At 40.9% G+C, this 130,471-nt stretch overlaps 1 protein-coding gene across 1 annotated transcript; it reads left to right on the top strand.

The window, feature by feature from the left end:
- The first annotated feature begins 39,084 nt into the window (after window positions 1–39,084).
- On the top strand, window positions 39,085–113,753 carry Srpx (sushi repeat containing protein X-linked). Its single transcript, XM_032890401.1, is given in 11 exon segments — window positions 39,085–39,233; window positions 81,473–81,532; window positions 85,734–85,925; window positions 87,769–87,945; window positions 99,138–99,268; window positions 102,279–102,361; window positions 102,363–102,397; window positions 103,024–103,200; window positions 104,869–105,002; window positions 107,010–107,131; window positions 113,195–113,753. Coding segments are annotated over 11 exon segments (1,392 nt in total). The 5' UTR covers window positions 39,085–39,136; the 3' UTR covers window positions 113,379–113,753.
- The last annotated feature ends 16,718 nt before the right edge of the window (window positions 113,754–130,471 follow it).

Consider the following 130,471-nt stretch of genomic DNA (forward strand, 5'->3'; position numbering starts at 1 on the left):
TGACCTGGGTCTTACCTGTAGCAAGAAAGCCACTCTGTATCGAGGCTCTATGAGAGCCTTGACCTAGTAAGAGTTGAAGTCAGGTGTGTGGCCTGGTGAGGCACAGAAGAGGCAATATGACAAGAGTACACAATGCATCGCTTACAGACCCTACAGAAGAGGGCAATACACCCACCATGATAATGGTGATGGGGCATCCAAAGCATATGTGTTTTGCCAGCAATGAGGTAGGGAGGGGGGGAGGAGGGAGAGGGAGAGAGAGAGTCAGAGTCAGAGTCAAAGGAACTTCAGGACCAGTCTTTATTGAAATCCAGGACATTATCACCAAAGCAGCTTTTCCACAGAGAATGTGATGGGGTGGTTTAGGGTGAGTAGATTTAAATAATTTGGAGTCCCACAGTGGCTGAGCTGATTTCCCAAACCCTCTCTGTATCTTGTAGGGCATGTGAGTCAGTAGAGCCTTTCCATAGCTGCATCTTAGCTGTCTCATGGGGAAGCATTCAACAACAGCTGTGTAAGGCAGATATCTGGGTCAGCTACCACGAGGTACTAGATGAGGTACAAGACTGGAAACTGTTGAGATTGTGAGGCCTGAAACATAACCCCAGATTGTTTTCTAATACTCCAGGGACATCCTTTACCCAGAAGAGTTTTTTGTTTGTTTTCTTGCTTGCTTTTCCAGCTGTTTTGCTGCAGGACAGTCAATGACTATCTAAACAGATGTGTTTCCACCCTCTCTGCCTCCCACACTGAAAAAAACCCTACCCATTACACACTATTATAACATGTGGAAATATCCCTAACACAAAACACAAACCATATGTTGTAGTGCATACAATAAATTGAATGTGGTTTACGTCAGAGCATCTCAATGATACTCCAAGAAAATATTCTGCGTATCTTTTAACCATATTCAGTCTCCACTGAACATTAAAAAACAGTTATTTAACTTGTATGGCAATTTGTGAAAAGCCTGTTGGGAGCAGGGGTGAGAAAATGAGGAAACAGAATCATTATTATTATAACAGAATTGACTATGCTCTACCAAGGAGGGAAGAGGATAATAGAACTTGTCTATTTGATAATCAGCACATTCTGTGGCTTCCTTTGGATTTTAACAGACAGCAGGCATACTGGTTTGAAAAGATGTTATACCTATATTCCACCCCCAGTTAGTTCTATCCCTTTATCAGCTTTCTCCAAAGGTGGGAAGACAACTTCAGCATCACTTACTCCTTCACAAGGACACGCTAACATTTCAGCAAAGGGACCAGAAAGTGTAGTGTTTGTGTCTTGGATGCAGTATCCCTAATTAAAGCCAAAGGATTTGTTCATTTAGTACCAGAAATCGATGCCATTGCCCATTCATGTACTTCACCACTGAGCTATACTGCCAGCCCCTTAAAACTCTATCATTTAACAGAAGTTTTTGTCTTACTGATATTTCAGCTTTAAAAAATACACAGATGTGTGTAGTAATACACACCTGTTATTCCAGCACAGTGGAGACCAAGGCAGGAGGATTGTTAGTGCAAAACAAACATTTGGGTCACACATCAAGATGCTGGGAAAACCCTCTTTGTCTGATTTAAGCTGAAAAGTTAAAGAACAGGGAAGGAGAAATACTTTTTTTTCTATAGGGCATACTAGAAATGAGGTCTCCTTTCAAATAAGTGGTGAATGATGGAATCCATGGGTATCAGATACTAAAGGCACCCCACATACACAACAGCTGCAGCCTTCTGGTTGTGAATCAACCATCAGTCTTCTGTCTGTGTTAACAGGGGAGAAGGCCCCATAAACCCTTTCTCAATCTATTTGATCATGTTTAATCATGGCTCTGTAGTTCTAACCCCACAAAAACAAGGAATGCATTAAAGAAAGAAAATACATTTGGCTGAGTTGTGCTTCCAAATATAAACTTTAACCTAAACATTTAATTATACACAAATGCATATCATTCTCGCCTCCCCCCATCTTGTGAAAACCCCAGATCTAGATCTGAGTCTGATAGAGCACACCACACTTGTTGAGAACTTTGGTTTTTTGTATTCTACGTGGATGAAAAAGCCCTCTTTGTGCCTACAGGACAGATTTGATTTGGTTTTGTTTTATTTTCATAGCGGTAGTTGGAATGGAATCTAAGGCCTAGCAAATGCTAGATGCATGCTTTACTAAGGCAGCCATGTATCCCCGGCCCCATGGAAGACTTTAGAAGACTTAGTTGTCTCATTTTGTCCTCTGAACTGTTTTTGGTTTTCTCTAATTAATCACAGCTGTGAACACGTCTTTTGTCTAGCTCAGGAGTCCTGTGTCAGTGCCATATTTGTATACAAAGTGGGTAGCAGTGTGAAGGCTGCTATGTAGCTGCCTGAGCTTGTTCCATTGGAAGTGCATCCCTGGCTCCAGCAGCAGGACCTGTTGGGAGCGATGCCCTTGAAGCCCTTCATTATTGATGTTATTATGGTTAGCATTAAGTCTGACTGGGTTTGGAAATCCCCAGCCAGCTGCAGAAGACTAATATACAAATGGTCAGGATGAATAATGATATGATAACATCTGACGTTAAGATACCCAATGTGATGTCCTGTAACCTTTTCTGAAAAACCAACATCCTGCTGAGTAATAAATAATATGACAAACCTGTGACCTTTCTGACATCCTGTCAACATCAGCCGATTCCCTGACCACACGAATACTGTGTCCTTGGCCTTCATAAATGTTTCTTACTTCCCACCTCCCTCTGTCACCCCTGTTATGATATAAATTCAGCCTTGGGAAAAAATAAAATTGTTGCCTAGATCAGACTCTTGTCTTGGCATCCTTCTTCGCATCTCCTGTCCCCCATTCTCTTCAGGTACACTCTGCCCCCGTCGTTGACAAGGACCCTTGTCTTGAGGGACACCACCTTTCAGAACATTGCTACCACAGAACAGAACTGACTCTATCTGGGCTACCAACCCTGGAAACAAATGCCATCAACATGACACAAGCTGATAGTCAGGCCTCAATTGCTAACCCCTGGCCAAGTATTTTGTGATTGGATGAAGCTTGGGGTCTAGAAGTGTTCTGTGATCTGAGAGAAGAAACTGATCACAAATCTTCAAATAACTGACAGAACCTCCACTTTTTCCTTCTTTTTTTCTTTTGTTTTAAATGTATTCTTCTCTCATACAGTACATCCTGACCATAACCTACCTTTGCTCCATGCCTCTCTCCTCACCTCCCCGTTCTCACTGCTCCTGTTTCCCTTCAGAAAAGAGCAGGCCTCCTGTGGATACCAAGCAACCATGGCATAACAAGGTGCAACAGGAGTAGGCACAAGGTTGGACAAGGCAACACAGGGGTAAGAAAAGGGTCCAAGAGCAGGCAAAAGAGTCAGAGACAGCCACACTACCACTATTAGGAGTCCCACAAAACACCAAGCTACACAAGAATAACATGTGTGAGGGGCCCTAGGTAAGACCCGTACAGGTTCCGTGATCATCACTTTAGTCTCCGTGAGCCCCTGTGAGTTCTACTTAGTTCATTCTGTCATGTTCTCCTGGTGTCCTTTACCCCCTGGCTCCTACATTCCTCCCTTCCCCCTTTCTGAGGGATTCTCCTAAGTCCAGCCAATTGTTTAGCTGTGGGTTTCTGCATCTGCTTTCATCAGCTGTCCAAGGAAGTTTCTCTGATGACAGTTGGGCAAGGTGCCAGTCTAGGAGTATAGCAGAACATCCTTAGGAATCATTCATTGACTTTTTCATTTTTGCTCAGTCATACTTGGTTCTACCATAGGTCTCTGAACAATCCAGCTTCTAGTATATAAAAATTGCTCTTTTTTATTTGAGAATTTCACAGGCGAGTACTGCATTTACATTATTTCCTCCTCTCCTTCCCTCCAACTTCTTTTATTCCTCCAACTCCCCCACTCAAATTCACAACCTCTTATTTTAATATTACACACACACACACACACACACACACACACACACAGAGAGAGAGAGAGAGAGAGAGAGAGAGAGAGAGAGAGAGATGCATATACACCGTCACTATTTTCTAAAAATCAGTATAAGGTGCTAGATGGAATAATGTTGCAGGCTGTATTATCTCTGAGACAGCTTTTTTGTTGGACACAGGACAGCATGCGAGGCCTACAGAGTCTTCAGCTCCTTCCTAACGTCCTTTGGCTTCCTTGAGTTTTGAGTTAGACATGACCAGTTCCTGATCTTCAGTCTACCAATGTCTGCAGGTGACCCATATCATTGAAGCTGGCAATGATGTCTAAAACATGGATTCCTGTTTGTACTTCGAGGTTACACCTTCTCTTTGTTCTCTCCTATTTCATCTCTAACTTTCCTTTCTAATTACTGGGCCCTGTTATCTAAAGGAACCTCAGAGTTGTCACCAATCATATGCAGCCACCCTAAGTGAATATGTGTACCATCAAGCTTGGTATTAAGAATTGTTGTGAGACAAATAATCACTCAGTGGCACAGGAGACAAAATGTTAGCATCTTGACACTGGGCTTCATTACTCCTAATGCAGGCCTCTGAATGCTATGGTTTGACAATAAATGCATCTATTCATATTGGCACGAACATTTAATCATGGTAACTGGGAGGCTGAAGCAAGAGAATTGCAAGTTTGGGGCTTGCCTGAGCTACATAGTGAGCTCCAAGTTAGCCTGGGCCACACAGCATTTTATTTTCTCAAAATAAGAGGGTGGAGCCCCACATGGTGGCACATGCCTTTAATTCCAACACTGGAGAAGCAAAGGCAGGAGGATTCCCTCTGTGAGATTGAGGTCAGCATGGTCTCTCTACATAAATTCAAGCCAGTCAGGGCTACGTAGTGGAACCCTGTCTCGAACCACCAAAACATTAAAAAAATAAAAAGTTGGTTGAGGATTAGAAAGATAGCTCAGCCAGTCCCCTTGCTGAGTAAGCATAAGAAACCAAGTTCGAATCCTAAGAATCTACAAAAAAAAAAAAAATACTCAGGTAGTATGGTTTCACATATGATTGTAGCCCTAGAACTCTAAGAGCATAGAAATGAATCACCAAGGCTTAAAAACCAGGCAGCCTAGCTTTAGAGTCAGTGATCAGTTCTGTCTCAAGGGAATAAGAACAGAGTGTGATAGATAGCGCAGGACTCTAAGAGCCTCCTTTGGCCTCCTATATATAGGCTGGGCACCAGCATATACACAAAGTGTTCACGACACACAGTGCAGCATGAATATACACAAAAGACTGCTCCCCCAAAGGAAAATGACATTAATTTTTCGAATTCTTTGAGCATTTGCCTATAAAGAGTACTTGGAACACAGGGGAACGTGGATATTCCATGAAGAGTAAATGTCTCTGTCACAGTCTGTATTTGTCCGAGTATCCCCTCGCTTCCCTTTTCCCTGTAGTGTATGCCATCGGTAATCCATCTTCATGCCTTTCATTGAAGAGATGCACACAATTCTTAGGCACAGTAAGTATTGAGGAGTGGCCCAGAGAAGGCTCTGCTTTGTGGAATGTTGTCATTGGCCAAAGCGAAGGTCTGAGTGAACAGAAGATGATGTTTGTATCCCTTGAGGGGTGAACTTCCCTTAAGTGGTGGAATGACATGGGGTTCTGTAAGTCATCTCCTTTGCTGTGAAGTTCAGACAACTAATCCAGAATTATGCATTCCAAAGTGAAGTTATTCTGTGGAACACCACATTTTCCATTGAAGTCTTCCTGCGTGATGCTCACTCTCTAAATTCCTTAATTCAGAGAAAAAGACCTGCAGTAAATAATTTCTTAAAAGAATAATAGGTACTATTTCCACAAAACCTGATCTGAAACATCACCATATATAAACTGCCTTCTACCATTCCCTAAGAGAGTACACTAAGTACCGTCTACTAAATGAATCTAGCTTGTATTTCTTTTAATCTCTAGATGATGTGTGGATGTCTTTACTGCAAAAACATTCCTTGTCATTTCTTGATTCCTCTGAAAGAAGAAAAAGAAATTATCTGGCCTTCCTCTCCATCTCATATTTAGCATGATGGTGGCGGTAAACATTGTCCCTACTCAGAAAGGAAAAAGACATGAAATAGCCATTAGATAAAGCACTTCCAAAATCCCACCCTGCAGAGAAGTGGAAGTACTTTTTTTGTAAGTGAAGAAAATTCTGAACCAGGCCCTAACATCAAGACAAATTCTATTATTCGCTGACCTTTATGATCCTTAGATCTTCCTTTTGGCAGTTCTTTCTTTTCTATTTTGTTCTTTGTCATGCCTAGGTAAGTTATTGAAGGACATATTTGTCCTCTTTCCATATGCGTTCTTTTCTGCTTTATTTTTGACAATTGGGTAAAAAAAGATAGTGTTTATATATATATATATATATATATATATATATATATATATATATATATATATATATATATATATATATTTGAAAGAAAAAAACATACAATTTCAAGATGGTTATTAAGTCTTAAGTAGTCAAAGAATTCTGTTTCATGTTTCATTTGTTTTACCCAGAGTCATGACTACTCTCATGGTGTGCAACTCTTAACTGGCTAGTAGTGGGGTGGGACAAATGGTTCAGCAGTTATGAGCACTTGATGCTCTTCATGAGGACCAGTGTTTGATCCCCAGTACTTGTATAGCAGCTTATAGCTGTCTGTGACTCTAGTTCCAGGGGATCTGGCACCCTCTTCTTCTGATCTCTAAGGGCACAAGAAAGGTACATAGTGCACACATATACATATAACCAAAACTCTATGCACACAAGTTAAAATAATATTTATGAAGCATATTAGTGAACAGATGAATAAATAAAAGCCATCGTATCCTTGTAATGGAAGATTATTTGTCCAAAATAGAATGAAATTTTAACACCTGCTACAGAGTGGATGATGCTGAGAAACATTTTGTTAAGTGACAGAAGTCAAATGCCAGTGTTCAAAGATTGTATAGTTCTATTTGTATCAGAATACACAAGCACAAAGAAAATGTACAGTAATGTTTATTTTTTTATTATGTCAAATTTGTGTGTGCATGCATGTACACACACACACACACACACACACACACACACACACACACACACACACGAATGCAGGTGCCTTCAAATGCCAGAAATGTCAGATTATTTGGAAGTGCAGGTACATTTTTGTTGTTGTGTTTTTTGTTTGTTTGTTTTTAGATGCCTGATGTCCATGCTAGGAATCAAACCTAGAAAGGTCCTTTGATAAACCAGTATGTGTTCTTAACCAAGAGCCATCTCAAGCACCATATATTGGGTTTGGGGAGGTATGTCAAAGAGAAAATGAGAAGTGGCTGCTAATTATTATAGTATTTCCTTTGGCGATAATGAAAGTGTATTGGTTTTACACTTTTTAACATAACTGCTATTTTGTACATGTCAAAATATAAGCTTATTAGGGTTGTTGATATAGTTCAGTCTGTATTATGCACATACAGTCCTAGCACTGGTGAAGTGAAGACAGGAAGATCCATGAGACTTCCTGGCCAGTCACCCCAGACTAGTTGGTGAGCTCCAAGCAAACCTGTGTTTAAAAAAAAAGGTGGAGGTTCCTGAGGATCGACATGTGAGCTTGACCTCTGTCCTTCACACACAAATACAAATACACACACACACACACACACACACACACACACATGAACACATTCACGCCAGAGCACATGAACGTGAATGTACACATGTTCAAAATTGTGGTAAAATGCAATTACACTTGACTATATTGAATGGCCATGTTTGTGGTTATATATAGTGTACAGATTTGGTACATGTTTTGCCAGTTTCATTTCTCTCTTTCTTCATATATAATGAGTGGATATAATCCTTCTCATCATAAAAATGGATGCACAGCATCCCTCTTCTTATATATGCAATGCTGAAGAAATCCGGAGAGGATAAAGAGGGCCATAATCACATTTATATTTTCTGCAAGTAGTTTTATAGAGATAAGAACCCTATCCTGAACTTTACTGTATTTAGGAGGGATGATTTATTGAATTGCAATTTGAATAAATATATCAGAAATACTTGAAATACACATTGTACTTAAATTTTTGCATATGTTTATACCTTGTCCATAATTTATTCATGACTCCTCAAAATTTACCTACACCTCTTCACCCCTCCCCCTAGTAATCACTATAATGGTTTCTGAGTATAGATTCATTTGCAGATTCTAGAATACATGTGTCTTAGGGTTTTAGTGCTGTGAACAGACACCATGACCAAGGCAAATCTTATATAGAACATTTATTTGGGGGTCACTTACACATCCAGAGGTTCAGTCCATTATCATCATGGTGGGAAGCATGGCAATGTGGAGGCAGATGTGCTGGAGAAGCCAAGAGTTCTACATCTTGATCTGAACGCAACCAGGAGGAGACCGTCTTCAGCAGGCAGCCATGAAGGTCTGATTCCACACTAGGATTGAGCACTAGGATAGCTTAAGGCCCACCCAACAGTGATGCACTTCTTCCACCAAGGTCACACCTACGCTAACGAGGCCACACCTTCTGATAGTGCCACTTCCCATTTGCCAAGCACATTCAAGCCACCACAACATGTAAATGGGCTCAGACAGTATGTGCGCCTTTCTGTGCAACTTCATTCACTCAAAATTACTGTGAGTAGAATGACTGGATCCCATGATCAACACAGATGTATTAACTTCTTAGGAAACTGTCTAGCTCTTTTAGCTATGTCATCCTTAACAGTGTATGAGGATTTCATTTGAGCCATATTTTTTTCCCAACAGTTAGTACTCCTGATCACTATTTTACATTTTAGTCATTGTAAATAGGAAGATTCATGTCACAGCTTATTGTTTTTCAAAAAGAGAATTCAGATCAGGAACCTGGAGCTAGAAGCTGAGGCAGAGAACATGGGGGAATGCTGCTTACTGACTTGCTCTTCATGGCTTGGTCAGCCTGCTTTCTTATGCACCTGAGGACCAACTGCCTAGGGATAGCATTGCCCACAGTGGCAGTTACATTAATGATTAACCAAGAAAATACCCCACAAACATGCTTATAGACCAATCTGATGGTGACAGATTTCAATGTTTTTTTTCTTCCCAAGTGACTCTAATATGTGTTGAAGTGACAAAAATCTCACCAGTACAAAGGACAATGATTTTGTCTTCAAGTATGGTATTAACTGTCAACCCCTTGAAGGGTCTTTTATCTTTGCTGAATTGATGTTTCATTCTTGGCTTAGCTTGCTGAACTATCTTATCAGAAATATAATAGTCTGCATCTGCTGAGAGCATCGATTTCTTTATTGATCTGTTAATATGGAGAATTATCTTGATTAAGTAATGGATGATAAAATTTATTTCTGTTCCTAGGATAAACCCCAACTAGTTATGATGATTCAATTTTATGTTAAATAATTTTATTTAATTTCCAAAAATATAAGAAATTTTATATTTATTTTATGAGGGAAATTGGTCATCGTTTTCTCTTTAGTAATGTCTTTTGCCGTCAAAGTTATTCTGGTCTCATAGAATGAACAGAGACTTACTCTTCCCCTGCTCAATTTTCTCTGAAAGTTGGTGAGAATACAATCTCTTCCTTGAGATGGGTCTGGATTTTTCTTTGTGGAAAGTCCTTTACCATTAGAACCATCTGTGTGATTCCATTTAAATAGAAGAAGGTCCGGGAATATATAGAACACACAGATTCATAAGTATCTGAGTCAGCAGGTAAGAGTACTTACGATGCAAGCATGAAGACCTGAATTCAAATCTACATCATCAATGTCAAAAGTCATGCATGTATGGCTGCACATGCCTATAATTCAAACACTGTAGAAAACAGAGACAAGAGTATCATCACTAGAGCTTACTGACCACTAGCCTCACTCCAGAATCAATGAGAGAAATATTGTCTTAATCTATCAAGCCTTGGAGTGATGGAGTTTGATCCCCAATGTCCCCTTCTGTCTTCTTCAGGAGTGTAGATTCAGACAAACCTGTATACATATGTGTGAGTGCACCACACTCATGCATACATGAACAATTTAAGGAATTTTGTAAAGGAACACAAGGTCTTTCTGAAAATGTATAGAAAGTTGTGCATACATTAGAAATTGCTGAAACCTTGCTTTAAGCTCTGGTGGCTTAGCAGTTACATTATTATGATCATCTGTTCCCTTCAGGGCACTGCTTTTATCATGCAAGTCTGAAAATATCTCATTGCCAGAGAGCTATGACTCTGTTCTCTGCTCAATAGAAACTTAATTTTCTACTCCTATGGCTTCTGCTTGACATTTGTAAAGGACTTCATCCAAGTTTGGCTTGGGCAGGGAAAGTACTCTAGAGTGGATCCAAGATGAAACTGGCTTCTTCATCTTTTTATTATGGAAAACATAAACACCATGATTCTTCCTGTCTTCTACTATAAATATTCCAGTGTCTGTGGCAGCTTCTCTTGGCTACAGAACTGTTTAAATGTTTCCTAACCATCAATATTTGACCTCCAAAAAGGCCCAAGATGTTTACATTTTATTAACATTTTATGTTATTCACATTAATTTATCACTCATGCCAGATAACCTTATTTGATCATGACTGAGATTTTTAGTGGAAACTGTCTTCTCGGTTTCCAATACTCAGTTCATATACTCAGGTATATGGCATGTGCAGCAAACTGGATCCACTGTGTCTTGATTAGGTCTCTGTTGCTGTGATAAACACCATGACAAAAAGCAACTTGGGGAGGAAAGCGTTTATTTCATCTTACAACTCCTAGTTCATACTCCATTACTCAGGGAAGTCACAGCAGGAATTCAAGGCAAGAATCTGGGGGCAGGCACTGGTGCAAAGGCTGTGTAGGAATACTGCTTGCTGGCTTGCTCCCCTTCACTTGATATACACCTCAGGAGCAAGTGCCCAGAGGTAGCACCACCCACAATGAACTGGACTCTTCCACTTCAATCATGGATCAAGAAAATGCCGTACAGGCCTGCCTAAAAGCCAATCTTATGGAGGCATTTTCTCAATTGAAGTTACCTCATCCCAAGTGACTAACTTGTGTCAAGTTGACAAAAACTAATCACACACTCTGTTTAGTTGCTTATTGAAGATGCTCTTTTTTCTGTATTAAATCATGCATAAATGTATAAGACTAGTCAACCTACTCTGAGATCCTCAAAGTAGGGCATCTCTTTCTGTTTCCAAGACAACTCTCTATTATCGTTGTACTCCAGCCTAGAATAAAGGGAAACTCTCAGAAACACACATGAACTTCCTCTGTGGAGTGATACCTTGGAAGCAGCATATTTTTGCTTACCTGAGTGAGAAAAATTTAGTCTCATGAGCACATTAAATTTCAAAGGAGTATAAAATATCATCCGGAGTTGAGAAACCTAGTACCTGGCTAAAACAAGGGAGCTAGTTATATTACTAAAGAAAGGGAGACTGATATTAGTGAAGGGGTTAGGTTTCAGAAGAGTACCGTGTTGGCAGGAAAGCAGGTGTTGGGTATAACAACCTAAATGGACACTGTGGTGGAAGGGGTAGGGACTGGTACAAGTCTATGGAGGATAATTGGGGTGCTGCTTGTAAGAATTAAAGGCAGCAACCATATGTCATTTCTGCTTTTGGGTGTAAAGGCCTATGTCCTATATCCAAGAAAATGTAGCTGTCTTCCATTGTGTAGAAGAAACGAGGAAAATCAGATGGGTGCCACCTTCTGCAAATCCTTGGGGCTAAATTTGAAAAAGAAAGAAATTTGAGCTCCTGCCATTATCCAATACTTTTTTAATTTGAACAGTTTTCTAAAAAGAGCTGGGACGTGTTTAGAAAAGGCACACAACTAAGACCGAATACATGTCTATCACAGCCATCACTTAAAATAGTTTTCAGAAGAATGAGTCTATTGTTCGCTTTCTTTGGCAGTTCCAAATACAAGTAAGGTTGGTGCAAAGGCACCACCATTGTCCCCCATATCCTGCCACTAACTAGATTTGGCTGAGGTCACTGCATTGATGTTTGCATTTTCCCTTTCTCCTCCTCCTCAATGTTTGTATGTTTATTTCCTAAGCCAGGTCATATTTGGCTGATGCCCTGGCTAGGCTTTCAAAAGGCAACCAAGAGAATAAAGTCTAACTCAACAGATCTATACAGAAACACAGCTACCTCTGTGAAGGTGCTAGGGCCTTAGTGAGGCTTTCGGGTACAATGTGCATGGCCTCTGCTTCTGTTTGTCTTGCAGCTATTTTTATTCTCCTCTTCATGTGTCTCCTCTCCGTGCTCTAATCAGAGCATGCAGAGAAAAAGCTATAACATTTCAGGTGCCACACTCATACAGATCATCATAGGAGAAAAGCAGTTTTCCTCGACTATATGAGAGTTAGAGGATTATAGTGAGAATACACTATGCAGCATGTAACTATCTTTATGACTGAAGGAGTAATTATCCCTATATGCTGGGAGTATTTTCAATAGAATAGATGCCGATGTTGATGCTTTATGGAAATTCCCTTTGTGGAAGATACCTGCCCTGTCCAAGATGCTCTTCCCTTCTTGGTAGCAGTGAATGGCTAATAATTCTTTGCCCCCAGTTGTGTCAGTTCAAGTCTCCTCATTGCAACTCGAAACAAATGACTAACTCTACCTTCAGAGTTCCTTACCATGGGGTGTTCACTGAAACCACATCACGGCCTTTACTCTCATCCCACAACTGTCCAAGCGCACTCTTTGTGAACTTCCTGCATGCATGCTGCATCAGAGAACCTTATGTGCAATGAGAAGTGAAGAAACCTTTCCCAGATCTTCTCTCCTACTTTGGTGTCCTTCATAACAAATACATACCTGTAACACATCGATTCCTGTTAGGGGGAACAACACTGTCAAAAATGGATTACAAGTGGGTTTTCCCTCTAAGCCGGATTGGAATCAATGTATCTTACCTAAGTCTTATAACGAAGACATTAGAACTGACCCAAACTGGGGTTCTGGCAGCAGTGGATGGTATGCAAGGGATGCCATGTTGGCAGCCAACAGTATCTGAAGCATCAGCTTCCTGCTTCTAGGTTTTTCTTATTTATTGTACTCTCTGACATAGCTAAGCCATCAGGCACGGTTTTATTCATGTAATGGATAACAATACGTACACATACTGTTTATATATGTATTATAAATGATATAAACCTTCTAAAAAGCCTTCAGTGGATATTATAGTTCATGTTATAGATTATTTTAATTTTCTCATTATAGTGCTTAGTATTCTCTAATGGTGAGTGAACATAAGACCATCACACATTGTGTTTTAAGTCATTAATATTTTTGTGAGAAATGTTGTCGCAAATATGTATTAAAACTTTCATAAGTAGCTATGTTGGAACTGTTATTTCAAGCTTCCTCATGGAAGATTTTCCAAAACTTATATAAACAAAAGAATTGACAAGTAAGTAAGTAAAATAGGTTGAGTACTTAGCATGTTCTCTTTACTGACTCTGAGTCCAAGGACCATGATGAGTAAATGGAACACCGTCTCCATTTGCACCTAAACACTTTCAGCCCGTTGGGAAATGCAATGAGACAAATTCTAGCCTGGGTCCAAGTACTTCATACAAATAGATTGATGCTATTAAGCAGGGATTTTCCTTATCTAGTGTTGTGTAATGACTCAAGTCAAAATTGAAACAACACTCATCATTTCTTGCCTGTGAGTCACTTTGTCTTAGTTGGACAGTTTTCATACATGACCTTTCATGACTCTGCAGTGGACCAGTGATTGGAATTATGGTAATCTTGAGTGTTTCTGTTTCCTTATTTTTATGTCTTAAGACTGAGGAAAAGACTGTAGAAACCCTATATGGTAAGAATGGCAATGTCACATAGTAAGAATAGCATAAGTAATGTTAGTGATGGCTATAGCCATTTTGAAAAATTCATAGCATATGGCATATAAAAATGACTTGCTAGGATCAGAGGTAGTTTTCTGAAGAAGATTAATATAAGGTCTGAAAACAACGACATGTTTTGCCAAAAAAAAAAAAAAAAAAAAAAAAAAAAAAGGAATAGGAAAAACAAGAAGACAAAAATATATGAAAAGACCTGAAATAGAACAGAACAGCTCTCAGGGCAGAAAAGATGGATGAGGAAAGTTGATGTTGTGTAGTTGGGATACAGGGTTCAGATTAAACAGAACTTTCTTGTCTATATTCAGAGTTTCTTTTTTAATCCATAAACACGTCAGGGTCTTAAGTAGTCAAGTGGCAGTTGATTCAATTATACTAAATGAAGAGAATAATGAGGTTGCAGAAGGAACAGGAATAGATGCAGAGAATTACTTAGGTGGCCATGGATAGCACTTCAGGTGAGACATGATTGGAGGTAGCACTGGCTAAAAAGAGCTGCAAGGAAGATGGAGAGACATAGCTAGATTCATGCACTCTAAGGAAGAAAAATCAATGAGACTTATAGATTGGTTGGTGAATGGGATGTAGTGGACGGCATGAATCAAGAGTAGATTGTGGTGCCAACCACAGAGATGCAGGAAAAAAAAAAGATTTGAAAAGTTGAGGTCCAGTACATGTGGAGTTGGAGGTAAGCTTAAACAATCAAAATTAATATAATTAGTAGTACACATTAGTTTACTGACACCTTAGAGCTGGTCATATTACTAGAAGTAGTAAGTTGTTACCAGTAAATCAGTAGTGAATATTCTCTAGGTGAATATAAGAGTAATAATAAAAATATGTCTACTGGGGTCAACAGTGTGCAGGTCATGTCATTACAACAGGAGTTGTTTTTCCTTGGAAGTATGATTCTGGAAGTTATTGTGCTACTTTTCCTGAAGAAATAAACAGATGTATATTCATTTCAGATCAGGCACTAATTTCAAAACAAAGAAATAATTACACTCAAGTCCCGCTTAGTGAACAAATGAATTTAATTGAGATTATTTAAAGAGCATGGATAAGAAGTTATTTGTAAGAGTCTGGTAAATTTGGGAGTGGCTATACCACTTAAAAATTCTGTTCTTTCCCTTTCAACTTGTTAGCTGCTTGAAGACCCTTAGAGAGGGACAAGGCCTTGTATGTCCCTTTCCCCTCCATGAATGCATGTTAATTAATGCAGTTTTATGCAGATATTCAAAGCTGCTGAGAATTCAAGAAAGTAATGGCCATATCATATCTTAGAGACAGCCTTTCACAACTGAAGCAGGAGTTTAGAGAGCTTTTGGGGGAGTTGAAGATGAACTAAGCAATGAGGTCGTGTAATATAACCTACTGAGAATAAGATATATTGAACACTAAATTTCACAGTACTAGATCATATGCCCTAAAGACATCACAGTGTTTCTTTTAAAAGAAGGGAGGTGGAGGCAAATGGAGAACTTCACATATCTTATGTGATATAGACAAACACAATTTGAAATTACTATTCTGCCCTGGGCAGATGTTGGATGCAGAGCAAATCAGGGAAGCTTTAGACAGCTATATGAAAAATATTCTATAGTTCAAAATCTTTATTTGGCTTGAATAGTGCTCCGCTCTTGTGCAAACCATGCAACACTCCCATGGGTCAATTTTCCTTGGCTATTTGCTAGGGTCAGAGAAAGACTGATCCTTGGAAAACGCTTGGAACAAAAAGTCCTGTCGGATTTGGCTAAATGAAGCATTTGATTAGTTATCATTAACAAGATGATGCAAGCCAGGAAGGACTCATTGTTTTTAAACTTGGCTTTGGTTCTGAGCTTGGCTTCAACCCTCCGAGCTCTGGCCAAACAGCAGGGTTTCTGTGTGTCCTCTGTTCTCCCTGAGGACCTCCCAATGAGTCAGAAGTATTTCAAATCCAAGCAAAATCTTTAGGAAAAGGGGGAGAAAGGCCATGGGCATAACCAGGAGTGGCAGCCTATACGCATACATACAGAGGAAGAAGGAAGGGTGAAGTAAAATGGTACTGTGTGTTGCCTGCTGTTGCAGCTGGAAGCACTTTTCTATATTCTAGAACTAATTTTCCAGCACAAGGCTCAGTAGTGATGCTGACTTTTGGATGAATTACACAAGGGTACATCAGATCTTTCCACCTACTCCCAATCATCTTCCTTTGACTTGAACTATGTCATAAGGCTGTCATTTCCAGCAAATCCTTTCTGGATGAAGCCACATTCAAAAATGCTACGCCTCCAGGGAGGTACCAAAGCATCACCGGAATTAACAAAGATTAAGAAGAGCAGGGAGAGAGTCGAAATGATATAACCATCTGCAGGAAGTCAGCTCCACCATTCAGTTGGCAGCCTGATAGCCTTGTGGTAAATAAAGAATGGCAGGACCAGAGCTGTAGAAACATAAGCCAATTCTATTAGACCTAGACTCGGTGTGCAGGAGCACCTGTGGTGTGTGTGTGTGTGGTATGTGTGTGTGTGTGTGTGTGTGTGTGTAGGGCGATGTACACATCAATATATTTGTGTTGAGATATACATCTGATAATATGCCAAAAAAGTCATTTTCAAATTCATAGCCAAATTCAAATTCAAATTCATGGTATACAAATTATTTTCTCAACCATATTAAGCTATTATTATTATTATTATTATTATTATTATTATTATTATTATTATTTTGCCTCTGAAGTGTTCTGACCTCCTGTTTCACTACTTGCCTGATAGGAAAGAGTAGTAACTATGCCGTCTTAGAGTTTTACAGTGAACAGTTACCATGACCAAGGTACCCCTTATCAGGATAACATTTAATTGGGGCTGGCTTACAGGTTCAGAGGTTCAGTCCAGTATCATTAAGGTGGGAACATGGCAGTACCCAGGCAGGGATGGTGCAGGAGGAGCCGAGAGTTCTACATCTTTATCTGAAGGCTGCTAGCAGAATACTGGCTTCCAGACAGCTAGGATGAGGGTCTTAAAGCCCACACCCATAGTGACACACCTACTCCAACAAGCCACACCTCCTAATGGTGCCACTCCCTTGGCCAAGCACATTAAAACCACCACATTCCACCCCCTGGCCCCCATAGACTTGTTCAAACATGAGTGTATGGAGGTTATACATAAACACAGCATAAGGCAAAATACATTTAGTCCAACTTCAAAAACCCCCATAGTCTATAGCAGTCTCAACAATGTTAAAAGTCCAAAGTTCAAAATCTTTTCTGAGATTCATCCAATCACTTAACTGTAATCCCCAAAGCAAGACAGGAAACCAGCTGGGCAAACTCCATAATCTGCATCTCCATGGCTGATGTCAAAGAAGTCTTCAGATTTTTAGCTCCTTTTTCATCTTCGTTGACTGAAACAAACTTCTTTCTCCTGGGCTGGTTCTACTCCCTATTAGCAGCTTTCCTCAGCAGATAGCCTACAGCTCTGGAATCTCAAATATCTTGGAGTCTCCAAGGCAAGTTTAATGTTAGAGCTTCTGTTCCAATGTCTGGGATCCACCCATAATCTTCTGGGCTCCTCCAAAGGGCTCACTTCTACTGCTCTGCCCTCTGTGTCAACGTGGGCTCTGGTTGATTCCACTCCACTGCTGCTGCTGTTCCTGGTGATCATCCCAGGTGGCAACTGCAATGCACTGGGGTCTTTGCTGCAACTAGGCCTCACTAATATACTCTTATAGGCTCTCTTCATGGTGCCAAACCTCAAAACCTTTGCATGACCCCCTTCATTGATGGATCATCAACTGCAACTGAGACAGCATTTTCACCAATGGTCTTCCATGGTCTCTCACAGTGCCAAGCCTTATCTGCTTTTCATGACACCTTCATGCCTTTTAAAACCAATACACATGGGTGACTCTTGCACATTACCAAGTCCAGCTGCAGCATACAGAACAACCTTGGCTATGTATTTCTGTAGCACAGCTTCTTTGTGCTCTCAAAAAACACTTCCCAGATTTCACCTCTGTGATGTTGGTCTCTTCTTATCACCACGAATTCTTAGCTCCAGCTGACCAACACCAGTTGTCCTAGGAGTCCCTTCTATTCTGGACTCTAAAGCCAGAGTTATTTGCCTAAAGCTGCTGAGTTCTGCTGCTTGCTGTGACTGGAATATGACACCTTTATTCTATCACCAGCTTTCTGTTTTCCAACTCCCTCACTGCCTAAGCTTGGCTGTCCTGGAACTCGCTCTGTAGATTGACTTTTAACACAAAGACATTCATGGCTCTGTCTCCTATAATGCTGGGATTAAAGGTGTGTATCACTATGTCTAGACTTAAGCTTTTCTTCATCTATAACTTGTTCTTTCCCAGGCTGGCCTTGAACTCAGAGATCTGCTTGCCTTTGCCTCCTGGGATTAAAGGCTTGTACGACCATGCTTGGACTTAAATTTAGCTGGGTGGGATCTTGCCCCAAGGTCACCACTCCCTTAATTCAATTTAATGTCCTTGAACACAGGATTCACCTCCATTTCACTTCCTGGTATCCTTGTATTACTTGAACCATACATTTTATATTTTTCCCTTTTCAGCTTCTTCCTTTTCATTAAAAGGCAGGTCTATCTGGGGAAGGCGGGTATATCTGGGGAAGGCAGGTCTATCTGGGGAAGGCAGGTCTTTCTGAGGAAGGTGGTTCTGCCTGGGGAAGGCAGGTCAGTCTGGGGAAGGTGGGTCTATCTGGGGAAGGCAGGTCTATCTGGCAGAGGCAGGTCATTGCAAACCCTGTTGTTTCACATCAGTGAGGTGACTCAGCAGAGCAGGAACATGTGTGTTTAAGAATGTCCATTGCTTCTCTTCCAGTCTCAAAAATCCCCCAAAATCTCCCCCGTGGCTGATCCTAACTGGAAAACACAAGAGAGTGAATTCTGGGAAATGTGCTTCAGCCTAGGCAAGTTGGTAGGTTAGAAAACCATTAAAGTCCACCCCCATCCAATCTGGAGTCCATAAACATCTCCTAAACATGTACTTAGTCTCTGAATGAAGACATATTAAGGCCGTCTGCTTCCAGGTACAATGTTCTTTCCCCAAAAGCAATTACAAAGTTCATTTTTCTTTTTGAGTCATGTTCATTTTCCACCAAGCTGATTCATACTCTTCCTTTGATATCTTGTCCCTTGCATATTTAAATTGTGAGGTCTATTTTTTTGTTTTTCAAGACAAAGTTTCTCTGTGTAACAGAACCATGGCTGTCTTGGAACTCTCTTTGTAGACTAGTCTGTCTTCGAACTCACAGAGATCTATTTATCTCTGCCTCTTGAGTGCTGGGATTAAAGGCATGCTCCACCACACTTGACCCAAGTTGTGATGTCTTAAGTAAATGTGCTGATATTTTATTTTGTGCTAGATAATAAGGTGATGAAAAATGAAAAAAAGTATCTAGCTAGTGTATAAGTAAATGTTTGCATTAAAATAAGGAAGAAACATAGCATAATGCTCCTCATTTCTACAATGCTGGTATGGTCATAGATGATATCAGTAAGCGCTTTCCCCCAATACTTCCCTTGCTGCTATTCCCTTTACTTCACCAAGTACCTCAGTTGTTCATTGTTCTTTCTTTGATAGATCAGCACAAAACATCAATCCTAAAAGCTCTGGGCCTAGTAAGAGTCTTGCTTGAGTTGAATTATAATTTTCTATTGTTTTTATTATATGACATGCGTCTGTTAGGAGACATACTTGAGAATTTCCTATACTCCAGGCATGCTATGTTAGATAACTATTATGCTATAACTGCAATATAATATATTTCTGGTAGCCTTAAACATCCCATCCAGACGGTAACCTTTTCTGCGTGTTAATTCAATGATTTGCTGTACCTAAGAGTGTCCAGGCAACAATCTCACTAAATGGAATCTATGTTGGGTCCCTTTGGTACTTTAACCTCTTGATCCATTTTGCTAATGGATCACTAAAGATGTTAGTAAATGTTGTTGCTCAACTTTTTTTCTTTTCCCTCCCCTCCCCTTCCCTTCCCTTCCATCTACTCCCTTCCCTTCCTTTTCTTCTCTTTTCTTGAGAATGTTCCTCTCTGTACCTCAGTCAGGCTTGCAGCTAAAAAGGCTTCTAGCTTCTATCTCTCAAACTCATGGAATGTACCATGAACTGCCATACACAGTATCCTTTCTACTTTCAGCCCTGGACTCCTGGATTTATGAATTTTGGCTGAGGGAGAGACAGCATAGAGTTCTGACTCAAAACATCTAAGAGGACATTGTCCAGGCCTGTAAGTTGATGGCTCCTATCTGATGCCAAAACTGTGTCTGTAGAAGACAAGTCAACATCTATAAATTGAGGATAATGAAGAACAGGATAAAAACCCTTATATGAATAAGGGCACACTGCTGAACCTCATTTGTTGTACTTTGAGTTCAGTATGAAAGTTCTGTTCCATAGAGGGGGAGGACAGTGGACAAAGACTAAATGGTTGTTTTGGCAGAAGTACTATGGGGAGAGAAGGTTAATCCATATCCAGTTTAAGTGTCCTTTCAAGTGACCAAGCAAGCAGGTACTTCGAAACCATGCTTTCCTCCTCCTCCTCCTCCTCCTCCTCCTCCTCCTCCTCCTCCTCCTCCTCCTCCTCTTCCTCCTCCTCCTCCTCTTCTCCTCCTCCTCCTCCTCTTCCTCCTCCTCCTCCTCCTCCTCCTCTTCCTCCTCCTCCTCTTCTTTTTTCTTCCTCTTTTCTCCTCCTCCTCCTCCTCCTCTTCTTCTTCTTCCTCTTTTTCCTCTTCCTCTTCCTCTTCTTTCTCCTCCTCCTCCTCCTCTTCCTCCTCCTCCTCCTCCTCCTCCTCCTCCTCCTTTTTTCTTTCTTTTGTTGGTCATGTTCAGCTAATTTTGGATATTTTAAAATTACATTTCAAATGTTATTCCCTTTCTTCAACACAAAATACCCACCCCCCTTCCCTCCTCCCTGTGTGTGTGTGTGGGGAGGGGTGTCCAACCTTGGCAGGACAAAGGGCTTCTCGCTCTAGTCCCCAACAAGGTCACCCTCTGCTGCTTATGCAGCTGGAGTCACAAGTCTCTCCATGTGTACGCTTTGGATGGTGGTTTAGTCCCTCGGAGCTCTGGTTGGTTGGTTTTGTTGTTCTTATGGGGTTGCAAAACCCTTCAGCTTCTTCAAATCTAACTCTTCCAACGAGAACCCCATTCTCAGTCCAATGGTTGGCTGTGAGCATTCACCTCTGTATTTGTCATGCTATGGCAGAGCCTCTCAGGAGACAGCTATATCAGGCTCCTGTCAGCATGCACTTCTTGGCATCAGCAATATTGTCTGGGTTTGGTGGCTGTATGTGTATGGGCTGGATACCCAGGAGGGACAGGCTCTGAATGGCCATTCCTTCAGTCTCTGCTCCAAACTTTGTCTCCATATCTCCTCCTATGAATATTTTCTTCCCCTTCTAAGAAGGACTTCATGAAGAATCCACACTTTGGTCATCCTTCTTCTTCAACTTCATGTGGTCTGTGGATTTTATCTTGGGTAATTTGAGCTTTTGGGCTAATATCCACTTATCAGTGAATGCATACCATGTGTGTTTATTGTGATTGTGTTACCTCACTCAGGATGATATTTTCTAGTTCCATCCATTTGCCTATTAATTTCATGAAGTCATTGTTTTTAATAGCTGAGTAGTACTCCATTGTGTAGATGTACCACATTTTCTGTATCCATTCCTCTATTGAAGGACATCTGGGTTCTTTCCAGCTTCTGGCAATCACAAATATGGCCATTATGAACATAGTAGAATATTTGCTGATTCTTGATCTTACAGCATAAGTCACTGGTGTTCTATTCAGGAAAATTCCCCCTGTGGCATGGTGGCACATATTTTGGGCATATGCTTAGGAGTGGTATAGTTGGGTCCTCAGGTAGTAATATGTCCAATATTCTAAGGAACCTCTAGACTGATTTCCAGAGTGGTTTTACCAGCTTGCAATCTCACCAACAATGGAGGAGTGTTCTGCTTTCTCCACATCCTCACCAGCATCTGTTGTTGCCTAAGTTTTTGATCTTAGCCATTCTGACTGGTGTGTGTTACAATCTTTGCATTGTTTTGATTTGCATTTCCCTGATGGCTAAGGATGTTGAGCATTTCTTTAGGTACTTCTCAGCCATTAAATATTTCTCAGTTGAGAATTCTTTGTTCAGCTCTGTACCCCATTTTTAATAGGGTTATTTGATTCTCTGGAGTCTAACTTCTGAGTACTTTGTATATTTTGGATATTAGCCCTCTATCAAATGGAGGATTGGTAAAGATCTTTTCCCAATCTGTTGGTTGCCATTTTGTCTTAATGACAGTGTTCTTTGCCTTACAGAAACTTTGCAATTTTATGAGGTCCCATTTGTTGATTCTTGATCTTAGAGCATAAACCATTGGAGTTCTGTTCAGGAAAATTTCCCCAGTGTTCATGTGTTCAAGGTTCTTCCCCACCTTTTCTTTTATTAGTTTGAGTGTATCTGGTTTTATCTGCAGGTGCTTGATCCACTTGGACTTGAGCTTTGCACAGGACGAAAAGAATGGATCGATCGATTTGCATTCTTCTACATGATGACCTCCAGTTGAACCAGCAAACTTTGTTGAAAATGCTATCTTTTTTCCATTGGACAGTTTTAGACCTTTGTCAAAGGTCAAGTGACCATAGGTGTGTGGATTAATTTCTGGATCTTCAATTCTATTCCACAGATCTACCTGCCTGTCCCTGTATCAATACCATACAGTTTTTATCACTATTGCTCTGTAATAAGACGGACGTTAGGGAAGGTGTTTCCCTCAAAAGTTCTTTCATTGTTGAGGATAGTTTTCGCTATCCTGGGGTTTTTTGTTGTTTCAAATGAATTTGCAAATTGCTCTATCTAACTCTATGAAATTTGGATGGGGATTGCATTGAATCTGCAGATTGCTTTTGGCAAGAATGTCATATCTACAATATTAATCCTGCCAGTCCATGAACAAGGGAGATCTTTCCATTTTCTGAGATCTTCAATATCTTTCTTCAGAGACTTGAATTTCTTGTTATACAGATATTTCACTTACTTAGAGTTATACCAAGGTATTTTATATTATTTGTGACTATTGTGAAGGGTGTCACTTCCCTACTTTCTTTCTCAGCCTGTTTATCCTTTGGTTAGAGGAAGGCTACTGACTTGTTTGAGTTAATTTATACCCAGCCACATTGACGAAGTTGTTTATCAGGCTTAGTAGTTCTCTGGAGGAACTTTTGGGGCCATTTAAGTAAACTATCATATCATCTGCAAATAGTGATATTTTGACTTCTTCCTTTCCAATTTGTATCCATTTAACATCCTTTCATTGCTCTGGCTAGGATTTCGAGTACTATATTGAATAAGTAGAGTGGACAGCCTTGTCTAGTCCCTGATTTTAGTGGGATTGCTTCAAGTTTCTCTCCATTTAGTTTGATGTTGGCTACTGGTTTGCTGTATATTGCTTTCATTATGATTAGGTATGGGCCTTGAATTTCTGATTTTTGCAAGAATTTTAACAAGAAGGGGTGTGGAATTTTGTCAAATGTTTTCTCAGCATCTAATGAGATGATCGTGTGTCTTTTTTCCCTTTGAGTTTGTTTATATAGTGGATTACGTTGATGGATTTCCATATATTGAATCATACTTGCATCCCTGTAATGAAGCCTACTTGATCATGATGGATGATCATTTTGATGTATTCTTGAATTCAGTTTGTGAGAATTTTATTGAGTATTTTTGCGTGAGTAGATTCTTAAGGGAAATTGGTCTGAATTTCTCTTTCTTTGTTGGGTCTTTGTGTAGTTTAGGTATAAGAATCATTGTGGAGAGGAGACTACTTTCTGCCCACATTTCTGACGCTAGAGGAAAACGCCAAACACCTAGTGCCATCTGGGCCCCCTGTGCACAGGTTCCCAAGTGAAAGTGGGGCAGGCCCTTCTGGTTGCTGCCCTCACGGAGAGCTGAAACCCGGATCTGAGAAGTGACTCCAGGCCCGAGACCAGAGGCAAGACCAACTTTTCTGGTCCAAGCGACCTTCCTGGTGGACTCAGTACACATGCCCACAGGAACACCAGTAGACAGGAACGACTACACGCCTGAAAGCAGAACACTCTGTTCCCATAACTCCCTGAAAGAGAACAGGAAAACAGGTCTATAGCACTCCTGACACACAGGCCTATAGGACGGTCTAACCACTGTCAGAAATAGCAGAAAAAGGTAAAACCAGAGACAACATGATAGCAAGAGGCAAGCACAGGAACCCAAGCAACAGAAACCAAGACTACATGGCATCATCGGAGCCAAATTCTCTCAACAAAGCAAACACTGATTATCCAAACACACCAGAAAAGCAAGATCTAGATATAAAATCACATTTGATCATGATGATGGAGGACTTCTAGAAAGACATAAAGAACTCCCTTAGAGAAATGGAGGAAAACACAAATAAACAAGCAAAAGCCTATGGAGAGGAAATGCAAAAATCCCTGAAAGAATTACAGGAAAACACAATCAAACAGGTGAAGGAATTAAAAATGGAAATAGAAGCAATAAAGAAAGCACAAAGGGAGACAACCCTGGATATAGAAAACCAAAGGAAGGGGTTGGGGATTTAGCTCAGTGGTAGAGTGCTTGCCTAGGAAGCGCAAGGCCCTGGGTTCGGTCCCCAGCTCTGAAAAAAAGAAAAAAAGGAAAAAAAAAAGAAAACCAAAGGAAGAGACAAGGAGCTGTAGATACAAGCTTCACCAACAGAATACAAGAGATGGAAGAGAGAATCTCAGGAGCAGAAGATTTCATAGAAATCATTGACAAAACTGTCAAAGATAATGTAAAACAGAAAAAGCTACTGGCCCAAAACATACAGGAAATCCAGGAAACAATGAGAAGATCAAACCTAAGGATAATATGTACAGAAGAGAGTGAAGACTCCCAACTCAAAGGACCAGTAAATATCTTCAACAAAATCATATAAGAAAACTTCCCTAACCTAAAGAAAGTGATGCCCATAAACATACAAGAAGCCTACAGAACTCCAAACAGATTGGACCAGAAAAGAAACTCCTCCCGTCACATGAGAGTCAAAACACCAAATCCACGAAACAAAGAAAGAATATTAAAAGCAATAAGGGAAAAAGGTCAAATAACATATGGAGGCAGACCTATCAGAATTACACCAGACTTCTCACCAGAGACTATGAAAGTCAGAAGATCCTGGACAGATGTCATACAGACCCTAAGAGAACACAAATGCCAGCCCAGGTTACTGTACCAGCAAAGCTCTCAATTAACATAGATGGAGAAACCAAGATATTCCATGACAAAAACAAATTTACACAACATCTTTCTACAAATCCAGCGCTACAAAGGATAATAAATGGTAAAGCCTGACACAAGGAAGCCAGCTACACCCTAGACAAAGCAAGAAACTAATTGTTTTGCAACAAACCAAAGAGAAGACACGCATACAAACATAATCTCACATCCAAACACGAATATAACAGGAAGCAACACTCACTATTACTTAATATCTCTCAATATCAATGAACTCAATTTCCCAATAAAAAGACACAGATTAACAAACTGGATACGCAATGAGGACCCAACATTTTGCTACATACAGGAAACACACCTCAGAGACAAAGACAGACACTACCTCAGAGTAAAAGGCTGGAAAACAACTTTCCAAGCAAATGGTCTGAAGAAGCAAGCTGGAGTAGCCATTCTAATATCGAATAAAATTGATTTTTCAACCAAAAGTCATCAAAAAAGATAAGGAAGGACACTTTATATTCATCAAAGGAAAAATCAACCAAGATGAACTCTCAATCCTAAATATCTATGCTCCAAATACAAGGGCACATATGTATATAAAAGAAACCTTACTAAAGCTCAAAGCACTCATTGCACCTCACACAATAATAGTAGGAGATTTCAGCACTCATCAGTGGACAGATCATGGAAACAGAAATTAAACAGAGACATAGACAGACTAAGAGAAGCCATGAACCAAATGGTTTTAACAGATATTTATAGAAAATTCTATCCTAAAAGGATATAACTTTTTCTCATCACCTCATGGTACTTTCTCCAAAATTGACCATATAATTGGTAATAAAACAGGCCTCAACAGATACAGAAAGATAGAAATAATCCCATGCATCCTATTAGACAACCACAGGCTAAAGCTGGTCTTCAATAACAGTAAGGAAAGAATGCCCACATATACATGGGAGTTGAACAATGCTCTACTCAATGATAACCTGGTCAAGGAAGAAATAAAGAAAGAAATTAAAGACTTCTTAGAATTTAATGAAAATGAAGGTACAACAGACCCAAACTTATGGGAAACAACGGAAGCTGTGCTAAGAGGAAAACTCATATCTCTGAGTGCCTGCAGAAAGAAACAGGAAAGAGCATATGTCAGCAGCTTGACAGCACACCTAAAAGCTCTAGAACAAAAAGAAGCAAATACACCAGGAAGAGTAGAAGGCAGGAAATAATCAAACTCAGAGCTGAAATCAACGGAGTAGAAACAAAATGGAGTATACAAAGAATCAACAAAACCAAAAGCTTGTTCTCTGAGAAAATCAACAAGATTGGTACAGAGACAGGAAGGTAGATCAGTGGAATAGAAGATAACCAGAGGGCAAAGAGTGATTATCCAAATTAACAAAATCAGAAATGAGAAGGGAAACATAACAACAGAATCTGAGGAAATTCAAAAAATCATCAGATCCTACTACAAAGCCTATATTCAACAAAACTGGAAAATCTGGAGGAAGTGGACAATATTCTAGACAAATACCAGGTACCAAAGTTAAATCAGGAACAAATAAACCATCTAAACAACCCTATAACTCCTAAATCAATATAAGCAGTTATTAAAAGTCTCCCAACCAAAAAGAGCCCAGGGCCAGATGGGTTTAGTGCAGAATTCTATCAAAGCTTCTTAGAAGACCTCATAGCAATAATGTCCAAACTATTCCACAAAATAGACGCAGATGGAGCACTACCAAATTCCTTCCATGAAGCCACAATTATGCTTATACCTAAACCACACAAAGACCCAACAATGAATGAGAACTTCAGACCAATTTCCCTTATGGATTTGATGCAAAAATACTCAATAAAATTCTTGCAAACTGAATCCAAGAACACATCAAAACGATCATCTATCATGATCAAGTAGGCTTCATCCTAGGGACTCAGTTATGTTTTAATATACAGAAATCCATCAGCATAATCCACTATATAAACAAACTCAAAGAAAAAAAAACACATGTTCATTTCATTAGATGCTGAGAAAGCATTTGACAAAATTCAACACCCCTTCATGATAAAAGTCCTGAAGAGATCAGAAATTCAAGGCCTATTCCTAAGCATAGTAAAAGCCATATACACCAAACCAGTGGCTAACATTAAACTAAATGGAACTTGAAGCAATCCCACTAAAATCAGGAACTAGACAAGGCTGCCCACTCTCTCCCAATATTGTACTTGAAGTTCTAGCCAGAGCAATCAGACAACAAAAGGAAGTAAAATGGATACAAATTGGAAAGGAAGAAATCAAACTATCACTATTTGCAGATGTTATATTTTTCTTAAGTGACCACAAAAGTTCCACCAAAGAACTACTAAGCCTGATAAACAACCTCAGCAAAGTTTTGGGGTATAAAATTAACTCAAACAAATCAGTGGCCTTCCTCTACCCAAAGGATAAACAGGCTGAGAAAGAAAGTAGGGAATTGACACCCTTCACAATAGTCACAAATAACACAAAATACCTTGGTGTGACTATTACCAAGTAAGTGGAAGATCTGTATGGCAAACACTTCAAGTCTCTGAAGAAAGAAATTGAAGAACATCTCAGAAGATGGAAAGATCTCCCACCCTCATGGATTGGCAGGATTGATAGATTAAAAATGTCCGTTTTGCCAAAAGCAATCTACAGATTCAGTGCAATCCCCAACAAAATTCCAACTCAGGTCTTCATAGATTAGAAAGAGCAATTTCCAAATTCATTTGGAATAACAAAAAACCCAAAATAGCAAAAAATATCTTCAACTATAAAAGAACTTCTAGGGGAATCACCATCCCTGACATTAAGCAGTATTACAGAGCAATAGTCATAAAAACTGTATGGTATTGATACAGAGACAGGCAGGTAGATCAGTGGAATAGAATTGAAGACCCAGAAATGAACCCACATACATATGGTCACTTGATCTTTGACAAAGGAGCTAAAACCATCCAATGGAAAAAATATAGCATTTTCAACAAATGGTGCTGCTTCAACTGGAGGTCAGTGTGTAGATGAGTGCAAATCAATCCATTCTTATTGCCCTACGCAAAGCTTAAGGCTGAGTGGACAAAGGACCTCTATATAAAACAAGACCAATAGAAGGAAAATTGGGAAAGAATCTCGATCACATGGGCAAGAGGAAAATTTCCTGAACAGCAAGGCAAAGAACACTGTCATTAAGACTAAATGGCAATCAAAATACTGGGAAAAGATCTTTATCGGGTATACATCTGATAGAAGGCTAATATCCAAAATATACAAAGAACTCAAGAAGTTAGACTCCAGAGAGCCAAATAACCCTATTAAAATGGGGTACAGAGCTAAACAAATAATGCTCATCTGAGGAATATTGAATGGCTGAGAAGTACCTAAAGAAATGCTCAACATCCTTAGTCATCTGGGAAATACAAATCAAAAGAACCCTGAGATTCCACCTCACACCAGTCAGAATGGCCAAGATCAAAAACTCAGGTGACAGCAGATGCTGGAGAGGATGCAGAGAAAGAGGAACACTCCTCCATTGTTGGTGGGATTGCAGACTGGTACAACCATTCTGGAAATCAGTCTGGAGGTTTCTTAGAAAATTCAAATTTGCACTACCTGATGACCCAGCTATACCTCTCTTGGGCATATACCCAAAAGATGCCCCAACATATAACAAAGACACGTGCTCCACTATGTTCATAGCAGCCTTATTTATAATAGCCAGAAGTTGGAAAGAACCCAGATGCCCTTCAACAGAGGAATGGATACAGAAAATGTGGTACATCTACACAATGGAATATTACTCAGCTAGCAAAAACAATGACTTTATGAAATTCATAGGCAAATGGATGGAACTGGAAAATATCATCCTGAGTGAGGAAATCCAATCACAGAAAAACACACATGGAGTGCACTCACTGATAAGTGAATATTAGTCCAAAATCTCGGATTACCCAAGATATAATCAGATCACATGAAGCTCAAGAAGATAGACGACCAAAGTGTGGATGCTTCATCCTTCTTAAAAGGGACAACAAAAATATTCATAGGAGGGAATATGGAGGCAAAGTTTAAAGCAGAAACATGTGGAATATATATATATATATATATATATATATATATATATATATAATCTCTACCAAAACTAGATAAGATTTATGAAGCTAAGTAGTGCATGCTGACAGGAGCCAGGAGTCTCCTGAGAGGCACAGCCAGAACATGTCAAATACAGAGGCGAATGCTAGCAGCAAACCATTGAACTGAGAATAGGACCCCTGTTGGAGGAGTTAGAGAAAGGATTGAAGGAGCTGAAGGGGTTTGCAACCCCATATGAACAACAATGCCAACCAAAGAGAGATTCCAGGGACTAAACCACTACCCAAAGACTATACATGGGCAGAACCATGGCTCCAGCTGCATATGTAGCAGGGAATGGCCTTGTTAGGCACCAATGGAAGGAGAAGCCCTTGGTCCTGCCAATGTTGAACCCCCCAGTGCAGTGTAATATGGGGGGAGGGGGCAGGAACGGGAGTGGATTCGGAGGGGAACAGCCTTATATATGAAGGGGAATGGGATAAGAAAGGGGGCTTATGTCCGGGAAACCCAGAAAGGGAAATGTAATTTTACATTTGAAATGTAAATTTAAAAAATCCAGTAAAAGAAAAAAGAGAGTCAATAAAGAAGACCCTAAAGCAATAAAATGTATCTAAATGTATCTATTTTTGCACATATCAAAAAAAAGTGGATATTAACCAAAAAAAGTACAGAATACCCAAGATACAGTACACAGAACTCAAAATGATCAACAAGCTGAAGGGCTCAAGTGAGGAAGCCTCAGTCCCGCTTGGGAGGGAGAAGAAAGCAACCACATGGGGGGAGGGAGGGAGAGACATAGGAGAGAAAGGAGATGGGGTTGGGGGGAGAGGAGAACATGATCTGGTATTTAGCAGGGGAAAAGGATTGAAGCCCTGAGGGACAGCAGAAAGAATAGAAACAGGTGACTTCAGGAAGAAGGAAATTGGGAAGACCCTCTAGAATGTACCAGAGACCTGGGGAGTGAGAGACTCTCAGGAAACAAGGGGGGATCCTAGATGAAATGCCCTACAGTGGGGAGAGGGAACTTATTGAATCCACCTCCAGCAGAAAGACAGAACATCAAGTGAGGGATGGGGTTGCTATCCCACAGCCAAAACTCTGACCCGTAATTCTTCCTGTCTGAAAGAAATGCAGAGTTGGAAATGGAGAAGAGTCTAAGGAAAAGAAGGTCCAGCGACAGACCCAAAGTGGGTTCTAATTCAAGGGGAGGCCCCACGACCTGACAGTATTACTGAGGCTATGGGGCACTCACAAAAGGGGACCTATCATGACTGCCCTCCAAAAGACCCAACAAGCAGCTGAAAGAGTCAGATGCAGATATGTGCACCAACCAATAAACAGCAGTTGCTGACCCCTCTGGTTGAATTAGGGAAAAACTGGAGTAAGCTAAGGAGGAGGACAACCCTGTAGGAGGACCAGCAGTCTCAATTAACCTGGACCCCTGAGATCTCTCAGACACTGGATCACCAACCAGGCAGCATACACCAGCTGAGATGAGGCCTCCAACACATACACAGCAGAGGACTCCCAGGTCTGGGTTCAGTCAAAGAAGATGCACCTAACCCTCAAGAGACTGGAGGCCCCAGGAGTTTAGGAGGTCTGGTGGGTGGGTGAGAGGAGGACATCTCAGAAGAGATGGAGGGGAGTATGGAGGTGGGGAGCAGGTATGGGATGTGGGAACCCTCGGGGATGGACCAGGAGGAATAAAATCTGGAGTGTAAAAATAAATAAAAATAAATAAATGAATAACATTTTAAAACGTCCTCTCCATTGAACTACCTGAGGACCCAGCTATACCTCTCTTGTGCATATACCCAAAAGATGCCCCAACATATAACAAAGATTGCTCCACTATGTTCATAGTAAGCCTTTATTTATAATAGCCAGAAGTTTGAAAGAACCAGATGCCTTCAACAGAGGAATGGATACAGAAATGGTACATCTACACAATGGAATATTACTCAGCTATCAAAACAATGACATTATGAAATTCATAGGTAAATGGTTGGAACTGGAAAATATCATCCTGAGTGAGGTAACCCAATCACAGAAAAACACACATGATATGCACTCATTGATAAGTGGCTATTAGCCCAAATGCTTGAATTGCCCTAGATGCACAGAACACAACGTAAACTCAAGACCGATGATCAAAAATGCAAATGCTTCACTCCCTTCTTTAAAAGGGGAACAAGAATACCCTTTGGGAGGGAATAGGAGCAAAAGTTTAAAACAGAGGCAGAAGGAACACCCATTCAGAGCCTGCCCCATGTGGCCCATACATACAGCCACCCAATTAGACAAGATGGATGAAGCAAAGAAGTACAGGCCAACAGCCGGATGTAGATCGATCCTGAGAGACACAGCCAAAATACAGCAAATACAGAGGCGAATGCCAGCAGCAAACCACTGAACTGAGAACGGGACCCCCGTTGGAGGAATCAGAGAATGAACTGGAAGAGCTTGAAGGGGCTTGAGACCCCATATGTACAACAATGCCAAGCAACCAGAGCTTCCAGCGACTAAGCCACTACCTAAAGACTATACATGGACTGACCCTGGACTCTGACCTCATAGGTAGCAATGAATATCCTAGTAAGAGCACCAGTGGAAGGGGAAGCCCTGGGTCCTGCCAAGACTGAACCCCCAATGAACATGATTATTGGGGGGAGGGCGATAATGGGGGGAGGATGGGGAGGGGAACACCCATAGAGAAGGGGAGGGGGAGGGGTTAGGGGGATGTTTGCCCGGAAACCGGGAAAGGGAATAACAATCAAAATGTAAATAATAAATACTCAAGTTAATAAAGAAAAAAAAATAAAATGTCCTCTCATAGGTATTATAAGATGTGGTTAAGAGACCTGAAAGCAGGTCTAGCTAAGGAATAAACCTGTAATTGATTGATTGAGTCTTTCACCTTTTATATAAAGTCATCTCTGAATATTTCAAACGATCAATCTTCTTTTCCCCCTGCCAGAGCTGAAAGGGTCTTTCTTAGACCTTCATCATGAAACTTTGGTAGGACTCCTGAAGGTAAAGCCCACTGCAGTGTGAGGGTCAATTGCTATGACTCTGCTAGGAGCCCTTTATTCTCACATTATTCCACACTAAAATTCCAGCAAGTTTCTAATGTGTTATTTAAATTGTAGCCACAGCATGTCTTCTGTTTCAGATCTCAGCTAGGATTCACTGACTTGTCTGTCTTTCCAGATGTTGTCAGATGGCAATTTGCCCTGAAAACTCAGTTCTCTTTGGGGTAGAAAGAACGGTGTCCTTTTTCAGGGTATTCAGCCCCCTTTGGTTGTTAGGATAACTACAAAGGCTGCTAAGCAAAAGAGAGAGATCACCACAAGTTATTTTCTTTCTTTAAAGTTCACCTTCTGGCATTTCTGCTTTCTCCTCATGCTTTCCTCTTCAGCCTTTATAAAAACATTTTTTTTCCTGAATCTTCACTGCATACATCAAATCAACTGTAGCTGAAATTGTCCTTGCTTTTTGATAGTATAATTTTTATATTACAGATCTGTTTTCCTTTACATATTCACAGTACATGCATTCTCTATTTCTTGTGTTGAATCATTCTAAGTAGCATAGGAAGAGAAGTCTGTAAACCGAAAGGTTGTAAGCACATCTTACTCTTAAACTGTCCTTAGTTACCATGTTCTTAATGTTGGACTTCTCCGAGTTACCTTTTTAAGTAGAAACCAATAAGAAACCTATAACCAACCCCCCCCCCAATATTGTATTCTTTCATCACCTGTCCAATAAATGCGTACCACATTGCCTTACACTTGATTGTTCGTTCTTAGAATGTCTAGTACAGTTTGTAGCTTGTATAATGTTACTCTGAACTCTTTGGTACTAACTCTAATAAGTACAGATACATAGAATAAGACTTTAGAAACTGATAGAGCAGTTTGATAGTCACCTGATATCTGAGAAATCTAATTTAAAAATATTCATTTTAAATTGTATATCAGATCGTTTATATATATACATATATATATAATAAAACATTAAAATTAAAAGTTAAAGCCTTCTATCAGTTAACAGGAAACTTCTATGACCTGTGCAGTAAACACTGTCTTAGCCAGAAAGAAATTGGATCTACTATACCCAGCAAAATTATTTCCCAGTTAATCGTGCTCAATAAATTTCACCAAATATTACTCTAACACATCATGCCAAACTCTGCTTATGGCCTTGTACTTGGTTTTCTATTTCTTTCAATAGGAGTCAATACTTTGGATATATGTATACAAAGAGATGATACAAAAGCAAACCTGGCATCACTTCAGTATACCCGAATGTGGTGAAAAGCAAGGAGAGGTTCCTGGCTTTCACCATCATGACGACGGATTTTCTAAGGAATGATGGATAAGTCATTTAAAGTTCCCTTCCATCCATGTATCATGAGAAGATGTGGAAAGGGATGAACCAAAGATCTAGTTTAAGAGGATGGGAGAATAAAGAGGTGTGAATGACTGGATAGATTAGAGAGGAGTCAACAAGTTCAAGAAAGAAAGAGCGAGTAAAGCTTGGGAATCCATTCCCTTGTTTTTTTGTTTTTTGTTTTTTTTTTCATTGTGGCCCAATCTGCTTTGGTCCAGAGTCAAGACCATTGTTGAATTCTGCATCCGGTACTGCAGATGACTGTCATGTCTGCCAGACTGTGATGTCTATGATCTTTTCTCACTACCACTTTGCCCAGGGTCAAGGAATTATTCAGAGCACTGGACAGATGTCTGTATAACCCTGAGGGATCTTGAAATTTTCTTGTGAGCCACTCTACTCTAGTGGTGCGGGTATGCTGTGAAGTTTCTTTTTCCCTTTCTTCCATGGGGTCCGTATGTAGCCCAGGCTGGCATTATACTCAGAATCCTCTTGCCCCAGCCTCCTGAGTGCCGAGATTTCAAGTGCACACTGTCAGTTAGCTGTGTGTTTTAGAAAACATTTTCAAAGATTTATTTTTGTGATAATAAAAAGAAAATACCACATGCCTAAACATTTCAACAATACAAAGGATTTTCCCATATCAACTCTTTCTACCCTGCCTTCCCCATACTGTACCATTACCCTGCTTTCTCCAAGCACAAAGGGCATTAGGATGCATTGTTTTGCTCCTTGTTATTTCATTGTGTAGGATAACTTGAATGCATTTTGCATAAGCACATTGGCATCTTGTTCATTCATTTTAAAGGCCACATAGTATTTAATCAGGTATATACAAACATATAATTAATAAAATGATTCTCCTATTAAGGGATATTGATATGTACAGGAACCACTCACCTTTTACTACTATGCATATTGCAAAATACAAACTTTGTGTGACACATCTTTATATGCTTGATGGAGGGAGAAAAACTGTTGATTTCTAAGGATCCTTGGATTTTTCATGTATGGTTAATTTCTGAAATCTCAAACTAGGCATCATATTTATCCTTTTATGTTTTGGTGTTTCAAGTCAGTCCAGCATCCCTGCTGTGCAGATATTTGGAAATTATTTGTTGCTTTTCTGGCTTCAGGTTGAAAAACAGAATCCTTGCCCTCATTCACTAATAGTAACACGGGTGAGCAATACAGGGCTAAGATCAGGGTCCGCGTGGCGCTCTCTGGGTGACTCCATTTCACTTAACTCATTTAAACTTACTTAACAGATTATGTTCCTACTTAAATATTGTGTTGTCTATCAAGATAGAGTAGTATAGGTTTTTAACTTCATTTTCTCACCTTCCTTCTGCTCTGAAAGGTATCAGAGGAATAATCACAATCATCACTGTCGTCACCACCACCACCACCACCACCACCACCATCATCATCGTCAACAACAACAGTAAATGAGAATCCAATTACAATGTATAACAATGTGAGAGAGAGAGAGAGTCTCCCTATGTAGTCTATGCTGGCCTCAAACTTGAATTCTTGCTGCAATTGGAGGTCCGCATTACTACATCTGGATAAACTGAGTGATTTTTTTTTTTTTAATTTTGGAGACAAGGTTTCTCTGTAAAGCCCTGGCTATCATGGAGCTCACACTGTAGACCAGGTTGTCCTCAAACTCATAGAGATCTGCCTGCCTCTGCCTCTGCTGGGATTAAATGGGTCCTTGCTTATGGACCAAGAATAATTGTTCTTAACTGGGAGCAACTTTTGATATGTAGGACATTCAGTAATGTCTCAAGACAATTGTTATTTGTCAATACTAGGCATTGGGGTTGCTCCTGGTATCTGGTGTATAAGTGCTGAGTCTGCTAACTAAACATACTTCATGCTCAATGAAGCCCTTGCCCAGGGAGGACGCCTTCAGCCCCCAAAGTCACCCAGCTTGAGAAAGTCTGGTCATGAACTTGGTATAGAATCTAAAACCAGTACCACTGAGCAGTGAAGAGTAAAAGGTTATATCAACTCAAGCATTACAGCCATCCCTAAGGATTTTGATTTCATTGGTCCAGGCCAGTATCTTTTTTTAAAAAAAATGCAGTTATTCTAAATAATGCCCTATTGCTTTGCATAGCTGTTTTAGTTTTTACTCTTTTAATTTTTTATTAAATCCTTTTGATTAATTAATTAATTAATTAATTTTTACATCCCAACCTCTGTTTCCTTCCCCAGTCACTCTTTCATTTCTCTTCAGATAGGAGCAGGCTTCCCATGAATATCAACCAGTCATGGCATAACAAGGTTATAGTAAGACTAGGCACCTCCTCTTTTATTGAGGTTAGACAAGAGAATAACCTCGTAGGAGGAAAGGGTCCCAAAGGTAGGTAATAGAGTCAGAGACAGCCCCTCCTCCCACTGTCAGGTATCCCAAGGGAAGATCATGCTATACAACTGTAACAAATGTGCAGAGCTCTTAGGTCAGTCTCATTCAGGCTCCCTGCTTGAAGGTTCAGGCTCTGTGAGCCCCTATGAGCCCAGATTAGGTGATTTCTGTGGGCTTTCTTGTGGTATCCTTGATCCCTCTGGCTCCTTCGATCTTCCCCATCACCTCCTTCCCCAAGCTCCTCATAATGTTTGGCTGTGTGTCTCTGCATCTATTTCTCTCACTTGCCGAGGGAGGCCTCTCTGAAGGCAGTTGTGCTAGGCACCGATCTATGAGTGTGGCTAAATTCCATTAGGAATCATTTCGTTGGCTTTTATTGCCAGTCATGATTGGTTCTATCCTATGTCTCGGGGCTCTCTAGCCTCTGGATCCTGGCCCTCCAGGAAGTGTCAGGAGTTGACTCTGTCTCATGGCATGGGTCTCAAGCTGGACCAGTCATTGGCCATCCGCACATGTTCTGGGCCACGTTTACCCCAGCACATCTTATAGGCAGGACAAATAAGCTAAAGGTTTGGTCGCTGGGTAGGTTTCCCAATCCCTCCATTGGAAGTCTTGCCTGGGTAGAGTTGTCGATTGGTTCAGGCTCCATATCCCCCTTTGCTAGGAGTCTTCAATGGGGTCACCCTCATAAATTCCAGTATGACCCCCTGCCGCCCTGATTCCAGTTGTCTCTCCTAGTACTCTCTCCCTCTGTCCACCCTACACCTGATCCATCCTGTTTCCACTTCCCCATTGAGACCCCCCACCTGTGATGTCTATTCTATTTCCCCTTCACTGTGGGATTCATTCATCCCCCGCTGAGCCCTCCTCATTACTTAGCTTCTCTGAGTCTGCTGGTTGTAATATGGATATTTGTGGTTAATATGATTTATAAGTGAGTGCCTACCATGCTCGTCTTTTTGAGTGTCTTTACCTCACTCAGGATGATATTTCCTAGTTCTTCTTCATGAAGTTCCTTTGAAGTCCTGGCCAGTCTGTGACAAAATAGACACTTATTCTCTGAAGAGTCTGATCTGAGTGAGACCACAGAGGGGCCCAGCCTTCCCCCATATTTCACAACTGGAGGAGTTGGAAAGAATTGGAATGATCTAGAAAATATCATCCTGAGTGAGGTAACTCAATCACAGAAAAACACACTTGGTATGCACTCACTGATAAGTGGATATTAGCCCAAAAGCTCAAATTACCCAAGATGCAATCCACAGACCACAGGAAACTCAAGAAGGATGACCAAAATGTGGATGCTCCCACTTCCTCTTGAAAGGGGAAAAATATCCATAGGAGGGGATATGAAAGCAAAGTTTAGAGCAGCGACTAAAGGAATGGCCATTCAGAGTCTGCCCCACATGTGGTCCATATATATACAGCCACCAAACTAGATAAGATGGATGAAGCTAAAAAGTGCATGCTGAAAGGGACCGGATGTAGATCTCTTCTGAGAGTCACATCCAGAGCATTTCAAATACAGAGGTCAATGCTAGTAGCAAACTTCTGAACTGAGAACAGGACCCCCTTGGGGGCAATTAGAGGAAGTATTGAAAGAGTTGAAGGAGCTTGCAACCCCATAACAACAACAATGTCAACCAACCAGAGCTTCCAGGGACTAAACCACTACTGAAAGACTATACATGGACTGACCCAGGGCTCCAACTGCTTATGTAGCAGAGAATAGCCTTGTTGGGGCACCAGTGGAAGGCGAAGTCTTTGGTCCTGCCACGGTTGGACCCCTAGTGCAGGGGAATGTATGGGGGGGCAGTAAGGGAGGTGGAGGAGGGAACACCCATATGGGGGAAGGGTTGGGGATGCGGGCTTATGGACAGGAAACTGGGTAAAGAAATATATCTAATTAAAAAAAAATTAAAAAACCAAAAGAAAGAAGTTTTCTCAAATGCCGAAAAGGGTCATATGGAAGCCCAAGTTTGGGGGTTTAGTTAGAAATTGGAAAGGTCTGTTCGAATGAATGACTTAAAAATCTCTGGGTCATTAATATCAAAGACCTTGGCCTATAAGGGACTGCTGTAGCAAAGAGAAAGATGTAGTTCTGCAGTGGGCACGATCCTTGTCTAGTCACAGGGGTTTTGTCTTCCACAAATGCCTCCAAGAAACCAGATCCATCCTGAGGACAGCCTAGAAACCTTCTCCTGGTACTAGAATGTAGCCATGCCAGCCCATAGGGTGGAGACTCTGAGCTGGTCCTGCTGTTCTCACGGTGGTTGAGAACAACCCAGGAGATGGCTAGATCTGGCTGCAGGAAACTACCACTGAATCTGTGAGTTCGTGGGTAGGCAGCGGACCTCCTGTCTTTTGTGTCTCCCATCAGCTGGCCCTTAAGTCCCATTCTAAACCACAGCACAGCAGGCATGCACCAGGCCTAGCCTTTGCAAAAGAGAAACAAACACAGGAACACTTGTAGAATGAGTCTTGGTGCCGGTGTAATCTTATATCTCGCTTCCAACCCTAGGTCTGTTCAAATCAAGTTCCTGGCTGTCTTTTTTCCTAGTACAATGAACTAGGAAGTTCATCATAGTAACCAGCTTCGGGCCATGGTACCCAGCTTCAGAGGGAAACTCTGAACTCCTAGGTTGTCTCTGTTTCTATGTGACATGCAAGGGTTTCTGCCTTCAGCATGCACAGATTCCTTCCAAGAGTCCAGGATACTTGAAGTCCCCGAGTTTGTGTCTTGGGGCTGAGGGGGGTGCAAATGCAGCAAAGCATGCTTTTGGATGTAAAGGGTTTCTAGGCCCTCTAGCTGGAGACCTCCGACGGGGGAACATCCAGGTTTCCAGAAAAAAAGGGGTGGCACAAAAAAGAGGGGGTGGGCAAATGGTGGGGCGGGGAGCCCTGAACTGCTCTGCCTTCCAGGGAGGAGGAAGAAGGAGGGCAGGCCCCTGACTGGAGGGAGGGAAAGAAGGAAGCCGCCAAGGAGGAGTTTTCCAGCCTGGCTTTAGAGGCTCTGGCTCACTACACAACCCCTCGGTCTCTTGGCCTCCTCCAGCCCCTTAGAGCTGTGCAGCCTGCCCGCGGGGGAAGCGCCGGCTCGCCATGGGGAGCCCGGGACTCCGGCCCACGCTGCTGCTGCCTCAAGTACTGTTGCTGTTGCTGGCGCTGCTGCACGTCCCGCCGAGCCAGGGCTTCCCAGGTAGGAGATAGGGATTGTGGGTGTTTCCCAAGTGAGGCATCTAGGAACCGCGGAACCGTCTGCTGAAACCCTTCTCTTGGAACAGCAGGAGATGTGGGGTTTCCTTTTTTACCTCTGAACTCAGCTTTCACAGTCCCAGGAAGCGGGGTCTGAAGGAGGAGTGTTGCTCCTGATTATGTACAAGGAACTGAGTTCTACCATGCAGCGCCTGGAGCCCGAGCCTGAGCACCTTCTGCTCCCAGGGCTCCAAAGTTTAAATCAAACCCTCTTGGCATAGAAGGCTACGAAGAGAAAGTTTGGCCACGGGCTCTTTTGATTCTTTCTCACCACACTGCATAGCTTCTTTTGCTCCCTCCCAGCCCCTCACAGGGTTTTGATGACTGTCAGCGCTCTGGGCCAGGCAGCTTACTTTTGGAAAAAGCCCCAAATCTTGCCCTTGGAGTTGAGCAGCTCCAAAACTCTTGTAGACTTTACTAGCCTAGCGAAAGAGCCTTCATGCATCCTCTTGTCCAGTCCGCTCCTCCCCCCCCCTCTGTCCCCCGCCAAACTCTGGGATTCCGAGAAAGTTTGCTTCTCTAAGGGAGAAGTGCCAGCTGAGAGTGGTGACATGTGGCATGCACTTGGTTAGCACCAGGGAAAGCAGGAAAGGCACAGGATTGTACTGGAGGGCGTGGTCTCCAACATCTAAGGGGACCCTGGTATTTACTGGGTTTTCACAGTACAGGGAAAATTCTCTTTGGCAATGCCTCTTTTAAAAATATCTCGTTAACATCCTCACAATGAAATTTTAGGCTAACAGAGAGTGTCAGAGGGGCAGGGCTACATGCTATGTGCCCCCTGTGGCCTTGGAATGAAAAGCCAATCTATGCAGCATTTTTAGCTTTCTGTTGATAGAAAAGTGGTGGCATGAATTATAACGTATGCAAATAATTGCCTTAGTGTTAGACACCGCTGTGGACAGTTTAAATCTGGGGCCTGAGAAGAAATCTCCAGGAAGTACGCTGGGTAGATGTAGGGGTGACTTTTGGTCTTTGAGTGTTCCAAGTGAGTGGATGGCTAGATGGATGGATAGCATGTGAGTGAAAAGGAACATTTGTGTTTTGTGCTGATGCTTACAGGTTTGAAGTTTTGTGTGAACTGACTGGGCCGAAGTGCTAGAGAACTGTCATTTTATGATGTTGATGTCCCCACTCACCCTTGGCAATAATTGTGTTAAAGGGAGCTAAGAAGGGAAGGAGAGACAATCTAAGTTAAAGAATCTCAAGCTCTGGTGGCGCCTGTCCCAGGGAGGCTCCCTTTTCATTTGCTCTCCTCCCCTCTCTCCTCTCTGCTCCTTTCTCTCTGTTTCTACCCTTATATAGTATAGCTTGCTGCCAAGCCTCAGACACCCACAGATCCTTGATTTGCCAGCTCAGTCACTTACTACTGCTTGTGTTTTGGGACTTGCCCTTGGGGTTCTTGGCTCAGTCTACTAGCCTGCCTGTAGGTCCCTCCTCCCGTCAGCCAGACAGCCACCAGGTTCCTCTCTGCCACTCTTCCACTTGATTCCTTGTCTGCCATCTGACGCCACTCTGATAAACTGAAGTTTTGCAGAAGCACTTCCATTCCCATTTTTCTAATCTATTTCTAGCCTATTTCGTAAAGAAATATTTATTTTACTTTTTGATATTATAATTATACCATTTCCCCTTCCCTTTCTGCCCTCCAAGTCCTCCGTTCTACCCCAACCCCTTGCTCTCTAAACTACAGAATACTCTTCCAGTTGGAGTCCTCTCTTGGCACATATCAATGATGTATCTTGGGAAGTGAGCTCCGCTGCAGCTGCTGAATCCAACAGAGGAAATTTTAGTCTGAGCCAGAGATTGTAAAAGTCTGGGAAGGGAAAATGCTCTAGACTTGTACATCTGGAGGCATATGGCGTCAGCTGAATTCACTGTTAGTTGTGGCGTGACATGTTTTAAAGGTTGTCTCAGAGGCACTCCTTCTAGTATGTGGACAGCATGTCTCCAGGAAGAGCCCATGAAAGAAGATTTGGATCTGGAAGTTCACAAAGAGGGAGCTAGGGATTTAGGACCCCATCAGTATCTTAATTATGTAAGCTTCTGAGTTCTTAGAGCAACTCTGTCAGTAAAATGTCAACTCTTTCCCAGTCCCACCTGGAGAGGCTCTCTAGAGTTCTAAACCTGAATTTGATGCAGTTTTTCTGGGCTCCTGATTTATTATTCCCAGCCTGTCAAAGACTGTGTGTCTATAGAAGCCCACATATGGAGTGCTCCTAGCAAAGTTGCCTGTGTTTATGTTTCGCTCCTTTTAAGAAACGGCCCTGTTTGTTAATTCTGTCCCTAAATGAATTCTTGCAAGCTTCTGTATGTCTGAGACTTTGGAAGTTCACTCTACCCCGTGCAAACAAAGCCGAAGGTGGAGGATGAATGCTGTAGCCATGGACAAAGTCTTTGCATCCTCCTAGTACTGGAGAAAACAGGTAAAGTGATGTGGTTTTGTTCGTTAGGGAAAACGTAAAGCGAAAGCAGAACCTGGCTAGAAATTCAAGTATTCGGAGCAGAGCACCTGGCTCAGGCTCTACAATTAAGGTCTCAGCAGAACCTGGCTAGAAATTTCTATTTGTGTTTAAGACATATAATCAGCTGACAAAATTACTCTGCAATATAAAAGAGGATCTGCTAGAGAGAGGAGGGCATTTTTGTCTGGCATTGTCTTTGTTGAGAACACTTCCAGTCAGTAAATTGGTCCCGCTTCTCATTTCACAGATTGGTGAGTTGAATACAGTGCTAGAAACCATCAGTAAGGCACCAATTTCAGACCCGCCTGCCTCCTCAGTCCTAGCACCATAATCAAAGTACATTCCTTCCCTTCTAGATGATGACTGTAGCATTAATGTCTCTGAGGCTAGTTCATTGTCTCTCTTTAAAGCCAAATACAAGTCTTTTAAGTAGATGCATGCACATGTGTCTGTGTCTCTGTGCATGTGCAGGTATGTACATATGTGTGATCATGCATGCATGTGTGTGTGTGTGTGTGTGCATGAGCATGCATATGATGTGTTTATGTAGAAGCTGGAAGCCAGTGTAAGGTGTCTTCTTTTGTTTCTTTTTACCTTCATTTCTGAGGCAGGATCTCTCGCTAAATTGGAGGCTCCTCGATTGAGCAACACTAGCTGACTGGAGCATCCCAGAACTCCTCCTGTCTCCTCTTGTTCAGTTCTGGGATTACAAGTGTATGCCACCATACCTGGATCTTCATGTGGATGCTGGAGATCTGAGCTCAAATTCTTATGTGAATGTGGCAAGCACTTTACTGATTGAGCACTCTTCCTATCCTATAAAGTGGACTAATTTCTACCCAGTATTTCTCTATTCAAAACCTTAGAGCAGTCCCCAAATCCACTCTCATGTGGAAGGCTCTCCATTATATTCGGGGACTAGATTGTTCCAGCATGATTGTTCTCAAGTGCTTCGCTCGTGACTTCCTCAAACCTAGTCCATGTGCACTCCATGGCTCTTTAGCAATTTAGTTACGTTTTTCTTCTTGGGAGATTTCATTACCTGCACCTTGGAGTGTCCCACTGAGCCATCTGGCTGTTCAAATTTCTCCCCATTATCTAACAACATCCGCACTTTGGCAAAATCAACTGACTGACCCTCCCTCCCTTCCTGAACCCCTCCCTTTCTTCCTTCCCAGTTATGGGATGGGACACATGGCCTATGCGTGCCCTAGGGGCTGAGCTACACTCTGGCTCTCGAAATTATTTCTGGATCACTGAAAGGGCAACTTCATGTCTTTCTTTAAACAAACACAGCTCTCTGTGGCTGTTTTGTGGTCTTTATCACACATTTCACACACTCTAAGTTATATACCCCTCTTAGATTCTGAGTCCTTAAAATCTATGGCTGTACCATGTTTTACTCTTCTGTGTATTTCTGAGGATGCTCAGCAGAATACCTGGTGCTTATGGAATTTAGTTTACCCTGAAACTCTGATGAACTGTAAGAAAGGTGCATGAGTAAATGGGATCTTGTGCCACCATGAATCTACATGCATAGAAACTATGGCTTGCTGGCCACAGAGGTTCATTTTAAATCCACGAGTGCCCCCTGTTTAAGCAATAACTGTCTTTGCTGGGGGCCGTAAGATGAGAGACTGAGTGTAGCCACAAGCTGGAGCTTGCATTTATTTTTGTTGGCCACTTCATTCCATGTCCTTCCAAAGCAGTTGAATGGTTTCCTTAGTAAACATATATATGCACTGTAACAATTCCCCTTTCAGTGAACACGTCTAAAAGTAGCAATTGAAAGTGAAGAGTTTCAATATAGGTTTGCCGTTGCCAAGTTATGACACAGTATGGAGTTTGTGGCAGTCAAGTTATGATTAACATTCAGGTTGAAGATTCTCATACAAAATAACGGTAGTAATAACTGTCTCTCAAGATCTAGTTTGTAGGGAGATCATGGAGCCAGTTTTTCCGTCTTTAACTGTAAGATTTTGGAACTCACGCCTTTAGTGGACCTTTTGCTTTTAAGAGGGGCTGCTCTTTTCCTGGTCTATTTACAGTCTGCTCCAAAATAAAATTGGTTTCTGCCTTCTCTAATGAAATCTGAGCTTTACCCAGAGACTTACTTTATCAAGTGGCTGTGAATGGTGTAGAGGCTCTGTGCTTAGAAAAGGGGAGCAAGCAGGGTATGCAGTTCCTTCTTTGCAGTAGTTTCCTGTTTCCTGAGGAACTAGGCACAGTCACGTCCAGTGGCCAATACTGGAATGGAAATGTGTGGCGGACTCTGTAGACTCTGAGGGAGTCATGCAGGAACTTGACCTGCATGTTGAAGGTTGATGCATGGAGATGCTGCTGTCAAGATGGCGATGCTGAAGATGCAACGTTGCATTAGAATGTCTTTGCGTTTCCCTAAGGATGTTTAGAACTTGGAACCAGAATTCTGGGCAGCTATTTCCTCCCATGGGGAAAAAAAGCCCCTATCATAATCCAAATGTACTATTCACTAGATGGTTTTCCTGTCTTCCTGAACTGTGTGAGAAAAAATGTGGACTTAACAAGCTAAATAAAGGAATAAATAAATAAATAAAAGAGAGAAATACACAAAAGACAAAATTGTGAGACTAGACTTTGATTCAACCAATGAGTAGGTGGAGGTAGCCTCTCTGGTTAACACCAGCTATAGAATTTTCAATTCTCATTTTAAAAGCAACCGTGGGCTCAGTGTAGCTCAGAAAGGTAGACCACATCTTATGCCTTAAGTTCTGCATTCAGTACCCCTCCCATCAAGGTAAAAGTAAGTGATATATAAAGAAAAAATCAAACAAAGTAGATATAAACAGAGATGGAAATTGTTCCTGCTCTTGATTAGCACAAAGGCTGAGATCTGGGGGAGGATATTGAGTCAATCGTCAGGCTAGTCATTGTCTGAGGTAGTTGTGAATAAGACCCAAACTATTCAATTCAAATATCTTTGTAACATGTAGCAGAATTTCCAAGATTACTTCCCAGAGACAAAGGAGTGGAAGATAAAATGTCAGTGAATATTTACGATTCTCTGAATAAAAGAGCCAATTGGACAGAAAACAAGTCTGGGCATACTTAGCTGATGAGACCTTTGGCTATCAAGTTGCCGTAGGACATTATTGTAAGTGATTTAGAGACTCTGGGAAGTTTACAGATTCTGAGGGTAAGGTTTGCAGATAAAGATTTAAAAGGAAGGCTTGCACCAAATGTTCTTAGCAGTACTGCTACGCTGCCAAGTTCCCAAGGTAATAATTGGTTACACCTGAATCTTAGCAGCACATGGAACGATCTGGCTTCAGAAAGCTCCTGAGTATGCATTCCTTAAAGAATTGATGCACTCACCCGTAATTCTTAGCTCATAGTGGATATTTCTTTCTGTGCATTGTTCTTCAGGAAGAACAAATGGATCTAAATGGGTTTAGATCCATTGACTCAGATTATCCCAGAAACTTGAAGTTATACATTGCATATATTTGTTTAAAACCTTTTCAATGAGTTAGACTGGCAGAGTTTTGCTTGGCTTTCAAATATTTTTTGCAATAGTTTTTCTGTCATGCTCTTATAGGGACCTGTAGTGTTGTTAGTCCTCACAATGTTCCTCCAGTTGTGTTTGATGAGCACATCTTTAATGCAGTTGTACCCTAGCATTCTCTAATGATTTGTCTTGGACTGTGCCTTGTGTGGGCTGCTGGGCTAAATAACACCGCCTAGTACAGGCCTCCAAGAATATTCAAGCACATTAGTTAAATTGGGGCCACGGGGCAAGAATTAAGCCAACAGTTTTTGGGCCCACAGTGGAATGTTGCAGAAGCAGTGGTGGTGTTCATGGCCCCTATTTTCTGGAACTCAGCTCCCACATGACCATTCCTTATAGGAACTCTCCAGACACATTGTCTCTGACTCATTTGCTGACACAGGTTCCAGTTCCTCTTAATGGTCAGTGGTAAAATGCTGTTTCTACTTACATTTTCTCTCAGCTTTTTAGCTAGTAGAATCATACTCTTTCAGTCTTAGCGATGCATAGATGTAATTTTCTCACTCATGTGAACCACTTACAGGGTCTTTTCAATTTATCTATTCCCATAACTTAACAGGGAACCTGACTCCAAGAGGATAATGATATACCAGGAGGGGATGCTTGTAGCCAGCTTCAACCCATCCACCTGGATGGGTGTCTCAGGCTCAATCTAGATTGCTATGAGAGTTTCTTTCTTTCATACTCAGGTTCCCCTGAGCAGGCAGCCTAATTCTGCAGGGGGAATCTCAGAGGGTGGGGATGTCTCACACATGAACTCTTCATGCATTTTAGGATGGAGCCTCTCATGCCTTGCGGGTTGGGATGTCTGGAGTCACATGTGGAATTAGAAGTTGAGCTACGGCTATACCTTAGCTCCTATAGGCCTGTGTTGGAGTTAAGTTCTTTCCTGGGTTCAAGAGCTAGACAAAGTGGGATAAACTGTTCTACAACATCACCAACTATATGAATCCTTGGGTGGGCTGTCATTCATCTTAGGTCTGGGATACTTGGGGCATTTTTCAGTGTTTTTGAGAAGCTCCTGACCCAAAGCCAGCTCTTGATCTCTTTTAAGGATGTTAGGGTCCACAAGCTTTGTCTCCGCACTGCTCATTGGGAGTTGCACAGCTGATTTGTAGGGACAGTTTACCGGCTTTATGGAGACATCATTCACCCAGTCCAGCATTTGCCCATTGAAACTGCGTGTTTTAGTGGCTGTAGTATATTCATAGAGTGCTGTATCCATCATTGTAACCAATTTTAGGACATTTTTATTATCCCCCAATGAAACTGATGCCCTTTGGCTGTCACCGCCCAGTCCCTTTTCACTCTAACTGCTAGGCAACCGCTAGCTTATTCTCTGCCTCTATAGATTTGCCTCTTCTTTCCAGTCTCTGTAAGTTAAGTTGCACGAAACTTGTCTTTTTGTGATTCATGTCTCTCATTTAGCCCAAGGCTTTCAAGGGTCATCCTTGCTGTCAATTCCATCCTGTAATTATTCCATTCTATGGATGTGTTCCATTATATTTACCTGTTGGTCGGTTATTACACATATGGGTTGCTTCCACTTTAAGTCTCTTAGGAATGAGGCTGCAGTGAACATTCATGCCCAAGGTTTTGTGGGGACATATACTTTTAGTTCTCTTGGCCAGATAACTAAGAATGGAACTTCCAGGTCATTTGCTCACTCTCGGGTAAAATATCTAGGAAACTACCAAACTCTTTTCCCAGAAAGACTACATCTTTTTACATTCCCACAAGTAATATGTCCTAAGGTCTGCACAGCCCCAGCATCGCCAACCCTTACACTGATTGTCTTTTCTATTAAGCACTATCACATGCTCCCCACTTACTCATAGTTTACCCTCAAGTATTGAGTGACCAAACTCTGTCTTTTCTGCAAATAATGAGGGGATATGCCAGAGAAACTCAGTGGTATCTGCTCTTTCGTTGTAGGATGGAGGAGTACTGCTACTCCATAATGCACTTCTCAATGAATAAGATGAAAATGCCCGTCTCCACATGTCCATTACATGGACATAGAATTCTCTCTGGAGACATATTTAGGGCTAATTCAGAAATAATAATAATAATAATCCTGCCCGAGATTCAAGATTAGGAAAGGAAGGGCTGGCTAGTGTGGTGAGCCTGGTTGCTCCTTTGGTGGGTGTTCTGGTGTGGGAAACTCCCTGGACAGGCATGTAAGCAATGCTGAATGATTGTGGCTTAGCCTCAAACAAGACAGAGCTGTGGATCTGGTATTCTTTTAAAGCCTGTGAGTATTTAAAGCGAGGTGGGGGGGAAAGCTGTGCTTGCATTTCTACATGATCCTTGCACTCTTGGGTCATCTGGAACCAAGTCAAAAATTCAGATGCATAGGCTCCGCCCAAGACTTGCTGAATCAGCATATACATTTTACCAAGATCCTGCTGAGGAATTGTAGATAAGGATATTTGTGTAATGGTCTGATGAATGAGTGCAGCCCTTTGCCAAAACAGAGTGGCTTGCCTGTTTAGAATTGCCACATAATGGCTTACTTCCCTTCCCCTCCCTTTTGTGATTAGTTTGGACTTCATCCCTGAATGAATCTTCCGAGTTTTCATTTGTATGTCCCTTAAATTACTGAGATAAACATTTAGGTTCCTAGTCTCTTCTCTAACTCAAAACACAAACACAAACCTTCAGGCCCTCAACTCTTTCAACTTCTTTCTTTTTCCCTTCTTTCTTTCTCTCTCTCTCTCTCTCTCTCTCTCTCTCTCTCTCTCTCTCTCTCTCTCTTTCCCTCCCTCCCTCCCTCAACTATATTTTAAAATCTGCTGAGCAATAGTACAGCAATAGTACAGTCCGTGTCTGACCCTAACTCAGGATAACAGCAAAACATATCTTTAGATTGACTAATAACAAGGGCTTTGAGTAGTTTTTCCTTGCAGTTATAATTTTGGTTGAATAATTTTAGCTAGTTAAAAGAAGGAGGAGGAAGAAGAGGAGAGGTGGAGGAGGAGGAGGAGAAGAAGAAGATCAAGTTGAGTCTAATGGAACAGTTCCATATCTCCAGCTATCTGGGAAGCTAAGGAAAGGGCATTACCTAGTTTAAAACCTGTCTGGGATACAGAGTGAATCCAAGAATAGCTTAGTGAGATCCTGGTTCAAACAACAACAACAAAAAATGGTGGAGATATGGCTCAGGGAATGGGTGCTTTCCCATCACATGTGAAGTCCTACGTTTAACTCCTAGGATTGAAAAGGACAAAGACTACCTGGGTTGTGGTAGTGCTTACCTTCGATCCCAGCAGTTGGGAGGCAGAGTCAGGCAGATCTCTGTGAGTTCAAGGCCAGTCTTCTCTACAGAGTGAGTTCTAGGACAGTTAGGGTTACATAGAGGAAAAACCCATCTCAAAAAGAAAAAGGAAAAAAAAGAAAAAAGAAAAAAGAAAAGGAATTTCTTTAAAAAAGGACAAAGAGGAAGAGGAGGAAGAAGAAGGGAGATTATCTGTCTTCATACTAGAAACCAATATCAAAGAGGTTAGAGAGGAGGTGGGATCTTGGAAAATGGTGAAAATAAGCCAATGGGGAGGTCAGGAGAACACATCAGTGTCTCACATTAGGCCCTGAAACTTCTACAAATTGGGAAGACTAGGTTGATTGAGTTGTTTAATGGCATCTAAAAGAGATATTTGTGGGTTATGTTGGGGTGGGCATGTGGTTATAAACCAAGAAATGGTCTTTAGGAAGACAGAATTGGCATCATTTGACGAGTCTGAGGAATTTTAATTTGATAGATCTGGAGTAGGGAATAGTTAATTTGGTTACAGTCTGCAAATTAGTCCAGACATGCTATATTTGGCCCCTTCCTGTTTTCATATTATCAGTCGATCAAAAGGTTTAAAGTTTTAAGTGGTAAGAATATTCCAGAGGAGATTAATAATTACTTTCTTATCATTGGAACATGGTTATGTTAATTTATTTAAGTACAATATGTTCCTATGTGGTGATATAAAGATAATATTGATTCATTTCAATGGAGATCATAGGGCTTAAGAAACTAAAAACAGTTTGCCTAAAATGTCTGCCAATCCCTAATGTCAGGTCTTGCTTCTGAAAATGTAACTTGAGGCTCCGCTTTTCCTGGTAGCTTTAGAGAAAGTTTAGATTTTGACAGCACTTCAGATCTATGAAGTTGCAGCCTGCCTTTTAACAAGAGATGCCTAGGTGTTTGGAATTGCTTCTTCCGCATCAGTAAATCCAACTCTGGACTCATCCTGGAGGACTAGGTCAGCATACTGTAACTGACACTGTACTCCCTACCCTGAATTTATGAGCCACACCATTGGATATCTAGTTTTCTAGGCTTAGGGACTATAATACCCAGACATCTCAAACTCTCTAGAAACTAGGTTCTCATTTTAGTCTTTCCAGTCCTTAGCTTAAGCGCAGAGTTCTAACCCAAGCTGGACATGGTCTGGCCTTTGCTACTTGCTGACAGATTTTCTTGATATTGCCAGGGCTTGGAGGCTGAAGACTCTGGTTTTTCTAGCTCTGTTGCCCTGCCAGGATCTCACTATTTGATATGGCTCAAAGCCCTCTAATGTCTTCTACACACTTCTTTGAAGCACTGCTTCCCAGAGGTGTCCAGATGTCTCCCGTTCATATAGGTTGCATTGTCATTAAGTTGAGACATGCTGGGTACTAAGATCTGAATAGAGTTTGCTCCCCCCCCCCCGCGACAAAACTCAGCATAAAATGTGCTTACCATTGTGCTGGTGTCAGGAACTAAAACTTGGAAGGAATTACTGGAACCCCAGGAAGGCTTAGTGCTTTTCATAGGATGGTATTAGGTATGGCGATTGTAAAGCAAGGCCATCTCTCTTGTTTGTCATCTATAGACACATACTTGTCCTTCTCTTTTTCACTAGGAGTTGTACGTAATAAGAGGGTGTCGCCATATGTAACTTTTCTACTGTGAACTTCCCAGCCTCCAGAACTGCCAACCAAAATAAGTCTGGTTTCAATCTTGCAGTCATGGGTGTTTGGTTGTGACAACAGAAAGTGGCCCCAAACAGAGGATTGGTTTTTAGTGCAGGGGCTGCTTAGGATCATCAATATGTAACCCTCTGCTAGAGGACTTTGAAGAATAATCTCAACTCATGATTCCTAGACCAGTACCAATAACAGGATCACGCAAAAATATGCAAGGTCAATAAATTCTCAGAACCCACCCTAGGACTAATGAACCAGAAACGGGGTCCTGATAAAGTCAATCCCAGCAATCTGTGTTGTAACAGATACTCCAAGTTCTTCTCACACAGTCATGTATGAGGATCATTCCTGTGGACAATTTCAAATCGAATTTTCAGGACATCTAAGCGAAAGAAACTAGTGTTTCGCATATTGGTTTTAATAAGAACCATTTACTTGTTTTAAATTTTAGGCCAGGACCTTGGGAAACACCACACCAAACTTACTGAGTAGAAATGAGCACAGCAGGCTTCAAGAATAACCTGAGGCGAAATCATCTCTTGGAAACTTGTCTCCTAAAGAAGCAGTTTGTACGCACACTTGGTTTGAGAAGAGTTTCTCCAGGTCAAAAGGCAGCAGCTGGCTGATGCAAAACCCACATTCTTGACAGTGTGTTTCTGTATATTAAAATGTGAGGAAGGCTCAGGAACAGCCCTGGGGCTATTTCTTCTCTTATAGATGATTCATCCTTTCAGAATACTGATCTGTGGGAGACTGCTAGTCCGCAGGCAGTGACTCTCAGTACAGATGCTTGTCCCTGCATTTTTAAAGCTCATGCCATTCCATTTCTTCTCATTCCAAAACTTCTCCCTCGGGGTCTCTATGAGGAACAGAAATATTACAGTCTTAGACCTTCATGTAAACCTTCCTTCTTCCTTGCCCCCAGTAGCTTTGTGTCTGCTACCTTGTCACTTAGTCTCAGAATTCCAGTGACACTGAGTCATTTGTGAGACTGGGTGAAGTTGAAGGAGCCACTTTAAGTTACTGTTCTCCCTCTGAGAGCTAACTGCTAGGGGCAAGCAATCGAAAGGAATTCAGGACGAGGAACCTACTTTGACCTTATTTTTGGCAAGAATGGATGAGACAATTGAGAACTTTGACTTCTATACTTCTCGTGGGAGCGAAAATAAAAACTGTGCTCATCTTTAAAATGGGTCACCTGATGCAGATATACACTTAACTCTGCTGACCACACTTTCACGATGCTTTTAAATATGATAAAAAGAAGTTGGGTATAACTAGAGCACTCAGCAGTTGCACGGCCCAAGGTCTAAGTTGCCAGCACAAAACCCCAAAGTGTAAAAGTAAAGCACATTTACTGTGAACGTGCTTAGAGACCTGGAAAGATGGCAGCAGGTTTGCCTCTCATTCTCCTCTCCTCTCTATTGTCGCCCTAAAATCACGGCACTGAACAGTTTGGGATAAACACCTAGCAATTTTTCTCTCTGTGTGAATTTTTATAAAGACACAAGTTGTTGTTAAAAAAAATAATGCATTGCCACATGGAGCAACAATAATGGTAAATACATGGAATTATCTCCTTTGCCAGGAAAGAAAGGCCCCTGAGATAGATGGCCTTAGTAGCGAGTGTGGTCCAAGAAATTTCTCTGTGGGTCTCTCCCATGCTCTCTAGTGCCAGCTACCATGCATCCTCAGACAGTGCCTCAGTCTGTGGCCTTGCTCATAGCCTGGCTGTAGCCTCCATTCCTTTCTTCAATTTTCATTGTGTCCCAGGCAATCTATGTGGACAGTTAACCTTTTGTGGAGGACCATATGATACACCACAAATTGCTTTTGTTCCATCATCTGGTTTCACTTTAAAGGGTGGCCTTCCTCCTTCTGTCTGTGTTGAGTGGAGACAGATAGGTTTCAGAGCGTTGGAAATGGTCCTCAGTGGAAACAGGAGTTGGCATTAGTTAAGGGCCTCTTGCTTTGTGCCGATGCCCTTGATTTTAGGTACCTGTATTTTTCCTGTTCTTCCTGTCTTTAAGATTTAAACAATGGGCTTGGTTCTTTGAACTATTAAGCAATAGGAGGCTATCCTGGAAAAAAAGTATTCTTTTCCTTTGGACCAGAGTGATGCTTTCAGCTTTCTTTTTGTTTAAGCCCTAAAATATGGCCACAATTAAAATTTCACAAGCCGCATGCTGTCTTCATTGTCTTCACTAATTAAAAGCAGAGTGCTCGGAGACTAAGGGTGCCATGTATTGTGCCTAGAACTTTCCTCTGGGGATTTTTTGCAGAAGAGTTTGAACTGAGGGTGGGATGTTGTCTTAGATGAAGCAGCTAATCCTAAGAGTTCATGCTTTACAAAGTTTACTTTCTCCCTCTCCAGCCACTATTCTGCTATTTACAATGGGCATATAGGAGCGTCCTCGACAGAAAAGAATTAACATAAGGACTGTAGTTGGGTACCAGACATAAAATTCCTCAGTAATGGAACTCCAGTCACCCACAGTGGTGACCCCTTGCAGTTGCCCAGTAAGCAGGATCATTTCGGCCTCCCCTTCCTTCTTTGCCTCTCTTTGTCTGCCCATCATTATACTTTTTGGGTTGCTTCCCCCAAATAAACGACTGCACCCTTTCTTAAGACCTTCTTTGGGAGATGACAAATGTTGGCTCTGATGGAATTTAACTCCGAGTTTTAGGTTCCCTCCTGAAGTTATTTATTTTAACTGATAAACTGATACCTTCGAGATAGAGATGTGGAATGAGGGGTTCTGGGATAGGAGCTTAGGGGTTGTTTAGATAGCCATGAAACTACGTAAAATTTGGTGGTTCGAATCAAGAGCAACCAATTACTTGCTTGTGATTTTAAAGTTTGCCCAGGGCTCAGTGTAGAAGGCTAATTTCTCATCCTCATGCTGTTGGCTGTGTGCCTTTGTCCAGGGCTGCTGGATCCAAGATGGCTCTACTCACGTATTTGGGTACTTCATCTGCAATGGCTATACCCCCCACCCCTATGTCTTTCAGTCCCTTGTTGATCAAACCAGTATCTCTGTCCAGCAGGCTAAATGGATATGTTTATATTTGAGTATCTTCCTGATAGAATAAAAGCAAAGCCTGCCAGAATGCTGCTCAAAAGCCTAGGTCTGGAACTGACACAGCAGCACTTTTGTTGATCTTTATTAGTTAAAGAAAATGACGAGGCAGGCTGAGTTTTAGGCTAGTAGTAATAGCTAATGTCAATAGATTCTAACACTTAAAAAGTTGGAGTAATAGTACAAGTGGAAGGGATTGATGGAAAGAACTCCAGTCCAGGACTGGTTTGGGAATGGAATTTACAGATATGAATTTAATTTTGGGGGTTGTTTTCTGGGTGTGTTCTGAGTCAGTGATGGGCCCTAAGTTAGTTATCCAACTGCTGTGGCTTGAGTATGAAATGTCCCTCGTAGGTCATGAGTTGAGGCTTGATTCTCAGCTCAATGTTCAGAGGTAGGAATTTTGGGAAGTGATTGAACCATGAAGCCTCTGATACAGTCAATGGAATAATTCATTCAAAGTTTATGTGTGATGGCACTATTGAGAGGTGATCGAATCTAGGTGGGGCCTCACTGGAGTAAGTGGACCAATGAAAACATCCTTTTCAATGATACATCTTATTTCTGTATCCTTCCTCATTGGGTCACTCTATATCCTGACCACCATGAAGTGAGCTCTTTCTGCCAGGATGCTGTGCCTTACCACTGGCATACACTGTGTGGCCAAATAGCCATGGATTGAAACTTCTGGGACCAAGAGCCAAAATAAATCTTTATGTTTCTCATGTAACACATTTTGTCACAATGGTATTAGACGTCAACATGGAAAGTGCGTGTAATTGAATCAACTTGCATCTCTGGAAATGTGCAAAACTCATTTCCCATTGGTTACTAGTACTTTCCCTTCAGGTTTTCTCTTTTCTTCTGTCAATGCCAAAACATTATTATGTGGACACTAGCTAAAAATAGACCATAGACCTAAATATGAAGCCTGTAAGAATTCTTGATAACAACATCAGAGAAAGCATCTGTAAGCTTGAATAAAGTAAAAGATATTTTAGATATAACACCTAAAGCATGCTCTACAAAAGGTACAGGGAATGACTTATGCTTGATCCCAATTAAAATTGTTTACCCTGTAGAACATACTGTTAAGGGAATGAAAAGAAAAATCAGAATGGAGAAAATATTTTTAAATGGCATGTCTGATTAAAGGGCTATTATTCTGAATATATAAAGAACACTGTGACCTCAATAACAAGTAAATAAGCAAACCCATTATAAAGAAGTTGAAATGTTTGCACATACATAAAAATATGAAAAGATGCTTAACATCCTCATTCACCTACTAACAACTGGATGAACATGTCTGATATAACTGTTGCTTTCATCTGACAAAAAAAAATGGGGTTAGTCACCTTCTCTTTTTGGAAACTGACTTTCACTGTACAGTGCAAATATAACGTGTCAGTATTCCTATCAAGAAGGGATTTGCACACATTTATGATCCCTGTAGAGAGCTGACTGGCTATTTTATGTTTCTCTTACTAGAATTTATGTGACAAACATCCACAAATTGCTAGCCAGGAACTTTAAGAAACCACCGGCCACCAGCAATTTGAAGCAGATCATTTACTGTAAGCTCACAAGGACGTGGGTGTCTTCCATCATTCTTCTCCAAACCCATGTAGGTTGTTAGGGCTCCCTAAATCCTCCCTTCATCTACTTCTGTTCTCAAGTAAAAATGTCCTCTAATTTCAAGAACTTGGCATCATTTTGGCCTTGTGACACAGGGCTTTAGTGTCTTTAATACTACTAGTATGTAAGAGATGTAAATCACCTTGATTTTTTCCTTTGAATTCATTTTCCTCAGTGTTAAAGTCTAAAATATATTATTTTACTTTTTTCCCTAGAAACAAATGCTGAGTTAAATGCCCAGTGTTCAGTAAAAACACCGATTTTATGACAAGTAAGAAACAACATTTTTCATCTAGTTTCTAAATTAGGAATAAGAGTCTTGGATGAACAGCTGCAGTGTCCCAAACAATTTTTTTCCCATTTCTGTGAATCCCAAAGTCTCCTCTTCACACACTTAACATTCCAGAAATTCCTAGAATAAAAAAAAGGAGACCATGCAGAGGTTTCTTTCGTTTCAATATGTGTGTGTGCATGTGTGTGTGTGTGTGTGTGTGTGTGTGTGTGTGTGTGTGTGTGGTGTGCGCACGCATGCATGTATGTATGCATATTGTTTCTTTTTAATAAGCATACAGAGTAATAGGTTTCATTTAACTAGGACATTTTTGTCCATTCTTTGTTTTGGTCCATCTTTATCCCCTACTTCTTTTCCAGATCCACCTCTGCCTACCAGTCTCCTGCATCCCATTATTCCCCTTGCCACTTCAATGTCATTTTATCACCCTCTTTTACCCCTCTGTTTTAAGCCCTCTACCTCTCCTCTCATGTTCCAGGTTCTGGTTTTTATGACCCATGACCATTCCCCCCATATACATATTCACATAAAAAATTTCAATTAAGGTTTACATATGAGAGATAACATGTAACCTTCATCCGCCTGAGTCTGGGTGACCCCACTAGAGAAAGTATTTTCCAGATTTATCCATATGCCTATGAATCTCATGACTGTTTTATCTATTATCTCAGTAACTTTTTCAAAGGATAACTTACAGTTCAGCACAGCTCTGTGTTCTTTCTCCTGATGTGTTGGTCTGCATGCCTATCCCTGCAGTGATGTCTGTAACATCTTAACTACTGTAGCTTTGCGGTGCGATTCCTCTAAATTGACTCTGATTTCATGAAATCACTCTAGACATACATTCCAACAAAAATCTTGCTGAGATTATTATTGGTATTATTTTAATTCTATTGATGAACTTGGGGAGCAAATTAATTAATGTCTTTATTTTTTTTTCTATTTGAAATTTCCAACCCACAAGCACAGTTCAACTCTACTTATTTTGGTCTTATTTGACTTTGTTTACTGTTGTTGTTTTCAGTAAGGAGAAGAAAACACATATGTTATTGGGTTTGTAAGTATTTCATTTTAAATTTGTGTTTTTGCATTTTTCTTTTGTGAATGTCATTTGCTTGTTTACTGACAATTTCACATATATCCATCCTTTGTCTTTGATCAGATCCACCCCAACTCTCCCCTCTCACTCCTCCTGAGATCTCTGACCAATCTCCCTGCCTCATTCCATGACCTCACTCTCTCTTTTTACTTCCAATTGAGTCCATTTAGTGTTAACTGTTAGGGCGCTGACTTATCTTTCTGGCTTGAACCTGTCCAGGTCGGGTGCTGTGCAGGTACTGCAGTTGTAGCATGTTAAATAGTGCACCAAGCATTTCGTGTCCGGAAGACAGTGTCTCATAGTGCTCCTTCTCACCTCAGACTCTAAGCCTTGGAAGTGTTGCTTTAGACATCTTGTTTAGGGCTCAGCACTCAACTGTCTCCTAGTCTCAGCACTTTCAACCAGCTGTGAATCTCTGCATTAGCTGCTGCCCACTGCAGAAGAAGCTTCTCTGGTCAAGGTTGAGAGCAGCGTTAATCCAAGGGTCTAAATGTAATCTCTAGAAGGAAGTATTTGACAGCATTTCCGCTTAGCAAAACAACAGTAGACGGTTCCTTACCAGGGCTAGTGACCTTCCTAGCAATGGACTTTAGACCAGGTTTCCACTGCCATTCTCGAATCACTGCCTAGGAAAGAGGATTAGCCTTTGATAAACGACTTCTGTCTTATGTTTCAGATGGCAAAGTCTTTATCGTGAAGTTTAATGCATTTTATAATGTACAGAGATGGCTGGAATGCTCATCGTCAGAAAACTCTGCTGTTTAAAGAGATATTAGTGTGAGAGGTAGGAAAAAAAGTTCAAAAGGGGGGAAATAATGGTTTTCTGGAATCACAGTTCCAGAGGATAACATATCTGTCCCTAGTATAGACACAAATTATATTTGGTCCTGAAAATAAATATATTTTGGGGGTCTGGAGAGGGCACTCAGTAGTGAAGAGTCCTTTTACTGCTCTTACAGGGGACACAGATTCAGTAACCAGCACTCACATAAGGCAGGTTCCAGCTTCAGGAGACTGTCTCACTTCTGGCCTTCCTGGTCACTTTCTCGTCATGATGCTCACAATGAACACACACACACACACACACACACACACACACACACACACACACACACACACACACACACACACATTAAATGAATGTCTTTGAAAAGTAAACTTAGTTCCAACCAAAACATTTTTTCTCAAAAGACAATGTAATATATCTGAATAATGAAAGAAACACAAAATGATTAATGACTGTTTCGAGAATATACAGCTTCTAATCCATGAGATAGCTCATCTGAATAGTGGGCAAGCAACCCTACTTGTAGCCTGTGGAAAGGGAAATTAGGGAATTGGGAAAATTCAGTAAGAATTTTTGTAAAACCTTTCATGCCAGTGAGTTTTTTAAATTAAACTATTCAATTAATTGTTTTGGGGACCCTGTATTGGTATTGTCACATATTAGACAGCTTCTCAAAGCAACTGGAATGCTCTACTTGTTCATGAAAGGGTCATCTGTGAAGAACAAGTCAGCTTTCTTTTGCAGTGCAGCCAAGTAATGGCACTGTGTGCCCTAGACCACGCAGGTCATGTGCTAAGGGGTGTCACTTCAAGTGTTCAACTGAACTTCTTATTCAATCTAAGCCATTTTTAATCAGGAATGAATCAGTCTTTTTTTCTTTAAAATCTATCTATCTATCTATCTATCTATCTATCTATCTATCTATCTATCTATCTACCTATCTATCTATCTATTTAGTATGTGTCTAAGTGTTTTGACTCCATATATGTAAGTACTGCCCGTGGATGACATAGGCATGGGAGCCAGAAAGGAGCCTCTAATCCCATGGTCCTGGAATTGCAATGGTTCTGTGACACCAAGTGGATGTTGAGCACCAAACCCGAGTCTTTTGCAATAGCAGTAGGAGCTACAAAACCACCTCTCCAGGCCCGGCCTCAGATCTCTTTTGTTAAACTGACAACTATTTGGAAATGGCTTCAGCTGACTTCCAATGATAGTTGTGTTTTAGAAAACAAATTCACATTAATATCCAGGTTTTATTCGAAACATTGGTAAAAGTCATAGCCTCCAATTTCATGGCTCCTTTACAGTCTTTTTCTTTAAACCAATTATGCTGCCATGTGCTCCATCGTTTGCTTGTAAAAACAATTCTTGTGTATAAATTACCTTTGAAGATTAAAATTGAGTTATGATGCTTCAAGTAGAGTGTCTGTGGTTGTTTGAGTGAGAACAATCCTCATAGGTGAACATCTTTAAGTGCTTGATTTCCAGTTGGTGAACTATTTAGGGAGGATTAGGAGGAGTGGGCTTATTGGAGAAAGTGTGTCACTGGGGGGTGGCCTTTGAGGTTTCCAAAGACCATGCCATTCCCAGTGGGGTCTCTCTCTCTGTCTCTCTGTCTCTCTCTTTGTCTCTCTGTCTCTCTCTTTGTCTCTCTGTCTCTGTCTCTCTGTCTCTGTCTCTGTCTCTCTCCATCTCTCTCTCTCTGTCTCTGTCTCTCTGTCTCTGTCTGTCTCTGTCTCTGTCTCTGTCTCTGTCTCTCTCTCTCTCTCTCTCTCTCTCTCTCTCTGCCTCCTGCCTATGTAAGTAAGGATGTGCCTGCCACCACACTCTTCTCCCTGATAGTGCTTTCTTTTAAATGTTGCCTTGGTCGTAGTGTCTTTCCACAGGAATAGAACTGGAGCTAAGACAGCATCTACCCTTATATCTAAGACTTTTTCTCATCTCTCTCCTCATTTGTTTCCTACTTATATTTTACTCCATCGCAATGTCTTTGTCTTAATTGTAAAGATAGTCAATATGATAGATGAAGTCTATATGCTAATCAGTAGAAACTAAGCTTTCTAAAAGCTAGTGGGGTTGCCAAAGTCATATAGCCAAGTGTCAGGGTAGATTTGTAGCATTTCACTCTCCTGATTTTTATAGAAAATATGTGGAATTTTCAGAATCTTACTAAGAGGCTAACACAATGAAGTATTTTTTTTCATTACCGCGTGTGTGCGTGTGTGTTGTATATGAGTGTGTATGTTTGTATGTTGTATATGAGTGTGTGTGTGTTGTGTGTGTGTTGTGTATGAATGTGAGTGTGTGTATGTTGTATATGAGTGTGTGTGTGTTTGTGTGTGTGTGTTGTATATGAGTGTGTGTTTGTATGTTGTATATGAGTGTGTGTGTGTTTGTGTGTGTGTTGTGTATGAGTGTGAGTGTGTGTGTGTGTTGTATATGAGTGTGTGTGCATGTGCATGTTTTCTACTTTATTCATTGATGCCACCTATTGGCTGAGCCCAGAGCTTTCTGATTAGCCTAGTATGGCTAGCCAGCCCTCTCCAGAGACAACCCTGTCTCTGCCTCTTGGAATTGCAGGAAGGGTCATCACATCGACCTGAGTTCTGGGGATCTAAACTTTATGCTTCCTGCTCACACAGCAAGTTCTTTAATCACTGAGCCATTTCAGAACTGCTTACCAAACTTTTGTTTCATTCCTAACTTTCTCTCCATACTTTACAAGTGTGTGCAAGAAAGCCAATTTGTTATGCTAAAAATCAGGATGGTCGTTGGATATGGCCATGTTCTATTTATTGATTTCAGTGATGGTACATGGGTATGTTCAATTTATAGACATTTATTTATAGATTTGTATGCCTGTAAAAAAATAGAATATTTAGAACTGTGGGTGTGTTTCAGTTGTGGAGTTCTTGCATAGTGTTATGATACCTTATTTATTGATGAGCCTATCAATTAGGATCTTATGAGGAGCTCTTGCTTCTCAGCTGATAGTATGTTTTTAGGTCAAGGGACCTTTAAGAGCGAGATGGGAGTGGAATGAAATTGTTAGACATTTAGAAATTATACCCCAGCCCTGGTTCCATTTTTATCTCTGCTTCCTAATCAGCTATAATCTGAGAAGCAGCACTAACATGCTTCCAGCACAGTGGAGCCACTGCCACCAAAGATACATTACCTTTACTGCCATAACGGATCGATCCTTGTGGGATTGTGAGTCAAAATATACCTCCCCTTTCTTAAGTTGTCTGTCAAGTGTTCTATCACAACAAGGAGAAAAGTAACGAAAACACACGAATTGTGCAAAGCCCTGGATTCCCCCTCCAACACACCACCAAAAGGTGTTTAAAACTGTATCAAGTGGGCATGGTGGGTCACATCTATAACACCAGCACTCTGGAGGCTGAGGCCGGGGGATTGTAGGTTTGGGGCCAGCCCTTACATAGAAAGGTCCATGCTATATTGAAAGACCCTGTGGAGGATGAAGGAGAAAGGAAAAGCATACATAAAATGAGTCATTTCAGTACTGGATGTGTTGGGGAAACTGGGAGGTCAGGGCTTTATGATCCTGACCCCTGATTTTTGCTCTGACTTCATTAAAGTATTTACTAATGCCCTGTACAGTGCAACATGCAATCTTTCTCCTCCATTATAAAGACTCACTTTCCTCTTGAAGCCATTTATTGTGCTCACCACAGCACTATTCCCTCCTGGTGCCTACATGATGTTTATGCCATGAGTAGTACATGGTCTTAAGAGGAGGCGTCTGTCTAAGAGCAAAGACACAGCCCTAATCATGTGGTGATTTTGGCGACCACCTTCGGATGCTTGCTTTAGCTTGTTTAAGTCACCATTTGTGATTCCACAAGTCAGGGCACATCTGTATCTGTATCATTCCTACATGTCTGTGCTCCAGGCTCCCAAATAACATGTACAATGAAGAGTTTGAAGCTAATTTTTCCAGATGATGATAGCCCTATAACTCTTAGTTCTCTCTCTGTCTCCTGTCTCTCTCTGTGTGTCTCTCTCTTTCACACACACACACACACACACACACACACACACACACACACACACAAACACACACAAATTCCATGATACATGGAATTAGCATCCTCTGATGCTTTGTACTCTCTTCTCTCCCTGTCTTTGCAGCACGGAAGGGGCAGGAACCTGTTTATAACCACCAGCAGATTGAAAGCCTTGCATTTTCCTCTCTTCCCTCTTCAAGATGTTCAAAATTAACTTCATTTTGCATATTCATGGTATGGCCAGCCAGTGGCCAGAACACACTGATTATATTTCTCTTTAGTTTGACTTTCTACAAGGTATAAGTTTAAAGTTTCCTCAATATTTAATAAGGTGATTATTTTCTTACTTATTACAAAATCCAGTCCATAGATTTTTGTTTTATTTTTTTTCAATAATTGTTTCCATTTACTTGTTGATTTTTGGACAAACTCTTGGTATCCTTGTCTAGCCTATCCCAACCTCCTGGTCATTTTTTTTTCACCTCAGCCTTCCAAGTAACTAGGGAGATAAGAGCCTGCTCTGATGCCTGGTACCTCTGCTTTTTGTCATTGTTTGTTCTTGCTTTCTTTACAACATCTTTCATGGTGTCTCTGTCGTTCTTAAGGCATAGCTCCGAGAACTTGCCTACATAGTCTCATACTTGGTGTAGTTGATTCTGTTCAGGGAAAGTCAGATTTCTGTAGTTTAGCCTCTGTCCTCTTGCAGATCACTGTTTTCTCTGCCCCACCCCCCCCCCTGAACAGGGAGCTGCTGTAACTTCATGATGTGGTTAGCTTGCTGGCTACTCTTGCCAAGTCTGTGAAGGTAACGCTCTCTGTATTAAGCTGTGTGTACAGGTAACCATGAGAAGACACAAGGCTTCAGGCTTGTATTTCTATTCACCTCCTTCCTGCATATTTCAAAGGAAGGATATGCATTGGTTATTTGTTTGTATGTCGCTTCTGAGCATCTGTAGCCAGCGCTGAGGATGCCCCCCATGCACTATCTTCCCTCAGCTGAGATGGGCAGTTCCCGCACATGTGTATGGTTCCCCTTCACATGTCTGCAAGTTTGGTCTCTGAGGCTTTATTTCCAGGCTCTACTCAATACTGCAAGACCCTGCTTCAGCACCAAATTCTGGAATACTAGGTGGTTAATACACCTAAGCCAAGAATGGGAGGGAGTCAGCGGACAGATCCCTCAGCGTCCATGGCTCTGCATGGACTGTCTCCTGCATTTTCTCAGTGGAGAGGAGTCCAGGTTATCTCTGGGAGTATCGTGCTCCCAAGACTACTTTCATGAGCTTCCTCCTTTACTTTTTTATCCCATCCCATACTATATTATTATGCTTCCAAGAATCATCTCCCAAGGGACCAGCATTCTATTTCTTGTCTCATGTAGGGTCTACTTTTGGAGAAATCAAAACCACGGAATTATCCAGTCCTTTACTTAACTTGATTTTCCTTTTCTAGTTCTTATTCTTCCATTCATAAAACTACACAAAGATCTACAGAACATCTCCTGAGAGGATAGTTCATGGGTTGTGGGTTTTGTTTAGTCAGTATTTATCAGTATTTTTCCAAAACAAAGTAGACTAAAATCGACAATATAAAAGTGCATGATAATTCATGTATTGTTCTGTAAAACTTAAATTTCAGTTGTATAAATCTATATGTATTTGGGGATCACAAGATAAAACATATTTCTCACTGTGATTTACAATAAAAGCTAAAAATAAATCATTGTTCTCTGCTAATACAATTCAGCAATTGGTCCTTCTTTAAAAGACCAGTCTATGTTTATACACATTGGATATACTGTATCAAGCAATGAAAATACTTTGGTGACATGCGTTCTTTTCTGTTTTTATTTCTTATTTTGAGATTATAATATAATTACATCACCCCTCTAAACCCTCCAATATAGTTTCCTTACCCTCTTTCAAATTCATGGTTTCTTTTTTTATTACTTGTTATACTCATATATGTTTGTGTATGTATATATTCCTAAATATATAAATGCAGCCTGCTAAGTCTGTGAAATGTTACTTATAGGTATATATGCATGTATATTATTCATGTTCTTTTCAAACCAATACAAATTCAAAATCATCGCCATTCTAAAGATATCTTTCACTTTGGGGGCTAATATAGTCTCAGGTTATGTCCAAGGGTACAACTGACACTTTTACATCTATAGTTTTCATACTCCATGTTTTAACAGTTTTGGGTTCTACCCACTCGAGTCTTTGATGCTTCCTTGAATACCCTTAATTTTTCTGTGATTGTGAGGAGGTATTTTATGGTTCGCTCTCCATATGTTCAGGCCTACAGACATAGTTTCCCTGGAACTAGAACTCTGAGTCCATGTAAAGTAAGCATCTGTGGTCTCAGTGCTATTGAGTTCCTTATTGGTGCATCTTTCTAGAACATATATTAAAACAAGAAAATTTTGGGATGCATTTTGAGAAAGAACTTTTGATTGTCCCAGAAGAAAACTGCTGATAACAGCTTGCGCATTGTCAGTATTGGCTGTGTTCCCAAACCTTGAGTTTGCATCGGGACACTCTCCATCCTTCATGTTGGTGCCTGTATCAGATGATCCCCCAAAGCATTTCCAGAGCTAAGACTCTAAGTTTATTGGCAAGCAGGACTGCTGGTTGGAAGCCCAAATGTTTCTTCTTAAGAACTTCTGGAAGAAACAAATTCTGTTAATTGCAAACAAATGATAAACAAACTTAATGAACAAGTTCTTTGAAGCAAAGGGATTTTAATGGCTATGGTTTAAGTTTTTAAATTAAATGTGAGGCAGAACAGGAGAATATTTATATGATATGGATTTCCTTATTTTGTTTGTGGCACCACAGATCAGAACAAGGACCTCACACCTGCTAGACAAGTATACATTTGACCTATGTTCTTAGATATAGATTATTTATCTCATATGAATAATATGTAAAAATACAGCAAACATTGCTAGGTCTATTTGCTAATTTAGTAAGAACATAGTTTCCCAAAGAACATAAAGCATGACTTTGTAGTGCCTGTTAGTCCTTTCCAGAAACTATGCTTTTCACCGCCTCCTCACGTATAAACATCCTACATTCTACACATATTGTTCTTTCTATTTTCTTTATATTATTACAGAATATACTAGTATTTCTAATGATATGATTAAAACATATTTTTGACCTTAGTATAATGACTCATACTGAGTATATGTTTTTTACAATTTACTTTTATTTTCATTTAATATCATATTCTTGGAATTTGCTCATCTTATTGCATGAGGTTGTGACTTAGACCAAAAACTGCAGTATTCACTTTACTTGGAGCGATCTCACGGTGTAAATATGTCATAGTTCATCTGTGTTACTCCTTCTGTGCATTTGGATTGTTGTTGGTTTTACAAACTTATAAACCGTGCTAGTGGTAGACTAAAAATCTATAAACCGTGCTAGTGGTAGACTAAAAATCTATTTCTAGAATTAATACCCAGGAGTGGATTTCCTGGACCATAGTACATGCCCATCTTTGATTCGTTTCTAGTAATACCAAGTTGTCTACAGAAGAGATTATTATATTAACTTGAACTTGCGCTACTAGTATGTGATTCCTGTGCTTGACACCCTTTGTCAACACTTGGCAAGATTTTAACATTTTCTGAGTTATTAAGTGTGAAATACTATGGGAATCTGGGGGAGGCCACAGAAGGAGGAATGTCTTCTCTAATATGCTGAGTTGAGCGGTCTCTTGAGTTTGCCGTCTATAATCCGTAGCTTACCAGTGCATGAGAACCAACACCCTGTTTTGGCAGTTGCAGTTGTCCTCATAATGAAAGGGAGCCTCAATACTGGCTATCTTGGCCAAATGCCTGCTGCGTTAGAAGCTTTTGTGTCTTGTCTGTCTTCTGCATTATTGCAAGCATCTTTTCTCACCTAGGATGCTTAGTGGCTTTCCTGTGAGGATAGGCCAAATGGTTCATTATACTACCTGAAATAGACTTAGGAAGTCTTGATTTTCTTTTTAGCTTACAGTTTTTTACATTGTATTTCATAGAATTGGGTGAAAGCACTCTAGTAGTTTGATGTGCTAAAGGGCACACGCATTACCTCCTGTAACTGCCTTCCTCTTAGAAATTTATCAGTGGAGATGGCTAACCCTCCATTTCATCAAGAATTTATAATAAAATGCTTCATCTCTGTCCCTGCATTTCTTTTAGACTGAAGCCTCCCCGCCTTCCCGGCACATATGTAGGAGAGGGCTGTCTCGTCCTGCAGAGACTTGATGTGCCAGGGTGGTAGATACCTAGAGCAGAGCCACCCTCTCAGAGGTGAAGAGGATGGGAAATGGGTGTGGAAATTCTGTGAGGAGGATACCAGTAGGCGACATCATTTTGGATGCAGTCACATAAATTAATTAATTAAAAAATAAATTGCAAGTTGTTATTTTATTAATAGTTGAGAATTTTTTGTATTTATGTTCCGCAGTAGAGAAAAGTTGTGCTTTTGATGGTTACCATTCACTGCCTGCTTTAATTTCTGACTCGCTTAGGATTTCACTGAAGTGAGAGTGGGTCTAGGAAACATTCATACTATGAAAATGCCCTGCCAGGGCATTAAAACTTTTCCTAATAACAAAAAGCTCAGATATCCCATTTGACTATGTAAAATTTAAATATGGCTTGACCGCTATATACTCTACACTAGAAAATCATTTTACAAGTCATACCTACAAAGCAATCGTTGACAACTTTTGTGAGGGATGAAAACATTCCATGTGCATCTCTTGTCCTTTTAACTTTCATTGACTACACTGATTAAATTAAATGACTTTGTGAATGGCCTATGTGATCTACCATTGTCACTGCTGTGTTAACATGTCGGAAAGAACAATTTAAAAGGAGGGCGGAATTGCATTAGCTCATAGCTTCAGATGGTTCAGACCATGGTTACTTGGCTACATGTGTTTGGCTGAGCCTGTAGCGAGGCCAACTGTCATGATCATAGGACCCTATGACAGCGGATGTGCACTTTACAGTAGGCAGGAAATAAACAAAAGAAGGAAAAGACTGCAGACCATGTGTAGCCTTCAAGGCTATGACTCCAGGAATCTCTTTCTTCCAGCAGACCATCCATTCTTTTTCTTTTCTTTTCTTTTCTTTTCTTTTTTTCAGAGCTGGGGACCGAACCCAGGGCCTTGCGCTTGCTAGGCAAGCGCTCTACCACTGAGCTAAATCCCCAACCCCAGACCATCCATTCTTAAGTTTTCACCATTTTCTGAAAGAATATCAGCTGGAGACAATTTGGACTTACTTGTGTGCATTTGTGTTTGTGTGTGCGCACATTTGCTCGGGTTTAGCAGAACATGGTAGGTACTACTATGCAGGTCATGTTGTCCTTCTGTTTTCTGAATGCTGAGATCATAGATGTAGACCACCATGCCTGGCCAACAAATATGAATCAGGTGGTTCTGCACAAAGCAGCCGCTTCTTGGTGAAAGGCTGGAGGAACACCTTCCATTTCACCCCACTTCTTGCTTCTCTCTTACCCTGGCGTTGTATCCGCTCACTAGGATATTGGAGCATTATCTCAGAAAGACTCAGTTTTGGAAAAGTCACCTTAAATGTGAATGCTTCCTTTTTCACCGGCTCATGTTTTCCGACAACAGACCACATTCCTGCAAATGAACCCTTCACCATCCCCACCAGGCTCTTCTGTACATGGAGTCCTATCTTGATTTTGGTACTCACTGATCATCTAAGGTGCTGGACAAAGGACAAGGTACTTGGCACTGTAGGCCCTTCTCAAGCAAGGGGCTGAAAAAAGGCCAACTGGGCCATGGGGTTTTTGTATTGACAAGTTGCCTTGGGAGCAGTTAAAAACAAAAGTGGTAATTTATGTTTACATCTGGATTTCTAAACATCGAACACTTTGCTCATGGGATTCTCAGTAAGGAAAACTAAGACACACATAGAAGCATCCATCTCCTGAGTCAGGTTTTTGCTGAAATCTTTGGAGAATGAAATTGGTAACTGGTGGGATGACATTACTAGAAACAAAATGAGTTTGAATGTTGTGTCCCAAGCCAGGGGCTTACACATGTGGGAGTTAGGAGAGTGTCCTCCATGTTTAAGGGTCACAGAACCACCCAAGGTACATTTGGAGTTCAACTAACTGCATTATGGTTAAAAGTAGCTCTGGTGGAGCATACAGGGGACCTGACCACATTGATACGGTTTCTAAGGGGCGTCCATCAGTTCTATGCTAGTGTGACAAGTGTCTTAGGTGAAAAACTACTAGAAAGGAAAGCTTGTTTGTACTCGTGGTTTCAGAAGTCAGTGTATGCTGACTTGGCCCTGTTTGTTTGAGCCTGGGATGGTATAGTACATTATGACAATGGTGATTGGCAGAGGGATGTCTCACTTTATATCATACAGTGGACAAGGAGGAAGGCAAAGAGGGAAAAAGATGTGGAGGCTGAAAGACAGACAGACAGACACTCACACATATGATACACACACATATGTGATCAATGGACAGACAGACAAAAAGATAAATAGGTAGATAGGTAGGTAGGTAAGTAGTTATGTAGGGAGAGAGAGAGAGAGGGAACCACAATCCTACTCATCGATAAAGCTTCAGGTTGGCAAGCAAGCTCTTAGAAGGATTTCAATTAATAATTAAATTATAGCATGCTGCTGACTGCAGACTTCATCCAGAGTTCAAAGTAACTAAAATATAAAAGTGCTTTTATAGTCTATGAACTGTGTCTCTCTCTCTCTCTCTCTCTCTCTCTCTCTCTCTCTCTCTCTCTCTGTGTGTGTGTGTGTGTGTGTGTGTGTGTGAAACAAGTTTTGTGAAACAACATGCATGCTCTTTTACTATAGAAAGTCTATTATGAGTTTTACTATTTTCAGGGGGCTCTGAGTACTTAATGTACTTTTCCAATACCAAAATAATGAATTTTTATCAAGAATAAGGCTAGTTACTGAGTGTAGTGGTGCATGTTTTAAACTTAGGAGGCCTAGTCAGGTCAATAGATCTCTGGTCTATATAGTGAGCTTCAGGGCAGCCAAGGCTACATAGCTACTCTGTCTTAAAAGAACCATAATTAATTAATAAATTAATTGTCAAAATGAAAGAAATAAATAAGAAAGCTAGTCCCACTAAATTATGGAACTTCCTATAAGTGTTTTAAATTTGAGCCTCAGTATTGTTAGTTTGAAAGTAGAGTATTGGAAGTAACTGCTAAGAATAATTTCTAAACCCAAAGCAGATATCGATGATATTTGTTTTTAGATAATTATATCATTAATAGGCTGGTGTTTAAGATATAACTCTTGATGGCACATGATGATGAACTAACTTTGGGAAGTTTTATTGTTCTGTCTGGATAATGTTGACAGAGTCAAGGGTTACTGAAACCAAAGGTTCAAAGATTGTGGTTTCTCTTTCTCTCTATCTCTCTTTGTCTCTGTCTCGTTGTCTCTGTCTCTCCTTCTCCCTCTCTCCTACTTTTTCTGTTTTTCTCTTCTCTGTTTCATTTTCTCAGAGTAGTGTTCCCTCTGAGACTTGACCTCGGCCACTAACATTACCATGGTTCACATCTTCCTTATTTTATAGCTCAAGAGACACCTTCTGAAGGATGTGATTGTTTTATCTGGCCTAATGTGATCATTCCTATGGTCAGGGGATTTAGAAAAAAATCTTTTATAAGAGCTATGTGGGTGATATGGGAGTAAAACCAGTTCTCCAAAGAAGAGTCTTGTTCCCTTGGGAAAACACAATAGATACCCATCATACCTAGAAACAGAAGCCCCAGGTACTGTACACTGTTTTTCCATCTCACTTGACAGATTTTGTAACAAAGTCTAACAGACTGCCAGTGACACTCATCAGGCAGTATGTGATAATCAGTTTGAGAATATGGAATGAAAAACTAGATGCTTTCAAGAGAGAGAAACTTTCCAGAAAAGAAACCATCTTCCTCTCATTACAGGACTTCAAGTGAAGTGTAAGTGCTCTTAGGATCTCTGTTGGGGGACGCAGAAAATATTTCAGAATAAAAAATATCGTAGACGTCCTTTAGCTGAGGAGATTGTAACCTGTCACTTACAGGTATTTCTTAATACTCATTTTAGGGATTTGGGGAAAACGTCTTTCCACCCAGTCCCTTCTCTTTCTCTGCACCATTTCATCTACTGCATTAAACTATCACCCTGTAGCTGCCAATTAAGGACTGCTGCCTACCACTCTCCATAAACAGTGCAACGATTTTATTTTACTTCTTACTACCTTTCGTCTCTTGAATCCAGTTATTCTCAGTTTTGCCATGATCTGCCAGAATTTTGTAAATTATAGCCCTGATTGACTGCCAAGAACTGTGTACCCATCACAGTTTTATTTGGACAGTGTTTTTGAACCTTAAATACAGTATCTGTTTCTGTAAGTACAACCTTCATGAAAGAGACAACTCTCTCTTCTCTCCTCTCTCTTCTCTCTCTCTCTCTCTCTCTCTCTCTCTCTCTCTCTCTCTCTCTCTCTCTCTCTCTCTCTGTTACTGGGCTAATGGCTTGAGCAAATTAATAGTGTGTCCACTAACATCTTAAGAGGAAGAACTGTTTCAAAGGGGTCTTGTAGAGAGGGACAGTTCATTCTGTAGCACCAGAGAAATGTTAGTGAAGCCCCAAAATAGACAGGAGCCAATCTGGTGCAACTCACAGCAGGGTCTTTATTTTACTCGAGCTAGCTCACCCCTGTCCCCACAACACCCCACCACCACACAGGATGGTTTTGGTGGTGGTGGAGCCCTGAATGTCTATCAGGGCGAGGCTTTATAGTAAGCAGCAAGCAGGGAGTATGTGTGCAAGCATCTAATTGGAAAGTTACTGTGGCCTTTAACATAATTGGCTGGTGCTGGGAGTCATATCATAAACTCAATTTCTGCTCCCTTCTGCATTGGTGGTCGTTAGACAGGGAGTAGGCTTGTAACCTGGGGGCACAGGTTTGTTGAGGGAATAACCTGGAGACACTGGTTTCATTGATGCTGTAACCTGGAAATGCTGGTCTTGTTGGGGATAAGCTAAGGGACTGGGTTTTGTTGGGGGACAACTTGGAAACTAATGCTAGGTACCAGCCTGTTAGTTTACCTGAATTCAAACTTAGGTCAGGTTCTCTAAAATGGAGTCTGAATTTAAGAGATTTGGCATCTCAATTCATTCCAGCAGGGCAGTAAGAGAAAAGAAAAGAACCCCATTGTCTTATTCCATGAAGTGTTGGATCCTTACCTGTGGAGGCAAAACCTATATACTTTTTAAATGATTTCGGAAAATCCCAAACAAGATAAACTCAGTGCTAATGTAAACAGAGACCTCCATGGAATGGAAACTCAGGAGAACTGAATTTTAAAGACTGATAAGAACAGAGAGCATGGAGACTTATACCTGTAGACCTAGCACTTGGAAGGGTGTAGCAAGGGGATCATGAATTTTAGGCCAGCCTGCGCTACATAGTAAGTGAAAATATGCGTGACCAGTTAGGAAGTCCATGTTTTGAGAAACTAGGTTTTAAAATCTCCTTTACAATAGAGAAGATAGACTTAGAGAAATGGCTCAGGGCTAAGAACACTTGCTCTTGCAGAGGACCCAGATTAGATTCCCAGTACACACATGATGAGTCACGATGTCCATAATTCCAGTCCCAAAAGATATGATGCCCTCTCTGACTTCTGTTGGCACCAGGCATGCATATGGTTCATACATAAATGCATGCATACAGGAAAAGCAATCACACATATACAGTAGAGAAGAATCTAAAGGGAGGAAGATGGCTTTCATGTGGGTCATACTAAAAGACAAAGAAAGGTCAAGCACTCCTTGATGTGCGATAGCATTGCATAATGATGAGCCTACTTATACTTGAACAAATACCATAAATAAAATAAAATAGGTGCATTTAATTGAAGTTGAGATCGTTCTCTGAACTGAGAATATCTTTATGAACAAAGTAGCCAAGAAGCTTTGCTCTCCCAGGAGGGCATCCAAATCATTGAACGAGGTTGCACTGAAGTCTTAGAGGCAAAAGAAATGAAAGGACATTGTGAATTCGGAAATTTCACACCAATGCCAGTTGGTTTTTTTTTTTTTTGTCTTATTAACTTGAGTATTTCTTATTTACATTTTCAATTGTTATTTCCTTCCCGGTTTTTGACCCAACATCCCCCTAGCCCCCTCCCTCCCTTTCTCTATGTGTGTTCCCCTCCCACCTCCCCCCGCCTTCCTCCCAGCAATCATGTTCCATGCCAGTCGTTTATTGCATATTGGGAAAGGGGGACTCAAGTTGATTCATTTGACTACAGTTATCCCAAATGCAGGGGGAGAATTTAATTTATGGGAGAATTTAATTTGAAATATATCGACCTCTTCCTCAATGCTTCTTTGCATTGTTCCCATTAATTTACATATTCGCCTTACATCCGGATTGCACCCACCTCTTCTCCCACTACTTCCTCACACAGCCCTCCCTCCCCTTCTCCTATGAGAAAGGGGTGGTTCCTCCTGGGTACCCAACTGCCTTGGCACATCAAGTCACTGCAGGACTAGGCACACTCTCTCCCACTGAGGCCAAACAAGGCTGCCCAGTTAGGAGAACAGGATTCACAGGCAGATATCAGAGTCAGGGTAAGCCCCTGCTCCAGTTGTTAGGGGACCTATGTGAAGACCAAGCTGCACATCTGCTATATATCTGTAGGGAGCCTAGGTCCAGCCTGTGTATTGCATTGCATTTCTTTCAGGAGCTCACAAATGGAAAGCATTTTCAATCTGGGACACACATTCACTCAGGCATAATGACTTAGTACCATGGCTCTCAACATTGCTTCTTACTTGACAGACTGACCGAGGATAGACAAGAATGCATAGATTGTATGTTGCTTGAGACATAACATGTAGGTCCCAACTCAGTCAGGGGAAACAAAGACTCCCCCAGCCAACCCTCTGAAGCCCTTCTCAAGTTTTTAGTCTTCCATTCTGAACAAAAAAACAAAGAATTACTTAGACAAATCTGTAGGTTTCAAAAGCTCAGAAATCACCATCTTGGTAGTTCATTCCACCCAGACACAGAGAAAGGAGTAATTGTAATTGTGACTCTTTTTCGGGTTAAATACATTATTAATAGTTCAAATGAGAACAGTTTTGAATGAAAAAAATCGAGTGCCTTTAGTCATGATGCTGAATGGTAAAGACATGGGCTGATGTTAATTAAAAGTCCACTGTGTGCACATTTTTACAATATATCCACATTGAATAGATACATTTGTATTGATCTTTACCTTGGTAAAGCTGGAAAAACTAATGTTGCAACAAAGGCCTAAGACAGAACTGTGACATGCATACAGATATATAAGTCAACCCAAAATGTAAGAATCGGTCCTTTTTCCTAGTTATGTGTAACGTACTCTGACGTAGTCAATTCTATTTTTGTTCTCCCCAAAGCTACTGCTTTTGAGTGCATACTACTGTGGTTGATGCTATGGCATGAAAGAAGCCGGGGCTGGTAACAGGTGACAAAGAGGGCACATCACCTTGTTTCACTGGAACAGTCTAATGAATCTTCTACCCTCAGTGGAAACATTATCAGTGAACACCTTCTTCACCTATGCCTTCTGCCTAGCACAAGGTTCTCTGAATGCCTTTTTCTGGATGCTTTTGTTCTATGCAGAACAAGGATCTTCCTCCGTATGCATCCTTCTGTTTCCTAACCTTTAGGGCTTTATTTGTTACTTGCTATGGATTTTGAAAAACAAGTTGTACAAAGAAGAGTGTCTTCTTTACAGTTTCTGCTGCTGTGAAGACCTGTCCACAGCCTGGTTCTCGAGATTGAAGCAAACACCCTGTAAAGCTTGTTTCTTTCACGCACTGCTCCGCCAATGACTTTACTGTCCTTTGTCCACTCCTCTTATAGATTGGCCCTTGATTGATGTACTATCCTTATCTTCTGTTAGCACCCCAGGCTCCTTTCACAGGAGAGCCTCAACCACAGTAGTCTGCACTCAAAAGCAGTTTTTTGAAGAGAAGAAAAACAGACTGTAAGTACTGCTCTAGTTCCTCTCCTGTGGGAAAACATTGTCAAAATGTAACTGAGTGCAGTTCTGCCATTTGGAACTCAGGGCTCTGATTTCCCAGAATTCCCCCATGTATTGGAAACTCCTGCAGTTTTACCCATGCAGGAAAGAAAGGTTACTGTTCTGCCCTCGGTCCACACAGATTAGAGATTGGACCTAGATTGACGTCACTACACGTTTATATGCTCACAGGCATTGTAGCTAGCCAGAAGAATTCAAGGAAGTAAGCAACAATACTGTTCCATGGCAAACACTTTCTACTGGCTCCCATTTCATAAGGAATTTTAAGTTATGAAAGCATATAGCAAACTGCTGTCTCAAAACATAAACTATTAAAAATCCCTTGAGCCAGAAAGACATTTCCCCTTAACACAAATTTTATCATTGAATATAGAGACTAAACTTGACAGCGGTTTGTTTCACTAGAAAAGAGTGACTTTATGGCTATTCCCCGTGGCTCTTAAATTGAGTAAATACAGATGATTTTCGAATCATAAATCATATAAGATGGATCAGATTGGAATTTGACAGTGTTGATGTTCTTGTGCTATAGTAACACTTCAAATTTCATGACCATAATTTATGATCATCATATTTTCCTATTTTCCTCATTTGTGTGCACAAGGCAATAGAAGCCTTTAATATACATTCACTACTTAATTCAAGTAGAAAATGTGAGCGTGAACCATCAAATTAGACGCCGGTCAACAAACCGAAGATAAAATAATTTCTTTGATTTTTAATATAGTATTTTAAGTACATAGTACACAGTGCAATATTGTTACAGTAGCTGGGGTTTAGACAGACAACATGTCTATCATATATGGTTTCTTGGAAGGAAAGATTCAGAGGAAAATGTCACAAAATATGATGTTTTTTTAGAGGATTCTGAAGCCTGCCTTTAATTCCCTTAAGGGACTTTTGCATGAGAGAAGAGACACTGTGTTACCTTCTTAGTTTAGTAAAGAAATTCACAGCCACATCCTTGGCCTTATCTTTAGATAATATTTCCTTATCAGCACCCTGTATTTCAACTAAGCAAATCTCTTTTCCCTTAATCAGCAGAGAACATGATTCCAGGGGTTGCCTGAATCTTTGAATTATACCAAACTCTCTATATACTATTTTTACATGTATACCCATGCCTGTGATTAGTTTTTTTAATTTATAAATTATGCAAAGAGATTGACAATTTTAGAGTTGAATAATCACAAGTACAATAAGTTATGAAAATAATCACCACTATAAGTTATGAAAATATGGTAACCATATTATAAGTTATGAAAATATGATTTCTTGTAAACTCACATTTAATATGGTGTTCCTCCTTCTAGTGAGACGTGAGGCAATACAGTGCCTACAGGATGAGGTGAAGTGATGCATGATCAAGCACTCATGCTACAGTTTGGCTTCTGCATTTGGAGATAGGGCAGGTATTAGGATTTTATAGATAGAAGATTTGAAGTCAGCAACTTCAGCATCTGAACTTTTTCCTTTTCTCCCTTGGGAATTTTGACTTTCTTTTAACTCAAAGACAGGAGCCTGGCATAGCTGTCTCTGGAGAGGCTCTGCCAGAGCCTGACAAATACAGATGTGGATGCTTGCAGCCAACCATTGAACCAAGCACAGGGACCCCAATGGAGGAGTTAGGGAATGAAGGAGCTGAAGGGTTTGCAACCCCATAGGAAGAACAACAATATCAACCAACAAGACCCCCCAGAACTCCGAGGGACTAAACCACCAACCAAAGAGTTGGACCCATGACTCCAGCTGTATATGTAGCAGATGATGGCCTTATCTGGCATCAATGGGAGGGGAGGCCCTTGGTCCTATGGAGGCTTGATGGCTTAGTATAGGGGAATGCCAAGGCGGTGAGGTGGAAGTGGGTGGGTGGATGAATGGGGGAGCATTCTCATAGAGTCAGGGGGTGGAGGGAAGGGATGGGGGTTTGCAGAAGGGAAACTGGGAAATGGGATAAGATTTGAAATGTAAATAAATAAAATATCAATATAAATTTAAAACAAAAAAAAAAAAAAAAAAAAAAAAAAAAAAAGGAAAAGCCTTACAGTTTTTCTCTGGCATATTCAAGTTGCCAGCTCCTATGCTTTGAAGCCATCAGTGTGTAAAATAAGGTTATATGAACTCCAATCCTATGATACCTTAACAATTGATCTCAAAGCGAATAGCTCCCAAATGATGCATGGGTGATCATTATACACAGCTTGCATATTCTGGATAAAGATGATCCAGTCCCCGGGTCAGAATGTGTTATTTCAACATGCTATTTAGGATGATATGTACTGTCAAACCTGTGGGTTAAAGACTCCTGGAACTTTTCATTTAATGTATTTGAACCTCCGTGATGCATGGCTAACAAACTGCAGAAGGTAAAATATTCATCTCCTTGGTCAGAATGAGCACATTCAAAGTGCTCGGTTTTCACATGAGGATGTTGCTCAGTAGATCCGGCAGGTACACGTCATTTCCCATCACTGTAGACTGTGTCACTGGACATCACTACTCTAGAAAAAAAAACAATCTGATCTAATGTAGACACATATTTCTTTTGCTTTTTTGTTTGTTTGGGCTGCTTGTTCTTGACACATGGTCTCACTGTATTGTCTAGGCTGGCCTTGAACTCAGGGCTGCTGTCTTGTCTCAGCCTTCCAGATGCTTGAATTAGAGAGGTCACAATGTCCAGATTCTTGCTTTAAATGTGTTTTCTCTCTTAGCCCACACTAAACCAAATAGAGTTCAGTATTAAAGGGGGTATTGCATATTTCTTTACAGAATATGTTAGCCTGGGACGTGGTGAAGAATACTATGAAAGCAGAAACTAATGTTTTGTCACAGAGCCTCATTAGAAGCTACTTGATGCTATCATCTTTTCTACCAGGAGTGTGAGTTCATATAGTAAATATGTGTTCAGGTTCATTATGGAGTAAGTTATGGCACTCAGAGGAGGCATCCATAATGAGGACTTTAGTATAAAATTGATGCTATGACTTTTAATTAAATATATCGATATCAGATACTGTCAAATTATATTTAGAATAAAGGTCACGAGGAGAAAGGTTCCTGACAAAATGTTAAGAATGCAGAACTAAGCACAAAATCACTAAAAAGAAAACAAAACAACAACAATAACAAAAACAAACAAACAAAACCAACCCAATCCTTGTGCCTGATGACGTAACACAGGACCACTTCGTCTGCCAGTTCAGATTTTCTATCATGTTGAATGAGTAGGTCATTTAGTCAACTGGCTAGGTTTTTCATTGGTCTCGAATCTCTCTGTATTCCCTGCTGAATGCTACAAAAAGTTATGAATTAAAGGACCACTATAGTTATCTTCCAAATTCTAGATTCCTCGTGAAATTTCAGTACAAATAATGCATATTACTTTGAGGCCTCCATGGTGATTTTATCTACGTAGAGATCCCAAGTGAAAGGGAGAGAGCCCAGGACAACCTTTCTTTGAACCTTGGGGAAGTTGTGAGTGGTTATTTTAAAAACATCTTTTGAATTAGAACTTCCTGCAAGGAAAGCAGAATTACAAATAGAATTGGCCTTAGGTCTAGCTAAGGGACAGAGTCACCCATGGCTTAGAATTCCTGATTTCTGAGCCAACAGAGCATTTGCCTTTGTGTGGAAGAAGCATTCTCTCCAGAGAGTGCTAATCTGAACCAGATGCAGGCTGAAGTGATTGTGTCGCATTAAGCCTCAAGTAAGAGACTTCTAACCTTTTATAGAGGATCACCTTTTATAGAGGAACCTTATGAGAAAAGCCCCCTTTCTCTCTGCCTCCTGCCCTCTTCCCCACCCCCCGCTTCTTATTCTGTGGAAAACTTTTAGCTGATGTGTATGATTCTTCTTTGCTTCACAAAGCCCAACTTCCTGAACACATTGAGTCTGTCTTTTACTTTATTGTCTCCCTTGGGATATCTATTTTATAAACTAGTCACCAGATGTTTTATAGTATATTCAGGTTGAATATAAACTGGAAATATTCTTAGAGTAGCAACTAATACCCATTTATTTTCTTTGAAAGATTTTTTTAAATTAATAACAGATAGGATATCTCCATGTTTATGTCAGTTTGATGTATTCCACTTCAAGCAACAAACAGTACTACGGACAGTAGCTTAAACCAAAAGGACATTGATTATTGATAAAATAAGCACAGAGGTAACTGATAGCTAAAGGTTACTTAGCTGCCAAATGTGACCATCAAAGATGCCAGGATTATTTTTAAATGTATCTATTCTCCCATCCTCATCTGAAATAATCAATCCTAAGAATTTGTGCCTCATGCTAACAAAATGAATCTTAATCATTATACATATGCAATACTCTCCGAAGCATGGAGGAGAAAAAGGGAAGAGTCTTGTCCTTCAGAACATGTCTTTTCTCTTAGGGAACACCTTTACAGTATGATCCTCCACAAACAGGAGTATTTCCATCTGCCTAATACTAACTAGTTTCCATGACTCTTCCTGAAGCAATTATTGGAAAGGTCAATCTATTTGAACATGGAGCCATGATTTCTTCATTGTAACAAGGGTAGCTTAGAGCTAACCCATCCTCTGACCTGTTAAAAAATGACTAGTCAGATCTGGGGGTGCCAGCCTCTAACTCCAGCAGCTTAATAAACAGCAGAACCAGGAAGACTGTAAGTTCAAGGTCTGTGCAGTCTAAAGACCAAGTTCAAGGCTAACCTAGGCAATTTAGTAAGACGCTGTCTCAAAATAAAAACATAAGGCATTGAAGCTATAGCTCACTGCTAGAGTGCTTCCTTGGCATACACACAGTTCCTTGGCTCAGTCTCCAATATTAAAATTAATACATAATGAATGAATGAATGAACGAGTGAATGAATGAGTCAACTAGTGAGCAAGGTCTTTGGATTTGGTCCTCAGAACTTCACAAAACAGGAGCAAGGAGACCATGGCTACTGGATATTAAACTAGCAGATTCTGCCACGCTGTAGACCCTTCTTCACCTTGGCCATGCATACTTGCTCTAGCACTACTCAAGGGGCCACTTGCCTGTCAGTGATCTCAAAGCCTGTTATCCCATGTGTGGAAACACAGGAGCAGAAGGCAATAAGGCTTAGGGAAAATAGCCTGATGGTTTGGAGGTGAGAAGAACTAGACTTGACCCCACACTTTACCATTCATTAGCTAGAAAACGTCAAAAAGTAGGGTAAGCAAATGCCTGCCGCAGGCTAGCAGCGTATGTTCTTTCTCCTCCCAAGGAGACGTCTTGCTGTTAAGTGAAAGGATCAACTAGTTAGGAAATAGAAGACAAGTTCAGCTGTAGTGCCCTGTAGGTAAGAGAAAGCTGCTCAATTCTCTCTCACTGTGATGAAATACTTGAGGATAAAAATCAGTTTCAAGAGTGAAAGAATTCTCTTGGCTCACAGTTTCGGTTCATGGCCAGCTGTCATGATTGTTTGGGGACCGCCGCAACAAGGCAGAGCATGGGCCAGAGAAAGCCGCTCATTTCATGATCTCCAAGAATATCCTGGGAGGTGTGGCTGGAGTCCAACAGCCCTATAATCTTCCTCAAGGGCTCACCACCAACGCCCTAAGGACCCTCCCATTCAATGCCATTTCTTAACAGTTTCGCAACTTTCCAATATCGGCTGCCCCAAGGACCAAGTTTCTGACACACAAACCTTGGAGGACATTTCAGAACCCAAACTGTAGCAGCAGAAAACACACACCCATCTCTGAGTTGGTCCCCTTAAATCTTTGCTAGGGTTGAAGGTAAGAAACATAACCATCACTAGGCACTTGGGGCAGAAGGAAATTAATGGAAAGAGTAACAGACTTACAAAATCAGAGGGAAGTGAGGAGGACTGTATCAGTGGTCATTATCACTCTGCTCCTGTCACCCTGAGGTTATCAAAGTGCTGTTTCTTTGACTACCACCACTACCAATGTCTCGCATTCTGTCTACCCTACCATATTAGAGAGGGGACATGGCACCTCACTTGCTGCCATCACAGCCACTAGAAACAAAGGACTCTATTTAATCAAAAAGGCAGACTACAGAATGGGAGAAAAAAAATCTTTACATCTGACAGAAGGTTATGGTCTGAGCCCTCCCACACTGATCAGTAATTAAGAAAAATGCCCTAAAGGTTTGCCTACAACCTAATCTTACAGAGGTATTTTCTCAATTGAGGGTCCCTCTTCTCTGAAGACTCAGTGAAGACTCATGAGGTTTCTTTTCTTAGGACCCACAGAAGAGTAAGACCTGGGAATGTTGGCTTGATTGTTGACATGTTTTATTATAGAAAAGATCAACCCTGAAGGACATATTTGATCATATTTTTGGTTGTTCAGGACAATTGTCAGTTACATGCCAGACATCCATATAGTCTTAGAATTAGTGCAAATGATTGACTTCTTCAGGCTTGGTTCAGAAACTTGGGTATGTAGAATTAAAGGAATTGCTCCTAATAGGAAATACAACTCATTCTAAGACCAGCAGGATCTGTGCTTTGGGGGCTACATTCTCAGTGTGTTTTGGAGCCATACGCACTGTTAAAGTTCTAGGCTTTGAAAGTTGGAGGCTGGAAGTAATGGGTTTTTCATAAGCACAAAGGGACAGTTAAAGTGAGCTACATGAATATGATTGCACTGGGGAAAATCATGGAGAAAAGGATGTAATCTGTAGCTCCAAGAAACAATGTCTAAATGGAGAAGCTGTGCCCAGATCTTGTTCAGAACAGAAAAAACTAAATAAGGCAGTACAGACTAAAAGTTCATGGAATGGGTGGGTGCCAGTTCATGCTGAATCCTCTGCATCACTTAACTGGGGTGCAAACCAGATTTTGTGTGTGTGTGTGTGTGTGTGTGTGTGTGTGTGTGTGTTCACTGCTCATGATGTTGCTCTATTTAAAATTTGCATGATTCAAGACTCACATGGAATTTTGTCATTTCCTTGGGATAGACTTACAGTGCTGGAATACTGCTTGCTGTATCAAGGGATCCGATACCAGATTTTTGATTTACATTCCTGGGTTGCATTTCTAGGTTCCATGTCCACATGTTTACTATTTGACACGGAGCAATGAAAAGTCTGTAACTTTGCTCAGACTGGGTAGCCAAGGGCTCAGGTACAGAAATCTACTAAGCAGAACACAGGAATGACTTCCTCTGGTTGGGGAATTTTCTCCAAATGGTCGCATTGCAGCTGCCCTTCTCGCCTTTTTGTTTCTGTGTTCTCCATCTCTCCTGAAGAACACCAGTGAAATGGGGGTCATTAATTATGAGCTCACCCTGATGGAGATTTGAATAAGCAAGCTCCTTGGAGAGCTTTACCTTTTCAGTTTCAGTGGGAAGTAAATCTGTGGCTAAGATGGTGCTGAGGTAAGGGTTGGTGATCAGAATAAAATACCTACTTGCTATGTTGAAGCCTGAGACTTGCTGACTGCTTCAAGGGTTAAAGATCCACTCCCCATAGGAATTCATATCTAAGATCCTCAACTGACTTGACTTTAACTTCCAAATGAGTTCCTTTCAAATCATACTGTCTCTCCCTCACCCCAGCCTATGGGATTTGAGGACAGTAAGAGAGCTTGAGAAATTTCACTCTAGCCTCATCTAGGTGGGCAACTCTGAATCAACCAAGTCTTCAGTTTCAGTACAGATCTCCCAAGGCAGCTGTATATTTCTATTGTCATTATGATAAGGCATTTGATTTCCCTTCTTGGTCTCCGTCCAAATTCATTTCTGCAGATGGACTTATTTTAGGTACTACAAACACAAGGCTCTACTTGGTTATCTTTGTCTACTGGAGGAGCTGTGGGTTGGGTCTGAGTCACACACATTTTATGATGTCTGCTCTGGCATGAGCTTCATATACATTGGCATCGTCTCAGAGTGAAGTTGACTTTCTTTCTCTTTCCCGATTCCAGAATTTCATACGGCCCAGTGGTGATTCCAAAAGCAGTATGAGGCTCATTTTGATTGGCTCTAGCCACCACAGCCGAGCCAGGTTCACTCTGAGAGGTCCCTGTCCGTTCATGAATGGCCACAGAAGCTTCTGCTCTTGGCTCTGCAGCCTAATAGCACCCCTTGCATGGACGATGCCAACGCAATGCTTTGAAATGTGCGCCCATACTGTGTGGCTTTTCCTGCTGCAGTCCCTGTTCTTTGTTTTTCTTGTAGGATCTGGAGATTCACCACTAGAAGACGATGGAGTCTGGTCTTCACACTCTCTCTATAAAGGTGAATGCTTTGCTTATGTGCTGACAAGTACCTGCTGATGCCTGGTTTTCCTTTAAGGCTTCGCAGAGCAGACTGTAATAAAGTGACCAGACAACACATTGGCATTCTAATTGCCTGTCCAGGAAAATAAATATTTAAAATTAAATGTGCTTAGGCACTGGTCCTTCCAATAGGAAAACAAAGGGAAGGAAAAAAAGAAGTCTCAGGAGTGCCGCCTTTCGGCACCCCGTGGTCATTTTATTCTCCTAAATTTCTTTCCTGTCCTCACTTCTGCCAAGGCAAGCTGTAGCTGATGATAGCGAAAATCAAGCCTGATTCATACATTACAGCCAGCACTGTGCAGAGCAAACCACCCAAGGTGGATGCTGCGCTCAGTGCTGCTAATGTACTGAGTGGAAGAAGGGGAAACCTTGATTTTCATGAGCTTATCTCATGCTCTTTTCGAGCCCAGTGTGGCTCCTAAAATGATAAGTAAAATGTGCTGTGGCTGAAAGGAATTTTAACTTAACAATAGGAAATCGAACTCTACACAGATCCCCCAATACCCACTCCCAGCAGGTATCTAAAGCCTAAGGAAGCCGCTCAGGTAAGTCTATCCGCAACTACTTCCTGTTTCCCTGAAGCCTGGGAGCTCGGGGCAGAAATGAAGGTAAATTTAACCACTTTTTGTCTGGAACAGCTTCTTCTTACTGCTGAGGAAAACTCTCAAGGAAACAATCTGGTAAAGTTTCATTTTGACATTTGGTCCAAGAAATGCATTCACACTCTGTCAGGAAAATACTACCCTAGACTGTTGTGACAATTGTGAGCTATCAGAATTGAAATAGTTCTGGTCAGCCTTTGCTAAAAGACTGTCCTTCAGTTGTTTTCCTCAGAAGGGGGAAATCTTTCTAAACAATGACTGGCGTCTGTGCCTAGGTGTGTTTCCATGTTTGCTTTGATTTCCAATACAGTAGTTCCTACCTTTGGTATGGACATTAAGCAATTAAACCAATAACAAATTTCTAGTCAAATGTTTGGGGTAAGGAGATGCTCTGATTCATAAGACTTCCTGAAAGTATTTTTTAAAGCTCTTTGTGAGTCCCTAGTTTAAAAAGAGTTCTAGCATACATGCAATGTGAGTAGACCCACGTCCAATGTAGTGTATCCTTAGTTCACTGTGCTTGGTGTCCTCTCCTCACGTCATAGCCTTGCAAGATAGAAAGTAAATAATATATCCAAAAATATGCCTATCCCAGAGTCTGACCTGAATGTCTAAAAATAAATGTTTTCATGATAAATTATTTGTTGTCAGTTAGATGGCTTGACCGTAGGAATCATCACACTATACATTTTATATGTATATACACACATATCAAAAGATGCTATACACCTTAAACTTTTACAATAGAGAGTTAAGGGTTTTCTTTTCTTTTTGTTATTGCTGCTATGATAAGATTGAACCTAGGGCCTTATTCATGCAAGAAAGTGCTCTATTCAAGAATAACACCTGAGCTTTTAAGTGTCATTCATTTTAAAACTTAGGGTCAACCAAGATTAACTGAGACTTTAGCTATGGCATATTAAGCTCCTCCGAGCATCTGGCACAGAGAATATAATCAATAACTGATCAATAACTGATTTGCATTAAGTCAAATTTAAAAGAAGAAAGATTAACTAGGATACATCAAATTCCCAGTATGACGCATCTTATTTACTTGTTCGATCGTTATCTATTTACTTATTTGAGGGCTGGGGACAGAATAAAGGTTTATGGTTTTGCTTAGGATACCATAGTATATTCACACTACTTGACGGAAGGGGAAGGTGCATAAAGATGTGTCAGAATTACCCAGTGTTTATAGAGTGTTTATAAGAAGACGGCACCAAGGTTAGAGAGAGTAGGGAGTGAGTCCCATGTCCCTTCCCCAGGCTGCACTCGAGTCTGAACAGTTGTTTTGGCTCACATCCACAATGCACTAGTAGTTCCTCATTAGCCTGCTGCACCATGCTGCCAGCCCCACGGACTCCATTTAATTAGAGTATTTATCACATTGGCCCCGGGAGATGCAAAGGCTTTCCCGATTAATCAGTTTGGATGTCTACTTGATAAACCTTGTCTTAACTGCAACGGTACAAGCTCTTCCTTCTCTAAGCCTCTATGTTAAACACCGTGTTAATTCACTTTGACTAACCCACGGTGCTTGTCTGCATTTTCAATTCAAACCACGCACACTCACATTCCCATCCTCATTACTACAGAACTGATAAACTGTTCAAATACCTTCCAAAGAGATGTTTTGGACGATAATAAAAAATTAAATACCTTTTGCAAATAAATGAATACAAGAGGTGTTTTCCTCCCTATGGTGAAAACAGCACAGCTTTTGGGGGTGTAGTCAGCACCAACAGAAGAATTTGAAGAGTCCAAATAAGGGAGAAAAATATGCTAATTGCATGCTGCTATGCATGAATTTGAATTTGTTATATGTGGAAACACACATAGATCTTACTCACATAGGTCATAAATATACACAGTACGTGTAGACTGCATTATAAAATCTTCCAGAAAGGAAGTGTTCCAGGAAGGCCTGTAGGCCTGATGTGTGCTCTGCACATCTGAATCCAGACAGTGGACTGTAGGCCTGATGTGTGCTCTGCACATCTGAATCCACGCAGTGGACATGAATAAATAAACTCTAGGGTAAATCGTTATCATCTCTATCCAGGACATCCAGGGAATATTACTTGAGTCTTAAATTTCCAACCCCCTCACCACTTTCTGAAAACCATTATATGATAGAAGTATTAGCCAAAGGAAACCTGGAAGCATCAGAGTAAAAAAAGTGTTCTACTGCCAAAACCCAGACAGGATCCTGTAGCAGGGCTGATGGGCAGTGGGAAGCACATCCTTAGGTGAGTATCCTTGGGAAGTGGAAGGAGGCCTGTGTTCCTTTTTGGCCACATGATGGCGAACTTACTCCATATACTAGTAGTACAGGTGGGGAATGACGAGCCAGCCAGGCAGCTATAGGAAAGTAGCTCTGGTTCAGTGCATTAACTCTACACCCACCCCCAGACTTGAGGGGACTTGTCCCCGACCCCCAGATAGCCCAGAGACACATGGACTGGCTGCTTCAGGAACTCCTCCACAAAGAAGGTAGCCTTGCCCTTCTTTGCATGAAAGGTTCCCTCACTTGGTTCTCAAGAGAGTATGTTCCAAAGACAGGGGAGAGGTTCAGCTTTATTTAATGACACCCTAGGTATGCTTTGGGCAGTTGTCCTAGTTTACTTCTCTGTTGCCATGATGAAACACTGAGCAAAGCAACTGGGGGAGGAAAAGGCTCTTTCGGAGAGCTTACAGGTTATAGTCCACCAGCAGGGAAAGCCAAAGCAGGAAGTCAAGCAGAGACTCTCCAGGAATTCTGCCAACTGGCTTGTTTTCCATAGCTCAATCCACTTGCTTTCTTATGCATAACATCCAGGATTACCTGCTCAGAGTTGGCACCACCTGCTCCCATAATTTGGGCCATTAATAGTTAATCTTGAAAGTACCCCATAGACATGCCCATAGGCCAATCTGATGGAGACAATTCCCCAATTAAAGTTTCTTCTTTCTGGGTGACTCCAGTTTGTGTCAAGTTCACAAAAACTAGCCAACACGGCAACTATAAAACCAAAATCAAAGTTTTCATCTGGGGGGTGTCACTCTTAACCTAAATAGGGTATAACAGCAGCCATGTGAAAAGGGTGATTGTTTCCTTACTTGGAGCAATCGTTCCATGAGTGTAAGCCAAAATGACACACTGTTATGAACACATAACACATATGGCACAGCTTAGTTCAAATTAGTACAAGGGAACTACTAGAAAGAACAAAAGCTTATTGAACATTTACTTCATTCTAGCATTGTGCTAGGTAATGGACATACATACAGTCTTTATACCTAACATTTGCCTGTTATTGGCATAGGTATCGACTCAGAAAGTTGAGGTAGCTTGCCCACATCCAACAACTATTTAAAGGAATTTGGATTCATATTTCATTATGTCTGGTACTCAGTCTCACAGCTGTATCCTTCTTATCTAGAGATTCCTAATACACAGGACAGCATTGCAAGTTCAGAATCTGGCCTGTGGCCAACCTGGGAGTGCAGAGTGAAGGGCTGCATTGTCTAAACCTGTCGCTTCTTATCTCTCCCTTTGTTTGTTTCTAACTGTAGACACTCCGTGGTGCTCTCCCATCAAGGTGAAATATGGGGATGTGTACTGCAGGGCTCCTCCTGGGGGATATTACAAAACAGCCCTGGGGACCAGGTGTGACATTCGCTGCAGGAAGGGCTACGAGCTTCATGGCTCTTCCCAGCTCGTCTGCCAGTCAAACAGGCGCTGGTCGGATAAGGTCATCTGCAAACGTGAGTAGACTAGACCTGTGTTGAGTCTTCAGGATCAAAACTGCCTTGCTATGAGATGAGCTCTTCACCAAGTGGTGATTTAAAGCCAGTCGATTTCTATAATGTAACAGAGTGGGTGTGTGCTCCTTTTTCAAAGAAGGGTATGGTATACTGTTTGGGGGAAGAATAGATAGGTTTTAAAGGCCACCAGTGATATTTGTTCAGTAAATACAAGGTTCTAAAGAGTTGCTGGTTCTTTAGTAGTAAAGAAACTTCCAGGGCTTGTACAGGTAACTAGGGTAGAGGTGAAAAGACAAGAGATGGGTACAAGAAGGTTCTAACCTGGGTCCTACTTGGTAGGAGGTAAAGAAAAGAAAATCACACACACACACACACACACACACACACACACACACACACAATAAATGTACTAAAGAGTAGATTTAGGGATGCAAGGAGAGTCACACAGTTACCTCTGTGTAATGGAGTAATCCTGGAAGAAGTTGATGTTGCATTTCAGGAGCAATGTCTCAAAGCTCACCTGTATAGTTCCTTGCTTGCTGGCTAACTCCAGAGGCAGGCAGACTAATGACATGTTCCCCTTCATGACAAGTTCTTCTGTATTAAGACTGTAGATGGTACAGTGAAGCCTATTTTGGATGTCTTCATTATATACAAAGTTGCCATGCCTTATTGATCACCCAATGTTTTCCAAGTCTTCAACATACATTCAAGTTTTGCATGGTACATGATACATATGGTTGAGGAAATCACTACTCAGGACTATAGTCAAGTGGTTCAGAATATGACGGGATGTACTAACAGGATCTTCGTAGTATACACTTAGCAATGTTTCACCACATTTCCCTGTGACCTGTTCCTGGCTCCTGGTATCTTCTGAGGGCCTTGTGGTTGGATTTCTTGTTTCCATTTTCCCCTAGAACTGGGATGTGAGCCCAGGGCCTGGCAAATGCTGAGAAAGTCTGTTGTATTCCTAGCTTTAGGGGGAAAAGTAAACAAAGGACGAAACGAAAGCTTTATGTTAAGACAGGGTCTCACCAAGTCAAAAGGCCGATGGAAACGGCTACGTGTAGCCCACGCTAGCTTTGAACTTGCCATCTTCCTGCCTCAGTCTTCTAAGTAGCTGGGATTACAGGCCAGTGTCACCAGACACGGTCACACTTGCCTTCTTCAGAGAAAGAAGAAAACCTCTTTCCGAAAACGTACCTGCTGCTGCTTTTCTACCCACTTCCGGTTTACTTGTTTGTTTATTGTCAACTGTCTCAGTCTCCTGCATCTTAGAATTACAAGTGTGAATCATCTGCCCAGCTTTAGTTTTTCCATAGACGAGAAAAGCTTTCCCACAGGAAGTTCTGCCCAACGAATGGCTGGTAAAGGGTATTTCCGGGTGCGGGGTTTGAATGGGAACCGCCATCTTCCCTCCTGGATACTTTTGAAGGAACAAGCTGAAGCTGACTCTGCTCTCCACCATCTCTTGATGGGGCCCTGATTACCATTCTCCTCTTTCTCCTTTTTCCCACTGGTCTACCTCTGGCAACACTTTCTTCCTTCTCTTGGGGTTTGCTTCTGGGGACTTCAGTCTAAGACAGTGTTGTGGCTGAATTCCAGTCAAAGCTACCTATTATGATAGGAAGCGTCCTGTCTTCTGTGTGGCACATAGGCAGATTCCACATATTTTGCTGATTAGTGGCACAGGTTATATTGATTAATGTCACATGTTATACTTTTAATGCCACATGTTTTATTGCCCTAAACTGTTCACTGCATGTTTTCTGAGTGTCTGACTTCTGAACTTTTGGACAAAAACTAAGACATACTGGATGTCTCACTCTATCCTTTACAGAAAAGCGATGTCCTACTCTCACCATGCCAGCAAATGGAGGGTTTAAGTGTGTCGATGGCGCCTACTTTAACTCTCGGTGTGAGTACTATTGCTCACCGGGATATACATTGAAAGGGGAACGGACAGTCACATGTATGGACAACAAGGCCTGGAGTGGCCGACCAGCCTCCTGTGTAGGTAAGAAAATATCACAGACCTCAGGGTCCACACCTTTGGAAAGAAACAATGGGTCTTTGTTAGTATAACACACATTAAAGGAAACAACAGTGTCCCATGTTCGCAACCTAAACAGACAGCATTGCATTCAGTAACCCCTCAGGTCCTAAGCCCATCAACCTTAGACCTCAGTCTCTATCTTAGCTGACTTCGATCCAACCGGCTTCCAGCTGGTTGTTGTCAGTTTCTAGACCGGCTGCTGCTGCTCCTGGGAACTCACTAGAAGTATGAATTCTCATATTCCCCTCTGCTCCCCGAATTGAAAATCCTGGAAGTGGGGCTGAGGGCATTTTCATAGGCCCTCTGAGGATTTTAAGGTCTTCAAATAGTGGGTCACTAACCTCAGGTACTGCTTCTCAATTTTTCTCAAATTCTCTGGGGACCTTGAGTAAAATACAGACTTGAACTCAACAGGTCTTGGGATTGAGGCCTGGGGTTGATCCTGTAAGAGAAGGTTTCTGAACATTGGAACAACAGACTTTTGGGGCCAGACAATTTTTGTTGTGGTCCTTTACTCCTTGCAATATTTAACAATATTCTTGGATTTTACCCGCTAAGTGACACTATCCTCGCACCCTGGCCCCAGCCTGTCCCCGCCAGCGGGGACCCAGTTATTCAGGGTCCCGAAGGGGCACTACCCTTGGGCCTAAATGGGGGGCGAGAGAAGAAGGAGACCAAGCAAGATTCTGTTGTCAAGGTCTCGTTTATTGGGATGAACGTTACAGCTTTAAGGCTTTCAGGTAGGGGGGGAGTGACTGTGAAATATGAAGGGGGGAGATGAGGGTATAGGCAGTGATAGCTGGAGGCAAAGAAGTCAGGCGATGAGGTCAGGTGGTGGAGACACTGGGTGTTGACTGAGGAGATAACTGGTATCTGCTCGAGCTGAGGCATCCCTTGAATGTTATACTCCTGTGCCGTAAATTCATGGGAGAGGCTTTATCCAACAATCTTAAGACTTATGGCAGTCATCTGAGGGGTGAGTCTCTGTGGCAAAACAGCCCAGAGTCACCTAGCTACTTTGAGCCAAGCAGTCAAAAAGCGGCTATTTAAATCAATATGGCTCCGTGCATCTCCTCCATTTTTCTTTTATAAAAAAAAACCATTAGGTGGAAGAAGTGGTCTGAGAGATCAGACATGCCTCACAGAGTGCCCAGCTCGCCATGGCGACCCTCTGCAGTTAGGACTGCACCCCAATGGCTAGGAATGAACTTATGCTGTAACACACACGTTCTGGGCTATCGTGTGTGTTATTGGTGGAGAAACTGGGCAGAGGAGCATTTGACTGGCCCGTACATTTAAGCGGGGTGTAGCCACCTCTGTCTTAGGATCGACCTCTCAAACCCCAGCCTTATCTGTCATAGGATCACCCTTGTCGCCCCCAAGGTTCCTGCCTTAGATTGAGTCAAGGTCAGAGGGAAGTTGCCCATCCCTGAGGATAGCTACATTGGATCATCTTCTCATTCCTCTTACTTGAGCCCAGGGCGAAGAGTAGGAGCCAGATGGCATTAATAGAGAGATTGTGGAAATAGAGCCTCTCTGATAAGTAGTGGGCACCTCATCTGGTTTTCCTCAGCTGCTATGGCCATACCACCAAAGGCCTAGTCAAGCCTCTCCTGTAATAAAATTTAGATTTCCCAATTGTTAGCAACTACTCCAGAAAGATTGGGGAGGGTAACTCCAGACACTGCAGACACAATGGCTGCAGGTAATTTCTGCTACAATAGCAGCTTTAAAAGTGCCAAGGTCTTTCCCAGGACAGTTCCAGGATCGGGTCTTCTCTGGAACAAGCAGTAGTGCACAGAGGTTGGAGCACAGGCCGCAGTGGGGCGGGACACAATGACTGCAGCAACGCCCAGAATTTCTGTGATGACAAAGATGAGTGGGAATCCTCCATATTCCTCCAAGGACACAGGAATGACTCCAGGGACCCGAACCAGGAGAGCTGAATCTTCATGCTCCCAGGATCAGCAAGTCTCACCAGCCACTCAGGCAGCTGGCACACTCCTGTAGCATCCTGTAGAAAAAACACAAAGATTCCCTCTTCCCCATATAAAATATCTGAACAGGATCATGTCAATATGTGAATCTTTCTATTTCACCTAGGCAGAAGTATGCCTAGTTGTAGGGTGCCATAAACTCAGAGTTTTCCCTGGCATACAGATTTTAAAATTGGAAATAAAAAGAGTATTATTAAATAATTGTATAGCATACAGGGATGTAACCCCCATTTTTTATTTATTAAGATATAGTTAAGATATTATTTATTAAGATAAGTCCTCAAGGATTAAATTGAGGACACTGAGCACTTGTATCTATAAATTGACTTTTATACCAAATTATTGTCTCCAGCATTATTGTTTTGGATATATAAAGAATGAGATTTTTTGACTAATTGTTCTTATGTAAGGCCTACAATCTGTCTGGTATCATTGTCCTCCCTTGTTAAGGAGCCCAGGCAATCCAGTTTGAGTTCTTAAATGTCCTATAAAGTAACAGTACTTAGTGTTCTTAACCACTAAGCCATTTCTCTAGCACCTCACAAATTTTATTTACCTAAACATAAGCATCCAGATTCAGTCGTACTAGAAATCCCTGAGCTGGTAAGGTGAGGATGAAAGTAAGCAAATGGAGTCTTCCTCTTTTTGTGAGGGAGTGTTATCAACTCCATTATCACTTTCAAAGAGCTGGGTCAATGGTTTTGTTTAGTTGTCTGGGCCAGAGCACTGAAAGGACAGTGCGTTGTCAGACAATTCACACTGAAATCACTCACTGATTTCATGTAGAAAACTTGCCTCTAATAAAGCATTAAGTAATTGAAATCAATTGTAAACCACAAGCCACACATTGGCTATCAGTATATGAATTGAAAGCTTGATTTTTTTAACATTTTAAAAACAGTGGCTAAAGCATGGAATTTAATAATCTGTGCTGAACAGCAGAAACTCAGAAGAGAATAAACAAGTGATCCAATCATATATAGCCTTTTCATTAGATGAACCACCTATAAATACAGTAAGCGCATTTCCTATGGGTTGCATGCACAAATTTATAGGAAATACAAAAAGCATGCAAGAGTAAAATTACCAACTTTGCCTGAAAAATTTGTATATGTGATAGGCCAAATATCAGTATTTTGTAATAACCAATTTAACTGTTGTTTGGAATAAGATATGTTTTACCAGGTTTCTTTTTAAAATACTTCCATGACTCTAGTCTACAATTCTGTATTAACACAACTGCAGCTTTATTTCCAATGAGGATAACAAAGACCAGGCTTTGTCCAACAATCTTAAGACTTATGGCAGTCATCTTAGGGGTGAATATCTGTGGCCAAACAGCCCAGAGTCACCTAGCCACTTTGAGCCAAGCAGTCAAAAAGCGGCTAGGCCCAAATCCAATATGGCTCCGTGCACCAGCCTAGTTGTAGCTATAAGAAATGTCTTTAGACATCTTTCAGTGGCCCTGGGGAAGTAAATTAACCTCTCTGTTCATGACCACTTACTTCCCTAGGGACAGTGAATCTTCACCATAGCTATGTGTAATTGCCACCTGGGTACCTTTCAGTAACCTACCTTAGAGATTCTGACTTAGCTAGCCTGAAAAAGAGGCATCTGGAGGAGGCCAACAGGATTCTAAAAGCATTCAGATGATTTTCCTGCTGGAGATCCAGGATCACTGTCTGGAAGCAGCATTAGCAAAATTGCAAGTTTCCTGCCCAATCTGAGACTGGAAAGCTTAGAAACTCCAGAGTTGAGCCCAACAATCTACTTCTATAAAAGCCAGTGAAGGTAGTTCTGGAGTGAGCTGAAGATGGAAAAGCTGCTTCAGGAGTTAATGTAGGAAGGAGTTTAGTATCTTTATACTCAAAACCACTGTCCTCCGATCAGAAGCATCAGCACTAGGAGGAAGGCACTTAGAAGGTAGAACCATGAGATCCGGCAGACCTAAAACCAAATTGCACTTTTGGATTCTGCTGTCTCTTTAGACCTTGGGACACCTAGCTGTAGGGCAGTTTTTCCCGTACTGACTGCCACTGGAGCCTGAATCTCTGAAGTACTGATATTGTTCTGACGTTCCTCTGTAAGTGCTTGAACACCACCGTTGCAGAGGATCATTTACTCTTAAACCATGAGAGCTCTCGGACCCTGCTCTCAAGGAACATTAAAACCCAATCCCACACTGTTTTAAAATAGAATTGTATTTGCTCTTTGAAATTTTCCCGCAATGTGTTTTCTTCATATTCACCCTTAGCTCCTTTCCCTAACTCCTCCCTATTCCCCTTTTCTATGGACGAAAGCAGAGACCTCACTTGACTTGCTTAAGGTTGCACAGAGCCATGCCTGTGATCATGTCCCCATGTTGTCTGTGCTGGAGTTGCTAAATCAAGGGGGTGATTTGGTCCTAGGATGCCAAAGGCAGCTGGCTATAGGAACTTGGGTCCTGCCCTGCCTGTGTCTGCCCATTCTGCAGAAAACTGCTTAGTCCAGACTCCTAATGTTTTAACATAGGGATTCCTTGATTGCTCAGTGTTCTGGGAGGCAGAGGTAGTTACTGCAAGATCAAGAGTTGAATCTGGTGCTGTCCTCCAGGGACCAATATGAGATAGCATCCCTGGCCGAGGCTTGGGAGGTTTTCCATGATGGCAGCACTGTCCATTGTCTTTACTGGTAACATGTTGTTATCACTCTGATGTTATGACAAGAAATGAGATGAAGATGTAAAATCCCCTGCTTTAACAGTTATAGCCTATGCCATAGCTTTAGCTTTAATCTGTTTGAAAACAATGGACCCTGACTTTTATTTTTTAGTTTTTTTGGGCAATGGTCAGGACAAAAATCATTTTAAGTTTTTTAATCACAAGGGAATGTACCAGAGGGACCTGGTTATAAAAGCATAGGGAAGGTTAGAGAGACACTTCATCGATTGAGAGTATATATGCACTGTTCCTGAAATAGGCTTGAATTTAGTTCCCAGCACCCAAGTTCGTAGGCTTAGCTGTCTGCAACTCTGTTCCAGGGTCATCTGATGTCCTTTTCTGTCCTCTGATGGCAACCACATACACATGGCACACACATAATATACACAGATAAATAAAAGATCATTTAAAAACTCAAAGTAAAAGTACAGGAAAAAGTGAAAGAGTAAAACCACAAATGTATTTTTTTATCAGTTTTTCATAAACTTCGATAAAATACTTGACCTTGACAACTCTTAGGAAGATCTATTTTGGCTCATGGTTTCCTTCCGTTCATCTGGGAAGGGCAGAGTGGATTACTTCATGGTGTCCAGGAGAGGGGCATCTAGGAGAGAGTCTGAGCGAAAAGGGAGTGAGATAGAGAAAGGAAGTTGGGATGCTTTTGTTGTTAGATTTCTCCTTTTCCACGTTTTGCTCCATCTAGGCGCCCTAGAATCAGGTTGTCTCTTTCCTGTAATCGCCATCTGAAATACCCACCTAGACATACTTAGTGGAGTGTCTCAGCCACTCCCTAGTCAGTTCTCAAATTAATCAATTTGGCAACCAACATTGACCATCGCAATGTTATTATTGACAACTCTACAGGCAGAATCCACTATTGAATACAGGCTAGAAGAGCGACATCATGATGGATGAGAAGAAAGAGCTCAGGAAATATTCATTGAAGGTCCTTATACAAATACAGTGGCTTCTACTGCCTTTCTGTCCTCTTTCTCACGTCAGTGAGACCACCGTGGCACCCAACTGACAAAGGAATATACACAAATATCATATAAAGATGTAGTGCTGACCCTAAATGGGATGATATGGCAAAGCTGAGTGCCAAGAAAGGTGGCAAAATCACCTTCCTCTGAATATGCAGTGTCTCCTGAATCCTATTGTGCCTGTTCTGAGAACCGCTGTGTGGACAGATAGGGTGTGCTGAGAGGGTGAGATCTAGACATGCCCATGACTAAGTTAAGTCTATGTTTTCGGAGTAGCAGGGCACCTCACACATGCTGTTTCTGGTATCTCCCGGTACTTTTCTGGGTGCAAACTAGCTCTCAAAAACAAACCAAAAGAAACCAATCAAATCTCAGTTCCCTCATATTGGAAGGAGCAGAGATTATGGGGCTGGAGAGAAGAAGCCCAAAAACTCTTTCTGCTAAGCAAGCTTTGGCAGGGCACTCTAGGGACATACTGTTCACATTTCCAGATTGTGCACAACAATGGAAAGAAAATGCTGATTGTTCTCAAAAAGCAACAAGCATGTCGAAAGCCAGACCAGATGGCCCTGGAACTTGCCCAGAGAGAGAGAGAGGGAAAAAGTAAGAAATGAATCCCAATTTCAGGCAGTTTATCTTCCCATTTGCTGAGACAAGTTTCAAGTATATGGGAGGAATGGGAATTTGGTACAGAACTAGGTAGGAATAGAAAGGGGGTGCAGGGTACCCAAGAGCTTAGAGCTCCACAGTAAATGACACAAGCAGACAAAATAAGCTGGCAATGTGATTTTGGTGACAGACAAGCTGGAGTTTGTCCCCAGTGAATTTTACTCCAAAGCTATCATTTACTCCTTTGGCTTTATTAATAAGTTTGCTGGAGAGCTGGCAGAAACAAGGCTTCCTTGAGCATAACTTAGAGGCTTGCCTATTTTAGGAGCTGACACATGGGGCTTGAGTTGTTCCCAGGTTTCCACACAACCTTAAACAGCACATTTTGGCCAGAACTGTGCTGAGTACTGAGAAAGTTAACCCAGTTCTCTTCCAAACTGGGAAAGAATGAGGAGACTGGCTTTCTTTGACTCTGAGATAGTCAGTTCTGAGGTCTGGCTAATTTGTAAGTGCCACAAGTCAAATTAATTCTCTTACTCAGACTAAAGTCAAATTCAGCTGTCCGAGAAGTAAGTAAGATCATATGGGTGGAAGGTAAGCTGCAGTTGGGGTGAAGAAATTAAGAAGACCTCCCCCCCACTGACTGGAGCTGGCATTGTATATAAGGCATTTTAATTTCTGTCAAATTTCATTTATTTGCTTCTATAGAACAATGGACAGTAAGAACGAACATAAATCTTAATTTAAAGACTACATTTTAAGTAGACACACCTTTCTACTATGAACCAAAACGTTTTCCTATTCCAAAACAGGAAGAAAAAAATTTAAAGACAGTTTTAAAAGCATAGATGAAGAAAATTAGCAAATGCCTTTTGGCATGAAGAGAATATTTATTTTGTTTCCTGAGCAAAGGACAATGTACAAAGCAGCTTAGTTGTTGAAATTCCTCTCTTTTAAAAATATTTTCTGCAGAATAAAGTAGACAGGGATTCAGAACACAAGTTAAATCCAGGAATTAAAACAAATCTTTGAAAGAGAAGATATGGAAACTTATGGCAGACATTTTGCTGTCTTATGTCTTGGTTTAACCAGTGACTCATGGGGATTTTTGTTGGGCTACGATTCATTTTTTCATTGCTACAAATACTAGCACAGCTCAGAATAAATGCACCAATGCATTGTTACAGATGATCTTATGTAAAATTTTCCTGGGCTTGCAAATACACATACCATCAGGGATCTAATTTCAGTTTGAAACTATTTGGTTGATGGAAATAATGGTCGCATTTCTGCCTCTCATGATTTACCACTCTAACTGGACAGTCAAATTTTTAGTGGCCGACTCTAATATAAATGAGTTTGTGGTTGGGCATCTTTAGTTGTGGTGCTTGCTCATTGCTTTCCCTTCTTGTTTCTTTTGTTGTTTCTGGAAAGTTCCTTGAAGTCGTGTAGTGCCAGAGTAATGGAGCCACTTCCCAGAGCCATCCACAGGGATTGTCCTCTGGCTGGAGAAAGGAAAACAATTAGGCAAGTTTTCAAAGAGAAGTATTGCTCTATCTATGGCAGCCAGGCACTTCATGTGGCCCCGGGAGATTGATGGTTCTGGCCTCTATCATCACTCTCAAATCCTTTTTAAAAGTCTATTTCTATTTGAAATGCAATTGCATTATTTTCCTCCCTCCGGCCCCTCTCAGACGTCTTCCTCCAACCCTCCAACTCTTATGTTTGTCTCATTCATCTGTTGCCATGCAACAGACCAGAATTAAGTGGTTTCAAACAGCTAGCTTATTGATCAAAGAGGCACTGTGAGGTAGAAATTTACATAGCATTCTGTGGGAGTGGCTGCCCTCTGTTAGCCATAATAATGGCTCAGGAGATAACGATTAAAGTACTTGGGAATGCAGGACAAGCTTCCTGAACATATAAAGCACTTTGACTCAGGAAAGCTAAGTTTTCTAGAGTCTGACTAATTCTCAATCTTTCCCTCTTCTCTCTCAACGACCCCGTTTTCTTATCTCCCACCATGAACTAACGGCAATTGAACTGTTTTTCATGGCAACTGCCTCCAAATCTGTGAAATCTGAAGGTGCCAGATTCTTAACAATAACCTAGGTCTGAGGCTGACAGAGGGTCTTTGAGTTTATTGTTAGTTATTGACCAAGACATTGTCTCCACGAAGTTCTCTTCCTTATTGCAAGCACCTGCCTGGTTAAACATGTTAAAGATTCCTGGGTAAATAGTTCTGCTGCCAAAGTTGATACAGTATAATGTATTTGATTACTGTACTTTCTAATTCAAAAAGGAACATAGAATATAGAGAAAGGACATCATTTGTCAAATATCTCCAATGAATGGAGACATAGAATAGAGAATATGAGTTTCACAGGGGCATCAGGATTTCCACACAATAACTGACTTTGCAGGCATCTGGACTTCAAGGGGGAATAGTAATTATGTTTCTATAGTAACTTTCTCCATTTCATGCAAGGAAATGTATCCTAACTTAAAAGAAGCTATGGTGGTCACGGGTAGCTGAGGAATAAAGAGCTCAGCTCTCTGGAGCATCAATGATCCATGGGCTGGTCCTATCAACTGAGAGAGAAGGCAGTTGTTTAAGGAGGCTTTAGAATCCAGTCTTTCTGATGCTGTTTGAGGATTTATAGGAAAGCTGTGGTAAACAATCTCAAAAGAATATGCACATAACGGTTGGATGCAAACACCAAGTATCATCATCATCAACAACAGACACACACACACAGACACACAGAAGGGACCATTTGAGTTCTTAAATTTTTTTTTCTTTTTTTTTTTTTTTTTTTTTTTTTTTTTGGGCTGGGGACCGAACAGGGACCTTGCGCTTGCTAGCAAGCGCTCTACCAAAACTAAATCCCCAACCCCCAAAACCCTAAAATTTTTTAAGATGTGGAATCGTGTATTTAAACACCAGACCCCAAGGAAATTCCAAAAGAGAAGGTATGCTTTCCAGTGTATAAATGGGAATGCTAATAATAGTATTTAGAAGATTACTTAGGACTTAATATTACGTATGAAAATTCAGTGAACGGATATAAAAAGGGCACTTAGGATGCATGGATTAGGCACATAGAGTTCAGAAAAAAATGCTTTCTCTATGGCGTGGGTTTTATTCATTTTGTGTTTGGAGAAGCTCTCTTCCTGGACAACTAGACCTCTTTTGATGGCTCCTTGTTAGACACAAGCTGTCTTTGGACGTCTCTGAGACTCTTTCCCCAGATAACCGACTTTGGAGTGTGTTTGTTTTCACTGTCATTTCGCCTGGTTGACACAAGGAAAACAGACAGTGTGTCAGTCGCATTTTACTTTACCTGCTATAGAGGTAAAGAATCTCTCTTCACTCTTCTAAATGCTAACACAATGTAATTTCCCATGGAAATCCATAACTTGTCCTCAGCCCCTCTGTTTTACCTTTTACATAAGCATATTTTCTAGAAAGCAATTGTCAGCTATCTCTGACCAGTGAGCAGCAGACATTCAATACTTGACTTTCTATTTCACCCAACACTTTGGAACACTCACCTGAATTATGAAAGCATGTCTTGTATTGCCTAGCATAGTAAAAAAGAAGGATTATTAAAAAAAACCTAGTGACTGCAGATGGATATTATAGACAGATTTCAGCATATCCATTATTATTTGATTAATTTTTAAGGCATAGCCTTCACATTTTAATGTCATTGGAGCTGGTATGCTTCTTATCCTTGATCATGGCTTAAATTCAATGAAATATGAGAGTTATTCAATGTCAGATCAATGTAGTAAGGCTGCAAATTCGCATTTCATTGAAGCATGACATAGGGTGAAATTTGGATAGCTAAAGGTAAAACTGAGAAAATATTCCATATTCATAAGTGTTTTTTACACTATATAAAATGAGAAATCCTTAGATAAGATACTGGGGACATTTACTTGACGCCTTTAGTCTCTGGGAGAGGTGATTCAGTATCAGAGGGACACTTAACTTTCACCCAGGTTGTAATAGAATTTAGATAATTACTGGCTGAGTGCAAGGCTGACTGCTGCATGCTGTCTTTAAATACATTCCCTACGTTCTTGGCATCAAGGACCAGTAAACTTTATAATTTCCTCCTGTGATTTCACTTCAGCTTTGATTACAGGCAACAATGTAGAATTAACATCTCATTCATTTGCAGCCCTTATTCTCAACCCATCTTGTTAGGGAAGGGGTGGGGCAACTCCAATACTGCACCTAACCTCTTTGACCCTCAGTGTGAATATATGTAAACTGAGAGAAGTCGGCTCCAATTAAATATCATTGGCGTTCGAGTTTGCCTTATCCAGAACAGTGCTGTTCTCTGTCTCCAATTATATGTGATTTGTGGTTAAATAAGCACCACACTATTATTATAAACTCTGATAAAAATGTTTGGTAACAGATTCACTTCCACCTCCAAGGCCGGCATTTGGATAAAGTTGGTATTTATGAAAGATGTTTTGCATCCACTTGAATCTAAGCAGGAGATGATGCCTTTGCTTGGTATTCTACAACAGTGTCTTTAAGTCAGTCCCGAAAGCTGAAAGGCTCCTGGTTTCCACTGAGAATTGTGCTATCCCCACGTCACTGTGCAGAGTTAGGAAGTGTGTACACAGTACATGTAGAGGATGGCAGATGTGGTTTTTTGCAGGTGAGTCCTAAGTGGTCTTTAACACTCAACAGGCTACAAAGGGCGGGATGGAAGGATGGAAGAGAAATCCAGAGTGAACGGTCTTTTCAAAAAGGGCAAGTATGTAGAAGCGTTGGCTTGTCGGACTGGGAGTGTTGGCCAGCAGTTTAACATATTATTTCTTGATTGGGTTATATTTTCAAGATATGGAACCTCCTAGAATCAAGTGCCCAAGTGTGAAAGAACGGATAGCTGAGCCTAATAAGCTGACAGTCCGGGTGTCCTGGGAAACCCCAGAGGGAAGAGATACAGCAGATGGGATTCTTACTGAGTAAGTTAAACATGAGATTCAGCAGCTGGAATGCTCCCTGTCCCTGTCCCTGTCCCTGTCCCTGTCCCTGTCCCTGTCCCTCCTCTCTCTCCCCTCTCACCCTCTACCTCCCTCTCCCTCTTCTTCTCCCATCCCTCTCCATCCCCTTCCTCTCTGCATCTCCCTCCCTCTTCCTCCCCCATCCTTGAAGCCTTATGCATTTTAGGTAAGCACTGGTTCTGACCTACATCGCCAGCCTGTGTGGTCTCTTATGAAATGTCAGAACAATTCCTGAGTATGAAATGCTTACTACCGAGAGCAGGGTATATCTATGTCAATCTCTTTATGTCTCAGACCCGTTCCCCTCTGGTCATCATCTAATATACTATAGAGTTTATTTATATGATTTTAATTGTCTGTCTTCATTACAATACATTCAGTACGTCATCCCTAAAGGCAAGAACTTTACCTGGTGCATAGCACTCAGCTAATATTTATTGATGGAAGACAGGAAGAAAATAAGAAGGGGTAGAGGGAAGGAAGAAAGGAAGGAAGCAAATGAGAAAGAAGGTAGCTGGCTAATCCAGCTATCTACTTTCTCCTGTTGCTTATAAAAAGGGATTCTTCTCATGTCCCAAGGCCTTCCTAAGACCTCAAACACATTGGTGATGCTTCTGTGTATCCCATGCTAAGCCAAAGGCGGTGCCTCTTATTACTCTGTGGTTTGATGCACAACTTTTCCATTTCTTGTCTGTAGTCCTGCTTCAAAACTTTTCATTTTTGTTTTGAACCCTTTGAGTACATCAAACACTCAGAAAAGCTTGTCATCCAAGTGAAGGTGTCCTTTGACTTCTTCCCCATCCCAAGCTTGTTTTCCAGACCCACTGCATTCATAATGTCCAGCTGAGTATTGGGTAGTCACTGTTAGTGAAAGCTAGTCACATGTTGTTTCTAATACACCATTTAGCCTGTACTCTAACAGTATTTCCGAGATCCCAACTTCATATCATGCCCATTTTATCATTCAAAGTTCATGGCACCCTTAGATCTTCTGACACATGTCATATACCTGGAAAATAATGACTTCTGTCATTTTGGGCCATGAAGCAGGGACAGAGTTTCTAGAATCTTGTCAACCCTGCGATACTCAAGACAAAATATTTTTGTATACAATTATTAGCAATAGCATAACATTTACTAGTAAGAGAGGTAAAGTCTCTTATTCACATTTTATTCCCACATTCTAATAATCACCCCAGCATAATAACAGAATTAGAATTTTTTCAGCTGTAATTTCTCAAAGATAAAATTTGATCATTAAAAATATTTACTCATTCTACATATACAGATCATAAGCCCCCTAGGAGAAACTGTATGGAATTGAGTTTAAAAGGTAAGCCACATGAATATAGCAACTCATTATACAGACATGAACACTCATATCCAATATATCCAGTATACACACAAACACATATTTATATGTATGCATATGTGCATACGTATATAGATGTAGAAAAATCAAGTCAGAGTTGGCATAATTGGGGGATAGTCACTATTTATCCTTAGCTTGTGACAGTCTTGTACAAAGTCTGACTCAGCCCCCAGAGTATAATCAGACCTTAGATTTCTGCAACAGTTGAAGTCTTGTATAATAAAATCAAAACATAAAATGTCAGAGTACCATATGGCCCCTTGTTTGTCTAAAAGCTTTGCAGTTTTGTAGAGAACCTGTTATTAGGGTTCAAATGCTGACATTTAACAAAAGTACCATGGCAGCCCCCAACGCTCTATTCAGCAGCTTAGATGTAGTCTAGGGTAGCATGTGTTCAGTGAAAGCCGACTTGTCCCCTATTCAGTTCATGCTTGGGCTCCCTGCTTTCCTAGCATATGCCCTGGGACTCTCCTCCCCAGCATCTTGCCCAGCTACTTTTCTATAGTCTGCTTCCAAGGGGCAGGCTGTACTGGCAAGCTCCGACATGGGTCTTTCTTTTTCATTCCCCTTGGTGGCTTGTGTTATTTTCATAATGAAATGGAATTCAGAAATTGGCAGCCACTCTTTGAGAAGTATTCTCCTTCTGGTTTATCTGAATTTACATTTGCTGTTTAAGGATCTTAAGGCAGTAAAAGTCAAAAGTGTGGGACTTCTGAGTTCATATCCCTTGCAATCATGTCACATTTATGTGTATGGTTTTCCTTGATGGTGACAATGATAATTTCACATGCCCATTATTATTAAATATCACCATTCCTAGGAACTGCAACGAGAATGGGAGTTCTTTTATATTTTAAAATTAACCAAAAGCTGTCATTTAATTATGTTATATCTGCTGGGAGTGTTGTCAAATAGCTAAGATAGATGCTATAGTCACTCCTTGTACAATCTTGCCCAAGTCCTTTAGCCTTCTGTTGTCTTGGTTTCCTTACTTGTGAGATGGAGGCTTTTACCTACCCTGTAGGTGTTCCAAGAGGATTAAATTAAATAATAAATAGTAAAAGCATGCCTGATACGTGATTTATACAAAGCAAACAACAGATTTTGCTATTACTATTCCAGTATTAGGATAGTTAGGGGTTCACAGAGACTTTACCGTTTGCTCAGAAAGGTCATCGCTGTCACCGATGAAATAAAGCAAAGAACACTCTAGTACCTGTTGCGGGCCAAAATTGCTAAATGGCCAACTAAAATGTACTTCAAAATAATTTGCCTCATAAAGCATTGTGTTATCTGCCCAGCAGGCAAGACATGCAGGCTCAGCCTGCACTAAGGGCTTCTAGCTCCAGTCATTCAGCAAAAAACGAACGAAAACGTGAATCTCTCCTCAGCTGGGGACTTCTATTTTTCTTGAATCAAATTGTTATTGTGAAAAGAGGGAAGCTCAAGAGGACACTGTTCCTCCCAGAACCTCTGTTCTGGTTAAAGATCCCAGAGGCTGCCTTTAACAGCGTTTTCCTCTGTCCTGTATAGACTCAGAACTCAATACCTGCGTTTTAGGTACACAAACATAATCCTGGATATTTCTGCTTTCTTCCTTAAGTGTGTCATTCTGAAAGGTCTTCCTCCAGGCTCGAATTTTCCAGAAGGAGACCACAAGATTGAGTACACTGTCTATGACAGAGCGAACAAGGGGAACTTGCAGGATTCGAGTTAAAATAAGTGAGACTGTTTGCTTCCTGATGCTTGTCCAGTTCAGGAGAGTCAAAGAAAGAAGGAGCAGATCCTCAAGCCGGAGCGCTCTGGATGCCCCCGGTAGTAGGATGACTGCCGTCTATGGATTAGGTTTTCATGAAGCTGAACGAAGCTTCATTCCACCTTAATGTCTGCATTTCAATATGAGTAGGTTATGTAGGGAACAGGACTAGTTTCACAGGAGCCCTTAGCTACCTATTCAAGAATACTTTTTCTGTCACTGAGCTATTATTATCTTAATTACTGGCAATGACCAGAGTGGGAAGAAGTCCCCTTCTTTAGGCCACTAAAGGGTCATGCTCTTTGTCTTTCAAACCTTTGGTCTACCTGAGAAAAATATTTTTAAAAAAACTTTGTTTTCATGGTTTGGGCAGCTTGTCTGTATCAGTTATAAGTCAGAGCCCAGTCTCCTCATCTACATCATGAGGGGGCTAATGGCACTCTCAAAGGTCTCATTGGTATGGGTGGCAACCATTATGGGGCATTACTAGTTGATGTATAACTTCAGAACAAAGCTGGGACTTCACCTTCTCTGGTTACTTTATGGAAGTACGCTCGGGGCTAAGGTTACTCTGGGTTTGTGTCTCCTACAGTCAGACGTTGTGGCAAGCTCAATGCCCCAGAGAATGGTTATATGAAGTGTTCCAGTGATGGTGACAATTATGGAGCCACCTGTGAGTTCTCCTGTATCGGTGGCTATGAGCTTCAGGGTAGTCCTGCCCGAGTATGCCAATCCAATCTGGCTTGGTCTGGTACAGAGCCTAGCTGTGCAGGTAGGTGTGCAGTTATTTCTCCAGCTAGCAGAATCTGAAACCCCCTGACTCCCAGGCAGGTAAAAATCAGCTTTAGATACTGTATGTCATGAAGTACAGCATCCTCTCTGCTCACCTGCGTGGATGAACAACGGTGCCAAGTCCCTGCTGCAGCTCAACTCACCTGCTTCCGTGTCTTGCTGCTGTTCTTCCATGTGTTTGAAGAAACAATTGGGAGGCCAGGACTCAGGGCTCACCTATAGAGATATTATAAGCCAACAGACTATTCACCTGCCTTTATGCCTCTATTTTACAGGTGAAGGGTCTAGTTTTCAATGCTAATAAACTGCTGTATTTAGACAGTATAATTTCCATCTGGTGTCATTGGCTTGAATGTCACACATATCTTGGGCATTTGGAACCCTTCCTCCTTTGTAAAATGAGGAAACCACACCTCTCCTAACTGGACATCTAGTGAATGCTGGACTAGAGCAGTGCCTTGTACAGGATAAGCCTTGAATGTATGCCAGAAGTTCTTACAGATGAGTAGCAATCAGACTAGGTGTAGCTGAGAGTGTAAAATCTAGACTACCTAGGACACTCTAGACCCCTTTTTTATTTATATGCTTCTTTTTTCCCTGAATCCCAGGTATCTATTCCTTCCCCCACTTTAACTCTACCATTCAGAGCAGGTGAATGAAGCTCTTCAATTTCATATCTTAAAGCAGAGAGGTCACATGACATCTCAGACTCCACAGCTTAATATCCATTTTTGTGACACTGAGGCTTGGAGTATCTTGTCAAACAAATGTCATGTCTATATGTCCATATGGTAGCTATAAGCCATATATGGCTATGAAGCATTTGAAATGAATCCAAATTCAGGTATATTGTCAGTGTAAAATATGCACCAATCTCAAACTCTTAGCACAATAAAGAATGAATATGAGGCACTCCTACTTTTTTGCATTGATTTCATGTTGAAATATTGGATATATTGGGTTGACATATAAAGCTATTGTCACTGGTTGTTTATACAGTTATAATGGAGCTGCAAGAAAAAAAACAAATTATATGATCATTTAAATTCTATTTATATTGACCAAGTTTGTCCTGGGCTGTTAACCCTAAATGCAACTTTGGGGAAAAGAACTGTCACTCATCCAGAGCAATGGCCCAGAAGTTGGCACATAGCAGTCACTCGGTGTAGCTGACAAAATGAAAATGGAAATGAACAATGATTTTAAAGCAAACCTAAAGTTTGAAATATTAGCAACAACTACATAAAACCTATCTTGCTCTTGTTTGTTTTCTATTATTTCTTCTTCAGGACCAGACTGATGTTCCAAGTCCTGAGCCAATCATGTGGGGTTCTTTGTCATTTACCATCGGTTTCTATGTCAGTACTATAACTAAACCACCGTAACTCATGTTTTCCATGGCAACATTGAAAGGACAGTGAATTTATGTTAGGTTAAGCCTAACTAAGTTTAATACAATTTGTTACAGCAGCAAGAGAAAACTAGTGCCCATCATTTGCCCATTACTGGTGCTTCACAAATTAACTTTTCAAATCAACTACTTACCTTTGAAGTCTCATCTCAGGGTTTACTTGGCTTTGTATGTGACTGGCTAGGTCAAGCCGGAACTTGGAGAGCTTTAGAACTCATGTGACCAATTCTGATTCTGTGATGAATGTCAATGTTGGTGTCAGAACCGCAGCTGCACTTCTGGATCAGTTTATGAGAAAGCGACTCCTCATCGTGTCTACACCCACAGCTCGAAACCTCCTCTACAGACTGCAGCTGGGAATGCTACAGGTGAGGCCTTGAGGCAGAGCCAAGGTGGGAGGGAGACCTCTGACAGGAAGACAGGCACTTCACTAAAAGCAAAGGCCAGACTCAATGCCTAATCCATTTAGGGTGAGTTTAAGGGATCGGCACCTTGTGGGCAGTCATTCATTTCTGGTGCTGGTACATAATCTTGTTAATGTTGACTTCCTAGAGCTAACCCAATCATTATCCAACCAGTGAGCTTTCTCTGTCTTTGCTAATAAGCTTAAATGACATGTGGTCCAGGCCCAGCCAAAGAACAATAGTTTTTGCTGATCCTGTCCAGCACATTCATAGACTGGAGATGATCCATCAGGTATCTTCTCAATAGACTGGCCAAGGAGGTAAAAGGCATCCGAGGGCCTCTAGGCACTATATCCCTCCCTGGGAATATCCCCAACTTGAATGGTGGTGATTTTTGTTGCTACTGAAGGAGACATGTTGGGGAAAGATAGAAACTGTAAGCATCACACAAGACATTTCCCGATTTAGATTTGAAGTTGCTTAGCAATGCGCAGTCAATGTTACTGAGTCTGTTACTAAACACTAAAGAAGCAGAATGTCCTACACTTACTACTTTTGTAGAGTCTCTCCTTTATTCCTGTTAGAACCTTCTTGATTTAATCAAGCAGCAGTTTGCTACACACATCAGCATAAATACAATGAATAATGAGTCTTTCACTCTTCTTTGTCATCTGAACAGGTTGCCCATTAACTGGGAAGAATCATATGAAATGTATGGGCTACCTTGATAAGAACCAAATTTACTAAATCTGTTTACTAAATCCCCATCACTCTACCTTCTCTTGTATATCTTAGTTAGGGATAGTGTATAATCTTATTAACATTAACTGTTGTGATGAAACACCATGACCAAACCAATTTGGCAAGGAAAGGGTTTATTTGGCTCACGACTTCAGATTCAGTCCATTACAGTCAGGACAGGAACTCAAGCAGGGCAGGAACTTGGAGACAGGAACTGATGCAGAGGCCGTGGGGGATGCTACTTACTGGCTTGCTTCTCATGGTTTGCTCAACCTGCTTCCTTATAGAACCCAGGATTACTAGGTCAGGGATGGCATCACCCACAATGGGCTGTGCACCCCCCACATCAGTCACTAATTTATAAAAAAAATTCCCTACAGCTGGATGCCTCATGGAGGCATTTTCTCAATTGAGGTTCCCTCCTCTCAGGTGACTTTAGCTTGTATGAAGATGACATAAATCTATCCAGCACAACCTCTTTGCTCATTATAAAATGCAAATGTATATATTTACCTGGTTTTATGGGCCTTAGCATAGCAGCATGACATGGCCACATATTCCTTCAGTTCTTTTCTCTACAAAAATTGGCCTGTTTTTGCTGTGTTCTTCAAGTTAAATTTTAATAGCCACAGTCACATTTATTCATCTGTACATCTGGTTATGGCTGCTTTTAAATTGTAATGATAGAATTAATTTATTAGGTTAAAAGCCATTGAGTCACTGTGAACATGATTATTTTCTGCTTCTTTTGGAAAAGTTTTTGTAGCCCTCAGCTTTAGACCATCCCTGTTCCCTCAGGCCCTTGCTAAATTGCAAGGTTGGCTATGGTATTTTGGATCTATAATTTTTTCTTTAAATGTATTTGTTTATTCACTTTACATCCCAATATCACTGCCCCCTCTTCCCCCAGTCCCCTCTCATGCACATCCTTCCCCCATTCCCCCTCCCCTTCTCCTCTGAGAAGGAGGCGGCCTCCCAGGGAATCATCCTTCCCCCACACATACACACATCAAGTCACCGCAGGACTCGCTGCATTCTCTCCCATTGCCAGGCAATTTTGTATAATTCCTCTAGGAAGATAGTTAGGTTTTCTAGGCACGCAGTTAGCCTTACTCTCTCAACTGTTTTCAGAACAATTTGGAGGAGGCAAAGAAGCACCCACAAGAAGCCCATTGCCGGGGGGGGGGTGCCTCTGCAGTTCAATTCACACCTGCCCTGTTCTTCCTTCAGCAAGCACAGTGTGGCCTGGATCTCCGACATGTCACTGTGGTGGAGCTGGTCGGAGTCTTCCCAACCCTCATCGGCAGGATCAGAGCAAAGATTATGCCCCCAGCCCTAGCTCTGCAGCTCAGGTAGGCACTGCTCTGCCCTTAAATTTCCTTCCCTGCAAACACGCTTGCATCTCGTCATGGGTGCTCTTGTATCAGGTCAGTTTGCCTGAGTTCTTTCTCCATTCAGTATTTAGTTCAGGCAACCTTCAGCACTTAATTGCTTTTATTCCGGGAGTATTCTAATCATGCTAATTGGCTTGTTCCTGCATGTCTGACTCAATTATGCAGTGGGAAATTACTGGTGTTTGCTTCTTCTCCCTCTCCTCTCTCTCATGACCTCCCTCTACCTCTCCCTCTCTCTCACCCTCTCCCTCTCCTTTTCCCTTTCTCTCTGGTGCGTGGTATATGTGTGTGTATGTGTGTGGTGGGGTATATGTGAATGTGTGTGACAGTGTGTGTCTGTGTGTGGTGTGTGTGTGTGTGCTTGTATTGTGCATGTGTATGTGTGTATGTATGTGTATATATGTGTGTCTGTGTGTGTGCATATATGTGTATCTATATGCATGTACATATATGTGTGATGTGTGGTATGTGTGTGTATTTGTATATATGTGTGTATATGTGTGCATATGTGTGTCTTTGTGTGTGTCTGGTGTATGGTATGTGTGGTGTGTGTATGTGTGCATGTGTATATGTGTGTTTGTATATGTGCATATGTGCATGTGCATATGTGTGTGCATGTATATGTGTCTGTCTGCATGTGTGTATGTGTGTGTGTGTGGGTGTGTGTGTAGTGTGTGCATATGTGTGTGTGTGTGTGTCTCTGTCTGTGTGTGTGTGTATGTGTGTATTCATGTGTGTGTGCCTCTGTGGGGTATATGTGTGTCTGTCTGTGTGTGTGTGTATTGTCTATGTGGTATGTATCTCTGTGTGTTTGTGTAATGTGGTATATGTGTGTATGTATGCGTATGGTATGTGTGTGGTGTTTGTGTGTATAGTGTGTGTGTGTGTGTGTGTGTGTGTGTGTGTAGCTTAGTTAGGAGAAGAGGATCTGAAAATAAAATGACGTACTTAGCATCACTTGCTGCTAGCATCGGGACAGATACTAATCAGCCCTTCAGGGCTTGATGTCTGTTTTCTTCATCCATCCAGAACACTTGTTCATACCCTTGCCTTAACAGTCGTCTCTCTTTTCTATCATACTTCTACGGCTAGAGCCCTAATATTCAGACCTTGAATAATGTTGTGTTGAAGGAGGATTCAATAGCTAAAAGGCAATTTCAGAATAACATTTTTTCTTATATTTCTTGACCACTGTGACATGGGTAATTAGAGCAAACTAACACTCCTTAAAATCTTCCTTTCCTGCATAACTTTATTCTTTTTTTATTTTTTCTTTTATCGGATATTTTTATTTACACTTCAAATGTTAGCCCCTTTCCCATTTTCCCCTCCAGAAACCCGCTATCCCCTCTCCCCTCTCCCTGCCTCTATAAGGATGCTCTTCCACCTACCCACCCACTCCCTCCCACCTCCCTGCCCTGACATTCCTCTACACTGGGGCATTGAGCCTTGATAGGACCAAGGGCCTCTTCTCCCATTGATGCCTGACAAGGCCATCCTCTGCTACATACATGGCTAGAGCTGTGGGTCTGTCCCTGTTTACTCTTGGGATGGTGGTTTAGTGCCTGAAAGCTCTGGGGGGGGGGTCTGGTTGGTTGATATCGTTGTTGTTCTTATGGGGTTGCAAACCCCTTCAGCTCCTTCAATCCTTACTTTAACTCCTCCAATGGGGACACTGTTCTCAGATCAATGCTTTGCTGCTAGCATTCGCCTCTGTATTTGTCATGCTCTGGCTGAGCCTCTCAGGAGACAGCTATATCAGGCTCCTGTCAGCATGCACTTCTTGGCATCAGCAATATTGTCTGGGTTTGGTGGCTGTATGTATATGGGCTGGATCCCTAGGCGGGGCCGTCTCTAGATGGCCTTTCCTTCAGTATCTGCTCCACACTTTGTCTCCATATTTCCTTCTGTGAGTATTTTCATTCCCCCTTCTAAGAAGGACTGAAGCATGCACACTTTGGTCTTCCTTCTTCTTGAGCTTAATGTGATATGTTAACTGTATCTTGGGTATTCTGAGCTTTTGGACTAATATCCACTTATCTATCAGTGAGTGCATACCGTGTGTGTTCTTCTGTGCTTGAGTTACTTCACTCAGGATGATATTTTCTAAACATAGACACACCTACATCACATACACACTTATATATAAAAATAAAACTTGTTTTAGAGTTTGTAAAATTACTTTCTTAAGATAATAGATGGTAGACACAGATAGACACATATGATATATACATATACAACATTAATAAAATCTTGATGAAATTTTGAACTGTTTAAAAATGAACAGAATTTACATTAGGGAAAAGATCTATTATTTTATAGCCTGGACATTGGGACTAATATAGAGCTCTGTAGGCTGATAATGATTTGTTACAAATAAGCTGCTTAAATGAATTTTGTAGTGGTTCTCAAATTCTAGCCTGCATAGTAATTTTCTGCAGAGTGAAAATTTTGTTCTTCTGCTTGCTCCCTGTGTTTTTGGATTTGGTAGGTCTAAGTGTTTGCATGACTGGCAAGTGGCTTGCTTAGTGCTCTATCAAGGTGTCAGCTTTGAAATAAAAGTTTGCCAAGCATTTTCTAACCATCACCTAGTGAATTCTGCATTTGGCTGCAGTTATCTTCATAAGACATTCCAGCAGGACACAACGTACTTGGCAGATGGATGTTGTACTATTTTTCTGTTTGAATTATGACAAAAAGGAAGGGCCATGATTTGCTCAATGAATAGAAAACAGGAAGAAAGACAAAGTGAATCGGTATGCCTGGATAGTCTGAAAATTCTCTAGTCTGGTTAGAGTACCAATTTTGAATATTTGTTAGGCCATGGAGATGCTATTGAAGAAAATCAACAGAAATGAAAGGCTGGGTGCCTGCTGTTGCCAGGTCACCATGCACCTTTTTCTTTGCCCTCACCTCTTTTCTACTTGAACGTGTAAGCTAAGTCAAGCCCTACTTAGATTAATTTTCTATCTTAAGGATGACAGGAACCAAGAAGAACATCACTTTAATAATGATATTATTCTCAGACTTCCTAGGAAGGTGACTCAGGAAGAATTGCAGTCTGATGATAGCCATTGTGTAGCTCAGAAATACTGCCAACCTCATCTCTCACACCGAAAGTGCAGTCGGTGAGGTGCCCTATCACTTGTCTCTGAGCCCAGTAGACTCTCAGCTCCAGCCGGACCCATTCCTACTGCTGTTGCTGATGTGGCCATTTCTCATTCCCCATGGCAGTTGTCCTTTTTTATATTCTATGTTAGCCAATGTACAACAGCCATAGTGAACGTGTAGAATAGCCTCTGGGCTACTATCACTGTGGCCCCATAAGTGTTATAGAACCATATTTTGCATTTTTTTTTATCTAACTATCCTACCTACCAGCTCCAGCATCCCTTGCCTCCTTTCTCCTTCCCACCCTCCTTAGTTTCTCACTCCTCTACTTTCCTGGATGGCCCTTGAGGTTAAATTTACCTCCAGAACTTAGAGAGTGACTGCCTGGTGGACGCGGTGTGATCATCTTCTAGTCACTAGACAGGGGTTAATACGTGACTCTTCCACTGGGGAAATTATTAATTATTCCTCCCTTTCATAACACTGCTTTTTGATATGTACACTGAGTTTATATTTTATGCAATGATATTCTTATTAGTTTTTCAAGTTAGCCAGAAAATGAGTGGATTTTATTATGGCATTTTCATACATGTATGTTATATATTCTTCTAATTCATCCCCTGCCTTTCACTGGCCTACCCATCTCACCTTTGTTCTTTTCTCTTTCCTTTTTTTCCTTCCTTCCTTCCTTCCTTCCTTCCTTCCTTCCCTTCCTCCTCCTCCTTCCCTCCTTCTTCCTTCCTCCCTCCCTCCTTCCCTCCTTCCTTCCCTCCCTCCTTCCTTCCTTCCCTCTTTCCATTCTTCCTTTCTTCCTTCCGTCCTTCCATCCTTCCATTCTTCCTTCCTTCCTTCCTTCCTTCCTTCCTTCCTTCCTTCCTTCCTTCTGAAAGATCCCCAAAGAGAGACCCTTACTCAAGTCTTGGGAAATTGCGGACCCCAGACACAGAGAGACCATTTTGGATGTAATAAGCAAAGGCGAGGTTTATTACAGAGATCTATTATGGAGATCTCGGCCGACACGTATCCCGCAGGAGACAGGGTGTTGACCCCAGTGGGCAAGGGAAAGGGCTTTTTAAAGGAAGAAGTCACAAGCTCAGGAGATGGGGGGATGTCAAAAGGAAATACAAAAAATGTCACTGAAACTCTCAAAGTCACAGAATTGTTCTTAAGACTCTAGGGTTTAAATGAGGGGAAAGGTCAAGCATTCTCTTGAGAACAGATCCTGATTGTCCTTTAGGGTAAATGTTTGTCAGAGTTGATGAGGCATCTGCATCTGAAACACATCTGGTTAGGCTTGGCCGCCTGGTTTCCTGGAATACTCCCTGTAGGACACAATGGCTGGAGGGCACAAAGGGAACTTGAACAAACATCACAGGGGCAGAACTGAACCCATTACTCATTTACTCAGTCCGGTGATAAGGGGGAGGGTCAGTGTCTCTGAACCAGTTCTCCTGTATTTTTAACAATCTGTCTTCCTGAGTCAGATCCTGTTGCTGAGTTTTGAGCTAATTTAAAACTCTATCTTTCACTTCCTTCCTTCTTTCCTTCCTTCCTTCCTTCATTCCTTCCTTCCTTCCCTCCTCCCATTCTTCTTTCCTTCCTTCCCTCCTTCCATTCTCCCTCCCTTCCTTCCTTCCTCCCTCCCTCCCTCCCTCCTCCCTTCCTTCCTTCCTTCCCCTCCCCTCTCTCTCTTTCTTTCTTTCTTTCTATCTGTCCCACCATTGTTTTTTGACATAGGATCTCCTCTATGTATGTAGCTGACCTAGAATTCTCCCTGTATATCAGTCTTGCCTCAAATGCACAGATATCTACCTTCTTTTGTCTCCCAAGAGCTGGGATTAAAGGTATGCACTACCACTGCCCAGCTCACCACCTTTTCTTTATGCAATAAAAAACAAACGAACGAACAAACAAAACCTCAGAACCATTCATGATAGAAAAATGTACACTTTAAATTCAGACAGCAGCGAATATTCTGCCTATGATTTCACCTGGAGACATTTCAACAGGATCAAAAATCAGGAGAGGAGATTGGGTGGCTTCATTATTTCCCTGGGCTCAGCTGTCTGTTTACTTTCCTTTTGGCTTTCTCATTTAAATATGCTGGTATTGATAGAAAACATCTACATAGATTAAACTCGTATATTGAAGTATAGAAAAAACACCACACAGTTGAATCTATATCTGACTATTTTAAAAATTATTTGTGCTACTAATTATAGGCAAATAAGTAAAAATGCCTGGGTGTGAACCTAGCCCATACAGTTCTAATTGCACTCCTAAAATAGTCACTAAAGAGGTCATCACTATAAAGTTTTGAATCTTAGTTTAATCAAATTTACTTTGTCCAGACTTCCTCCACCTTAGCTCTTTTGACATCTGGGTCTGGATTTGTTTGGCTACAAGGTTGTCCTTTACGTTGTAGGATAAATATATCAACATGACAACCAAGTGTGCGTTTAGACTTGGCCAAATATCCCCTGAGTGATAAACTCTCTGATGATCATCACTGTTATAGTCCCCTTGTAGCCACTTTTGGTTTTTAGTACCATAGCTACCCGAGACTTTCTAGATCATAATAATGTAAAGCAGAGTTACTCAGCCTTTCTTCTGAATACCAATTATCTGGACCTATTGCTAATATTCCACATTCTGATTTGTTATGTAATGAGGTCAGACATGAGCAAGCATTTTTCTGAGCAAGCCCTTATGTGATGCTATGGGTCTAAGGTCCACACTTTGAGTAGTTTGAGTAATAAGGGCATAAAAATGATTCAGTCCTTCATGTGCATGGTATTTTCATGTTCATGGTATTTCTGTGCATGGTATTTTCAGAGGGCTATGATTGGTCCCTTAAAGTCTGGGGATTTGAAGTTGAACACAGACAAGTCTTCTTTGTGTTTCTTCCAGGTTGTTGCTTCTGATCCCACTCTACTCCTTCCAGCATGGTTTAGTGGATAAACATGGCATGGATAAAGAACGTTATGTCTCCCTAGTGACACCCATGGCTCTCTTCAACCTCATTGACACTTTCCCCCTGAGAAAAGAAGAGATGATCCTTCAGGCTGAGATGGGCCAGTCTTGCAACACCTGATGTGCTGTTCCATTTCCTGGTGCTTTCTCACCTCTTATCATATAGTATATCATGTAGTATACTACAGTGCCCGTGGGAAGGCCTTAAAAATACCTTTGATGTACAGATTTTCATTTGTAATTTTTAAAGTCTATTTTATTATGTGCTTCCTTTGCTCTTAAACATTGGCACAATGCTTTTTAAACTTTGAAATGTTAAAAAAAAAAGTATGAATATATCTATTCTAACTCTCCCTTTAGTCCATTGTGGCTGATGAAATTAGAAGTGACAGCCACACCCATGCTTTCAGAATATTATTCAGTGTGAAACACATTTTCCTTTTCTCTTATTGTTTATATAAGTCTTTTGTTAATAAAATATTTTGAAGCAAACTTACTAAAACTCACCTTTAAGAAATAATCAGGCACCAGGCTTATTTGCTTGGCATGATGAGTAGTTTTTAAACCGTGATTCTTTATTCATCTTAAGAAAGGGAAACAATAGTCCTGTCAGGGGGATAAACTGAGATGAGAGAGAGCTACATTCTTAACTGAAGAATAACAAATTGAAAATATTCAAACAAAGCTACATGATGTTCATACTGAAATGATGCAGACTTTTCCCCCACATTGTTCCCCAACAAATGCAGTATAAAAACTATTTACAAATCACTTCCCTCATATGAGGTACTATAAGTAATCCAGAGAGGTTTCAAGTATACAAGGGGATACACATGGATTACAGGTAGGTACTGTACCATTTTATATCACAAGGTGAGTGACTTTTGGGGCCCTGGAACCAATCATTCCTGAGTTTGTAAATGAAAAAGCGTGATGGGCCAGTAGGGCTGAATTCGAGACTGTACCCCACCCAGAGAGGTTGCAATTCCCAGGTTGTCTATCAGATCACTTTTCAGAGAGGTCAGCTTTACTTATGGAGGCTGCATTTGTATTTGTAAATGGTTAAGCATAGAAAACCACACCTTGGCATTTAATGAAGAATTGGATTATACTCATAGACATATATTTCTAAACATTTCTGGTATCGGATTGGCCCATAATCTATTCTTAAACAAAATAGTGAAATGATAGAAAGTCCAAGTTCCAATATGTAGTGCTTCAAAACAGGAGGTAGGGTGAACGGTATTCTCACAGAAGATTAGACAGAGCAAACACCAACCCTTGAATAGATTGACATTATATGTAGAAAAATTTACTGTTTCCCTCTTTTATAGTAAAAACCACTCTTTAACTACTGCAGCATTCATATGTATCAGATTAAAGGAAAAAGCACAAATGGAGAGGAATGTCAAATGATAATGACCTTTACCAACTACCCTGTGCCTATGGGATAATAGCAGGAAAGGAACTTACCTCATTTATTCAAAGCACTTTTTCTGGTCACTTTGAATTATTGTTGCACTTTGACCCTTCCCCCCCCCACACACACAAATACACAAATTATTTGAAAATGAATGAATGCATGAGTGAATGACATTTGATGTTTCAAAATTAAAACTCTATTTAAAAAAAAACATGGGAGACACTTCAAAATTATCAATTGCTATCTCTAGGATCCAGGTTTCTCCATGAACAGTTCACAGGGTTTTTTTTTTAAATACACATTTCAAACTGCTACAAAGAAATAGCTAGAACTAGGGAGTCAGATCAAATCAATTGGTAAAGTGCTTGTTGTATAAACTTGGGAAGAGAGAGAGAGAGAGAGAGAGAGAGGAGAGAGAGAGAACTAAAAGACACATGGATACGCTCTTGGGCACATGTATATAGAGAAGAACTAGACAGTTAAATGAGCTGGTCAAATAGAAAACAGCATCTGCTCAGTAGGCGACAGCCGAAATCCCAGTTCAATTTCTTATGGTTAGCAGGCCTGCTTACAACCTGTCATGACTCCCAGACCACACCTGCCTGACTCAGTGATCAATTAGAAAAGCAAACAGTTTGTTTACAGAATCTGGGTCACCCCATCTGGTTCTTTTTGAGACTTACCTCATCACATTTCAGTTGCTACAATTTTTCTGACGTCTTCATCTTTTAAAGCAAAAAGACTATACATTTTGTATTTTCCTTTAAGCCTCCTCTCAGCTCTAACCCCACACAGGTCTGTATTATAATTTGTCCTTAATTAAAGCCCCCAAATCTGAAGTTTATTTAAGTGATGACTGTTTTCTAGTTTGCCCATCTTTTGACTGTCCTTAATCTTTAAGAAGGTGTTTTCTTTTTAATCCAAATATGGTGATTTTCTGTAGGAGATTAGTTAGAAAGAAGTTTCTTTTTTTCTCTCTCCATCTTTATTAACTTGGCTATTTCTTATTTACACTTCGATTGTTATTCCCTTTCCCAGTTTCTAGGCCAACATCTCCCTAACTCCTCCCCCTCCCCTTCGATATGGGTGTTCCCCTCCCCATCCTCCCCCATTACCGCCCTCCCCCCAACAATCACATTCACTGGAGGTTCAGCCTTGGCAGGACCAAGGGCTTCCCCTTCCACTGGTGCTCTAGAAAGAAGTTTCTTAACCTTCATCAGAAAGTTAAAACAGTGAACTAGGAGATGGAGAAACTCAGTAATTGCCACAGAACTACAGATTTGACCACTGCAAGCCTCAGCTGTGGGATTGGAACATAGACTGCTGGATGATGGAGAAGAAAGGCAGTAAAGTCATTCAAAGCTTGGTGGACAAAGTCCAGGGCATGGCTATCCATTTTGGTCCTTTACTATTAATTACATTACTCCTAAACTGAGTGGCCTGAAGTAGCAATTGTTTTATTATCTCACGATTTCTGTGGGCTAGAGTTTTTAGGGGAGTCTTAGCTTGCCAAATCTGTACTGAGGTCTCTGGTAAAGCTGCAGTCATTTCATCTGCATGTGAGACTCCCAACAATGTGAATGTCAGTTGGTAGCATTGTGACTCTATTTCCCGAGCTTGGAACTCTTTACCTCCTTCTGAATTGTTTCCTATGGCTTTGATATGAGGATTTGTATCTAGTCTTGTCATAACTTATTATGCCATATTCAGTTGATATCCCTGGGAGGTCTTCCCAGTTTTATTGAAAGTAAATGGAGGAGGAATGAGTCTCGGGGAAGGAAGTGGAGGGGAATTTGAGGTAAGAATGCATGATAAAACAATACTAACAATAATAAAAAGAATAGCCCATAGGGTCATATATCTGAATGCTTAGTCACTAGGGAGTGGCACTATTTGTGAAGGATTAGGAGGTGCCCTTCCTTTCAAATGTTAAAGCCTCTTAGTTGAAAGTTAATAGCAAGTCTTTCCCAGTTTTACACCTTCTTTTATAATCTGTAATTCTTTCCTTGCTCATGGAAAGCCTCTCTTGTTTTTGATCACCCGGGTCATTTACCCTAGAAGAAACCACCTGTCATGTTCTGAGACTAATGCGCTTTGTAATTAAGTCCGTGTGGGCAAGAACAGAGAACCTTCAAAAAACCAGTCATGTGATAGGCACCATGAAGTCGATTCCCTAAGCCCAGCCAAGTCTTCAGATGACTGCCATAGCAGAAGTGACTGCAGCTTTACCAGAGACCTCAGTACAGACTTGGCAAGCTAAGACTCCCCTAAAAACTCTAGCCCACAGAAATCGTGAGATAATAAAACAATTGCTACTTCAGGCCACTCAGTTTAGGAGTAATGTAATTAATAGTAAAGGACCAATATAGATAGCCATGCCCTGAACTTTGTCCAACAAGCTTTGAATGACTTTACTGCCTTTCTTCTCCATCATCCATGGGAAGTCACACAATCATACATGTATACGGAGGACATAGGTTAGACCCATACAGCCCTCTTTGGCTTCAGTCTCTGTGAAGCCTTATGAGCCCTTCATACTTGATTCTGTGGGCTGTGTTCTCCATGGTGTCTTGGCCCTCTGGCTCCTATAGTCCTTCCTCCTCCTGTATTGCAGGCTTGCCCTGGCTCCCAAACCAAAGTGCTTTGCTTTGGGTCTCTGCATCTGCTCCCATCAGTTGCTGGATGATGCCTCTCTGATGTCAATTGGGCTAGAAACTGATCTGTGAGTATAGGAGAATATCTTTAGGAATCATTTCATTGACAGCTTTTTCTAATTAGCAATATTTTAATTAAAATAAGCAGATATGTTTGTCTGATGATTTAATACCTTGACTATTCATTTGTGTGAAAATTGTTCTTTTTTGTTTCCAAGTTCAAATTATGTTTATATTTTTTCAGATTTTGGACTATAATGACTAAATATTTTCTCAATTAGCATTGTTATTTGCATTTTGAAAGTCTATTCTAGCATAATATTGCTATAATGGATTGTCAATATTTTGCCTTTTCCAGGACTGGCCCTTATTTTATGATAACATAAATTTTACATTCACCAATGATTCTCAAATTTTAGGATCACTCAGAGTAATTTATTCATTTACTTTATATCCTGATCACTGATCCCTAACACCAGTTCCTACCTCACACAATTCATCCCTGCAATTCCCATCATCTTCTCTGACAGGGTGGATTCCTGATCCCACTGGGTATCCCCCACCCTGACACATCAAGTCTCTGCAGGCTAGGCAGATCCTCTACCACTGAAGCCAGACAAGGTAGCCCAATTAGGGGAAGATATTCCACAGACAGGCAACAGCTTTATGGACAGCACCCACTCCAGTTGTTGGGGGACCCACATGGAGACTGAGCTGATCAAGCCCATGTAAGCTCTTTGGTTTGCAGTTCATTTTCTGAGAGCCACCTGGGCCCAGGTTAGTTTACTATGTGTATTTTCCTGTAGAGTTCCTATCCACTTTAGGGTCCTCAATCCTTCCCCCAATTTTTCCATAAGAGTCCCTGATATTCGGCCAATATTTGGCCATGAGTCTCTGCATCTGATTCAGTCAGGTGCTGGGTGGAGCCTCTCAGAAGACAGTTATGATCATTTTCTATCTCAAAGCATAACAGAGTATCATTAATAGTGTCAGGGATTGGTACTTGTCTATGGGATGTGTCTCAAGTTGGGCCAGTTGATGGTTGGACATTCTCTCAGTCTCTGGTCCACCTTTGTCCCTTGCATTTCCTGGAGACAAGATAAATTTTGGGTTGAAAATTTTATGGATAGGTTTCTGTTCTTATCTCTCCAATGGGTTTCCTGCCTGGCTACAAGAGGTGGCCTCTTAGGTTCAATATCCACACTGAAATGAGTCTCAGTTGAGGTTACCCCTATTGTCTGCTGGGAGCCACCCCAATCCTATATTTCTGGTACATTCTCAAGATGCACCCCATAAACCCCCAACCTAGCAAGCTACAGATTTCCATTCATTCTTCTGGCCCTATGTTCCTCTCTCTTGTCTCTCCCAAAACATGATCCTGAACCTCTCACCCTGGTACTGAAAGATCCCACGCAGAGAGACCCTTACTCAAGTCTTGGGAAATCGCGGACCCCAGACACAGAGAGACCATTTTGGATGTAATAAGCAAAGGCGAGGTTTATTACGGAGACCTATTACAGAGATCTCCGGGCCGACACGTTTCTCACGCAGGAGACAGAGGTGTCGACCCCGAGAGGCTGGGAGAAAGAGTATTTAAAGGCAGAGGCTGTGAGCCCAGGGGATGGGGGGATGTCAAAGGGGGATGCACCACAAGTTACAGGATTGTTTTATGGCTCCAGGAGATAAGGGGACACCAGAAGGTTTTATGGCCCCTGGTTCCTGGAACAGAGCTACTAAATCAGGAGAACGGTTGGGTCTTTAGGTCCTCATTATTTTTAAAAGTTTGTCAAAATTGATGAAGCATTTGTATTTGAAACACCTCTGGTTAGGCTTGGGCTGCCTGGTTTCCTGGAATGTTCTCTGCAGGACACAATGGCTGAAAAGCACAAGTAGGGGCTTACTCTTTTAATTTTATATATTTAAACCTTAAATTTGTATAATTTTCCTTTCAGTACCTCCCTGTCCCATCTCCCACCCAGTACCCTACTTACATGAGTATTTTATTCCCCCTTCTAAGTGAGATGAATAGTAACCTGGAATTGTAGGCCACATAAACCATTTTCTGCTACTTTTTGTTCAGATAACTGCAACAGCAAAAGAAATGAAACCAGAACCAAGGGGTAGCACTGGGAACATGTCAGAAAAGGACAGACCTACATACAAGAGATGGAGTGCTTATGCTCCTTCACTCATTGATATTTGATTAAAGGATCTGCTCAGTCCCAGGAAACTACCCCTCTTTTATTATTGTTTTCTATTTTCACAGAAAAAGCTTTCTCCATTAGTATGAGGGTTCTCTATCTGTAAGACTGGAGGTCATGGAAAGTGGGTATGAAAACTATATGGACCCATATTTACTAGGAAATAAAGGTATGGCATGCTCAGTTGCAATCAAAGCTGGGGGCATATGAAGGAAACAATTTATTGCCAGGAAAAGAGGCAATGTTGATTAAAAGTATACACCAAACAGTAGAAAATGATTGAAACCTTCAGTACAGGTGTGGGAAAGAAGATGACACCATCTTCTGCTGTCTGAAAAGACAGGCCTACTCTCTATGAAGAAAAAGATCAAAAACAAAACCAAATTCCCAAGGAATTTGCAGGTGTATCTTAAGGAAATTAAATACAGTATCAATACTGTCAAGTAAAAAGTAAACATAGAAAGGGTATCTTGACTTGGCTAAATATAAGTGCTTTGATAGACTTAAAAACAAGCCTACATTTTCATAGCAGATTTGATATTATCTAGTACAAAACATTCTTTGGATCGGTCCAAACATATAACTTAATTTGAATAAATGCCTATGCCATCAGCAAAAGTAAACAATGTGTTGACTGGTGAAAATATGATCCTTCGTTTGCATAGGAGGCATTTTGTGATTGGTACAAATGAATAGTAATATTGGTCCAAACACAAGGATTCATTTGTTTAAAATACTTATTTCAGTCAATGATATAATGGAGATTGGCTTCATTGGTGAATATTTAGTCCTTCATTTGCAAATTAGGCTATTCTGACAGGTTTACAGGTGAGTACTGGGATTGGTCCAAATATAAGTCTTTGTTTACATAAATTGCTGACATCTGTCAGGGATCAAATGGAGAATGCAGTGAGTTATGCAAACAGAATCCTTCATTGGCATGGTAACTCATGACTTGTTGAAAGTGGTATGTATAATTGGTCCAAATACAAGCCTTCATTTGCATAAAATGCTTACTTCTGACAGTAATCAAATACAGAATACTCTGGTGCATACACTGTACTTCATTTGCATACTAAAGATATTGTGACTTGGATAAAAATAAATGCTGTGATTGGCTTAACCACTAGCCTTCATTTGCATAAGAGTATGATTTAAACTGGTACAAGACCCTCTTTGCATTAGTCTAAAGAAAAAATTTCATTTGAACATGATGCCTATGTCATAGTAACTGGATATATAGCTGTGACTGATGAAAACATGGTCCTTCATTTGCAAATTAAGGCTATTGTGAATCATTGAAAAATGAGTGCTATGATTGGTCCAAATACAAGCCTTCATTGAAATAAAATGCTTATTTCTGTCTTTGACTGAAGGTAGAATATTATGATTTGTGCATACACAGTGTGTCATTTCCATAGTAAAGTTACATGGCCTTGATTTGTTAACCATATTTTGGGGTAAATAATATGACCTCAATATCATAGGAAACAAAAGCCTAAACAGACATATGGGGTCATATCTTATAACCTGGGATCATAAAAATAGCAATACACTATACAGCAAAGGAAAAATAGTAAGGAGACAATGTAGGTGATGGGAAAAATATCTTCATCTAATAGGTAAAATAACCAACTCACATAGGGAACTCAACTCAGTAGTAAAGCAGAAAACTTTGGTAATCACTAGCAAAATTTTCCAAAGAAGACATGCAATTGGTTCACAGGCTTATGAATAGTGCTCAAAGTTATCAATTTTTAGCTAAGAACAAATTAAATTCACATGATGTTCATCTTCAGAACTTTTGGAGTAGCTCCTGCTACAAAAATGACATGTACAGATGTTAGAGGACATATTCAGAAAAGGGAATAATTGCTGGTTGTTTGAAGGAATGCAAATTAATACAGCTGTCATGCAAAGTAACATGAATGCTTATCAAAAATACAAAAAAATTAGAACTATTGTATGATTCAACAATGCTCTTATTGGTTGTAGGACAAAAGGAAATAAAGTCACCATATCAAACAGCCATTTGTACTCTCATATTCATTACAAAGCTCTCCATTAAAACTAAATAAAATCTAATCAGCCCATGCGTATATCAATGGGCAAATGTGCAGTGGATATGAATTCCATATAAATAAAGAAAACTTTTTTATTTGTGTCTAAATGGATTAAGAAAGCAGTGTAAACAAAATTGACAGGGGCTGTGTAGAATGTGCTTAGCCAGCTATGACCTTGACTCTATAGGGAAGTGATAACAGGGAGTATGTACATACAGTATCTTTTCTAGATCCACTCAAAGGACTTTTAAACACAGAAATCCATGCCTATATCTCCATAAGTATATGGAAGAGAAAATAAAATGTTTAAAATGTATAACAAGTTCAATGTGGGGGGAAAACATTTGCTCAGTCCCAGAGTGATAATTGGTTTTCACTGTCAATTTGATGCAGCCTAGAATCACCCGGGAAGAGTTTCAAACAAGGAATTATCTAGATTGGGCTGGGCACGTTTGTGGAAAAGTGTTTTGATTGTTGTCCTAGTTTGCTTTGTGTTGCTGTTTTGCAGACACAAAAGCCAAAGGAAAGGGTTCATTTTCCCTTGTAGCTCACAGTCCAGCATGAAGGGAAGCAGGGAAGGAATTGAAGGAGACAGAATGGAGGACATTGCTTCCCGCTTGAACCCATGTCTTACTCAGCTTGTTGTGCCATCAACCACAGCGGAATGGACCTGTCCACACCAAGCATCAATCAAGAGAGCGCCTCATAGATTTGTTTGCATGTCAAAGTGATGGCAGTGTTTTCTTAATCAAGATTCCCTCTACCAAAATCCCAGCTTGTATTACCTTGACAACAAAACAAAACAAACACCAAAGAAGGCTAACAGAAAATAAAATAAAACAAAATGAGCTCACTTGTTGGTTTATATAGAAAGACCTAATCTGCAATAGCCAGCTGCATTATCTAAGCACTGGATCCAGAATCATGGAAAAATTGAGGAAGCTAGATGAAAGCAAGCAAAGTTCCAGAATGCATTCTTTCTCCCTTTGCTCTTGACTGTGAATGTGACATTCCTAAAGTGGGTTGCTGCCTTGACTCCCCTGAAATGATGGATTGCAACCTGGAATAATAGACCAAAATAAACCTCTTTCTGTTTGCTTTTTGTTGGAATAATTTACCTTGTAACAGAAACTAAACCAGTACCCCCGTGGTCACACAAGACATGCCAGAAAAAGACTTTGCTAAGTATGGAAGTACAAGAGTGGGCGTGTTGATGCCTTCATTCATCAACTGATTAAAGGATGCATCAGCCCCAAGGGAAACTGTAAAGTATTATTGTTTCTCGTTCCTGAACAAGCTTTCTCCATTAGTATCACGGGTTCTCCATCTATAACACTGGAGGTCATAGAAGGTCGGTGTGAAAAGCATAAGAAGCCATGTTTACTTGGAAATAGAATTTTGTCATGCTTAGCTGTAACCAAATTTGGGGCATATGAAGGGAGCAATTAATTACCAGGAAACCACCAAACCTAGGAACTGGCTGAAACTCTCAGTACAGGTGTGTGAAAGATGACACTATCTTCTGCTATCTGAAAAGACAAGTCCACTCTCCATGGAGGGAAAACACAGAAAAAGAAAACGGATTTCCCATTGCATTTGCAGGTTTAACATAGGGAAATAAATTATGACAAAGTGTCAATACTGCTTAGTAAAAGAATAAGGTAGCAAGGCTTAAGACTTCCACTATAAGTAAGTGCTTGAGAGGATTAAAGGAAGATTCTTACCTGCATAAGAAGCATGGTTTAACTCATAAATGACCTATTGACGTCCTAACACAAGTGTTCATTGCAATAACAGGCCCAAGTCTTCGCTAAGGTTGGGGCAATGTTTTGATTAGGAATCATGGTTTTTCATTTGTTTAGGACATACTTTGTGATTGATATAAACAGGAGTAGTGAGACTGGTCCAAATACAAGCTTCATTTGCATAAAATGCTTACTTGATTCAATGCTAAAATGGAGAATGCAGGGATTCAAGCAAGCATGATCTTCATTTGCGTAGTATGGGTATTGTGACTTGACTAAAATTAACTGCTTTGGTTGACTTAAATGTAAGCAATCATTTGCAAGGTTGTATGTAACCACTAGAAAACACTCTTTGTCTTGGTTCAAATGCACCCTTCATTTGAATAAGATGTCTTTGTCATTAGCAAAATAAGTGATTTTGTTTCTATGCAAATCATGTCCATCATTGTGTAGTAAGGCTATTGTGACTGGTTTAAAAGTGAGTGCTGTGATTGATCCAAATGCAAGCCTTAATTTGCACAAAATGCTTAATTTTGACATTGATCTAATGGAGAATGCTTGAATTGGTGCAAACACAGTCCTTCATTTACATGATAAATCAATTGTGACATGGTTAAAATTAAGTGCATGTCTTGGTTTAACTATAAGTCTTCACTTTCATAAGAGGCTTGGTTTTAAATGATACAAAACATGATTTGATTGGGTGAAACACAAACATTCATGTGCAGAAAATGCATATGTTATCAGTAAAAATAAACAGTTATGTTTGGCGAAAACACGGTTATTCATTTGCATAAGACTTATTTTTGATTGGTAGAAAGATGGTTACTATGATTGGTCCAAACATAAGCCTTCAGTTGCATAAACGTCTTACTTAAATCAGTGAAAAATTGGAGGATGGTATGATTTGTTTTGTGCACAATTCCTATAACTACCAGACCCTTCACCTATACATCATCTCAATACCTTGACTTGAGACAATTGAAAAACTACTGATGCCAAGGGATGATAATATCATATGCTTAGGTCAGATAGTACATGGATCTCAAAAACTTCCAAGGGAATGTTCATGTGTAACCTCTGCTGAGAACTAATGTCTGGGGTAAAGTGTGAAGGTTGCAAGGTAGGACTGCTGATAGGAACACCTGTTTTTCTTTTGGAGAAACACTAGTGCTTTTCTGTGTTGAACAATGTTTAATGTCTATACATACAACATTAGAATTATGCTTACCTCATTTGAATTGCAGCAGCTATTTCTCCTTTGGACAAAGGCTCAGAAATGTGGGAATCTAGCTTTTGCAGTCATTGTTGTTTGAAATAGGATCTCACCTAGTTCATGTTGGCCAGGGATTGAGTACCTCCTGAATGCTGGAATTACAGGAATGCACATCATGCCTGGTTTATACAGTGCTGAGTACTGAACTCGTGTGTGTGTGTATGTTAAACAGGAACTATACAAAATGAGCTACATCCCGAAACCCTAGCTTCTTTAATCAGAATTAGTTTTACTGGTGGGTATATACTGTGCTGATCAATTTCCATGAAATGGTGTCATTGTAAAGGCGTACAACAGCTGATGAATCTGCTTGACCCAGAAGAGTTTAATTTTACTACCTAGCATTTGGGATTTTGTATTATCTCCCAAATTCTCTGTCCATTCTCTTCCCCAGAAAGGAGAAACTGAAGAAATTATATATTTCTCTGCATAAGTGTGTTGAAAGGGTTTACTTTCTGGACATAAATACAATCTTATTTTTTCTCAGAAATACCTTCCAGTGTATGGAAGTGTGTTTGACCCTTAAGCAGGCTATTAAATTATTTGAACCAAGGATTGGTGTGTGGAAATCAAGTGAGTTCTCTACAACTATATATATTATATATAGCCATCCTACTTTTCTGGTTCACTTTAAGACATTGTCTCACCAAATTCTTCAGGGTGTCCTTGAACTCAGTGTGTAGCAAATGTTGCCCTTGAACTTTTAATGCTTGTGCCCCACTCTCTTCAGTAGCAGTGAACATAGGCTTGTACCCTAGTACAAAGCATGAATTGCTAGGAGCAACCTGAAGAGTTTTTTTTTAAGAATACCAGAAAGAGCGAAAATGTTAGGCGGCAGCAATGTAGACTTCTGAAAGCACTGAGTTCCAACACTCTCAATAAAAAGTTTCTTGCAGTTTAATCATCCAATTTTTGTTGGCCCTGAACCATTTGTTACAGGTAATCAAAATAAGTTGTGTCTGCAAGATGTCTGAGCAGATAAAGGAGTACTTCACCAAGCCCAATAACCTGAACGTTTAGTCATGTATTCTTACAGGTTGAAAGGAGAGAATTGATTCCTGGAAGTTTCCTTTTGACCTACACAGCTATGCCTTGGCATGTTGGTGAGACCCCTGCCCCAGGAAATAAGTAATGTAATAAAAATAATCTGGTAAAGGAAGCCATGGAGCTTGCCCCAGAACACACATTTGAAATGTCAATAAATATTACATTATTCAGCAAGTAGTGTGGATAGAAAAGCATTCTTAAAGAAGGGGTCAGCACACTAATTTAAATTCTGATGAAAGCACCTCAGCTTACTGCGTATCAGCATGCAGAGATACACTGAGGAGGGCTAAATGTGAGACACACATTTCTTTGTCTTTATAGGAACAATTAGGAAGCTGTAATTCGGGAGGAAATTCAATAGACTTTTTCAAACTGGTAGCCACTCTTGTTTTGGACTAGGCAGCCCTCATCACTACTGTTATTCTTAATGTAATATGTGGAATTCTAGTAAGTGTTCTGCTAACGGGTTTACAAATGTTATGACCGGCGAAAATATGGTTCTTCATTGCATAGAAGTCATTTTGTGATTGGTAATAATAGTGAGTGCTGTGACTGGACATAACACAAGCCTTCATTTGCATAAAAGGAAGTTGTCTCCTGTATCAAAGAGTTCAAGGCTATTCCCCACTATCTCTTCTATTAGATTTATTGTATCTGGTTTTACACTGAGGTCTTTGCTCCACTTGGACTTGAGTTTTGTGCAAGGTGATAGATATAGAACTATTTGCATTCTTCTACATGCAGATACCCAGTTAGACCAGCAGCGTTTGTTGGAGATGCTTTCTTCTTTACATTGCATGGGTTTGCATTCTTTGTCAAAAATTAAGTTTTGTTAGGCATGTGAGTTTATTTCAAGGTCTTCGATTCAATTCCATTGATCAACCTGTCTGTGCCTCTAACAATCCAATGCAGTTTTTTCACTATTGCTCTGTAGTACAGCTTCGAGTCAGAGATGGTGATACCTCTGAAAGTTCTATTATTGTTCAGGATTGATTTAGCTATTCTGAGTTTTCTGTTTTTCCATATGAGTTTGAGAATTGTTCTTTCAAGGTCTGTAAAGAATTGTCTTGGAATTTTGATGGGTGCTGCATTGAATGTGTAGATTGCTTTTGGTAAGATGGCCATTTTCATTAACTTTAGATCCTACTGATCCATGAGCATGAGAGATCTTTCTATCTTCTGATAACTCCCTCAACTTCTTTCTTCAGAGACTTGAAGTTCTCCTCATACAGGTCTTTCACTTGCTTGGTTAGAATTACAACAAGGTATTACTTGTGAATATTATAAGAGATGTTATTTTCCCAATTCTTCTTAGTCCATTTATTATTTGTATAAAGGAGGGCCACTGATTTCTTTTTTGTGTGTTAATTTTTTATCCACCCACCTGGCTGAATGTGCTTATCTGTAGGAGTTCTCTGGTAGAATTTTTAGGTCACTTAAGTATACTATCATATTGTCTGTGAATAAAAATCCCTTGACTTCTTATTTTCCAATTTGTATCACCTTGATCTCCTTTAGTTGTCTTATTGCTCTAGCTATTATATTGAATAGATACTTCAAGCATTATATTGAATAGATAGGAAGAGAGTTGGCAGCCTTGTCTTGTTCCTGATTTTAGTGGAATTGCTTTACGTTTCTCTCCATTTAATTTGATGTTGGTTATTGGCTTGCTGTATATTACTTTATTATGTTAAGTATGCACCTTGTATCCCTGATCTCTCTATAAGATTTATAACATTATGGAGTGTTGTATTTTGTTAGACACTTTTTAAGCATCTAATGACATGCCTGTCATCTGAGGAAAAGATGAAGAAAATGTTTATTCCAACTACACAATGAAATACTATTACAGTTATTAAAAACAAAGACATCATGACCTTTGCAGGGAAATGGTTGGAACCTGAGTATATCATCCTGAGGGAGGTAAGCCAGGTGGACATTAGCCATAAAGTCCAGAATACCTATCCTCCACTACATAGACTCAAAGATGGTAAAAAAAAAAAAAAAGGAGGAAATTTCAAGTGAGGATGCCTGAATCTCACTTAGAACAGGGAACAAGTATAGTGCACAGGAGGAAGATAGAGGAAAGGAACTGGATGGAAGATGGGAGAGGTATAGGGTCGATTTGAGATCAGAAGTGAGAAAAGCCTCAGAGAGAAGTCCAAAAGGCCAGAAAAATGAATGGTAATCTGTAGTTGGTTGGATCAATGGATAGAGGCATCTTCAGGTTGTGCCAGTGATCTGGGATGGGAAAGGCTCCCAGGAGTCAATGGGTGTGATCTTTGCTAAGGCTCAATTCAATGGTGATATCAAACCTGAAGAGGCCACCTACTGTAGAAGGCAGGAAACCCAGTGCAGGGATAAGGCCAACAACCCACCCATAAAACTTTTGTCCCAAAATTTATCTTTTCTTCAAGAAATGCAGGGACAAAGATGGACAAGAGACTGACAACCAACTTGAGACCCATCCCATAACCAAGTATCAATCCCTGATACTATTGATGATACTCTGTTACGCTCGCAGACAGGAATCTGGTATAACTGTCCTCTGAGAGGCTCCAACCAGCAGCTGACTGAATCAGATGCAGAGACTCATAGCCAAATATTGGGGGAATCTCCGGTACTCTTATGGAAGAGTTGGGGGAATGATTGAGGACCCTGAACTGGACAGGATCTCCACAGGAAGATAAACAGAGTCAACAAACTTGGGGCCATGAGTGCTCTCGGGGGTGAACTGCCAAACAAATAGCTTACATGTGCTGGACCAAGGCTTTTTGCAGTTCAATCTCCATCACTGTCCCCTAACAACTGGAATGGGCTGTCCATGAAGCTTGTGCTTAACTGTGGAACATGTTTCCACAATTACACTGCCTTGTCTGGCCTCAGTGTGAAAGGATGTGCCTAGTCCTTCAGAGACTAATGTGCCTGGGTAGGGGATATCTCAGGGGACACCATCCTCTCAGAGGAAAAATGGATAGGGAAATGCAGGGATGGACTTGTGAGAGGAGTACTGGGGGGCAGCGATCAGGGTATAAAGTGAATAAAAAATAATCCCTTTTGTGATTCCAATTATAAAAATAATTTGAGAAACCTTGGTAAACATAAAATATGTAATATCATAAAAGTAAGCACCAATACTAGAAATGGTAAAATATTGACAATACAGTATAGTAATATTATACAAGAAGAGAATTATAAAATGCAAATCACTCTATACTAGTTGAGAAAATTATTTTACAATCATTATAGTCCAAAGCTGAAATTATATAAGTTCAGTTTAAACTTGTGAGAAAAAAAAAGCACAATATTTACATAAATTGAACAGTCAAGGCAGTACAACATCAGACAAATGTATCTGCTTATTTTAATTAAAATACTACTACTTAGAAAAAGCAGTCAATGAAATGATTCTTAATGATATTCTTCTATATTCATAGATCGGTGTCCATCCCAATTGTTATCAGAGAGGTATCATCCAGCAACTGATGGGAACAGATGCAGAGAGCCACAGCTAAGCAGTAGGTGGATCCAGGAGCCTTCAGAAGAGGAAGAGGAAAAAGTATAGGAGCCAGAGGGTTACAAGATACCATGGAGAACACAGAACAGAAATCAACTGTGAAGGGCTCACAAGGCTTCACAGACATTGAAGCCACAAACGTGAAGCCTGTATACTCTGACCTAGGCCCTCTGTGTGTGTGTGTGTGTGTGTGTGTGTGTGTGTGTGTGTGTGTGTAACTTACTGTTCATGTGGGACTACCAACAATGTGAATGTCAGATGATAACAATCTGACTCTTGCCTGAGCTTGGGACTCTTTTCCTCCTATTATTTAATTCTCAAGCTATATGCATGGCATGAAGTTGGCATCACTTCTTACAAGCTATCTTAAATCATTGTTCATTTTCATTATCCCTTGTCTTACTGTGACCAAATGTCTGATAGAAACAAATTAGGCGAGAAATGGCGCATTTCAGCCATTCTCATTGAGGGAGGAGCCTGAGGCTGCCTGCTTATATCTCCTTGTGTCAGGAATCAGGGAGAGAATTCTGATTGAACTGAGATGAGACTGTAGCCCTCGTGCATCTACGCCACAACAACCCATTTTCTAGCTAAGTCCTACCCTCAAGTTTCATAATCCCCCACCAGTTGAAGACCAAGTGGAGAACATTCAAACCATACCAAGAGCTGACCAGGTATCCTTATGTTAGTTCCTGCTAAAAGTCTAAGAGATTTGGGGCTCAGCCTTCACTGCACATTAGGAAACCTTCTAAAACATGGAACAGTTAAAATGTGGCAGAAGACCCCTTTTTTAAATGTTCAAATTTATAAAATAATGCAGAAGTGAGAATCATTATGAAACTGTTTATCTTAGTAATAAGACACTTGCTACTACTCATGCATTTTATACTTGTGGCTTGCCATGCCATGCAGTTTGAATGACAGTAGAGGACTCCACAATATATGTGACTTAGTTGCCAATCACTCACCTTGCATTAAATCATTCTTACAACAGGACCTAGATATACTGTTTTAGCCATCACAGAATGCTCTCAGCAATAGCAGCCAGGGAAGGACCAGACTGCAGTAAACCCCCCAGCACCACCCTACCCTGACTTACAGGGTTAAATGGGTGACAAAGACCTCATTTTTATTCTCCCTATCAATCCCCTTCCCAGCCCATGCAGGACCCTACCAAGAAAAAGGAGCTGTGCCAGAATCCCTGGCCCTGTCCAAAGAGCTTACCCCCTAAGAGCCAGGATTCACATCAGGAACTTTAAGTAGAAAGGATGGCACCCCAGAAAACAAA

This window comes from Rattus rattus, chromosome X, assembly GCF_011064425.1.
Source record: "Rattus rattus isolate New Zealand chromosome X, Rrattus_CSIRO_v1, whole genome shotgun sequence".
In the NCBI taxonomy this organism is placed as follows: domain Eukaryota; kingdom Metazoa; phylum Chordata; class Mammalia; order Rodentia; family Muridae; genus Rattus; species Rattus rattus.